The following is a 121,511-nucleotide window of genomic DNA, read 5'->3' as shown; positions in this document are numbered from 1 at the left end:
TTTAATTGTGGAACAACAATAAAGGAATATCAGATGTTATTTGGGATTTATTTTCTTCATTGATTTACCAGGATGCATCATGTATGCTGACACCTTAGGAAACCACAAAGCCTATGGGAAATGCTTCTGATCTCAGAGTACACTGTAAAAGCAGCTCTAGGAGGTAGTTTCATTCTCCAATAGGTCAGAGGAATCCTTGAGAATTGGGAATGAAATCAAGTTTATATACTTTCATACTTTTGCCAAGGACATGCAGGACTGTGAATTCTCACCTATAGGTAATGTCACCAACAAAGCATTGCATGGGAAACAGTACCCCAGCAACTTTTTCTAGACACATTTAGGTGGTAACCACAAACTCTCCTTTATAGATTTTATACAGGAGATAGATCAAACTGTCCCATTTCAGTTAGAAATGGAGAAAGAGCCCAGAGCAGAAACACTGAATATTCTCTCTTGAACCCCTCCTCCACCCCCAATACTGTGACAGTGCCTGTTCACAAAATCCTAAAGGATGTACAGATGAGAGCTTAAAAAAAATATAACTCAAATCTGGATCCCAGAGGAGATATACTGCCTATTGTATAACAACAGTTTACAAAGATAATAAAATAATAGGGGTGGGGATAGCAAAGTACAAAATTAGAACAAAACTCAATAATACACAATAGGGGAAAATATGGGTAAAATATATAGACTATCCAAAGAAAGGGGAAGAAAAGTCAACAGTGCTCACCTTCTGAAAAACCAGCACTAATTAAAGGCAAGACAAGTCAGATGAACTAAGTGATAGTAATCTAGGTGGTAGAAAAAGCTTTAGAAAAATAAATAAGATTTAAGAAAAGACAAATCTATTAAATGAAGACTCACTTGTAATTCTGAACTGAAGATTGGTAGTCACTCTCAAAATAAACTTGCCTATGGGTAGGTATAGTAAGGAGGCACTGATTGAAGAATCTAAAAGTCCTCTGTGGAGAATAAGGAATAAGCATACTGAATAATAAGTGTGGTGAATAGAAAATAAGTACTTGATGAATGGTAGCCAATACTTTAAAATGAATCCTATGGCAAATAGGGAGCTAGTGCCCAGAGCAACAGAATGAAGATATATGGCCAAATTTCTTCAATCAAAATTGCCAAATTCTGAACTAGTTGAAGTTTTTTTTAACTTGGGAACAACTAAGTCCTTGATAATAAATTACAGTAATCAAGCTAGTAATAAGAGCCAAATTAAGAAAACAAAGAGATAAGTTATCAAACATTGAATGGATGGAACATAGCTGCTTTAGTTTAAAATAACAGCTGGAGACAACACAGGAGACCTGGGGCTGAAATGTAAGATTTCTATCCACCAAAGATTTTGACTGAGTCTTTTAAAGGGAGTAAGGTACCTTTTTTCTGCTGGATGCAGGATACAGGAAATGATCAATACCAGAAGAAAAAAAATTGATGGCCTCAGATTTGGAAGCATTTAATTCCAGGCAGTTATCAGAGAACCAATCCACTATTTTGATTTAGTTTAGAAGAAATGACATCAATCACTGAAAGAGACAAGAGGGAAAAAGGATTCGGATATCATCAACTTAGATGTAAAATGGCTCTGAAGCCTTTAAGTCCTGCTTTGTTAGTTATTACCACAAGCTATATGACTCTGAAGTTGAAGAAGACCAATCCTGGATTGAAAATACCTGCCTTCTGTTCCTTTGCCCTGGCTCGGGTAAGAAAGCAAAACAATGCTTGAAGCAAGGGTCTCTGAGGCAGAAGTCTGGACATCTATCAGAGATTTAAAACCAGAAAAATGACTATGTCTAGATAGCTTTTCTCCAAAGTTCTACAAGAAATTCATGGATATTTTAGCTCCCCATTTGGTCCTGTTTAACTTAGTCCTGGAGGGGGCAGCTCTGCTGGATGCTTTGAACCTGGCTGGGATAACAGTTATATTCATCCTCCCCTTTGAAGGCTTATCCCCCCTGAAGGCCTGCCTGTCCCCCTGAAGGCCTATACCAATATCCCTGGCCTGTCCCCCCTTTGAAGGCCTGTCCCCCCTTGAAGGTCTGTCCCCTCCTTGAAGGTCTGTCCCCCCCTTTGAAGGCTTGTCCCCCCCCTTAAAGGCCTGTCCCCCCCTTTGAAGGCCTGCACCCCCCCAAGGCCTGTCCCACCCCCCACCTTGAAGGACTGCGCACCCCCCTCCCCCTGGCCTCTCCGCACCGTTTACCTTATAAATGCAACCCTCAAAGAAGATCGCGGTTATAGCGGCTTTGCAAACTGCTTTGAGCTGTTTCCTCTGCTGTGGTCCCGTCCCTCCTCTGACGTCAGAGGCAGGATCACGGAGGAAACAGCTCAAAGCAGTTTGCAAAACCGCTATAACCGTGATCTTCCTTGCAGGTTGCATCTATAAGGTAAACGGAACATAAGAACATAAGAAACGCCTTCACCGGAACAGACCAAGGTCCATCTAGTCCGGCGATCCGCACACGCGGATTTAGGTGCTCCTTGTTGGAGACCCGGATTTCCCGTATCCCTCAATATTTTTTGCAAGAAGGTGTGCATCCAACTTGCGTTTGAAACCCAGAACAGTAGCCTCTGCCACCACCTCCTCTGGGAGAGCATTCCAAGCGCCCACAACTTCCTAACATTTGTCCTGAACCTGCTGCCACTCAGTTTCAGGCTATGACCTCTTGTCCTTGTCACATCTGAAAATGTCAGTAATGCTGCTTCCTGGTTAATTTGGTCAAATCCTTTTAATATTTTAAAAGTCTCTATCAGATCCCCATGCAATCTTTTCTTTTCGAGGGTGAACAGTCCCAGTCTCCCGAGGCGTTCCTTGTAGCTTAAATTCTCCATGCCTTTGACCAGTTTCGTGGTTCGCCTCTGCACCCTCTCCAACAGAATTTTATCCTTCTTAAGGTATGGAGACCAGTGTTGGACACAGTATTCCAAGTGTGGTCTGACCATTGTTCTATAAAGTGGCATTATAACATTCTCCGACCTACTCGTGATCCCCTTCTTGATTATGCCTAACATCCTATATGCTTTCTTCGCTGCCGCCGCGCATTGAGCCAATGGCTTTAGGGTTCTGTTTATCAGTACCCCCAAATCCCTTGTTCGCATTTGGCTAAAGTCACCCCCGACATCTTGTAATCATGTTCTTTGTTTTTCTTTCCCAGATGCATCACCTTGCATTTGTCTATGTTAAAATTCATCTGCCACTTTATCGCCCACGTTTCCAGCTCATTTAGATCCTTCTGAAGATCCTCACAGTCCCTTTGAGAGCCAACTACCCGACATAGTTTTGTATCATCTGCAAACTTGATTATATTGCATGATGTTTCCTCTTCCAGGTCATTTATAAAAATATTGAACAAGATGGGCCCAAGAACCGAGCCCTGGGGCACGCCGCTGGTCACCTTTTCCCAGTCCGAGAATTTCCCATTTATGGTTACCCTCTGCGTTCTGTTCTCAAGCCAATTTCCGATCCATCCTTGCACTTCTCCTCCTATTCCATGACTTAGTAGTTTACTCATAAGCCTTGCGTGCGGAACCATGTCAAACGCTTTTTGGAAGTCCAAGTAAATTATGTCCACTGGATCTCCACTATCTATTTGCTTGTTCACCTTCTCAAAGAATTGTAGTAAATTTGTCAAACATGACCTCCCTTTCCTGAATCTGTGTTGACTAGCTCTTATTAGGTTGTGCTTATCCAAGTGTTGGGTGGGAAGTCAGGGGGGAAAACGGACGCAAGGGGGGGAACCAGATGCCAGGGGGGGAGGAAGCCTACATCTGCACTTCCCAACTGACCCTCCCTCCTTGCCCTCTAAAGCAGGTGCGGCAGCGGCCGGCCAGCAAGAGCAGTGCTGCTGCTCCTGCTTTAGGGAGCAAGGGGGAGGGTCCAAATCGGGAAACAGATTTTTTTATGTTGTAAATCGATTCGAATCAATTCACCCGAAGTGAATCGGTTAACTGATTCGAATCGTGAATCGGGCAGCACTAGTATACAGTCTCTTCCCTTGTAAACCGCTTAGAAATGTTTATGGTATGGCGGTATATAAAAATAAAAGTTATTATTATTATTATATGCTTACCTAAACTGTGTACAAGTAACAAGAGAAAAATAGCATTGAGATGTTTCCCATTTTGTATTTAGTTCTAAAACTGATTAAGGACAAGCATGATATACATTTTTACTAAAATAGGGTAAATGAGTCTAGACCCTGGTGTACACTGCAGACATTACATCATCCTGAGGCACAATCCAGAACAAAAAAAGCCCATTGATGTTATTGAATGCAAAGATTCATTGTAATCCTATATAATAAAAAGCTAACTCGCGCATGCGCACTTCTATTTGCGTGTTCCGTGCGCTGTAGGTCTGTGGCCGAAGGAGTGCGCATGCGCGCGAATACGTCACCACCCGATCGCCTCCACAAGCCGGACCGCAGCCAGACGATGATCTCCGTTCCTCCTGCACCATGGCACACCAGGCATGTCCCTGCCTCCCCCGCCGCCGGCCTCGGGTTCCTGGGGGCCGGCGGTGCGAGCCGCCTGGCCGGTGCTGAGGCCCCGCCTCCCCGCTACACAGCGCCGCCAGACCCGACAAAACGGCCCTACACTCACAGACCCGCGAGCAGGGTTGCCATGGAAACCCAGCCGTAATAACATTCAGTCGCGCAAGGGTCAGTGAGAGGGGATCAGGAGCTAAAGAGAGATTGAAAAAAACAAACAAACAACAGTGCACAAGTAGAGAGAGACACACAGACAGTCACAGAAGTACAGGGGGCTAAAGACACAGATTGAAAAAATAACAAAACACAGAGGACAAGGAGAGAGAAAGACACAGACACTCACAGAAGGACAGGGGGCTAAAGAGACAGATTGAAAAAATAACAAAACACAGAGGACAAGGAGAGAGAGACCCACAGACACTCACAGAAGGACAGGGGGCTAAAGAGACAGATTGAAAAAATAACAAAACACAGAGGACAAGGAGAGAGAGAGACACAGGGAAAAAAATGACAAACAGACATACAGCAGCCAAGGAGACAGACAGAGAGACAGTGGGCAAGGAGACAGAAAAAAAAAAAAAAAAAAATACAAACAGCCAATGAGACAAACAGAAAAAAATAAAAAATACAATGCCCAAGGATAAATTCAGGAAAATAAACCATACAGACATACAGTGGTCAAGGAGTTAGACTGCAAAAAACACATACAGCAGCCAATGAGACAGACAGACTGACAGCGACCAAGTAGACAATCAGCAAAAAAACACAAACAGACACAGAAAGCAAAAAAAGAGAAACATACAGCGACCAAGGAGAGAGGCATGCAACAAATAGGAAAAATATAAAAACTTTTAATAAATCAACCATACGTGAAGAAGGAATAAAAAAAAAAAAAGGTAGAGACACCTACAGGGAAACACAGGATCAAGAGCATACAGAGAAAACAGAAGTTTGCAGGAATCAGGAACATATAGAGAAAGGAGAGCAGAGACCCCTGCAAGAAGAGAAAAATAGCAAAGAGACTGGGGATGAGAAAGAGAGCAGAGATGCTTGCAGGGAGAAAAAGCTAAGCAGTAATGTTACAGCTCGAGAGTGGAGACTGAGGAAGAAAGCAGAGACAGCGCTACACAGGGAAATGGAGGGAGGAAAGAGACAGAAAGAAAAATACAGACATAAATTCTAGCACCCGTTAATGTAACGGGCTTAACGACTAGTATTAATAATAATAATGTTTCCCTACTAACACTATAAGCTGACCAGTACTTGTGCTTGAAAACAAACATTGCATGTTCTTTTCTTGCAGAATCTAGCTTCTGAACGCCACAAGTTTTATTAAATTGCTGCATCTTTATCATACCCAACCGAGTCTAGAAATTCTTTAGAATTACTCAAATAGTATCCAAGCAAGAATAGTAATTTAAATAATGAAAGACCATAGTTTACTTCCAAGCAAAATATGGTAGCTTCTGCACACATGGACCTCGGCTAATGAAAATTGAAACTATAAGCCACAGTACTTTTTTAATGACTAACTTGTGCCTCATTTGGAGTGACAGCTGAAGTCATTATTGAAAGGTTAATTACTAAGGAGCTTATCATGCCAAATCTCAAAATTGCTACTGACCTCTGGTGGCAGTCCCATGAGGCTGCCACTAGAGGTAATGGCAGCCATTTTGAAAGCAAAGCCAAAATGGGCATAAGCAACTGGGGATCATTCCTATCCTGACTACACCCTTAGAATGCCAGGGACTGTAAGATAAGCCTGGGGCTACTACTGATGGGCAAGAGGGAAAGGCAAATCCTGAGGAGGAGAAAGATAAAAAGAACAAAGTGCACATTTTTGGCTTCCACCAAAAACACATGGTTAGTTTCAACCACAACTGAAACCATGGTCCTAGCCTTTTGGACAAAACAGAAACCAGGCAGAAAAAGGATTATCCCAGGACAAGCAGGCAGCATATTCTTGACTGATGGGTGATGGCACCGACGGAGCCCAGGTACGGACAATTTTAGAGTGGTTGCACTCTAAGAACTTGGAAAGTTCTAGCAGGCTGCACTGCGCACGCGCGAGTGCCTTCCCGCCCGACGGAGGCGCGCGGTCCCCAATTTCTTAGTTTCTGTGGAGCTAAGAAGACGCGTTCTTTTCAACAGCCGTTGAAAAGCCCTTTTTCTCGCCTTCCCGCTCGCGAAAATTTGTGTGAAGGAAGTATCCTTCTTTTCTTTTTCTTTTTCCTAAAAAAAAAAAAAAAATTCAATTTATTTTTTCTTTATTTCTTCTTTTTGGTTTCGCCCCAACGGGGCCTGTTGCCATCATCGAGGCCTCGGCCTTCGATTTGGCAGAAACCGTTTTTACTTTCATGCCCCCCCAGCCAGGGTTTAAGAAGTGCCAGCGGTGTGCACGGCCCATTTCACTCACCGACCCGCACAACTGGTGCTTACAGTGTCTGGGTCCGGACCATCGAGCCTCTACCTGCACCCGTTGTGCAACTTTAAAAAAGAGAACTTTGAAAAATCGTCTCATACAACAGAAGTTGCTCTTCGGTGCCGATATGGCTGATTCTGCGGCATCGACCCCGGTGTCGGCTCCCCCGCAAACGGCACCCACTTCTTCGACGCCGCGCAACACCACAACGGCGTCGCACCCAGGTAAGCCGGCTAAGAAGCCTTCCCCGCTGGAGCGCCCTCCGGTCTCGGTGGCAGCGAGCCCAGTCCTGCCGACCGTGAGGCGCCCGCGGAAGCGCTCCGCCCCGATTGAGGTGAGTCCCTCGACCTCGGGCTCCTCATCCTCGGGGCGTCGAGTGACACCGCAGGTACCGCAGAAGAAAAAAGCGGTACGGTGTCTTCGCTGGATGAGCGCATTGCAGCAGTCCTACAGGTGCAACTTAAGAGCAGTTGCAACAGCTCCTTCCTGCTCTATTGGCACCGAACCTTCCAGTCCCGGTCCGGTCTGAGCCGCCGGTACCGACAGTGGGGCAGCCTCTATTGTCCGCGTCCACTTTGTCGGTACCGGTACATTCTGCTTCCTCGGTCTCCATGCCGATCCTGGCACCGGAACCGAGAGCTCTACACCAGGCTGTGCAAACTTCGGCACCAATACAGCCCTTAACATCTCCCGGTACCGCTTCTTTGAGGTCGGGTAAGTCGGCACGCAAAACCCAACACCTGGACCCCTCCACACCGGAGTCCCGGGATCGCAGCTTCCAAATTAGAGACCCTGATCTGTCGGGTGACTCCGAAGAGCCTCTTCTCTCTGAGGGGGAGTGTTCATCGGGTGAAGAGGATCCTTCTGTTCTAGATCCATCCTCTAAGCCGGATGCTACCTCTTTCACCTCTTTCTTGAAAGAGATGTGTGAATCTCTTTCTATTCCCTTGGAGGCTGAGTCCAAAAAATCCAAAGCGTTCCTTGATGCACTGGATTTTGACCAGCCTCCAAGGGAATTTCTTAAATTACCCCTCCACAATATCTTGAGGGAGACTTTCTACAAGAATCTGGAGACGCCTTTGACTATCCCAGGAGCTCCTCGTAAATTGGACTCCTTGTATAAAGTCATTCCCATTCCTGGCTTTGACAAGCCACAACTTCCACACGAGTCTCTTTTAGTGGAATCCACACTTAAGAAGTCTGCAGGAGCTAGTGTGTATGCCTCAGTCCCTCCTGGCAGAGAAGGAAAGGCCATGGATAAATTTGGCAAAAGATTATACCAGAATGCGATGTTGGCTAACAGGTCAGGGAATTATGCTTTTCATTTTTCCTTTTATTTAAAGCATCTCATTCAAGATCTGACTGCTTTTGAAAAGTACCTCCCTGACCGCAAGAGATCTGCCTTTCGCCACTGTTCTTCCTCTCTTCTCCAACTTCGGAAGTTCATGGTCCGGTCCATTTACGATACATTTGAATTGACCTCTAGAGCCACGGCCATGTCTGTTGCCATGCGTCATCTCACTTACAGGAAGAACCCGGGGATGTTTCACAGTTTACACTCTTTCTGAGTGTTAGCCGGTGACAGCCTTTCCCTTAGTGGGTGGCTGTGTTACTGAGGGCTCTCCTGTTTCACACTATGTGTAATTTGCCGATTAACTTAGATTGAGGTTTTTTCTTGTCTCTCCCCCTTGTCAGTTGGTTTTCTTGGGGTTGGGGAGGTTTTGCAGTAGCCATGCGTCATCTGGCATGGCTCAGAGTCTCAGAGCTTAATGTTAACCATCAGGATCGCCTAGCTAATGCTCCATGCCTAGGCGATGAGCTCTTTGGAGAATCCATGGACTCCACTACGCAAAAACTCTCTGCCCATGAGACTAGATGGGATACTCTCCTGAAAACCAAAAAGAAGACTCCACCTGCCCGGCCTTTCCGGCAGCAATCGGCTTACCAACGCCGCTATGTGGCTCGTCCTTTACCACCAGCTCCTCAACAGCCTAGACGTCAGCGCCAACAACAGAAGGAGGCCAACAGAAGGCAGAAGGCAACAACAGAAGGCAACCTCCTAGGCCAGCACAGCAGCAACAGGTGAAGCCTCCTCCACTACAGAAGTCTACCCAACCCTTTTGACTTGGTTCTCCAGGGCATAGCCAGTGTTCCGCCATCTGCCCATCTTCCCCGACCCATAGGAGGACGTCTTACTTTCTACATCAGCCGTTGGGAAATCATCACCTCGGATCAGTGGGTCCTCAACATCATCCGCCACGGCTATTCTCTCAACTTTCAGACTCTTCCTACCCAAAGTCTGCCAAGAGAGTCTGCTTTGAACACTCCTCAGTCTTCCCTCCTTCTTCAGGAGGTTCAATCCCTCCTCCTTCTGAACGCCATAGAGGAAGTTCCTCTAGATCAAAAGGGGCAGGGATTCTACTCCCGTTATTTTCTGGTCCCCAAAAAAACAGGAGATCTCAGACCCATTCTAGATCTTAGCGATCTCAACAAATGCTTGGTCAAAGAAAAATTCAGAATGCTCTCTTTGGCCACTCTTTACCCTCTCCTCACTCACGGCGACTGGCTATGCTCCCTCGATCTCAAAGAGGCATATACCCATATTCCAGTCAATCTAGCCTCCAGACAGTACCTCCGCTTCATGATCAATCACTGTCATTACCAATACAAGGTGCTACCCTTCGGTCTTGCCTCCTCTCCAAGAGTGTTCACCAAATGTCTGATTGTGGTGGCTGTTTTTCTACGCTCTCACCACCTTCAGGTTTTTCCTTACCTGGACGATTGGTTAATCAAAGCCACTTCATCTCAGACAGTGCTCCTGGCCACCAACCAGACCATCCTTTTTCTACAACTCCTGGGGTTCGAGATCAATCTACCCAAATCCCATCTCATCCCCACTCAGAGACTTCAATTCATTGGAGCGATCCTGGACACAGTCCTCATGAGAGCGTTCCTGCCCTCCAACCGTCTTCAAACTCTTCAATCTCTATGTCAGCAGGTGCTTCCACAACGTTCCATCTCTGCCAAGCAACTGATGATACTCTTGGGTCACATGGCCTCGACAGTTCATGTCACCCCCTTCGCACGTCTTCACCTGCGCACTCCTCAATGGACCCTTGCTACCCAGTGGTCCCAAGCGACGGATCCTTGCTCACGACACGTATTTGTGACATCATCTCTTCGTCAGTCTCTACAATGGTGGTTGCTATCCTCAAATCTCTCCAGAGGTCTTCTATTCCATCTACCTCCTCATCAACTAGTCATCACCACCGACGCCTCCCCTTATGCCTGGGGAGCTCATTTGAACGAGTTCCAAACTCAAGGCCTTTGGACAAAGAAAAGAAGGCCTTTGGCCAGGAAAAGAAGCATCACATCAATTTCCTGGAACTCAGAGTGATGTTTTATGCCCTCAAGGCCTTCCAACATCTTCTCTTTCCTCAAGTTCTACTACTGTGCACAGACAATCAAGTTGCGATGTACTACATCAACAAACAGGGTGGGACAGGCTCTCGCCTCTTGTGCCAGGAAGCCCAGAGGATTTGGGCTTGGGCGACAGATCACCAATTATTCCTGAAGGCTGTTTACATTCAGGGAGAGCAGAATTCCTTGGCGGACAATCTCAGCAGAATTCTCCAACCCCACGAATGGACTATCGATCCTGACTCTCCAGTCCATTTTCGCTCAATGGGGCACTCCTCAGATAGACCTCTTTGCAGCTCCTCACAATCATCAGCTGCCCCACTTCTGCTCCAGACTCTACTCTCCTCACCGTCTGGCAGCGGATACGTTTTTTCTGGATTGGTCCAATCTGTTCCTGTATGCTTTCCCCCCTCTGCCTCTCATGTTACGAACCTTGTTCAAGCTCAAGAGGGAACAAGCCACCATGATTCTAATTGCTCCACGGTGGCCCAGGCAACATTGGTTCTCCCTTCTACTTCAACTCAGTTCCAGGGAGCCTATTCTTCTTCCATTGTTTCCTTCTCTGCTTACACAGCATCAGGAGACCCTTTTGCATCCCAACCTCCAGTCTCTGCACCTGACAGCTTGGTATCTCTCGGGCTGACTTCACATGATCTTCTTCTGTCTCAGCCCGTTCATTCTATTCTGGATGCTTCCAGGAAACCAGCCATTCTGCAATGTTACCATCAGAAGTGGACACGATTTTCTTCTTGGTGTCTTCTTCATCATCATGATCCCACTTCCCTTGCAGTGGAGACCTTGTTAGATTATCTTCTTTCTTTGTCTGACTCTGGTCTCAAGTCTACTTCCATCAGAGTCCACCTCAGTGCTATTGCTGCTTTTCATGAGCCAGTTCAGGGGAAACTTCTCTCAGCTCATCCTTTGGTATCCAGATTCATGTGGGGTCTTTTCAATGTGAAACCACCTCTTAAGCCCCCTCCCGTAATCTGGGTTCTCAATTTGGTTCTTTCCGCTTTAATGAAGCCTCCATCTCCTTTCAAGTTTCTCACTTGGAAAGTGCTCTTCCTTATTGCTCTTACCTCTGCCAGGAGGGTCAGTGAGCTGCATGCACTAGTTGCTGATCCACCTTTTACAGTCTTTCATCATGACAAGGTGGTTCTGCGTACACATCCAAAGTTTCTCCCGAAGGTTGTCTCTGAATTTCATCTCAACCAATCTATTGTTCTGCCTGTCTTCTTTCCAAAACCTCACTCTCATTCTGGCGAACAGGCTCTGCATACTTTGGACTGTAAGCGGGCTTTAGCTTACTATTTAGACCGTACTAAGCCCCACAGATCATCTCCTCAACTATTTCTGTCCTTTGATCTGAATAAATTGGGACGTCCTGTTTCTAAATGTACGCTGTCCAATTGGCTTGCAGCGTGCATTTCATTCTGTTATGCTCAGTGCGGACTGACACTGGAAGGTTCTGTCACGGCCCATAGAGTTCGAGCTATGGCAGCATCTGTAGCTTTCCTCCGTTCAACTCCTATTGAGGAAATCTGCAAGGCTGCTACTTGGTCCTCAGTTCATACTTTTACATCTCATTATTGTCTGGATGCTTTCTCCAGACGGGATGGACACTTCGGCCAATCTGTTTTGCAAAATTTGTTTTCCTAATGGCCAACCTTCCCTCCATCCCTCTTTTTGTTAGCTTGGAGGTCACCCATCAGTCAAGAATATGCTGCCTGCTTGTCCTGGGATAAAGCAGAGTTACTTACTGTAACAGGTGTTATCCAGGGACAGCAGGCAGATATTCTTGCGTCCCACCCACCTCCCCGGGTTGGCTTCTTAGCTGGCTTATCCTAACTGGGGACCGCACGCCTCCGTCGGGCGGGAAGGCACTCGCGCGTGCGCGGTGCGGCCTGCTAGAACTTTCGAAGTTCTTAGAGTGCAATCACTCTAAAATTGTCCGTACTGGGGCTCCGTCGGTGCCGTCACCCATCAGTCATGACTATCTGCCTGCTGTCCCTGGATAACACCTGTTACGGTAAGTAACTGTGCTTTTGGGTCCAGTTTTGACACTGTAACTAAAACTAAAATTTAGTTGGCCTCTAACTTGGTTTGGAGAACCCAGGGCTGATATTCAAAGCCCAGTTAAATCGTTTACCTTTATGGATATTCGGTGGCACTTAACTGAATATCCTCTCAGACTGCACAACTTAAAAGTAGGCAGGTCAGGGGCAGCACTGGGTAGGGACCCAGATTATATGGACATCAGCAATATTCAGTGCTGGGAGAGGAATATCCAGCTTTGAAGAAACTTTGGGTATGTGACTTTAGAGTAGGGTTACCAGATGTCCAGATTTCTCCGGACGGCTTTTCAAAACCCGGCACTCCAGGATATTAGAGGGACCCCTTGAAGGAATTCAGTGCGTAGAGGCCACTGGACTGCTACTGTGTTCTACATCTTGTTGATAATATAGGGGAAGAGAATATACCTTAGGGGATAATTCTAACCTGGACTACAATTGTTATAAATCTTGACTACCTTTCTACTAAAATGCTTAGAGTTCAAATTAGAGAATGACACGGGGAGCGATCCCCGCAGCGAACCGCTGCGTGGCTGCGGTTTGGCTGCGGGTTATCGCCGCAGACGCGGGGACAAATCCTTTCACCGCCCGCAAAAACGGTGAATAGATTTGTCCCCGCAGGCCAATATCCCCCCTTCTAGGAACCGCTATTTACCTGTGTTTCACCGTGCTCCTCATTTGTCAGATCAACCCTTCCTGCCAATAGAACCCGCCCCCCCCCCCCGACGATCGCCCTCAGCCCTTCATGCCGACAGAACCAGCCCTCCCCAACGATCGCGGCAGGAGGGTACCCATCCCCTCCTGCCTACCCCAACAGCCCCCCCGACGATCGCAGCAGGAGGATATCCAACCCCTCCTGCCAGCTCCCCAACAGCCCCCCTATGATCACTGGTAGGAGGGTGCCCAACCCCTCCTGCCGGCACCCCCAACGGCCCCCTATATCGCCAATAGGAGGGTGCCCAACCCCTCCTGCCGGACCCTCCTCCAACAAACCCCGCCATTCCGAAACACCACCCTTAGTCTTACTTTCCAAGTTGGACCGGACAGCTCCTCGCTCGTCTGGCCAGCAGGCCTGCCTCCGTCCAAATGAGGCGGGCCCGCCCCTCCCCTCCCCTGCCTAACCCACAGGATCCTAGGGCCTGATTGGCCCAAGCACCTAAGGCCCCTCCTATAGCGGGAGTGGCTTTAGGTGCCTAGACCAATCAGGCCCTAGGATCCTGTGGGTTGGGCAGGGTAGGGGCGGGCCCGCCTCATTTGGACGGAGGCAAGCCTGCTGGCCATACGTGTGAGGAACCGTCCGGTCCTACTTGGAAAGTAAGACTAAGGGGGTTCCGGGGTGGGAGGGTTCGTTGGGGGGGGGTCCAGCAGGAGGGGTTGGGTACCCTCCTGCCGGCGATCTTAGGGGAGGCCATTGGGAGGACCGGCAGGAGGGGTTGGGTACCCTTCTGCTGCGATTGTCGGGAGGGCTGTTGGGGGGGTCTACAGGAGGGGTTGGGTGCCCTCCTGCCGTGATCGCTGGGGGGAGGGGAGACTTGCAGCCGTAGCTGCGGTCACTATGCTAATCACGGCAGGGAGATCTTTGCCGCGATTAGGTACAGCGGCCGCGTCTACTTACCATGTAGGCTAACATTGTAAGCATTTAAAGTACATGTCGTGTTTGTTTTTGCATTGCTAGCCCCAGGGGTGGTGGAAGATTAGTGATTGAAAAACTGTATGAAAAATAACTATTTTAAATTTAGTGATCAAAATGTGTCAGTTTTGAGAATTTATATTAATTAATTTTTTCTCTGCGTGTTTTGTTTTTGTATAGTTATTAACTAATATTTAACTAAGTTTTAAAGTTTTAAAGAATGTTTCCTTTATACGTAAATAAAGAAAAGTATATAAAATCGTACCCGTTTGAGGCTTTTATGTATGCAGCGGTGACGGTGACGGGGCGGTGAATGGGGTTGCAGTGGCGGTGACGGGGCGGTGAATGGGGTGGCAGTGGCGGTGACGGGGCGGTGAAGGGAATGGCGGTGACGGGGTGGTGCAGAGGATGGTGAGACGGGGATGGGGCGGTGACGGGGACCAATTTTTTCACCGTGTCATTCTCTAGTTCAAATTACCCACCAAGCGACACTTTTCTACCTAGGTTACCACAATGGGTATAAAAGGGGAGAACATTAATGCTATAAAATTTACTCTATAATACATTTGATGTTTTGAAAAAGCATAGCAGTGAAACTTGATTTGCTAGTTATGGTTTATGCCCAATAAATATTTAAAATAAAAAAATTCTACATTGGCTAACAGCAGACCCTTGGTTTTCTACAGCAAATTATTAAAAATTCTCTAGCAATTAGGTAATGCATTTTCTTAAATGTTCATATTAAATTATGTAAATTTTAAAAATTAAATGTAATTTTATGGCATACTCAGTATGCCCAGTTAATTCCCCCCCCCCCCTTTTAACTAAGCTGCAGTACAGGTTTCTACCGCAGCCCGAAGCACTAAATGCTCCGACGCTCATAGAATTCCTATGAGTGTCAGAGCATTTAATGCCCCGGGCTGTTGTAGAAACTTCTACCACAACTTAGTAAAAGAAGGCCTTTATTTGCTCCTTTATTTGGGAGGGAGAGTGGAAGGGTTCTTTGTGATTGATGCTGGGAAGGAATGAGAGGAATATAGGCGGAGAGAGGATCTCAGAGAGGGAAATGGAGAAGGGTAGAAAGAGGGTTAGAGGTGTATACAGAGAAGGAATCATGGAGATATTGGGGGGGGGAGTTTCCAGATTTGAGAGGGCAGGGCAGGCACTATTTATTTGGATTTATTTACTGCCTGTTTGAAGGAATTCACTCAAGGCGGTGTACAGCAAGAATAAGTCAAATACAGTGGTACCTTGGTTTACGAGCATGATCCGTTCCAGGAGCATGCTCCTAATCCAAAATGCTCGTTTATCAAAGCAAAGTACTCATAGGATATAATGGAGACTCGGACAATTTGTTGCTACTGCTGCCAGCGACCGACATAAACATAACAGAACTGGGGCACTGGGGCTCTTCCCACAGCCGAACCAACCTCACTGGGGCCTTGCAGCTTTAACTTCTTTTTTGTTCGTTTTGTGCCGTGGGTGCCTACATTCATGCCGGCTTTCTCCTCTTTCTTGCCGCAGTGCTTACTCAAAGCCATGGGCAGCAGTTCCCACGTGCCCCCCGCGGCTAACCCGGAATCCCTCCCTGTGCCGCGGTGCCTACCTTCATGCCGGCTTTCTCCTCCTTCTTGCCGCAGTGCTCGTTCAAAGCCACGGGCAGCAGTTCCCACGTGCCCCCCGCGGCTGACCCGGAAGCCCTCCCTGTGCCGTGGTGCCTACCTTCATGCCGGCTTTCTCCTCCTTCTTGCCACAGTGTTTGTTCAAAGCCGCGGGCAGCGGTTCCCATGTGCTCCCCACGGCCAACCCTGAAGCCCTCCTTCTGACGTCGCAACGTCAGAGGGAACATCTCCGGGCCAGCTGCAGGAGGCATGCAGAAGCTGCCACCTACGGCCCCGAGCGAACACAGCAAGGAGGAGGGAGCCGGCAAGAAGGCAATCATCCAGGAGTGGCAGAGGGAACAAATGCATTGCCCTCGAGTGGGCTACACAGGGCAACAGGTTGGACACCCTAAAAGGCAAAACTGAAGTGGAAGAGAATCAGAAAGAAAATCTGCAGTCGGTGTGCGTGCATTGCAAGGTATGGAGAGGGGGATGCGGGATGTTTTACTTTGGGACACGCTCGTATAGCGAGTCAAGCTCGGTTTACGAGTCACAGATTTTAAAAATGTTTTGCTCGTCTTACAAAACACTCGTAAACCGCGGTACTTGTAAACTGAGGTTTGACTGTATAAGCAATAGACAATTACAGCAGTAAAAATATTTAAATTACAATACAAAGTAAAGAATAGTATGCTACATTACAATGTCAACACAATATGTGATGAAACATTTAAGTAGATAACATAGGATTTAAGCAAAGATAGTGTAACAGGAATAAGAAACGAGACTAATTTAAAGAAAGTTGCACATGGGGTCAGAATGGTGCTTGAAAATTATCTCAGCTAGGGTAAGAGTGGATAACATGTCCTGCTATAGTATGTACAACCAGTGTGTATTTGACTAGCAAGTTAGTTACTTCCTCCATTAAAGACCTGGTTGAAGAGCCAAGCTTTCACCTGCTTCTTGGATTAGATATAGTCTTGTGTTAAATGAAGCCTTTCAGGGCACGCATTCCCGAGTGTGGGGGTAATCCGAAGAAGGCTCGCTGGCAAGTATCATAGCGTGTGATGTCCTTTGGAGAGGGTGTAGTTAGGGATACTCCTTGAGAGGACCTTAGAGACCTTGGAAGTGTGTAGAGAGAAATCCTGTTCTTCATACTAGGTGAATTAATGGTCACCTAGCGTGCTGAGATTTAAGTAGCGACAAAATAGTGGGGAGCCTGTACAAATATTAGAATCCCCCCTTCCAATCAGTAGGGAGAATGAGCAGGCAACCCTGCAGCTAAACATGAAAGTGCATGGCCTTGGCGCATGTACTCACTGAAGGTCTACCACACTCCTGCCCACTCCAACACAGGCTTGCTGTTAGGGAGTGGTTAGGAAATAGCAGTCTTCAGTGCAATGCACACATGTTAAGACCTTGCATTTCCTTCTTTAGCTACTGGCTTGCCTGCTTGTTCCTGCTGTTCCACCCACTGTGGTACTGATACAGTGGCAAGGGACGATGTAGGAAAAAGGGGATTGGACCACCATATACAATGGACAATTATGGCACAAATTCTGGACTATGTGGGAGCGGGAAACAGGAAGATAATGGGCTCTGGGGATAAGAGAGATAACATAACATAAAAAGACACTTATATACCGCTGTACCTTTCAGTTAAAAGCAGTTTACAATATAAGAAAGTTATACAGGCATAACAAATTATAAACTCATTTATAAAGTTTATCAAACAAATGTCTTCAATGCCTTTCTAAAAACCTAAGAACTAGAATCCTGTATTAATTTACCAAAATTCCTTTCCCATAACGCAACCTGGTAGGCTAAAATTCTTTGGAAAAAGCACATATAGATGCAACCTTTAACTGAAGGAAATGATGGTGAGATGTTGGATTGTGGAGAAGGAATGTTCAGGGATGCAAGATTTATATTTAAATCTTTTTTATTAATTTCAAACAAAGCAAATCCAAAGCAACAAGCATTCTTTAGTACAAGAATATACCATATTTCCCATGTATAGGCCGAAGCTTATACATTGATTTTACGAACATGAGTACTGGGTGCAGCTTGCTTAACTGGGGAGGCCTATCTAAAGACATCTCCCCCCTGTAAATCATCCCCCATACCTTTTTAAATCCCTCCAATCTTGTGGCCAGTGGTGCAGGGCAGGAGCGATCTTTTTGGCATCCAGCCTGGCCCCACTCTGCTTCCTGAATGGCTGCCATCAGTTCTCGTGAGTCTCCAGGAGCAATTCCAAACTTGTGCAACCCTTGTGAAAAGGTGATGCCAATAATGTACTGCATCTAATGCTACCGTAGGACACATGTTTTGGTCTTGTCCTTGTATTACTGCTTTTTGCAGGGGTGTCAAAGTCCCTCTTCGAGGGCTGCAATCCAGTCGGGTTTTCAGGATTTCTGCAATGAATATGCATGAGATCTATTAGCATTCAATGAAAGCAGTGCATGCAAATAGATCTCATGCATATTCATTGGGGAAATCCTGAAAACCCAACTGGATTGCAGCCCTTGAGGAGGGACTTTGACACCCCTGCAATAAGCAGTAATACAATGACAAGACCAAAACATGTGTCCTATGGTAGCATTAGATGCAGTACATTTTGGGTAAGTGTCTATAGAATGCAGATGTCCCCTAAATACCCTGCTTGGTGCAAAGTAAGCACATAGGAGAAATTTATATTATTTTTCTTTTTCAGTGACAGATAGCAGCTTATCTCTGAGATTTACATGTTTCTTCAGTAGATCAGCTGTAATTGGCCTTTGCAGATCCTGAGACCACTTATTAGTGAACTCATCATAATCCAGTTCTCCTGCAGCCTCTTGCAGGAACTTGTGATGAAATTGCAAGGGGATGGCTACCTGTGCAGTCAAACAAAGAACTTCCGACAGATTTTCCTGCATTTCCTCCATCAAAACCTCTCTGGGTAAAGATGAAATGTAATGTTGCATTACGAATTCCAGTCTAGAGGACAAGTGAGTGGCTCTTTTAAGTGTTCCAAACATTTGCAGTGTCCCATCAGGCTGTAGTGTTTGAGACAGATAGAGGAGACCCTTTTGGGGCCATACTCAAAAATGTCTTCTGACACATTCCAGGAATAAAGGCCCCACTGCCCACAATGGGCAAGCATGGTATCATCTGTGACTGGATAGTTAACATTTTACAGGGTCTTTTCCATGTTATTCTTATGGGTAAAGAAATAGATCAAATATTATACTAATCACAGCTATAAAATAAAAATAAAATATATTTAGTATGAAGTGCTCAGACCAATACCCTTTGATTCAGTGATCTCACCAAACTGGGGTATGTTAGGGACCATCATATCACTTCATTGTCCCTATGCCACCCTGCACCAATCTTCTGATACACCAAACAGTGTTAAACAAGTAAGTAAAAGTCACTTATCTTTGAGATGGATTAAATGGAATGGGCGGCAAGATCATAAACCTCCAGCTGTATTGAGATTAAAGTGCTGTGTGCTACGAGTGCTCGCCTTTACCAACGTGAAAACTAAAATGTGCTGTTACTGTGCCTGGCACATTTTAGTTTTCACGTTGGTAAAGGCGAGCACTCGTAGCACACAGCACTTTAATCTCAACGCAGCTGGAGGTTTATGATCTTGCCGCCCATTCCATTTAATCCATCTCAAAGATAAGTGGCTTTTACTTACTTGTTTAACACTGTTTGGTGTATCAGAAGATTGGTTCAGGGTGGCATAGGGACAATGAAGTGATATGATGGTCCCTAACATACCCCAGTTTGGTGAGATCACTGAATCAAAGGGTATTGGTCTGAGCACTTCATACTAAATATATTTTATTTTTATTTTATAGCTGTGATTAGTATAATATTTGATTAAATTTTCATCACAGAATAACATTGAATATCTCCCCAGTAGTTTGTGTAAAGAAATAGATCACCATAGTGAAGGGTACATTTAGGCATTTTTGTTACAAGGGATGCATGATTTAAAGGACCCAGAGGCAGGCAGATCTCCGAAGTCTCAGTGATGGTTGAGACAATGATGCAGGGATGAGTGATTTAGATTGTGTAGGAAGTGGGCAATGTTCTGTGAAAGGGGGAACCTATTCTGAAAGGAAGGATTCCAACTTAACTGGGATGGAACAAAGCTGCTGAAGCTAACATTTAAAAAGGAAATAAAGCATTTTAAAAACTAAGATGGGAGGAAAAGCCAACAGTTGTCCAGGAGCAGATGATTCAGTGTGAAGCACCCTTGAAGAATACTACTGAAACAGGACATTTAGGGAATCTTAACGGAGATATTTTAATAATTGTGAAAGAAAGCCAGGAGTGTTTGAAAGAGAAAGCAGAGCAAAGGATGCAAATTCTCCCTTTCAGCTTCTAAGCAGCCTGTAGGTGCAAGGAAAAAAAACACAATTTGAAGTGTCTGCATACAGATACCAGAAGCCTAAAAAAAAAAAAAAAGATGGGAGAGTTAGAGTATACACCACTAAATGAAGAAGTAAATATAATAGGCATCTCAGTGACCTGTAGAAGGAAGACAATCAATCTATTACTAGGGAACAAATTATATCACAATGACAAACTAGCTCAAATTGGAGGGGAGTTGCACTACATGTTAAAGAGGAAACTGAATCATGCAAACAAACATTCTGTATGACATAGATTGCAATTTGTTTGATTTATTTGAAGGTGTGAATAAATGTGTAGATAAAGGTTGATATAGTGTATCTAGATTTTTAGAAAGCTTTTGATAAAGTTCCTCATGAGAGACTCCTGAGAAAATTAAAGAGTCATGGGATAGGAGGCAATGTTCTGTTATGGATTAGGAATTGGTTATCAGGCAGAAAATAAAGGGTAGGATTAAATGGCCATTTTTATCAATGGAGGAGGGTGAATAGTGAAGTGCCAAAGGGATCTGTACTGGGACTGCTGCTATCCTATATAATAAAACCCTAACCGTGCATGCGCACTCTTATCTGCGTGCTTCCATGATCTGTATGTCTGTGGCCGCAGGAGTGTGCATGCGCGCTTAGGGTTCCCCCCCCTGTAAGACAGTTCGTCTTCTTAGTGGCGTCTTCGCTCCCCCTCCCCCGGCACACCTGAACCCCCGTTCAGCCTCCCATCCGACCCTCCCTTCCCGCGGTCTGGCCGGCTCCCTTAGTCCCTTGCCGCCGCCCCTCTTCCCTTCCCACGGTCCCGACAAATATCCTGATTCCAGCAGCGGCCGCAGCACTCTAAACACGCTGCTTCGCGGCCTTCTACTGCCCTGATTTGCTCTGCCCGACACGGAGAGCGAGACCAGAAGGCTTTGAGCATGCGCAAATGCTCAAAGTCCAGTCCAGCCCGGCACAAGGAAGAAGAAGGATCTCCCTCGCACCGCCCAGCCCAGCCCAGCAACAACGAGGGAGGATCTTCGGGCACTGGCACTTCCTCTGCATTGGTGCTGGTGCCGGTGCCCAATCGGGTAAGAGATGTTTTGCGGTGCTGGGGGGGGGATGTAGGATCACGGGGGGGGGGGGGGGGGTGACGCGAGCGGGGCGGAGGATGCCGGTTCGCAGGCCAGAAGAGTAAGCGGGAGTGGGAGGAGGTTATAGCAGCATGCGCGGTATACGCATGTGCGTGCTATATAAAAAATTTTTTACAGAAATGTTTTGGACCCGTGCACTATATGCGTATACTTGTTATACACTGTGACCAAGCAGATGTAAGCCCGACCCAAGCTTTAACTGAAATAAAAAACCCCAGGGTTAAACTAGAAACCCGGCAGAGAAAGTCCAGGATCTGGGAAGATGAAGGTGAGGAACATAATATGTATCACCACCAGGGGAGCTCTAGAGGTCCCTGGTCGTCAGCTGACACTGCTAGGTCAGGACACTCCCCAAGAGTAGAAAAGCCAACAGTGGCTTTCAAACAAGGCAACAGGTTAGGGAGGAAGTTTGTGCCTTGCCTCCCTAGGGTACTTCCCAAGCCAAACAGGGTCAATGGTCCTGTCCCTATGGAATGGAGTGAAGTTGAGCCAGCAGAGGATTTGTCCAGGCTCAGGGAAGAGCCTATGGATTTTGAAGAAACCTGTGCTGCTGTGGAAGTTGATTACCCTGAAAGAATGCAGGTGGACTTAGCTTGTTGCCACAAACTGTGAGTGGAATTTACAGTGAAATGTTTGGGTAGTGTTTTGTTTTTTTTTGCCATATAACACACGAGTTGAGAATTACTGTGAAAAGCTTGGAGAGGCGGGGAGAGGTTTGCTTCCAGCTGGGTGGGAATTTTGTAAAGCTGTTTTTTTTGCTTTAAATTGCAAACCTAGAGCTATCTCCTTCTTCCTGGCAGTTATCTCAAACCTGCCAGAGGCTTGTTTTTTCTTTGTTTGAAGCACTGTTGTTTTGCAAAGCAGTGCACTGGACTGTGTGTTGTGCTGCTACCCAAATGACTTGAAAGTTTTGGACTGACAAAGAGAAGCTGAGTTTTCAGCCTGAGTTTGTGTTGAACTTTATTTTTCCTTGTTTTGGACCTGTTTTGGGACTGTTAGTTTGGCCATTGCCATTGATATCACTGCTGATGAATGACTTACCTGTATATCGATCCAGAGTAAAGCTGAAAGATATTTTCACCCATTTGATTAAGGTTTTTTTTTTTTGTGTTTTGTATTTGAACTCCAATCCAGCCTGCAGGGTGACTCCGGTCCGGGTCACACGCAAAAAGTACTGTGTTTGTAGTCACCTGTATCTTGGCCTTGCCTGTGTTAGGCTAAAGTGGTGACCACAACACGTATGCGCATTATATGAGTGAAAATACGGTAAATGGCAGATCAAGTTTATTAAAATTTGATATACTGCTTATAATATTTCTAAGTGGTGTACATATAAAAAATGCTAAAAATATAAAATTGCTCAGGTAATCAAAATGATACAGACAGACATACTGGTACGAAGGGGAAAGCAGGGAAGAAATACAATATTCGAAAGGAAAGAAAGACAGTGAATGGAAGACACAAGGGGGCAAATTCTATAAACGGAGTTCCGATTGTAGGCAGCCTACTGCTGCCTAACCAGCCAATCGGGATGCACGGTTAAAAAAAAAATCCCAAGGCAGGCGTGTAGGCCCGCCTAAGCTCCCCTAAGGCTAGACATGGGCGTGGCTTCACCTAGAAGTGGCATTAGGCGGCCCTACGCACCTCCCTAGGCCTGTGGTCGGCGCCTGAAATTTCAAACAGACGTGGCCGCTGAGCTTATCATGGCAAGGGATCTCCCTGCTGCGATAAGTTTAGCGGCCGCAACAACCTGTCCCCAACTCCCCCCCCCCCCCATCGTGAAGACTTCCAGCAGGAGGGATATCCAATCCCTCCTGTCAGAACCCCACACCTCTCCTGTAAACATCACCAGCAGGGAAGATGCCCAGTCACTCCAGCCGGACACCTGCCCACCCCATAAAGTAGCCCCCCGGAACCCTCCCTTCTCCACCTCACGCTGCCCCCCCCCCAGCCCACCACACTGCTTGCCCTGGATCGGTAGCATGGAATGTTGCTTTTTGGGTTTCTGCTTGGTACTTGTGACTTGGAATGGCCACTAAGAAAACAGGAAACTGGGCTAGATGGACAATTAGTCCAACCAAGTATGACTATTCTTATTTAAAGTTCACCTACAATGCCTACTCTTCTTGTAAAGGTCTTGAAGGGAGTACCAGAGTCATGAATCTTCACACATCTTGGAGCCCTTCTGATGCCAGCATAACTTTGTGGTCAGTATGGACTACTATGTGGAGAGACAAGACTTACCTGCTTCATGGGTGCAACATTGTTCAGATTAGGTCTGTCATTAATAGTATACAAAGTTCCTGACGTTATAGGATGGAAAAAATGATAAATGATCAACGGGTTAATACTAAGGTATTTCAACTAACATGGGGTCCGTTGACTAATTTTATTAATAATAATTGACTGGTTTATTAACTATTTTTGATTATAAATTAAACATCCAAGGGGTGGAAGGGAGGGATGGGGATGTCTTAGATTTTTACAGACGTTAAAGTGAGAAAGGTTATTGAAGGAACCTATATATTTATGTTTTTCTTGATTTGTCATTTGGGTGGGTGGGAGGGGGTAAAAGTGATTCATGTATTTCTAAAAGATGAACGTGCTTTTTCTTGAATTATTGTATATATATTTAATTGTTCATTGCACTGTTGAAAGTTTGGAAAATCAATAAAGAATTTTTTAAAAGAGTCAGATTTTAGTGATGTTGTAGAGAAAGAAACAACAAGTTTTGGTGGTCTGTTGGATTTGTGAAGAGAAGGAGAGAGATAAGTCAAAGATTGCAAGCTGACAAGACAGGGAAGATGAGGGCACTGCCCATAGAAAGAGAATAGGGGAGAAGAGAGGTGGGTTTAGGAGGAAAGATAAGGAGCTCAGTCTTGGCCATGTTTAGTTTTAGATGGCAGTAAAACATACAGGTAGTGATGTCAGACAGGCAGTCTGACACTCAGGCCTGGATGTCTGTAGAGCAGTGGTTCCCAACCCTGTCCTGGAGGAACACCAGGCCAATTGGGTTTTCAGGCTAGCCCTAATGAATATGCATGAAGCAAATTTGCATGCCTATCACTTCCATCATATGCAAATCTCTCTCATGCATATTCATTAGGGCTAGCCTGAAAACCCGATTGGCCTGGTGTTCCTCCAGGACAGGGTTGGGAACCACTGCTGTAGAGATTTCAGGTATAGAGAAAGATCTGTGAGTCATCAGCAGGTGATACTGAAAGCCAAGGTAGGAGATTAGAGCACCAAGGGAAGAAGTCTAGATGGAAAAAAGAAGTGATTTGAGGACAGAGCCCTAAGTTACCCCAAAAGGAGAGAGGATGCATCCTTGTCTGAATGTGACCATCATCCAAGTCTATGCACCAACAGCAGATGCGGCAGAGCAAGACATTGAGAACTTTTATGCCCAAGTCCAAAGTGCATTCGATAAAACCCCAAAAAAGAAGATTGTCTACATTATGGGCAACTTCTATGCCAAAGTTGGAGAGAGAATGTAGGCACGGCCTAGGGGAGAGGAATGAAGCTGGGGACCATCTTGTGCAGTTCTGCCAAGAGAACAAGCTTAGAATCACCAACACCTTCTTCACCCAGCCAAAGTAGCGCCTCTACACCTGGACATCCCCAAATGGAGAGCATTGTAACCAAATTGACTACAACATCTGCCAGCAAAAATGGAAGGGATCAATTTTTTCTACAAAAACACTACCAGACACAGACTGTGGATCTGATCACCAACTCCTTGTAGCCAAAGTCAGGGTCAAACTATGCAAGATCAAGCATCCTGACATGCAAAGGAAGTTTGAAGTCAGTGTGAGCCCTGCCCAGTATGCAAAGTGAGTAACAGGTTCAACCTGCTCAGGCAGGAAGAAGGGGGCCCAGACGATTTGAGGGGCAGAGATGGAAGGAATCAACACTGAAACTGTTCAAAAGAAGCCTAGCTACCTCACTAATTGCAAATATTGGTACTTAGCACCAGTTGAGGGCTAATTGTGTTGTGCACATAAGTTATAGTATTTCTAGAACTGCAATAGCAATTTATGTACTCTTGCATTTTATAAAATGGGGGGTATTATGGGAGCCTACAATGCAAGTGCGTGCCTGCATAAACTCAAGTGCAATTGCAGGAGTACTGGAGGCATGAAATACCAGATAGCAAATTATGGCTCTGGATGAGATGGGAGCTCCTCTTTTGGGGGGATCTGTGTCCTTCCTCCAGGCAGCTCCAGTAACCCCAACATGGAGATATTGTTGATACTGGCCCGATGTATCAAATACAGTGAGAGGCAAACTAGAGGAACAATATACACGCTCAAGCTTCCCCACCCCCTTCTCTATCAATGCCAAATCCAAACCCTATTCTTGGTCTGGCGTCTATCTCTCTGAAGCCCAAATCCCCACTCCAGTCACACATTGCTACGCTCTTTCCCATACCCCTTTCAATCCTATCTTTTGCCAGATACCTATATCCATTGTGTCATTTCCTCTACCAGAATCTCCCTAACCCCAAGATGTCCTGTCTATCCAAATTAGGTTGTAAGCTCCTCTGAGCAGGGTCCGTCTATTCAATGTTAAATGTACAGCACTGCGTACACCTTTCAGCGCTACAGAAAATGTTAATTAGTAGTAATTAGTAGATATATTTAATCCAGCTAGTTATAGGCCAGTTTCAAATCTTTGCTTTTTAGCAAAACTGACAGAGCGGAGAGCAATTGGTCTCTTATATTGAGTCAACAAAGGTTCTAAATCCAAGACAGGCAGGATTTCGAACTATACACAGTACTGAGACAGTTTTAGCAGGTTTCCTTAATGAAGTTCACTCTATCTTGGATCATGGGAACTTCGCTATGGTAATATCTTTAGATCTGAGCTCAGCATTTGATCTAGTTGATCATGAACTTCTATTGAGATTGCTCCATGAGATAGGTTTAATAGGAGTGGTTCAGGATTGGTTTGCAGCCTTCCTCCGGGATCGTACTTTTAGAGTAGTTACGGATGGGTCAACATCAAGCGATAGATTATTGGACTGTGGGGTACCACAAGGCTCAGCCCTTTCACCTATTCTGTTTAATATATTTTTGACTCCTCTTGCAAGATGAATTCAGGAATCAGTACATGTATCTGTGCAGATGATATTTTGTTGGTATATGATTTATCCCCTTCAACATTGGATCTGAGCCTTCTTTTGGATGGTTTGGGAAGTATAACAGGGGTAGGCAATTCCGGTCCTCGAGAGCCAGGTCAGGTTTTCAGGATATTTTGTTGGTATATGATTTATCCCCTTCAACATTGGATCTGAGCCTTCTTTTGGATGGTTTGGGAAGTATAACAGGGGTAGGCAATTCCGGTCCTCGAGAGCCAGGTCAGGTTTTCAGGATATCCACAATGAATATGTACGAGATGGATTTGCATGCACTCTTTAGATGCAGTTCTATCTCATGCATATTTATTGTGGATATCCTGAAAACCTGACCTGACTCCGGCTCTCGAAGACCAGACTTGCCTACCCCTGGGATAGAAGAATGGTTGGGGGAACATGGACTAGTTTTGAATATGTCAAAAACAGTAGTATGTTGTATTTCCGGTGACAAGGTAACACCACAACTAGATCTTTCACTACACCATCAGCATATAGAGATAGTAGATAGTTTTAAGTATCTGGGAATTATAATTGACTATCATTTGAATTTTGAGAAGCAACTTAGAGCTATTCAAGATTTCCTGGATGAGAAATCGTTACATACTTTAATCCATGCTTTTGTTCTATCTAAATTGGATTTTGGCAACTTGGTATATGTGGGCAACTGAAACATTTTCAAACAGTACAAAATGCAGCAATTTGGCTGTTAGGTTGCGCCCATATCTATGATCATGTAACTCCATTATATTTGAAATTCCATTGGTTACCAATGGAATTTAGAATTAAATTTAAAATCTGATGCTGGCACATAGGCATTATTTGAGTTAGAAGCATTATATCTCTCTAATCTAGTGTTATTTTACACACCTAGTCGCTCATTGAGATCTTTAAATGACAATAGAGTAGCTGTTCCCCATATCTCAAAGGCTCATCTTGCCTCAACCAGAAATGGTGCATTTTTCTACTTGGTTCTAATATTGTGGAACAATTTACCAGTAGAATTAAGGAAGGAAGAATCATTTCAAAATTTTAAGAGACATCTAAAAGCACATATTTTTCAAATGGCTCTCCCGAATTGAATAATGGAATGGGGACAGCAAGCTGCCTTAATTTGTATTAATCTGTACTGATTCCGTGTTGATTTGTATTTATTTGTTTCATATAACAGTTTTAGTGGATATGTTTTAGAAATGTTAATTTCACTGATGCTCTGCCAGTGGCGGATCTGTGAAGTGTGCTGTGCCAGAGTTGTATTAAGAGCTGCACTGCACTGCTATCAGGCCGCTTCAGAGACTTTTCTATCTCTTAAATTTGTTTAATTTTATTTTTACTTTTTTTATCTTCTTTCATTCTTTCTATTTCTTTGATTTTTGCTCTTGGAAATGTATTATATGTTGTTATTACATATTTTTAGTTTATCAGGTACTTTAGCTAGATTGTGAGCCTTCGGGACAGATAGGGTAGTTTGTCTCAAGTACCTCATTTCATTTTAGTTTGATACTATGTAAACCCTTAGGTCAGCAAAATGCAGGAGCGGTATATCAAATCTTAAAAAAACCTAGTAGTAGTACCTGCTGCAGCCAGCCCCGAAGCTTCCCTTCGCTTGCTTTCTGACCAGCTGGTAGCAGGAAGTTGCGTCAGAAAGGGGCGGGGCTCGTCTGAAAGCGTCAGAGAAGGCGGGATGCCTGGGAAGGAAAGCTCCGGGGCTGGTAGCGGGCGACCTGTATGAATTGCTGTCACTGGCGGCGACCTCCAAGGCAAGTGTGAAGGTAGGATCGAGGGAGAGATGCCAACCCACGGACGGGGGGAGGGAGGTGGGGGGAGAATGCGTGTGAAGACGGGCGGTCGGCATGTGAGTGCAGTCAGATGCGTGCGACTTGGAAGTCTCTGCCTTCGCGGGCTAACCTGAGAGAGCCTCGCACCCAATGTGTGACTGTGATGTGCTAATTAAAGAGCGGACTTTTCTGCGTGGTGCAGCGCATGCTGCAAGCTAGGACAAAAAAAAAAAAAAATAGACGGTCTTAACTTGCACCATAAGGCTGGTAGCATTAAAAAAAATAATAATAAATGAGCGAGGTTTAAAAAAAATTGGTTTGTGAATGGTATTTTTTTCTTCTTCTTTCAGTTTTAGCTTCCTGTTGGTACAAGAATTTTGTTTGGTGAGGACCAGAAATCCACTTTTATATGTGTCAAAGTACCCAGTGCTAAAGGCAGACGTTTTCTCAGGTGCTGTACTAGGGAGTAATTTTGCAAATAGATTTTGATTGGTCCAGCAGGGGGGCTTAGAGTATTGCTGTAGGGAGAAAGCAAAGAATTCTTTGCACTTGCTTCAGAGGTTTCTAAGAGTGTAAATGCTGGTCATGTCATTTAGGAAAAATCCTTGTCAATCTTTGTGGCTTTGACACCCTTGATCATGGGCAAATAAAATTATGTGACCCCCCTCAGAGGTATAGAATAATGATGTATCTGTGAGATAGTCACCCATGTCCTGACCCTGACTTCTACAGACCTTATTTCTGCTGCAATTGATGTAGTACCACATGTCCCCAAAGGGCCCACATCAGTTGGAGCTAATGTAGCATACCTGTAGTAGTGATGAGCCCTGTACCCCCAGCTGGGCTCAGCGCTGTGTTTTTGAATAGCAGTAATAACAGCTGTAGCGGTAGGTCTCTGTTCCCAGATCAGGAGCAGTTTATAGTTTATAGTTTATAGTTTATTCAATTTTTGATTAAACGCTTTTTCGTTTCTTCAAAGCGTTGTACAGAATAAAAATAACTTTACAGATAAAAAATAAAACATTTAATACAAACTTTTAAGATCGACATAGTAGTGGCAAGCTCCAGTTCAAGTAACAGCAATAGTCACAATAGTGGGACTGCTCTCCAGCAAAAGCAACATTGTCTGACACCACTGTAGTGGTACACTGCTATTTTTGGAAAAGTGGTGAAGGCCTTGCATGTGGCCACTATTACAGTGCCAGATCTTTGAAGGCTCAAGATAGAAGCAAGAGTAACTCTGAGGCCACTATATAAATACAGGTTTCTCAGTGTCATTCATAGCAGAGCATGTAAGAGGCCATTTCTTTCCTTCTAAAGCAGCAGTAAATGCAACAATCCATTTGCAATGGTTAAAGAAACTAGTAATGATTCGCAGGACGGATCTAGAAAAGACTTGCAAGAAAAATCTTCTGACTCCCTTCCTCCTTGACTTCATACAAGTTGTTCATGTAAGAAAGGATGACCTCAAATGTCACAGAGCTGAAGCAGATCTGTAAGGAAAAATGAACCATAAATCCTCAAAGGTAATATGAGAGACTGATCTACAGTTGCGGGAAATGTTTAGTTGAGGTTATTTTTGCCGAAAGAGATGCCACCAGACGGGTTTGCATATTTTTCACACAAGGATACTTATTGTCGATTAAGTAATCAAATATATATGTCCTTTTTTGTCTGAGTTATATATTCAGTAGGATTATCTTTCTTATTAGGATTTAGATTAAGATCTAATCATGTTTCCAGTATAAAATGGAGAGGGGGAGGGGACACAAACGTTTCCTTAGCACTGTATATCTTTTTGAGTATATACCTTCTAAACCCGAAGGTAAAAACCTGACACTTTTTAAAAGTAGACCCCTGGGAGCTAGAAAGACATTTTCTCTTGTGCATTTCTTTTTCTGATATAGTTTTATGAATGGATTGTATAAAACTTAAAGAAAAATCAAGAACTAGAGGGAGATTTCAGAGAAGCATCCAGGAAAAAAAAATTCTGATTGGTAAGAGTAATCAGTCAATAAGTTTTGTGAATATTCAGTGGCAGTGTCCACTGTATTAATTTAAAAGCATGCATATAAATTAATATGTATATTAGCAGCCCTTGTCCTCAAATAAATTGTATTTGTTCTTAAATTACAGGTTTGAGGCTGTAATACTTGATTACTGGTAAATAGAGACTGCATGGGTAGGCAATTCTGGTCCTCGAGAGCCGGAGCCAGGTCAGGTTTTCAGGATATAAAAACATAAGAACATAAATATGCATGAGATAGATTTGCATATCAAGGAGGCAGTGTATGCAAATCTATCTCATACATATTCATTGTGGATATCCTGAAAACCTGACCTGGCTCCGGCTCTCGAGGACTGGAATTGCCTACCCCTGTCCTAATGCATTGGTTTTCAAAAGGAGAGCATTCTCATCTCTTTCCCCAGCACCCATTGTTCAGTCATAACTGCCTTCTCCAATCACTGTTACATACCCTCTCTCTGAGCTTCCATTCCCTCACTTAATTAATGTCCCGCTGATGTACCTGCTGACTTCTGGCTGTCTCTAGAGTTCTTAGCCAGTTTGATAAACTGCAAAAACAGTTTATCAAAGTGGAGGATTTACTGTTTTGAGTTCTGCCTGGTATTTATGACCCAGACTGACCACAGTTGGAGACAGGATTCTTGGCTTGATGGACCTTACTCTGGCTCAGCATAGCTTTTTTTTTTTTTTTTTTGGGGTGCTGTATAATTCCAGCTTCCTGAGAGCTATAACACACTAAGGGCAGGATGCCCAAACCTCCGGCAACCTAGTAAAAAAAAAAAAAAAAAAAAAATACCGGATTGGGGGCAATTTTCTTTTGCTAGGGTATGCTTTGCATAAATAGCATGCAAATCATACGCATGCTATTTGTAGGGTTGCCATACGTCCGGGAACACCCAGATATGTCCTCTTTTTTTAGAGGACTGTCTGGGTGTCCAGGTGGTTTTTCTTAAAGGGGGAGTCTGTCTGGGTTTAGCTGGCCCACAAGCTCACCTAGTTTGGCAGGGCTGGCTTATGCCCCTGGAGTTGGATATGGCTCTTTACTCTCCCGATTCCCCCTCCTATCTCCTCCCTGGCCGCAACAGTTTTGAATCTTTGGGCAGCGGCAGAAAGGTGAGCCTGCTGCTGTCAGCCTGCCCTGGAAGCAACCTTTCTTCAACATCCCACCTATTCAGGAATGGGAAGTCGCTACAGAATGAAGGCTTTCAAGGCCAGACGATGGCAGCAGGCTCACCCAAAGATTCAAAATGGCAGTGGCTGGGGGAAAGTAAGTGGGTGAGACGGGAGAGCCATAAGAGCATGTAACAGCATTTTAGTTTTTAAGTCCAGGATTAAGTCAGGTTTGTTTTTATTGGCTTTTCTGGGTGGGGCTGGGGTAGGGTAACGTGTCCTTTTTTGCCTTCAAAAATATGGTAATTCTACACTATTTGTGCTAAGTATCCTGGTGAAAGGAGGAAGGACTGTGCGTGGTGAACAGCTTTTGTGCAGAGGCCCAGTACAGTTACTGATCTCTGGAGTTCTTCAATAAGTTTTTGTGAGTGTTTTTTGTTTTTCAGTCACAACATGGATGCACATGTGTGTGTCTTGCACTTATGGTCAGAACTAGAGATACCAGATATCCGGGAAAACCCAAATATGTCCTCTCTTTAGAGGAATATCTGGGCTCCCAGACGGACTTTCCAAAACCCAGCATTTGTCCAGGTTTTGGAAAGCCCCTACAAGCTCTGGCCCTCCAGATGCGGCTGGACCTCTGGGGGTGGGGCTGGGTCATGTGTCTGGAGTTTTCTTTCTTTTCTTTTTTTTAAATATGGTAATCCTAGTCAGAACGCAACTGTTTAGACGTGGGACTTGCACTCCCACAAAACACACACACAAAAATCAACCGGCAGGGCCAGACCCGTTGAAAGATTATACGTGGTAAAAAGTGGGCATTCCCTTTTGTGCATTACAAGGAATGCTTATTTTAATACTCCTTGTAATGCATTTGCAAAGGGTTCTCAGTGGCTGCTGCCGTGATTGGTAGAAGCCCCCGAGAACTCTTTTGAGCATCGGAGGCCGAGCTGCCTTGCAAATAAAATTGGCTACAACCAGAGTTACTTCCATAGCAAGCTTTTAAGCATATCTTCCCAAGTTGATAGTGACATGCTGCCATCTGCTATATGTTTTGAATAGCTAGAATGGACTGAGACTGTGACCCAAGTCTGAAAAACAATCGGCTAAAGACTATTTGATCAGTTTGAGTATGGCAGGGATGAGGAACTGACTTGATTTCTGATTGTCTGCATTTCTTACTGGGAGACCCAAATTTGATGTGGTTAGGCTATTCCTTTCTGATAGTTGGATGCTGAAAGTGCTCACAGATAAGAGGAGTGAAGAAGCCAAGTAATGCTCTTTTAAAATCACCCAACACATAGACCTTTAAGAGCAGCACCTTGCTTATTTGGTCACATGAGGTAGCTGTAGTTGTAGTTGCAGAGGACTGGCATTCAGAAGACCCTGGCTACTTGTTCTTTGAGGCCCTGATTCACTAAAGTCAGCGATCGTCACTGTTTTAATAGGTTTAGCAACGATCACTGCTAACCAACCCGATTCACAAAAAATGGCTCACTGCGTGTTTTTCCCCTTGATCACCCATTTTCTGATCCGGTCATGCAAATTAGTAAAACCCCATGCAAAATAGCCAAGCGACTGATTCATTTACATTTGCTTGGCTATTTTGCATTAGGTTTTATGATTCTAAAACCCGACTACTGTAGACCTGTCAGTAACTGTTACCGACAGATCTGCCTGGTTTTGTTTTGTATTTTTTCGTGGTTTTTTTCCATGGCACAGATATTTTGCGTGTATTTCACACGCAAAATATATGCTCCATTAAAAAAAAAATGAAAAAAATCCCCCACCGCTCACAATATCCCTCTCCCAACGACCCCTGACAATTGCATGCCCCCCGAGCTACCGTTCCCCCAACCCCAAAAAGATGGCACAAGGGAAGTCCACTCCCTCCTACGACGAAGACTCCCTCCGACCCACCTGCTCCCCTCAAAAAACCTGCAGGAAGGATGCTCACTCCCTCCTACCATGAAAACTCCCGCCGGCCCGCCTACTTCCCCGAAAAATTGGCAGGAGGGATGTCTACTCTCTCCTGCCTCCGCAGTGCCCCCTCCCCTCCTCGGTGTCCATACCTCTTCTTTTGGGAGCAGGAAGAACCACAAACAATGTCTGCTCTTCCACTCGGCCTGCTATGCCACTGGGCTTTAGGCCCCTCTCTGGTGCATCATGAGATACACGGAGAGGGGCCTAAGGCCCTGATTGGCTCAGATGCCTCAGGCCTGAGGCATGTGAGCCAATCAAGGACTCCCTTAAGAAGGAGCCTAAGGAAGTCCCTGATAGGCTATGACTCCTCAGGCCCCTCCCAAGGGAGGAGCATGAGGCGTCTGAGCCAATCAGGGCCGTAGGCTCCTCCCTGTGCATCACATAATGCTCCAGGGAGGGGCCTAAGGCCCAGTGATGTAGCAGGCTGGGTGGAGGAGCAGGAGGTGTTTGTGGTTCCTCCTGCTCCCAACAGAAGAGGTATAGACACTGGGGAGGGGAAGGGAGGGGGCACTGCGGTGGCAGGAGGGAGTGGGTATCCCTCCTGCTGTTGGTTTTTCAAGGGAGTGAGCAGGCCGGGGAATGGTGGCTCAGGGGGGACAGGCGTATGTAAGCTTTTTTAATGAGACAGATGGTGCGTGTTTAAGTCGTGCAGAACATCTGTCCCATTAAAAAAAAAAAAAAAGCAGAAGCCCTGACAGCAGTGACTGTAGGCTACTTCTTCTGTCACTTCCCGTCAGGGCTCTGTACATGTCTCAATCACCCACTGAGCGATTGAGTCAATGGGTTTGCATGCAAATCATTTGCATGCAAACTTGATAGTGAATCAATCACTGTTTTAAAATTGGCCAGAGAATCAGCCAATAGCGATTGAGTTGCTATCTTTAGTGAATCTAGCCCTTAGTAGTTTCACATTTACATTTGCATAATAGTAGGAAAACACTTGACACTTAAGAGGAAACCATAGAAAGAGAAACAATTGTCCTATGATTAGCTATGAGCTTCAGTTTAAAGAGGGAGTCGCCCTTCAGTCTTCATCTGTTCACCTTGCAGGTGTTTCCGATTCAAGCTATGGGGGCTCCTCAAGTCTGCATCTCTCTCCTTGTGCTTTTCTTGACCCTTGGTAGCACATCAGACACTAAGAAACAGAAGAGAGACACGGGATTTGAGATCTGTATCCTTTTGCCTCAGGTTTTAGTAATCCCAAGTGTGGACAATTCTAGGTCTTGTGTGAATTTTTCTGTCATTGCTGAATTAGCAATATAAACTTTTAGCCCCATTATCATGACTCCCCTCATCTACATGTGTCATTTAGAACAATATGACTAGATTTCCCTCTAGAAGAGATGGGGAGGCTATGTGGTTTTTACCACTTGATGTGTATGTAAAGATGTTTTAGCAGTGACTGGAAGTCAAAGATTAGAGATTGTTACTGTACAATCTACTGAATAGCCAATGGCCAAGAAGCAGATTCTGGGATTTTTGCCATTTATGATAAGAAAGATGCACTGTTCTAGCAGAAATGTTTAGTTTATTTTTCTGTGCATATGTGGCTGCCCCCCTAATTTTTAGATGTTACACTTCCCCCTCCCCATTCGTGGTTTCGGCACTCGCAATTTCACATATTCATGATTTTTGGGGGGAGAGAGAAACACCCCCCCCCCCATAGTTTAGCCTTTCCCCTGGCATCCCAGCTTTACCGGGTGGTCTAGCAGGCTTTCGGGGCAGGAGCGATCTTCCTACGCTCCTACCCCATGTAGATCGCCAATAGGCAATGGCTGCCGTGAGCGCCCGTCGTAGTCTCGAGAGACTACGGGAACTCACGGCAGTCATTTCCTATTGGCGATCTGCACGGGGCAGGAGCGTAGGAAGATCGCTCCTGGCCCGAAAGCCTGCTAGACCACCAGGTAAGGCCAGGATGCCGGGGTGACGGCGGGAGGGAAGTGGGGGTGGGTCAGAGCCGGCCGAGAAGATATTCATGGTTTTTCTTAATTCGCATTCTGGCTCTGCCCCTATATTCCGCGAATAACGAAAGAGAAGTGTATATTCATTTTACAAATTTGGTTTGAGAGAGATTTTAACATGCCTTTAAAACTTCTCAACCTGCTTTGGGAAGCATAGTGCTTGTTGATTTGTAGGAAAGAGAGCCAAATTGATTCTGTGTGTGCACTAGGGGGTACTTAGATGTAAGAGCTCTAATGCAGCATGGAGAGTGTCTAATCTAGAATTGAAGCTGGGCACTTGGATTCAATTACGGAAAAGCTGCATCGCTGCAGTAAATGTAGGCACGCTCACTCACACCAGGTCTGTGGCAGGTGTAACTAGTCAGGGTTCTGTTTAGAAGGGTTGAGTGCTTCTGCAACACAGGTGTAGTAGAAAGAGAGTCTTATCGGGTTAAATATTTCAAAAGTTGACTGAAATAGAAGGCATGCATGCCTAAAAGGAAGCATCCTGCTGCTTTCTGTTCGTTCATTTATGGTTGACAGGGATATTAAGGGGTGGTTGGTAAGAAGTGTAATCTGGATAGGGAAGCGGAAAAGCAAAAGCTGGAGATAAATAAGAGTTGGATGTAGAAGAAAGTGAAGACAGGAGGAGAGAAGAAACGGCAAACACAGGACTAGAAACCCTGAAAACAGTTAAGAAAGTTTGGGCAGATGAAAAATAAAATTAGAACCTGGGACTAACACAATTAGAAAAATAAAATAGCCAGATAACAAAAGCATAAAAAAAGAATTGTGTGTTCAATTTTGTGATTAGAATATCAGCTTTTGCAAATTATATCTGCTTTCTTTGTATTACATTACAAGATACATTTTTTTTTTCTCTTCTGGTGGTGTACTGGTGTTTAAATTTATTTTTAGCTTGTGGTCACTTGCACTCCCCTCCCCCCCTTTTTACAAAGTTGTGCTAGCGGCTGCCACTGCAGTAACTGCCCCAAAGTCCATAGAGATTTAAAGGGCTTCAGAGCTTTTGCTGCGCAGCTTTATAATTTTTATTTACAGAGGTGTGTGTGGTCATCCAGCCAAGGCTGGGTGTTCTGTTAGTATGGAGTTTCTATGTAAGTATTTGTAATCAGGTTTGTTTTATTTTTCCAACGAATATCCTGATGTTCTGGGGCCCATATTTACATCACTGTGTTTTCCTTGATAGGGTCCTTATGTAAGATCAGGAAGTAAATGTTGGAATGGTAGACTTGTTCTAGGTCAAAAGTGAATTTTTTATTTTTTTTTTGTTTATTTTGTAGAGTTTTATATTCATAATATGCCTGATTCTGAGTGAATTTATGTTGCTGTTACTAAGATACTAGAATCCAGTCGCTGAGCCTGTTGGAAGGCTTAGCGGGAAACCTTGCTTGTTTAAAAGTTCCCCTTTCCTTTGGCTCTGCCATTGTGTTCTTCCCTATCTTTCACAATGAAAGCTATACCACAAACGCAAACTATCCTATTGATCATCTTGCTCCTAACCAATTGGAAGGCTGCAGCAAACAACATCTCCCCAATACCAATTATTTCAACTACAAATAGAGTTCACCACCCAGCCAGGAGAACCATTACAGACAGAAACACAGATTCCCAGATCTGCATACACCACATCATCACACCAACATGGAGGAGAAGACCAACAAACCCTTCCAGGACTAAACCACACCCTCAACCAAGAGCACTTGTCTACTCAAAAGCAACAAATAGTGCTCAAACAGAATACACCACACTAATAACATGTGCCTACATAAACATCAGAGCTCTAAGCCCAAAGACAGAACACATAAAAGACTGGATAGAAACCGAAAATCTAGACTGGCTCTTCCTCACTGAAACCTGACTAACCTCAGACTCAGTATAACGGAAGTTTGCCCGAAGGAATAGAAGATAACAGTGGTCTGCAGGGGGGAAAAAAAAAAGAGGAGGAGGTCTAGCCATCTTAGTCAGAAACTCCCTAAACTTAAATATACTAGACAAAACGTCCACCCCATACATGGATCTACTAGCCTGCCAACTTTCATACACCACACTAAAAGGATCCATAACCTCCATGCTCTGCTACATAACACCAGGGAATTGGAACACACAAGACCAGAATTCAAAGATTTTATATACTGAAACTCACTAACAGCAACTTACAACCTAATCCTTGGAGATCTAAACCTCCATCTCGAAGACCAAACCTCTAAGCAAGTAGAAAACCTACTATCTTACCTCGAAGCCTTAACCTACAAGATCTTAGACCCACAAACCACACATGAGAAAGGTCACCAGCTTGACATTGCAGCCTTCATGATCCAACAGCCCATTCTACCAGAGATTCAAACCTCAAATGGAAAATGGTCCAGATCCATCTGTTCAGACCATTACACATATACCTTCTTAGACAGGAAAGCGGATCACTTCTCCAGCAGTCGGCGCCAAAGGGCAAATGAAGACTTGGATGCGTTGGTGAAGCCCTGGCTGCAGGAGGGTCTCCTGTATGTCTTCCCTCCTTGGCTCCTGATTGGCCGCCTGTTGATATGGATTGTATCTCTCATGTGTTGGGTGATTCTCGTTGCACCTGATTAGCCAAGATGCATGTGGTACGCCAACCTGGTTCATCACCAACAAGGTCCGGGGATCAAGCTTCCTTGTCGCCCTCATCTGCTCACCCAGGGTTCAATTGCGCTCCAGGATCTGACTGCTTTGGTCTTACAGCCTGGCTCTTAAGTGCAAGGCCATAGCAAAGGCTACTCGTTTTTGGTGATTTCTACCCTTCTCCGCAGCAAGCAGAAGTCTACGCTGGCAGCTTACTGGGGGGAAGGCGTGGAGATGGGCAAAACCATGGTGATGTTACCAGGCCTTGTGTATGCAGAGACAGGAGGATCCTTCAGTTCCACCCATTCCCAAAATTCTGGAGTTTCTTCAGGACGGGTTGGGGAAAGTCGGTGGCTTCCCTTAGGGTCCAGCTGGCTGGTCTCTCCTGTCTCGGACCAGTGCCCCTGAGGGGCTCCTTGGCTTCTCATCCAGATATCATCTGTTCTCTGAGAGGTGAACTCTGGCTACGGCCTCCACTTCAGACGCCTTATACAATGTAGAATCTTAATCTGGTTCTGTGATCTCTGGCTCGTCCACCTTATGAGCTGATGGAGCGCACTTCTCTTATGGATCTGACCATCAACACTGTTTTCCTGAAGGTCATTACTTCAGTCCACAGGGGTTCTGAGATTCAGGTTCTGTCTTGCCGGGATCAGTTCCTGCGGATTATGGACTCTGGTGTCTCCTTGCGCACAGTTTCGTTCTCCCTTCAGTCCACGGCCTCGGCCAAGCAGATGATGATCCTGTTGGGACACATGGCCTCCACCGTTCATGTGACTCCTTTTGCCAGACTTCACCTCCAAGTACCTCAGTGGACCCTGGCGTCCCAGTGGAGACAGAACCAGGACCCCGCCTCTCAGCACATTGCGGTGACTCCCTACTTGAAGCGTTCGCTCCGTTGGTGGAAGCTCTCTTCCAATCTTTCCAGAGGTTTTCTCTTTCTTGTGCCCCCGCCGCAGAAGGTCCTAACAATGGATTCCTCCGCGTATGCCTGGGGAGCTCACTTCAACGGCCTCCGGACTCGGGGTCTTTGGTCAAGCACCGACCGTCGCTGCCACATCAACCTGCTGGAGCTTCGGGCCATTTTCAATGCTCTGAAGGCCTTTTGTCATTTGTTTCAGGATCACGTGGTTATGGTGTGCACGGACAACCAGGTGGCGATGTATTATGTGAACAAACAGGGGGGTACGGGTTCCCTGTCTCTTTGCCGGGAGGCTCTGAGAGTGGGCGATACGCAACAACATCGTCCTTCGAGCGGTCTACATCCAAGGCGAACAAAACTGCCTGGCGGACAGGTGGAGTCGCCTTCTCCAGCCGCACTAATGGTCGCTCCATTCCTCGACTCTGCGTCAGGTGTTTGCTCGATGGGGGACGCCGCAGATAGATCTGTTCGCCTCCCCCCTCAACCACAAATTGCCTCACTTCTGCTCCAGGATTTACTCCCCAGATTGTCTAGAGGCGGATGCTTTCCTTCTGGATTGGACGGGCCGGTTCCTCTATGCGTTCCCTCCATTTCCTCTGATTCTGAGGACTCTCGTGCAGCTCAAATTGTCACACGCTGCCATGATTTTGATAGCTCCTCGGTAGCCCAGGCATCCGTGGTTCTCCCTTCTCCTCTGACTCAGTGTCAAGGAACCTCTGCTTCTGCCTGTTTTTCCTTCTCTGCTGTCTGAGTCGGGGTTCGCTGCTGCATCCCAATCTGCAGTCTCTACACTTAACAGCTTGGTTCCTTTCCACCTGACTCCCTCCTCCGGGTTTTCTCAGTCGGTGTGGGAGGTTCTTGAGGCCTCTCGGAAGGGTTCTACTAGACAATGCTACTCCCAAAAGTGGACTAGATTTGCTGCGTGGTGTGCTTCGCATCGTATGGAGCAACTGTCTGTCTCCTTGTCCTCTGTGCTGGATTATTTGCTCCACTTGTCTTGGTCTGGCCTCAAATCGACTTCTATTCGAGTCCACCTTAGTGCGATTGCTGCCTTTCATCAGCCGATTGATGGGAAATCGCTCTTGGTCCATCCGGTTGTTTCTCGATTCATGAAGGGCCTTTTTAATGTTCTTCCTCCACTCAAGCCTCCCCCAGTGGTTTGGGATCTTAATGTGCTTCTGGCTCAATTGATGAAACCTCTGTTTGAACCCATTGGTAAGGCTCTTCTGAAGTACCTCACTTGGAAGGTGGTGTTCCTGATTGCCCTCGCGTTTGCTCACAGAGTCAGTGTGTTGCAAGCTCTGGTTGCGGACCCGCCTTTTACTGTTTTTCATCATGACAAGGTGGTCCTTCGTACTCATCCTAAGTTCTTGCCTAAGATGGTTTCAGATTTCCACCTCAACCAGTCCATTGTTCTTCCGGTGTTTTTTCCAAAGCCCCATTCTCATCCTGGAGAGGTGGCGCTTCACACTCTTGAATGTAAGAGGGCGTTGGCTTTTTACCTCCAACGCACCCAATCTCATCGGACGTCTCCTCAACTCTTCATATCTTTTGATCCTAATCGGTTGGGGCGTCCTGTTTTCCAAGCGCACCTTGTCCAACTGGTTGGCTGCTTGTATTTCCTTTTTGCTACGCTCAGGCTGGTCTCCCGCTGCAGGGACGGGTCACAGAGCATAAAGACCGAGCGATGGAGGCGTCTGTCGCTTTCCTCAGGTCCACACCTATTGAGATCTGCAAGGCCGCCACTTGGTCCTCGGTTCATACCTTCACCTCTCACTACTGTCTGGATATTTTCTCCAGGCGCGATGGCCAGTTCGGCCAGTCGGTTTTACGTAATCTATTCTCCTAAATTGCCAACTCTTCCTCCGTCCCATCCTGGTTAGCTTGGAGGTCACACACATGTGGAGAATATGCTGCCTGCTTGTCCTGGGATAAAGCACAGTTACTTACCGTAACAGGTGTTATCCAGGGACAGCAGGCAGATATTCTCGCAACCCTCCCACCTCCCCAGGTTGGCTTCTTTGCTAGCTATCTGAACTGAGGACCACGTTGAGGAGACATGCCCTCTAGTTGAGCGGGAAGGCACACGCAGGCGTGGTGCAGCACTAGCAAACTTTAAGATCTTCAATCAAGTTTGTTTGAAAAGCTGTCCGCGATGGGGTTCCATGGATGATGTCACCCACATGTAGAGAATATCTGCCTGCTGTCCCTGGATAACACCTATTACGGTAACTATGCTTACTTGCATGCTACACAAATTGATTCCGGACCCTGAGGGTCGATATGAGTAGGGGAGTTTTTGGGGAAAAAATATGCTTTTTGTTCATTATATGCCCCCAATGTTTACTCTCATTGATTTTTTTTTTTTCCTGTTCTTGTGGCTGCCCTTGCCCCCTTCTTCGAGTACCAACTAATGCTAGGTGGGGATTTTAATATTACTGCTGACCCTCTTATTGATTGCAAACCTCCCAAGCCTCACTAACATCATGGGGAACATAAGGGGGTCAACTTTGTCAATCATCAGCTGGGCCTTGTGGACCTCTTGTGCACGCTCCATCCTGACGAATCTGATTTTACCTAGCATTCTCCCGCGCACAACGTGCATAGTTGTTTAGACTACTTGTTAGTGGCCCCGTCCCTTTTGTCTGGAGTTAAGCAAGTGCTGATTGAGGATGGCGTACTTTCTGACCATCACTTGGTATGGATGGAGCTGCTTGACCCGCAGGTTCCACAGAGGTCATTGTCTGATTGGAGAATGAATCCCACCCTTTATGAAGATGCTGACTTCCGGACCTTTGTGGAAAAACAATGGGATTCTTACCTAGGAGACAAGTCCTCTTCTGATGTTTCGGAGGTGGTGTTCTGGGAGGCTAGCAAAGCAGTTTTAAGGAGTAAGATTATTGCCTACACTAAGCACAAGAGGAAGGTTCAAGACCAGAAACTGTTGGACCTGGCATGTCAATTGGGATTGGTGCGGGGTGATTTGCATAAATCGGGGTCTGTGGCCCTCAAGAGTCGGTAATTGGGACTGCGACATCAAATTAATGAGTTATTGGCTCAGAGGGCATTACGGGATATTCAGATGTACAAGTATCACATGCACCGTTGGGGAAATAAGGCAGGTAAACTGCTGGCCTCCCTGGTCAGTCAGAGAGCTCGCAAGCATCTTATCTCTAAAATACGGGCTCCAAATGGCTCTGAGGTGACCACGTTGTCGGCTATTCAACAGAGCTTTGTCACTTTTTATCAGGTCTTGTATGATCGGGGTAGTTGTGACACCGAGCAGCGGGAGATCTTTTTTTTGAGACCTTTCTCTCCCTACTTTGACGCAGGAGCAGCGGGATAAGCTTAATGCACTGGTGCAGGCGGTGGAAATTCAGAGAGCTATATGGGCGTTGAAATTAGCTAAAGCACCTGGTCCTGATGGACTGAGCCCTGAATACTACAAACTGCTGGGGGATCAGGGGATCGGTCCCTTCCAAGCTTTATGTTGGGGCCTATGTGTGTGGGGGGGTTTGCCCCCGCATAGACTTATCCACGCCCATATTGTTGTACTCCTGAAACCAGCTGGGGTCTTAGCGGCCCATTTCTTTGTTAAACCAGGATATTAAGTTGTTTGCTGCTATCATGGCTGCATGACTTGGTCAGGTTCTGCCCTTCTTGGTTCACCCGGACCAGGCAGGCTTTGTTCTGGGCTGGTATTCTTCTGCTAATGTCCTGCGGGCGCTCTCGGTGCTGCAGAATCCTGCTCTGCTGGGGGAGCATCCTGGCCAGGAGAATGCCCTTATTGCCAGTGTTGATGCCGAAAAGGCATTTGATAAGGTTTTAGGGGATTACCTGTTTTGGATCCTGCCACAGTTGGGCATTCTGGGGGGTTTCCTGGCTGGGATCCGCTCTCTCTATGAGCAACCGACTGCGCAGATTTTGGTAAATGGTGCACTCGCCTCCTCCTTCTCCCAGGCTAGGGGTATCCGGCAGGGCTGCCCGCTATCCCCTATGTTATTTGTGCTGGCACTAGAACCTTTAGCAGCCAAGATCTGACATCGGCAGGTCTTACATGGTATACAGCTGGGGTCTCAAGAATTTAACTTGTTTGCAGATGACATGCTCATTTTTTTGGGTGATGCGGTTGCGGGAGTCCCTATGTTGATAGGGCTTATTCGCTACTTTGGCGTGTTTTCAGGTCTGCAGATTAATTTTGATAAATCTGAGGCTTTAGCAGTTAACTCAACGTGCGTTCTGCGCAATGATCCTACCTTTCCATTACAGTGGTCTCAGAGTAAGATTAAGTATCTAGGGGTCTACTTGCATGCGGATCCTCGTGTGGTATACCGGAAAAATGTGGTGGATAAATTAAATGCTATTAGAACGTTATGTCGGCGGTGGATGGACTTTCCGATTTTGTTTCTTGGTCGCATAGCTCTCATTAAGATGGTCCTCCTGCTGAAATTGCTCTTTACCCTGCAAATGGCGCCTCTTTGGGTTAAACAAACGGATGTGCAGGTTTATAAGGGTATTGTTTCCTCTTTCATTTGGCACTCTCGGTGGGCGAGAATTGGGGGGGAGTGAATCTGCCTGACCTACGTCTATATAATGTGGCGGCTCTGCTCTGATGGGTGATTGAGGTATACTCTGGCACGTCTAAATTTGCCCCGCCAGGGTTCTGGCAGTTGTTGGCTACTCCGGTGTCTGTGTTTAATGTTTTGTGGAGTGGAGCAAGGACTTGTGTCTCTTTGCTTCGACCCCTGCGCAGTGCGTGGTGCTTGTGGCGTTCGGTAGTGGGGGGGGCTCAATGGGCCCCTCCCCCTTTATGGAGTTCGTGGCCAATACTAGCTTCCCTGCTGGTACATGCCTTCTTTTTGAGAACTCGCAGGACCGGCTGTCAGTTTGTGGGTCAAGTCACTGAGTTGGGCTCGGGATTGATTCCTAGTTTCCAGTCTTGTCGGGATCATTGGACGTGGAGCGCGGGGTTGATACTGGCTTATCTACAACTTCGCAGCTACTGTTCCTCGCTCTGCTCGCTGAGTGGGCAGGTACCTGCTTTTTCTTCACTGGATCAGGCTTTTCTTTCCACCTCTCGAGTTTAACACGCTATCGGACTGGTAAAAAATGGAGAGGTCCTGGAGGTCTGCTAGGTTTTTGGACTTAATGGCTGAGGCTTGGAGCTCTGAGTTGGGAGAGGAGGTTACAGTTGAAGAATTGGTTTTGTGTTTTGTTGAATGTGCTGGGGCTTCCCCTAACGTGGCTTTGCATGAGATTCATCTTAATATCTTATATAGGGTTTACATCATGCGCTGCAAGGGGAGTACCATGGGCCTGTGGCCAGATGCTTTTTGCCCTCGTTGCCTGGCTCTCTGAGGTACGATAGTGCATCATTTCTTGGAATGCTCTTTTGTGGGACCTTTGTGGGTGCAGGTGCTCCGGGTGGTGGAGGATGTTCTGGGGCGGCCTCTGGAATGGTCTTATAAATCTATGCTGCTTGGTGTCACGGGTCCCCTGGTTGAGGCCGGTATTATAGAGCCTTCTCGACGCTTTGTGTTAGTAGCTCTGGGGCTCACTAAAAAGCTTATTTTGCAACACTAGGTAGGAGAGGTGCGTCCCACGATCCAACAGTGGCGGGCCAGCATGTCCCAAATGGCGACATGGGAGCGACAGCACAGGAAGGGTGCCACTAGCTGGAAGACGATGGCTTATTTGGATTGTTGGAGTTCTTTCTAGAGTGGGTCAGATTTCTGGGATGCAGGTGGGTTGGGGGAGGGCTCTGGGTAGGTGGGGTGAGGGGGGTTTCTGTATTGAAAATTTGGACTTTGCATGGGAGATATCTGTTTGCTCATTTGATTGGTAGTATTGTACATCTGCTGGTTTTTTTTAATGCATTTTGTTGCTTACTACTTGGCTGTTGTACATTTCTCCTGTGCTCTGTTCCTCTAATAAACATATATTAAAAAATAATAATAACAATAATAATTCTTGGCAACTGTTGGGGGGGGGGGTTTCTCTCTTGAAAATGCACCAACACTGGAAGTCTAATATATACATTTGAAAGTGTGTGATATGAACTTCTTAATGTTGCCACCGGATGAGAGATAAGTGTAGTGGTCTCTGTTACGGGAGACATTTGACATCATTGTTTTATTATGATATACAGTGTACAACAGGGGTCTCAAAGTCCTTCCTTGAGGGCCGCAATCCAGTCGGGTTTTCAGGATTTCCCCAATGAATATGCATGAGATCTATGTGCATGCACTGCTTTCAATGCATATTCATTGGGGAAATCCTGAAAACCCAACTGGATTGCGGCCCTCAAGGAGGGACTTTGAGATCCCTGGTGTACAACATGAACAACAAAGTACAAACTGTTTTTGTTTTTTCAAGGTTTCAAGTTTTATTAAAGCTTGATATATCAGTTGACTTTCCTAAGCATTTTACATCATACAGTATTAAAAATTAATAATGAAAAAAGGGGGGTAAGACTTGCATGATTAAAATAATAAAACTAGACAGAATGCAAAAGGAGAGTAGGTAGGGTTACATTGCTTAAAAAAATTGAAAGAGGAAGGATAAAAACGCATGGATGTGCAGAATGACAGATTAATCTCTGAGTCGTAAACTGAAAACCTAGTTGTAATTGCAATTTTTAAATGGTTTAACTACAGCTTCAACGAAATGATAATATTATAGTTATTTTTCTTATGCTTTTCTTATGTATGTTGGTTTTTAATTAGTTCTTCCTTCTCTTATGTTTTCTGCTATATACTCTAGTCTCAATTATATGTGAACCGAGTCGAACTCCACTGGGAGATGACCCGTTATATAAACCAAAGATTAGATTAGATTAGTCTAGATCTCATACGCATCTTTAAACTGTTTTAACTGTTACATCCTTCCTTCAAAATAGTCTCCTAGGTTGTCTTGTGTGCCATCCAGTTTCTGAGGGATATACTGTGAATGTACAGTATTACAAATCATTTCTGTAGTACCACCTGTGTCGTGCAATATGGGAGAAAAATCCAGAACTGTTGCACCATGCCATAATCCTACATGACAAAGCTTTGAAGGATGTTAACAGTCAAACATACTCGCTCTCAAGCTGATTGTGTGCTTGGTTTAGTGCAGGGGGTAGGCAATTCCGGTCCTCGAGAGCCGGAGCCAGGTCAGATTTTCAGGATATCCACAATGAATATGTATGAGATGGATTTGCGTGCATTGCCTCCTTGAGATGCAAATCTATCTCGTGCATATTTATTGTGTATATCCTGAAAACCTGACCTGTCTCCGGCACTCGAGGACTGGAATTGCCTACCCCTGGTTTAGTGAAATAGCTAACATTTACTTGTTTGGTAATAAAACAATGATTTCAAATGTCATGATTTTTTGCTTCTCCCCTACACAGACTGCTGCACTCATCTTTCATCTGGTGGCAACATTAAGAAGTAAATATCACACACTTCCAAACATACTATATATATTAGATTTCCATTGTTGAGAGAGAAAAAAAATAGTTGCTATGACTTATGAATCGACTCTCATATGTAAGTTTCTTGGGGGCGGTGTGTGTAATACTTTTATTTGTACCTGTTAAGTTACTTTTGCACCACTGAAGATTTCTGGTAAATTATACAACAGAGAAGCATGAAAGACTTGTGACCTTTCTTACTGCCTTACTCTCGGATTTAAACAATGCTATGTGTGAAAGCATTTGTGCCCCACTGGGAATAGTTCTGAGACCCTATTGATATACATCTGGTGTCTTTCTGAAATAGGTGCATTTTGTTAAAATTGCTCTCTAAAAAAAGTACTGATTTCTCTTGTAACTGAATTGAGGAATAAGAAAGTACTCTCTCAATTATGTATTCATTGAAGTATGCCAGGGGCTAGAACAGGTAGAGCAATATTGAGAGAAACAATGGGTTTTTAATACAGATTTTTGTAGCCCTAATAAATTTGACTGCAGAATTAACCAGTTGCAAATTATTTTTTTTTCTTTTTTGCAAATTTTGTAAGTACAAACCTTACTGGGGACCAACATTGTTGTATTGTCCATGTACTGTATTTTAATACTAATTTGTGAAGCTTGGTTTTTTTTCTGTGCTTAGAATTCTGGCAGTGAGCATGAAAATCTGCTGATAGTTCAGTAATATAATTTGTGTGGGTTGTAGAAAGCAATAACACTGCTGTGCAGTAAAGTTAAAAATATTTTCCATCATCAAGATTATATGTAATATTTTTTAATATATAATCTAGCTCATATGATTGATCATTTCAGTATAGCATTGATAATATACATTTATTCAAAATGATTTTGTTTAATGTTGTACTAAGGAGAAAATTTTTTATCATGGTCTTTTTGTACTAAGCCACATAAAAACTGACATGGTACAGTGTCCAAAGTGTGCACCTCCCCAGGCAAACAGGTTGGCATCCGTTGTCAGAATAACTCACGCGGTTATCTGCAGGGGCATGCCTCCTCAATAACGACACTGGACGGATCCACCAAGACATGCTGTTGAGGAAATCTAGGGTCCACAGGAGTGTCATCTGAAGAGAGTCTGTTTGCGGAGACTACCGAGATAGCAGTGCGAACCTGATTTTATTAACAGGCTATTAATCCCCCATACTCCCCATCGTACATTACGTTCATCTAATCAAAACTTGCTATCCATCCCCTCTTTAAGATACATTAACACTATGGGACACATAATCGAAAGAGAAAAACGTCCAAAAACCGGCCTAAGTCGGCACTTGGATGAACATTTCTCAAAAATGTCCAAGCGCTGAAAATAAAAACAGGTTTTGGACGTATTTCTAAACGAACTAGGCCTTCATAGTGCCGCTTAATGTCCAAAGCTAAACGGGGTGTTTTGGGAGGCATGTCGAGGGTGGGACGTAGGCTGTCTTAGACTTAGTCGTACAGCATGTATAACCGAAAGTTATACAGCCCAGGATCGACGGAACTTGGACGTTGTGACTTAGACCATGTAAAACATGGTCTAAGTCGCAAAAACCCACCTAAACTCACCAGATAATCACTGAAAACACATAACATAGACCCCCACACACTACCCCAGTGATCACCAACCCCCCCCCATAAAAATTTTATTCACAACTTTAAATTTCAGCCTCCAGACCATCATCACCTGGCTGCCTGGCATAGGAAAGCCTAGTCGTCCAGCCCAGAGGCAGCTTAAGTCATCTGGGGGGTGGGTTAGGGACCCATAGAGAGGAGGACCCATGCCCATAACCACCTTTAATCACTGCATTGATACTTAAATGTGCACTGCCCTATACACCCCCAAAACCCTTTTTGACTGGCATATAAGTGGCTCCTGCAGCCATAAGGGCTATTTGGGTGGTAGATAAGTGGATCTAGGGGATTCTGGAGGTGGTTTGGGGGGCTCACCATCACCTATAAGGGAGCTGTAGTGAGGAAAAGCCATGGCACCCTTTTAGTGAAATTCATAGCAGTGCCTTGTAAGGTACCCCACCATTTAGGTGGCATGTCTGGGTGTGCAGTCCATCACTTTGCAGACCCCTCCCACGTCCAACAGGGCTTGTTCTAGGCATTTTTGACTTGGACGGAAAGTTGGACGGAAATGTGGTATAAAGATGGACGATTTAGAGGCTTGGATGATCAGATCGGCAGTTCGTATAATTAGACGATTTTCAAAAGTAAAAAAAAGTTGGACGTCTCTTTTGAAAATGTGTCTTAGGCTCTTTTTAACTTTGGACGACTTGCGAGATGGATATAAATGGACTTAGACGTCCCTTTCGATTATGCACCTCACAGCGTACTAGCATCTTTTCTGTTATGGCCCCTACCATCTGGAATTCAGCACCAATTATATAAGAGAAATTACATCCCTTGATAAATTTAAAAGTAACTTGAAGGCCTTTCTTTTTAAAGACGCATTTGGTGTATAATAGTCCTTCTAAGGACGGTAATGGAAATCTGTTCCTTGCCATTTTTTTAATCATTTTAGCTTATTTTACAGTATTCTAGACTATTTATATTTTGTTCCCCTTCCTTTGTTTTGGTACCTCTTCCCCTCTCTTTCTCTTTATACAAATTGTATTTCTGCCCTTCTCCATCTTGTATCGGTAAATTAATGTTTGTCAGTGCATTTGATTGTTTGTAGCATTGTTTGTAATTTGTTTTTAATGTACATTCTTATTATACTTTGTTTTTATATTATGTAAAACCGCTTTGAATTTTAATAAGGTGGTATATCAAATTTTTAAATAAACCTGAAACCTTCGCTCAAGGAACCACATCTACAGTGGCTGCCATGGAGTCTAGCATCTGGAGGTAGTGCCAAGTTGACGGGGCTGACCTGAAAAGGGTGGTAGATGCGTGGAACAGTCTCCCGGAAGAGGTGGTGGAAACAGAGACCGTGTCTGAATTCAAGAGGGCCTGGGATAGGCACGTGGGATCTCTCAGAGAAAGAAAGAGATAATGGTTACTGTGGATGGGCAGACTAGATGAGCCATTTGGCCTTTATCTGCCATCATGTTTCTATGTAATATGAGAGCAACGGATGCCAGCCTGCTTGGCTGGGTTGGTTATTGCAATGGATAGGGGCAGTGATTGGCCTCCCAGAGAAAGTGGTCCATCAACATGCTGGAGCTTTGTGCCATTTGATTGGCGTTACAGAAGCTGGAGAAGAGTCTGGAGGGACAGGGTGTACAAGTCTTCTCGGACAATGCTACAGTAGTGGTGTATGTCAAGTTGCCAAGGAGGCACCAAAGTGCCTAGCTGTGTGGAAGCCCACTTGTTCTTTGCTTTCTTTTTTTTTTTAAACATATTTTTATTGAAAGTGAAAAAGGTCACAACCAGATATAATACAAAGTCTACATTAGTAATGGGAATACGTCCAAATACAAGAGATAAACATCAAGAACAATAACATCAACCCCCGCAACCGAACCCAGCCAGGATCTCATAAGGACAAGAGAGCAAAATGGAGCAAAGCTTGGCTCATCCAGGGGAAGCTCAATGGGACAAGAAAGTGCGATATAACAAGACATCAAGTGTCGCAACCTTCCACCATTTTGAATTTAAACGTCCACAAAAGGACCAACCACAGCAATCACCACCACACACACACCGACAGCCACTCCCTGCAACAGAACATACAGACCACCAGAACATACCAGAACCCCCCCAACCCCAGGGTACCAACGAGAGTGGGGCTCAGCTTAGAACTAAAAGCTGATCTAAGAGAAGAGAAAAAAAGGAAGGGAAAGAAAAAGAAGAGAAAGAAGAAGAGGGAAGAGAAGACGGAGGCTCAAGGTCACCTCCCACCCCCCCACAACCATTCAGGCTGCCACCAACTCCCATAGTCTCTCCCACAAGCTAACATACTGCCGCTTAGCCAGATGCGGAGACTCGGCATATGACCGAATCTCAAACTGGGCCAACTCCTGAAGTTTACTCCTCCACTGAGGCACTGGAGGCGAATCCTCCAACATCCAGTAAGTCAAGATCAATTTCGTAACAAGAAGGATACTGGGGGATAGTAAAGCCCGGATCCTGGAGGGAGGTCTGCAAACCCAGTAGGAGGAACCCAAGAGGGGAAGTGCCTCCCGCCAGATACTCAGGGTAGAGCACTCCAGGAAAGAGTGAATATAAGTGCCAGCCTGACATTTGCACTTAACGCAAAGGTCACTGTCTCAAAGCCCCAATCGCGCCCCCCTCTGTTTAGTAAAGTAGGCTCGGTGAAGCATCTTAAACTGAAGCTCTTAGAAATCAGCAGATTTAGTAAAGGAGTAAAGGGTCTGGAAGCAGGCCAAAAATTGCGGCTCGGAGAGGCTATGCCCCAGGTCCAGCTCCCACCTGGATCTCAGTGGGGTAAGCACAGGCAGGGAGATAGAAGATTTCAGTAAACGATACCAGTGGACTAGAGTGTTAGCTGACGCTGGAGTCGCTGAGAAAAGAATATCCAAGCGCCTCTTGTCCCAGGCCCCCTCCCGGCCCCGTCGTTCAACATCCCAGTAGTGTCGAAGTTGGAAATAGGAGAATAAGTAACGAGAGGGGAAGCCCCACTTATCCCTGATCTTTTGGAAAGAAGGGAAACCCTCTGGACTCGACGCAAGCAATTGTTCCATAGCCACACAACCCCGATCTGCCTAGTCCCGAAACACCGTCCAGCCCTAGCCCGGCAGGAACTGAGAGTTACCCTCAAAGTGCAAGAAAGGAGAGATCTCCAGATGCAGGCCCTGTCTACAACGCCAACACCACCAGGCCATTTGGAACAGTCGGAGAAAGCGAAAACAAGGCTGGTACCGCCTCTTGGGGTCGCTTGGAAGTGAAGCAGATTCAAAAATTGAAAGGGAGAACTCCATCCCGCCAGCCAGTCTGAAGGGGAGTAGCGCGTGCACCTGGTGTAGCCTTCATGGATCCATCATAAAAGCGAGCCTACATTATACAGTTGAAGATCAGGGACATTGAGACCGCCCAAACATTTATCCAAGATAAGTTTAAGCAGCCAAATCCGTGGAGCCCTGGATCTCCAAATGAAGCGAGAAATAGCTGTTTTAAATGAAAGTTCGTCTTGGCGCCAAAGCCAGAGTGGCATAGTTGGCAGAGGATACAAGATTTTTGGGACCATAACCATCTTGACCAGAGCCCAGCGGTAACTTCTGCCATGCCTGGCATAACTTCCCAATGGCCGCAAAGGGTCGTTTAATGTTGGCGTTGTAAAGAGTAGCTAGGTCAGTACTGAGGAAGATACCCAAGTAGCACATAGGTTTGGGCGTAGGGGGAATAGGCAGCAAGGCATGCCAAAGTGCCGGGGGACCATCCCCAACAATAAAAGTTCCGATTTGCTACAGTTAACTTGCAGACCACACAGGGCTCCAAAAGCTTTGATCACGTCCAAAGCTCTGTGCAAGTGAGGAGTGACCTGGTCTAAATTGAGGAAGATGTCATCGGCAAAGAGACTGATTTTATACTCCTGACCCCCAACCTGAATCCCCCGGATATCCTCATTTTGCCGTGTCTTAGCAGCCAGAGGGTCAACGGCCAGGAGAAAGAGAAGCGGAGACAGGGGACAACCCTGTCACATACCCCTCTGCAGCCCAAAGTCTACCGTAAGTCCCCCCATTAATCAGAAGACGCACCCTAGGGTTAGTATACAAAGCAGTCACCCAGGCCAAAAACGAACCCTGAAAACCGCCCTGACTTAAAACCCAAAAGAGGTATTCCTAGGATATGCTATCGAATGCCTTCTCCAAGTCCAACCCCACTACCGCCTCCAAACCTCCCCGGCCAGTCTGAGCATAAATAGTTCCCAGGACCTTCAGCAAATTCATAGAGGCATAGCGCCCTGGCACAAAGCCAACCTGGTCAGTGTGGATAAGGGCAGGGAAAAAGCTGTTCAAGCACCTTGCCAGTGTCATAGCCAAGAGTTTAATGTCCTGGTCCAAGAGGGAAATGGGCCGGAAGGAGCCCACCAGATCCAGGTCTTTACTGGGCTTGGGGATCAAGACCACATGGGCCATATTATCTGGGAATGCACTCCCCTCTGCAGCCACAATATTATACATCTCACACAGGGGCTGCGCTACCAAGTCTGGGAGAATCTGATAATATTCCAGGCCAAACCCGTCCGGCCCAGGTGCCTTTGTTAATTTGAGAGACTTAATGAAAGCCCTCGGTTCCTCCACAGAGACAGGCTAACTCAGGAAAGCAGCGTGAGTGGCGCCCAGTTGCAGCACTTGGAGGTCCTGAAAGACAGTACCCAGGCAGCCCTGTCCAGCAGCCTCCGCCAATAAAGGGCTTCGTAGTACTGGACAAACTGATCAGCTATCTGCTTTTCTTCCTCGTGCTGAATCCCCTTGGTATCACAAATAGCTATGATGATTTGCCTTTTTTTTAAAGGGGCATACCAGGTTAGCAAGTAGTTTCCCCGTCTTACTACCCCAGCGATAAAGGTTGTAACGTTGGTAAAATAGGGACTGTTCCGTGTGCTGATGAAGCAGGGCCTCTATTTTCTCCCGAATCCCCTTGTATTCCAGACGATCCAAGTTACACAGGGTGGCTATGTGCGCCCTACGAAACGCATGTAATTTCTGAGTGAGCTTCAAAAGCTCCCCCTCCCATTCCTTGCGCTTAGCGGCCAAGTAAACTATCACATGTCCCCGCATGACCGCCTTGGATGCCTACCAAAAAGACACCGGTCCCACCTCTGGGGTGGTATTCGTGGCCTGATAGTCAACCCATCTCGCCTGCAGGAAGGTCCGGAACTCGGGGACAGTTTCCAGGAAGATGCTTTACGGCCCTGTGAGAGGGTCAGGGTTAGCTCCATGATCGGAGATCATGGCCTCAGTAATCTCGGACTTAGCAGCCCAGGAGAACAGTCGTTTATTAAGGAGGATGTAGTCTAACTGGGCGTAAACCTTGTTAACATGGGAGTAAAAGGTAAATTCAGAATCATAAGGGTGCAAGGCATGCCACACATCAACCAGATCTAAATGTTGCACCAAGAATCCCATCCCCTTATTGTCATGATCCTTCAGGCACGCCCTAGGTGGCCTGCAATCCACTCCCGGAGCCGCTGTGATACTGAGATCTCCTCCCAGGATCGCTTGATACTCAGGATAGGCTGATACTAAGGAAAGGACTGTGGAAAAGAATTTATGACAGTAGATATTCGGAGCATATAGGTTACAGAGGAGTATTTTCAAGCCCCACACCTCCCCCAGTACCATGATGTATCTCCCATCCCGGTCCTGAATTTGTTTGTGTAATGTGAAGGGCAGCCATTTGTTCAGCAAAATCGCCACGCCGCACTGCCGCCCACCAAATGTGGAGGAGTAGATTTTCCCAACCCAGGTTCTCCTCAATTTAGCATGTTCAATCTGAGTGAGATGCGTCTCCTGCAAATAGGTCACATCCATGCCCAGCTTGCACAGGCTGGTCAGTATGCGAGCCTGCTTAATGGGAGAGTGAATGCCATCTACATTAAAAGAGACCACCTTGAGAGGAGCCAAGATGGCGTCAGGGAAATACGTGCTGTAAGAGGCTCCCCCTCTCGTGGCGTTTTTTTCCTTTTGTGAAGACTTTCTTACCTGCTTTAAGTAGCGGAGTTTGACTTCTGAAATGCTGAAACGCAGGGGGAAACAGAGGAAAGATCTCCTGGCCTCCTCTGCCTCTTCGGTTACACGTCAGACAGCTATTACAGTTTATGCTGTCCCTTTTGGACCGGGCGGATCTGCTCTCAAGGGGGGCAGACCTCGGAGTTAGACAGTGATTTTTCACTGAGCCCGCTAGGGCCTGTAATGCCTCCCCCCCCCCGGCCCGGGACGATGTCGGGCAGTCCCTCAACTCAGTGGGAAGCGTTGGGGAGTGAGTCTCCGTTGGAGTCGATGGTGCCTTTGACCCCGGAGGTGGTTCGATCTATGCCGGGTTGCCAGCGAGCGGCAGGGGGAGGAGGAGGCACTCGGGGAGCGACGAGTGCAGAAAATGGAGTAGTTTCTCCAATTTGGCCTCTGAAACCTCTGATTAAGCCAGAAGTGGTGGATATGGAGGCGTTGTGGGGAGCCATGGAGAGCCTTCATCAGGTATGCTCCAAATTTATTACTTTAACTCAACAAACTGCAATTCAAATTAAAAACTGTGAAGAAAAAATTCAACTGCAATCAGGTAGACTGGATCAAGTAGAGAAAACAGTCTCAGAATTAAAAGTTGCATCCAACCTCTAGATGAAAGATAAAAATTTAGTAATCGGGAAAATTGAAAATTTAGAAAATGTTAATAGGAATTTGAATTTGAGACTTCTTAATTTTCCTGTATCTAGAATACAGTCTCCTAGAGAACTTTTTCATTCTTTCCCGACCTCAGTATTAAAATTTCCTGAGACTAATATGCCTCCGTTGCAGAAATTGTATTATCTTAATGTCTTGAAAGAGGAAAAAGATAAGTCACCTTTGCATCCTGGAGAATTGGATCTTACCGGGATGTTGGAATCCTCACAAATTGAAATTTCAGCGAGAGCTGCTCTGCTTGTTATCTTTGTTTTCTTGCAAGATAAAGAAGCTGTTCTTAGTCTCTTCTACAGAACTGAAAATGTTGAATTTTATGATCACAAGATTGCTATTTTTCCTGAAGTTTCAAAGTGGACGCAGGTTAGACGCAAGAAATTTCTGACATTTCGTCAGTCAGTTTTGGGTTTGGGAGCAACCTATCAGCTTAGATTTCCTTGTAAATGTTGTATTACTTATCAGGCGAACAAATATATCTTCTATGAACCAGAACAATTGCAATTTTTTGGGGAAGGAAAGGCTCTAGACCCCTCTGTAATTTCTACTACTCAGGCCTGAATGTAAATAACCAAAAGAACCCTGTACTTATGAAGGACATATGACCGTGAATGATTTCTTAAAGTCAACTCCCCTTGACTGGGTATGGCTTCATCTCTCCCAAATGTGGACTATGATCATGGTATTAGTAATAGGAGTGCTTTACTCCTATTCTTGTGTTTTGATAATAATTTCTTAAATGTATATTTAATTTCCTTTATCAAAGTGTTCTTGTTCTTTGATGTGAAAATGAATAAAAAAAAAAAAAAAAAGAGACCACCTTCAAATCAGCCATACCAAAAAAGAAGAGGAAGACAGAAACCTAAACACAGTGGGGAAAGAGAAAGAAAATTCCCCCTCCCTCCCCCTGTGTCAGCAGAAGTTCAGCCAGGCTCATCAAGCAACCCTGGTGCAGAACCAGCAATGGTGTAGTGAAGTGGAGCAGGCGAAGCCTCTCAGCCGAACTCTGCTGCCCCCAGAAAAGAGTCTCACCTCTGCAAGCATCACCCATGCACACACATACCCCCCATACATACCCTACTTGTTCCAGGCCCCCCAACCCACTTCCCCCCTCCCAATAAAGCATGTTCCCCCCTCCAGCATACAATCCCAAAGACATTCCCCCAGCCTACCCGGAGACCCCCCCGGAAGTCCCTCAATCCCCCATCCCCAAAATCTGCAAACCCGAAGAGTCAAAACGGATTAACAGGTCCAGGCCAGCATTCAGGAGGGTATCAGGCAAAGTCTCTGAGCCAGGAGTCCCAGCAGGTAGAACAGCCCTAGAGACTCCCAAAGGTCCATCTTGGCTTTCACGAAAAGTCCCGCTAGCTGGTAAGTGACAAGGACTTCAACAGGTCTCAGCAGCTTGCTTCGATGAAGAACAGGAAGCCCCGTGGCTCAGCCCCAGCCAAAACTGAATCGAAGGAGTCTTTCCAAGGTCCCCGAACAGCTGAAGCCCACCAGAGCATAAGCCCGACTCAACAGGGAAAAAGAAACACAGAGAAAAAACTGTAGTTCCCAGATGGGCAACTCAAGCAGGCACCTTCACCAGCAAAGCCCTGGCCTCCTCAGCCGTGGACACGGTGGAGGTCTTACCGTCAAGCCAGACCCGCAGCTTGGCTGGGAACACCAGCGCAAACCTCACCCGCATGGACCTGTTGTGCATGGACCTGCATGGACCTGTTGTGCAGGTCCATGCAGAACGACGCCATAAGCTTGTGCTGGGCTGCGACCCACACCGAATAGTCATTGAAGACCAGCACTCGGGATCCTTCATATTTCAGGGCCCCTGCCTTGTGAAAGGCTTGGAGGATCAGCTCCTTTTCCCGCCAATTGGTGTAGCCATTCTCACTCTCCTCCTGTCTGTGGATTTCACACCGATGCGGTGGGCCCTCTTGCACCCGAAGCGAGCTGCACCCTCAGGCTGACCCAGTTTAGCCGGCAGCCATTCACTGAAGATGGTATACAAGTCCTGGTCCGCTACTGTTTCCGGGAGCCCAATGAGCCGCAGATTGTTACAGCTGCTCCTATTCTCCTGCTCCTCCAGCTTATCTGCCAGCTCCTGAGTTGTTTTCCGGAGCTCCGCCATCTGTGCCGCTAGGCCCATGCGTGTGTCCTCCTGATTGTACACCTGCTGCTCAACCTCTTGTCAGGCGCCGGCTGTGGGAATTGAATTTTTAATGCATCTCATCCACAGCCGACTGGATTTTGTTGAGCCTGTCGGCTAATGCCACAGACACGGACCTGGTGATATCAGTGATCCATTCCCCTGCCGGGATAGTAAAAGTGGCCACCATCTTGGAGGGGGTAGTCGAAGGCTTATCCCGGGCACTTCGTGCAGTTTTTATAGGCATACCGAACACTAAAGCAGGACACCAAGGATGCCCCAGGAAAGCAAGGGGTTCACCCCAGCAGGTAAGTTGAAAAATACCCGGGGGATGTAGGAAAAAGCAGGTATAATCGCTGATTTACTCTCTGTGGAGCGGGAACCCTCCTCTCCTTACCCACGTCTAACTAGGCAGGCTGCATCACGTGACTTCCCCCAGCCCACTTGTTCTGATGGGCAAAGCTTCATCTTCAAGCGATTTCCACAGTGCATGACGTGGGAGCAGACAGACATTAACTTGTACTCTCCCGGGGTCTTATCTGTTCCAAACCATTATTATCACTGGGACTGCCCAACCTTTGTCCTGGCTATGGCGAGCAACAAGAAAGTGGATTGTTTCTTCAATTGATCTGAGCCTGGAAGCATAGGGCTAGACACCCTGATCCAGCTGTGCCAAAGAACAAGCTCTTGTATGTGTTTCCTCTATGGCTCATGGTAGTGCAAATACTTCACAGACTAGCAAGCCACCCAGAGAGAGTGGTGCTTATGGCACCAGATTCGTGGTATTCGGACTTCGTACGTCTGCACAGGGACAGAGGTCTCGGACTACATGTACATTCTGATCGTCTCTCTCGGGATACCCAGAGGTAGTTATTGCTACTCTCCTCAAAGCAAAATAGCCTACAATGGTCTCCATTTACGCCAAGGCATGGAAGACATTTCAGCACTGATGGATCTGTTTAGTATTCTGATATCGGTGGTTCTGGCTTTCCTCCAATTAGGTCTCGACAAAGGCCTTGGCAGGGGCAATGCTCAGGGTCCAAGTGGTGGTCCCCTCATGCTTCAGAGCTCGAACGCAAATCTCCCCTGGTTTCTCATCCCGTCCTTGATGGATCTTACTGTCCAGACCATTTTCCTTGTGGCCATTATGTCAGCTTGGAGCTACAGGACTGTTGTGCAGGGAACATTTCCTCAAGATCATGGAGGCAGGAGTTTCCCTTACACAGAGTCCTGTCCTTTTTGCCGAAGGTTGTGTCGACTTTCCATGTCAATCAAGAAGTAAGATTACCAGTGTTCCAGTCCACAGGGTCAAAAAAGGACCAGATTCTGGATGTGTGCATCTTCATTAGATTATATCGCATACACACCCCTCATTCATACTTCAGATGACTTATTCTTTCCCAATCAGCCCATCCAGAATGATTTCCATTCAGTGAATTTTAAATCAGTGGAATTATAGAGAACAAAGGTGGATTTTCATATTAAAAGCAGTAACTCCTAAGGGATTAAACTTGGAGATAGTATGGATGACACTGATTTAAATTTACTGAATGGAAATTATTCTGATGGGATGCATTCTATTCCACAAAAGCAACTAAAGAGAAAACTCATTCAGAAATAATTGGTGATAATTTAGTTGCATGGCTGAGAGAAAAAGGAGCAGACAAAACTCTTCAAGCTATTAGAGGTGATTCCTGTAATATAAACACTGGTTGGGAAGGAGGAGTGATGTATGTGGAGGAAGCTGGTGTGGATTGTCTGTAACCTGCACACAGGCAAACTACCATTCAGGTATTGGTGACTACTTTAGGGGTATGCGAGCCACTGCATGGGAGCACTGCATGGGTCTCCCTTCCCCCTCCTCTTCCTTAAAGGACACCACTGCTGGGGTTCTCATGCCCTCCTTCCTGTCCTCCAGCTGCATTCCCCCCTCCTTCAGAGCTGACATTGGAGGGAAGACTTCAGAATCAGCAGGGGATCCCAGTTACATCTGTCAAAGCTGACCCAGAAAGCTTTCCTCTGATGTCAGAGGGAAGCCTTTCTGGGTTAGTAGGGGATCCCAGTTACCTTCTTCAGGGCCGTCCAGCTGGGCTGCTCCTTTCTGCCTTCATTCACACAGGGACGCAGGCAGCAGCTCTTGCATGCTGCATGTGGCTGAACCGGAAGCCACTTTTCCAGCCACTTTGACTGGGTGACCAGAGAGTTGGGTAGAGGGAGTGCAATAAATGTGGTATATTTAGATTTTAGCAAAGCCTTTGACAATGTACTGCATATTGATCCTTTCTGGTTCTTACTTTAATTAAAAAAAAAAATTTAAATGATTTCAACCTCTGAAGGCTTAAAAAAAAAGATTTTATCTTCTGAAGGCATTCTAAACTTTAGAGTGCCTTCAGAAGTTGAAATAAAATTTTTTAAAACAAGAATTAGACACGACCAATATACAATGTTTTGCCATAAAACCAATCTGTCTTACAGAACCTTGAATTACAGGATAGGGTAAAATGAGGATCCCTCAGACACCACAGATCAAAAGTATACGACCTTAAAAAGAAAGTAGCCATGGTATGGGGTCCACAGGAATCCTTGTTTAATTCCCTTTGATCTAACGGATCCCACTTGCCCCATGGATCATAGTCTTCCTCCCTCCTGTGGACCTCACAGATCCAGCAGATTGGTAACTGTGTCCTGAGGAGGGGGTAAGATGAAGATCCATGGATTGATCCGAATCTGTGAAGTCTGCAGGAGTTATCCTGAGCACTCCTGCATAGCCCAGAAATAGAGATTCAGTGATCATCAGCAAGTGACTCTGTTCTCCACTGGCATTATTAGGGGCACCGGATGGGAGGAACACACTCAGCATCATCGTGATCCCCTTCCAAGCAACCCTCCTAACTAGGGAGCAGGGCTGGAGCACAAATACTTGAATATGTGTCTTTAATTAAGTTGTCAGCTCAAGGGAGAAGGGACTATCTTATGCATCTCTGTGTCTTATGCATCTAGTAACATTTGAATGGTAAGTATAGAGAGCTTATGTTGGCCTGGCTCCCCTCTAAAATCACTTCCTGGTTGCAAGAACAGGAAGTGACGTCTGAGGGATATGCCAGCGCATGTTCACATTAGCAAAGATTTAAAGAGGTACAGGGGAAGGGAGAGCACAAGTGTGGCGTGGGGATGGGCAAGGAGCAGGGGCTCCCCAGGTGCCTCCTACCCTCACTATGCCACTGTCAGTGGGCAGTTCCCACCTCTTCAGTTTTTCTTTCTGTAAGCGAGTTGAGAAAGTGCCTTTTCAGCGAGTTCAGAAGGTGGTGTCTTTTCTTCTGCTCTGCAATTGAGTTGTTATTTTTGAGTTTTTAATCAGAAGTTCAAGGCTTCATGGTGCTCCATAGGTTCCCAAGATTTCTGGAATAGCTCTGCCTGGGAGAAGGTAAATCCTCAAGTTCAGAAGGCTGTTGTTGGGAGGAACAGTCTTTTTGCAGAGCACCTACCTAGCTAGCCTGCACTATCATTTATGATAGCTCAGGGTGCGCTCCACTGGGAGCTCAGTTCATTCCTGATTTAGCAGGCGCTTGAGTGCTGAGGGACCTCATATTGGTCCAGCTGTAGTGGCTGCCAGCTGTGTCCTCCCCCCTGAAGATGCATGAGGATCTAGTGGTCGAGGGTTTTAGGCTCTGAGCCTGTCTAAAAAGCAGGCCAAAGAGACAAGCTTCTGGAGGATTTTATATGCATGTCTGAAGCAGAGATCTTCTCCTTTGTCCAGCTGCAGTGTAAGCTGATGCAGGCACAGCACCAGGCAGTTCTGTGAGTACAGTCTATTACTGTCTATGGGAAACTTCGGGGTGGTTAAAAAATGGATGTTTTGAGGGTCTCTAGGACATCCTGTAGGATCCCCCTACCTCCAAAAACCCCTTTTCTAAGTTTCAGAAACTTTTTTTTTTTTTGTTGTTGTTGTTGTTATCTAACTCTCCCTGGCTGTTTTTTGGCACCAAAATACAGCCACAGCTACCATCTTGGATTTTCTGATTTTATTTCAAAAGCCTCTATCTGCCTCATAACATCTAGATTTTACTTGTAATTGATTTTATATGGACTCCCTAGGCCTTTCTACTCCTGCATCATGCCAGTTTTGTGCTAGATGACCATCTGAGGGATGCCCATGTGTTGCGGGGGGGAGGGGTGCAGGCATGCTGGTCTCTGTAGGGTCTTGGAGTTGCAGGAAGCTCAAATATTGGATCAAAAATCCCTCCTAGAGCTCTCAAATTGTGACTTGGCATCAGCAGCGAAATGCAAATGCGCAGATGCCTCAGAACCCATCAGGGGGACAGGAAATGTCCCTGCAGAGGTCTTTAGAAGATCCAGTTCAGAGATTTGACTCTGATTTTGTGAGTTTAATGTTTTGAAGCTTGTATGAAATATAAAGGGTCATCTGCATAGTCTGGAACTATGTCAGAGACTGTTAGGGGGGGTTTCCCTTACAGAGCACTGATCCATCATGGAAAGGTATTCCACAGGAGTCAAATGTCAAGTCAGAAAAGGACTTTGATGATGAGGTCAGAAAGAATTGATTCCTTTGCTCCTGCAAAGTGAATCTTCAAGTTTAAAGGATTCTGGGTTGCAAGTGGGTACTACCAGCCAAGAGTCTTTGGTAGCACTGGACTAGGGAGAGGACCTGATGGTATGCAGACTTTAAATTGGCAAATTTGATGAAAGTCATTAATGTTTCTCTGAGGGAGTTAAATTTGGAACCGCCACAGATGTCCATGGCTCAAATTTCACTTTATAAGTAGTTCTAAGACCCAGTCCACATTTTTCTTTTGCGTTCAGAGATCATCACAATGCTGACAGTGCATTAGGAGGTGCCAAAGGGTCCATTGAGGGTTGCCAGAACCATGACAAAATTGTATCCGATTGGCTCCTAAGTTCTAGCAGCTATATGTGCCACTTAAGGTGGATTTGCTGGTAGCACAAGTTACAAAGCAGACTGGAGTAATTCTAAAGGATGCACAGGATTACAGGGTGGCCATAGTCCTCAAACAACAATTTGAAGCTTTAGCTTTGAGTGTGAAAGTGGTGTCTTTCTTTGTGGTACACACCTGCCATAAGATGCTGCGCTAGGTTCCAGCCTCAGAGGAGAGCGCATACCCCCAGGTGGTACTTTTAGGGGTTGATTTATGTAGCAGATGCTCTATATCAGTGGTTCCCAACCCTGTCCTGGAGGAACACCAGGCCAATTGGGTTTTCAGGCTAGCCCTAATGAATATGCATGAAGCAAATTTGCATGCCTATCACTTTCATCATATGCAAATCTCTCTCATGCATATTCATTAGGGCTAGCCTGAAAACCCGATTGGCCTGGTGTTCCTCCAGGACAGGGTTGGGAATCACTGCTCTATATGACACGTTTAGGGTCAAGGGCAAAGTGTCGGCTTTTTATCTCCACTCGCAGAATATTTTGGATCAGACATTGAGCAGGAGATTCTGCCTCTAAAGCTACTAAAGGACAAATGTTCTTTGGCAAAGGATTGGACAAACTTATGGCCTGTGTGGCAGGTTGTTGTCCTAAGTCATTGCCAGACAATAATAATAATAATAATTTTATTCTTATATACCGCCAAAGCCATAGTAGTTCGAGGCGGTTTACAACAAGAAGAGCTGAACAAACAGCGAAAATAATTGCAATGAAGTCGTCGAATATATGTAGAGAGGGAGAATACAAGTAGAGAGGGAGAAAGTCAGAGTAATAGACACAGTGTAGGGACATCGAGTGCATGTAATTAGAATACAGGGATAAGGCATTAAGAGTTCTTGGTTACAAATCGGTTGAACAGGTTTGTTTTAACTAGTTTTCTAAAGCTAAGATAGGATGAGGAGTGCTTAATGATGTTACCCAGCCAGTCCAGTCCGCAGTCCAGAAATGCTGGACTGCAGGGATGGAGATGAAAAAAAATAAAGATGCCAGACCTCCGGGGGAGGAAAGGGGAGGACAGAGATGGAAGATGGATGGTGAGCTTGGAGAAAGAAGAAAATGACAAATGGGCAGGAGACCCTGGCAAGTGAGTTATCAGAAGACAAACAGAAACTAGAGCCTGGCACCAACATGATTTGAATAATGACCAGACAACAAAAGGTAGAAAAAACTACATGCCACAGGGGGAATCAAGTCATGGCTACAAATGGCCTCTCTAGTCATTGGCAGGCTTCTCTGCTCAGAGATAATTTTGTGGATCTAGACAGAGGTTCAGGTGCTCTAGAAGAGCTCAAACATCAGGTTTCGACTCAGCCACTTGTAAGATGTCCCAATGATGCCAGACCAGAGCCCAAGCTACCCTGAATAGGAAAGAGACTCTCTGTGTTCAGGGAAGCCTGGGTGAAGATTTGTTTAGACAAATGAGTGCTGGAAATTATTTATTTGAGAGGGCTACAAACTCAAATTCTTTTGCTCTCTTTAGGATTTCTTGTGGATTCTCCAGCTAGAAGACCAGAGAAGATGGTCAAAGTTTGACTAGATAGTAAAATGGTTTTTGGGGATTCAAGCCGTACAGCCTGTGCCAGACGCAGAATCAGGCTCGGGTAGATATTCCATATACTGTATTTTATTGTGCCCAAGAAAGACTCGGATGACTGGAGACCAATCCTGGATCTGAAGTTTGTAGATGCAGCACTAAAGGTGCCCAGGTTCTGGATGGAGACCATGCGTTCGGTCATTGCCTTGGTGACACCAAGGGAATTCCTAGCCTCGCACACACAGTTCCTCAGGTTCCATATGCTGGGAAAGCATTTTCAATTCTCGGCATTTCATTCAGGTTGGCAAAGCACCTCGCACCTTTTACCAAGCTGATGGTGCTGTAAACAGTTCACCTGCACAAGGCAGGGATTCAGGTACAGCCATACTTAGATGACTGGTTAATCAGGGCTCCAGCCAAGACTGACTGACACAAGGCAGTGACACAAGTTGTTCAGCTCCTGCAAGATGTGGGGTTGATTATTTCTGAGTAACCTGGAACTAACCCAATCCCTGGAGCATTTTGGATCAGGGATCCTCTTCAACATAGCTTGGCTGCTCCAATGTTACAAGTTTTGAAGATGAGTTAAGAAGCAACGTGTGGAATCCCTATTGGAATAGTGGATGTATGAACTTTGGAATAGACTTTTAGTTAATGATGGAACTTTTATTGACAATTAGGGAAAGGTTTTTCTTATGGACATATACATGATGTGTGGGGAGGGGAAGGGCTCTCATTGGGATATTTAAACATCTCACACTTGATATGGTTGTAATTGGTGATGAATATTTATAAAAGCTTGATTTGTACAAGTGATATGATAAATGCTTTAAAAATTGAATGTACTGTATATAGATCTATAACTTCTTTAACATGTATGCATATTCATTAGGGATATCTTGAAAACACAAATGACGGGGTCCTCAGGACAGTTTTAATAATCACTACTGTGGATAATTCCTTCTGCAAAAACTTGCAGTTAGAGGTAAATACCCCACTGGTTATGTTCCTTTATATTGGAAAGAAGATTATTGAGATAAGAACCTAATGTTCCCAAAGGGTCGGGATGTTGGGGGAAGGCAATGATGTCCAGGAGTGAAAAGCATGTTGCCTACCCATTTTGAACCCATTCTACCTGCTGCCTTATTGACCCACTTGGAGTGATCTTGGTTTTGATAAAGCCTGAACAAGTTTAATACAATGAACCAGCAAAGACCGTTGTGGAAGTATTTCATGTTGGTGTGTCTTGTAGCCATGAAGATACAAGTCACCACCCCATTAATGAAGCTCTGTTGATGCTTATACTTATCACATAGTAATTTGTTTGATCTTTGTCACTTTGACACCTAAGTTCATAATGGTTTGCCATTGTACAGTCTATGATCTGATGCCACCTTCAATAGAAAAGTTTGAAATTTTGGTGCACCAGTTTTCTTTGTGTTCTGGTTTCCTCTTTGTTCTGTTCGATTTTCCAGATCTTGACCATGATCATTTTTTTAAATGTCATTGTCCCAAACTGCTCTCTACTTTCCTTTGTCTTTTGTCCTATAACATATCTATATGAAATAGCAGGCTTTTGCAAAAGGACTGGTTGTGCATTGAATGCCTTGGTTCTGGAAACTCAGAAGTGCCTCTTGCCCTTGACGTGACTGCAGATAAGAAGCTTTTTGAAGTGAAACGCAAAGACCAGATCAGTGCCCTGAATAATCTGATAGAGCTCAATGATGTGAATCAACAGTATAAAATCATCGACATCATGCTGAAAGGGCTGTTCAAGGTGAGATGCATCATTGCTCATCCATCAGTGCAAATATAGTTGATCACACAGTCATAACATGATCTGATTAACAGAAAAAAATAGGTTTCAAGGGTAGAACCACATTCAGAGAGAGAATACGAGTTAAGCAACGTTGTTGCTTAGTACTGAGTGCTGACAGGAGGAGGTCAATTTGGTGAAAGTAAGATTTTTGATCAGGCCTATAATACCAACTTAATGGAAGCATTGGTATAACACAGACTTTTATGGGGAAATATGTGTTCTCATTTTGTGCAGGTTCTTCTCAGAAAGCTATCTTATTAGACTTTCAATTTTTCCTGGATTTTGCTTTTACTCAACATTCTATTCAATATAGATATCAAGTACCTTAGTGACATCCTGTGAATAAGAGAGCAAAAAGCATTTACAGAGCTACATGTAGTTCTGATCTTTTGCTGAGTGCTTGTATATTTTGTAAGATTTTTGTTTATTGAGCTTCGCTGTCCATTCATTCATCTCTCTATGAAACTGATATTTGTACCCATATTGCTCAAAATTTCCACGTTGAATTCCTCCTTCAGATGGCAGTAGATTCCTCTATACCAGTGGTAGGCAAATTCATTAGTCAAAAGAGCCAAAGATCAGCAGTACAACTATTAAGATTTCTTTTGAGAGCCAAATTTCTTTTCAAGAACCATGTTTGTAGGAGTCAGTTTAAACTAGCTACTAACATGAAATAAAACCAGATTTCATCATAATAATAATCTTATTTATTGACAAATCTTTTTCTACCTTTTTTCGTTTCTGCTTTAATCATCTTGTTTTCACTCACTTCTTTCTAGCCAGAATCTGTCCTCTCTCTGTCTTCCATGAAGCATTAGCTCCTTCCATTAGAGAGTTGCACCCGTCCCTAGAAACTTTAGAAATAGTTATTTCATTTAATTATGCTACTGAATTAAAGGCTCCAGTAGAGACCCATTTACAAATAAGCACAGACACTTTATTAATTTGGAAATATTAATTGGGAAGAATATATACTTTGTAAACAGGTTTGTACCAGAGCCTCTAATGTAAATATAAAATATAAATACTCAGCTGATGAGAACCCCCAAGCTGTCAGCTGAGGACTTCCTTTGCAGTTGGCGGGGGGTCCCTTTTGCCAAGCTTGGCAGGCAGCAGTAGCGTCCCTGAGTCACAGATGCTGGCACCTCAGTGGTTCTCCCTCCACTGCTGTGCTTGGTGGTCCTCTGCTGGCGGTGCTTGGGGATCCCCACCAGTCACAGCAAGGGTCAGAAGTACTTCAACACTTTTCTTTTGAACACAGTTCAGACATCTGCTATATACATTTCCCAAAACTAACATATTTTAGTCAATAAATTCCGTTTTTTACCTTTGTTGTCTGGAGACTTATTTTTCCATAAAGTTGGTCCCAGTTTCTTTTTTCCGTTTTCCAATCTTCTGTAAATTCTTCTGTTGCTATCCATTGGTTCCTCCTACCATGGTCCAGCATTTATCCCTTTCTGATCTTTTGCCCCTACCCACCAGTCCCATGCCCAACATTTCTCCTTCTATCACCCCTCTCCAGCACAATGCCACATCTCTCCCTCCATTCCCTTCACCACTATGTCCAACATTCCTCCCTCTTCCATCCATTTCAATCTGTCCGTTCCACCACAATATTTCTCCCTCATCTGTATCTCACTCCCTCCCTATGACCAAAAATTCTCCTTTCTTCCATTCCCCATGTACACAACCATCTCTTTCCCTCCCTTCCTCTCTCCCAAGTTCATGCCTTCTGTGTCCAAAAATGCATGCCTTGTGTCCAAAAACGCACTCCCTCTCCCACCTCAACATCTCTTTCCCTCCCTTCCTCTCTCCCAAGTCCGTGCCTTCTGTGTCTAAAAACACATTCCCTCCCCCACCTCAGCATCTTTTTCCCTCCCTTCCTCTCTCCCAAGTTCATGCCTTGTGTCCAAAAATGCACTCCCTCCCCCATTTTGTGTTCTGCGTTTGCCTCCCAAGTTCGACCTCCTTCTGTCCTGCATTTGCCTTCCACGTTCGTGTCCAGCCCTCATCTGCCAACAAATTACCAACTTTCTCATCCAAATGGAACTCGAACCGCGAGGCTTGTCTTCTATTTCCTGCCTGCCCTGCCGCAGCACACATAGCCGACCGGAAGTCTTCCCCGATGTCAGCGCTGACGTTGGAGGGCAGGCTTTGCATAAACCCTCCCTCCGACGTCAGCGCTGACATTGGGGAAGACTTCTGGTCGGCTATGTGTGCTGTGGCAGGGCAGGTATGAAAAGAAGACGAGCCTCGCGGCTTGAGTTGTATTGAACCCCGCGGGATCCCCGCGACCCTAGGGGGCGTCCCCACGGGATCCCCGTGATCCAAAGGGGGAACCTGCGGGATTCCCGTCGTCCCCATTCCCATGCAGCTCTCTACCTTCCATGTCTGCCCTCTCTCTCTCTGCCCCTGCCATCCACTGTCCGCCTTCTCCCCGTTCAATATGGTATCTTCCTTCTTTCTATGCTCCTTCCATAAATTGTCTATCTTGTGCCCCTTCTCTCCTTTGTACATGATTCATTTCAGCTCTGCCACCTCTCCATTTTTCTCTGTCACCACCCCCTCCCCTATGTTCTGGCATCTCTCTTTTCTCCTTTCCTTCCCACTCCACGGTCTGGCATCTGTCTCCTTCCCTTCCCTGATTCCATGGCATCTCTCCTTTCCTTTCATCTCTCCCTCCCCATCCATGCTCTGACATCTCCTTCCTTTTCCCTTGGTCTGGCAGACCTTCCTCCTTCCCTCCATGTCTTGGCATATCTCCCTCCCTCACTTCCCCCAAGCCCTGGCATCTCTTCCTCCCTCCATGACCTGGCATCTCTTCCTCCCTCCCTCTCTCTCTTCCCTCCATGACCTGGCATCTCTTCCTCCCTTCCCTCTATGACCTGGCATCTCCTTTCATTCTTTCCTTTCCCTCCAGTTGGGTGCAGCAATTCTCCCCCTCTCCTCTGCTCCCTTTCCTTCTTCTGTCACTCCGTCCCTGGTCGGCAGTGCAGCCTCTAAGCGGGTGCTCCAAGGCCTGGCATCATGAACTTCTTCAGGCAGTAGCATTCACAATTTGCTGATGTTGCCGGTTTTGGGCCTTCTTCTATTTTGGGTCCTGCTTTCATGGAAACAGGAAGTAGGCAGGACTCAGCAGAGAGGAAGGCCCAAAGCCGGCAACAGCAGCTAATTGTAAATGCTGTTGCTGCCCGAAAAAGTTAAAGATGCCAGGCCTTGGAGCACCTAGGGCAGACTGCTTCTCTCCCTATAGCCGGGACCCCTCTGAAAAGGAACATTTAGCTCTATCTCCCATGCGAACCCCGCCGACCCACCGTGAGATGACCAACAAACCTCCCTCCAGCACTCTTCGGCAGCCGCAGCACTCTAAACAGGATGCTTTGCAGTTCGCAGCCTTCTGCAAGTGACTCCCTCTGCCACGTCACTGATGATGTCATCAGTGACGCAGCAGAGGGAATTACCAGCAGAAGGCCATGAACTGCAAAGCAGCCTGTTTAGAGTGCTGCGGTTGCCGACGAGTGCTGGAGGGAGATTTGTTGGTCTTCTCACGGTGAGAGGGTCGATGGGGAGGGCCTGGGAAGATGATGCTGGGGGGGCCGGGACTATGACAGGGGGAGCAGGGCGATGACATTGCTGTGAATCCAGTGAAGGTGAGGGAGATGCCCAAATGACCCTAAAGCACCGCACCTGGCGGGCCCCCCTGATCATTTTGGGCCTTATCCTTTAATCCGGCCCTGATGGCAGCCGTTCTCACAAACTGCCTGCGGCTGCCCTGTCAGAAACGGGAAGTTGTGGCAGAGGGAAAACTTTGGGGCAGCCGCCAGAAGCTTGTGAGAACAGCTACTGTGTCAGGGCCCTTCTGTAAAGGAAAATTTTGGCTACTGGCAGAGCCGCACTCAAGTGATTAAAGAGCCGCGGTTTGCCGACCATTGCTCTATTCCATTCCTTTCCCTAAGTGTGATCTCTGTGTTCCTAGACTGAAAAGTAGGCTCCAAAGCACAAGCTGTGTTCTTTGGTTGACATCACAGCACGTTCAATTCAGATAAGGGCTGGCACTGTAACAGCTAGAACACAGAACACTTTTATGGTTTATTAAAATGTCATATACCACTTTTCTTAGAGAAACAAAGCAGTTTACAAACATAATTAAAATCAAATCAGTTAGAATAGAACTCCAAAACTTGTAGGACAGATAAAAGGTTAAGCAATTGGTTATGCATGCCAGCAGGAGTCCTCAAGCACACTCACCATAAGCCAAATGAAATAAAAAAATGAAAAAGACAGTATAATATAAAATCCCCTAGTGGTGATGTGATGCAATTACATTATAATTTAATTACAATTAAATGTATGAGATGTTTATAACCATGGTCAGATGTTTCCAGGGCTGTGGAATCAGTAGATAAATCCTTTGACTCCGACTCCTCAGTTTCTTGTACCTCTGGCTCGGTACCCAAAATTGTCTCCGACTCCACAGCCCTGGATATTTCAATAGGTTTCCCTTTCAATTGAAACAAACATTGAGGTTAAACATTTAAATATTTGTATTTATTTGTTGCAACTGAAAACAATAATAATTGAGGGTGGAAGAAAACTAAATAGGTATGTCTAACAATTGTTATCAGATGTTGTCTAAACAAGGTAAATTAAGTTTAAATGAATAGCAAAGCTAATTTACCATTTACGTGTGATCAGATTTACATTGATTACACCATTATAGTTAGTGGCAATATTTAAACCTCAAACGTCATGCCTTTCAGCTTAATACCAACTTTGTTCCAGGATTTCTAGAACCACAAGTAAGTATTTGACAAGGTAACCAGGGAGAGTTTCTTGATCACAAAGTTCAATAAAATATGATCAACCGGTAGATTGGGAAGGCAACGCGAGTCGATCACGGAGCCCATCCCGGTCTCCGTGATAGACTCATGTTGCCGTCCCGATCTACCGGGCCGATCAGCTTTTCTTTCCCTGACGTCCCCTACCGCCGCCCTCAAGCTCTCCCTGCAGAAGTGTCAGACCTCTCTCTGACGTCAATTCTGACGTTGGAGAGGAAGTTCTGGGCCAACCAATTGCTGCCTAGCTGGCCTGGAACTTCCTCTCTGACATCAGAATTGACATCGGGGAGCGGAATGCTGGTCGGTCCGACGCTTCTGCAGGGAGAGCTTGGGGCAGCGGTGGCTTGGGGGTCTATTCCCCGATGGTGGCGACGGCAAACCTAGTAGCTTGGGGGAGGGCAGGGAAACAAAGAAAGAAGGGAAACAGAAAGAAAGGGGGAACAGGGAGACAGAAAGAAAGGGGGCATGGAGAGGGAAAGAGAGAGAAAAAGTTGGGGGAGAGAATGAGGTCTAGAGGAGAGGAAGCAAACAGGAGGCTGAAAGAAGGGAAGAAATATTGGATGCACAGTCAGAAGAAGAAAGTGCAACCAGACAACAAAGGTAGGAAAAATGATTTTATTTTCAATTTAGTGATCAAAATGTCTATTTTGAGAATTTATATCTGCTGTCTATTTTGCACTATGGCTCCCTTTTACTATTTTGCACTATGGCTCCCTTTTACTAAACCGCAATAGCGGTTTTTTTAGCACAGGGAGCCTATGAGCGTTGAGAGTAGCGCGGGGCATTCAGCACAGCTCCCTGCGCTAAAAACAGCTATTGCGGTTTAGTAAAAAGGGAGGGGGTATATTTGTCTATTTTTGTATGGTTGTTACTGAGGTGACATTGCATAGAGTCATCTGCCTTGACTTCTTTGAAAAAACCCTGGAATATAAATAATATTTTCTCTGCCTTTGTAGGTTTTGTTTTGTTTTTTTAAATTTATTGCTGGTAGATCATTTTGACTTGGACATTTTGAAAGTAGCTCACAAGCCCAAAAAGTGTGGGCAACCCTGCTTTAGATCTTCAGTTCTCAAAATAACATTTAGCTTTCACAATTAGTTTCACATCTCCAAGCTTTACACAACTGTGTATACTGGTTAAGATCTCAGCAAATTAGTAATCAGAAAAGACTGCAGGAATGCACTCAGCAGAAAAACAGCTGAATACTAAATTACATACAAAACATTTGCTGTAAACACCAGTAATAATAGGCAATCTGAGTTGAATCAATGGTCTTACACAGTTAAGAGATTAAAATTCTCTATTTTCTAATTCTTAAGTTTGTTTTTAGCAACAGGAATCATAAAAATCCAGTTTTAACTCTGAAACACACTTTAAAAGTTCTTATCAATTTTCCTTTGAAATATAACTCCAAACTTAATTTAGAAATCTCAATAAATCATGAGAACCAGCAGGTATCAGATAAGTTCTTGACCCATAATTCACACAAACTCTACAGTATTCTCCTTCACAGTCTTCTCATTACATACCTCAGCTCAACAGCCCATAAACAGGTTTAATTTGCAACATTTTTCATAAAATCAAACATTTACTGGAAACATTAAAAAAAAATGTTCACACCTTCCACACACACAAACTCCACAGCTGACATACAAAATTTCACCCAGCAGACACACACCACTTCCTCACTAAATCTTTGTGCTACGTTAATCTCTGCTCTCTTCTAGCTCACAATAAGGGTCCTGGGGTTCTCAATGAGACAGCTTCTGTTAAGTCTAGCTTCCCCCAAGATTCCTGTCTCTTATATTTTTGATCTCCCTGCAGCTCCCAGCCTCTGTGCATGGGCCTAGTCTCTGAGCAGCTCTCAGCATTTCCTTCCTGCTTCTCCACTTAAGTGCTTTAAATTTATGTTTTTTTCTTCCTGTTACAATAGCATCTTATTCTTCTGTTCCACATATACCGTATTTGCCGGCGTATAAGACGACTGGGCGTATAAGACGACCCCCCAACTTTTAGTTAAAATATAGAGTTTTGTTATATACTCGCCGTATAAGACTACCCCTTCTTCCGCACACCTTCTCTACCGCCCCGGGTGCAGCACAGCCGGCCAGGTCCCCTTACTTTTGTGGCACTTCCCCGACCGACCGACAACAGCCCCGGTCCGACAAACCTCCCTGCCCTTAACCGCGAATCTAAATTACCTTCTTACAGCTGCTGTAAGAAGGTAATTTAGATTCGCGGCTACAGGGCAGGGAGGATTGTCGGACCCGGGCTGTTATCGGTCGGTCGGGGAAGTGCCACAAAAGTAAGGGAACCTGGCCGGCTGTGCTGCAACCGGGGCGGGGCGGCCGCCCCTCTCCCTTGGTAGCCATTCGAACCGCGAGGCTACTCTCCTTCTCCTTATCTGCCCTGCCTGCTGCACAGAGCCGAACGGAAGTCTTCCCGACGTCAGCGCTGACGTCGGAGGGAGGGAGGGCTTTGTTTAAGCTTTGTTTAAGCCCTCCCTCCCCTCCGACGTCAGCGCTGACGTCGGGAAGACTTCCGTTCGGCTCTGTGCTGCAAGCAGAGAAGGTAGGGAGAAGAAGAGCCGCGTACATCCAGAAGACTGAGCATCCAGCCCCGCAGGAGCCCCGCGACCCTCGGAGGCGTCCCCATGGGATCCCCGCGACCCTAGGGGGCGTCCCCACGGGATCCCCGCGACCCTAGGGGCGTCCCCGTGCAGCTCTCTAAACAGTACCCGGCGTATAAGACGACCCCCGACTTTGGGGAGGATTTTAAGGTACTGAAAAGTCGTCTTATACGCCGGCAAATACGGTACTTATCCTGATTCAACACAAATCACAGTTCAGATCGAAGTTTTAAGAAAAAATGGACAAAACTCTACAAATTTAAAATATAAAATGTAACCCATCTGCCCAATTCTGTTGAAGTACCACAAACTTGAGGAAAAAGGAACATTTTTAGGTTTGTTTGTTTTTTTTTAAACAGTCTATAATCTGAAATTGATCTAAATTAATCTTGGAGAGTTCTACAGAGTTTAGCTGCTTGAAAACCAAAGATGGAATTAATTAATTTTGTTTAGTTTTTTACCTCTTAGATCATGGAAAATAGTATATCACAATGTATAAGTCACTAAAGTTGAGGAGAAAACAAATAGGCCATACATATGGGGGAGTATATGGTGCAGTGGTTAAAGCTACAGCCTCAGATATAGGTGGTCGCTTTCCACTTACGATATAGGCTGAAGAAATGGCCATATGGATCCATCTTAAAATGGTCAATTTTGAGGCTAGTCAGCTTTTACGGCCAGCACCCACCAGTACAAAGAGGTGATCCAATAGTTGAAATTTGTTTGCAACCTCCAGATAACTACAGTAACACTCTGCACACATTCAGTGATTTTCAGCACTTCATCATTCTTCCTCAATCTCAAGGGTGTAAAGGCAGGCAGGCAATCGCACTTCCTGATTAATATAAAAGCTGGTGACTATTTTTGGTAGTGGTACTACGCCTGAATCTGAAATTCTGAGGAAGGGACCTCTGCATGACCGGACCTGCAATCCCGACACGCAAGCTGAATCACCACCAAAAACACTGTTTTGACTATGAGATCTATCAGTGAGGCTTGCTTTAGAGGTTTGTAGGGCGCTCTAGCTAGCGACTGTAGGAACAGATTAAGACTCCATACTGGAAAAGGCTGTTTTAGAGGAGGACAAAGATGCAAAGCGCCCTTCAAAAACCTGGCCACATCAGGATGTATTGCTATGGTGCTTTTATTAATCTTGGGTCCAAAATATGAGAGCCCTGCAATCTGCATTTTCAGGGAGTCAACCGCTAGGCCATTTTCCAAACCTTCCTGCAGGAAGGCAAGCACTGCAGATATTGAGTTCGAGTTCAGGTCCTTCTCTGAGCACACCAAACTTGGAAACATTTCCAGGCTTTCGCATATGTGGGTAGCATCGCTTTCTTTCTGCATTTCAGAAGGGTGGACACCACTTGGTCCACATAGCCTTTGCACACTAGCACCTTATGCTCAAAAGCCATGCCGTAAGCCCAAAGCATTCTGGATTCTCCAAGACAATTAGGCCCTGCGTGAGAAGTCTTGGATAACATGGAAGTCTAAGACCTTGGTCCCTTTGCAGACAGACTAGAACTGCATACCATAGTTGTCTCGGCCAGTTTGGTGCTACTAGAATCACCAACCATTGGTGCATCTTGATTCTGTGCAGAAGTCTGCCAAAATTATGGGCCTTGGAGGGAATATGTAAAGAAGTCCTGCCTTTGCCCAAGGCATCCAATCCTTCACTTCTTGGCTTGTGCTTTTTTACTGAAGAACCTCTGCCTTCTTGTTGGTTACCGATACAATTGGATTGAAAGTCACGCACTCTCACCGATTTGCAATGCAGATGAAGGCTTCCTTAGAGTGACCACTCCACAGGATCCAGAGTTCTCTGGCTGAGGAAATCTGCTTGCACATTGTCTAATTCTGCCACATGTGCCATCGAGAGCTGTTGCAGTGCATCCCTCTGCGGGCACCATCGGGATAGGAGCACATTCTGGAGTGGATGCAAGTGCGACTTCAAAACTTTTCGAAAAGAAATCAAAACCCTACTGTAAGGATTGTTAGTCTGGCCCCCGTGGCCCCCACAATATTAGGTGGTAGGGGTTACGTGAGAGGCGCCCTTACACGCGTCAGGTCTCAGGTTCAGTTCCCTCACTGAAGATTCACCAGGAAGTAGACTCAAATAAGAATGATTGCATAAAGAATATATTATAGAAATAGGCTTACAGGAAAGCAATATTTATAAGCATTACAATTAAGCATTATAATTAAGGAGAAAGCAAAGCAGTTTCCCTGCCTTACAGAGTTCAGAGGCAAAGAGACAGAGAGTCTGAAGTTCTAAGGAAAGCCAGAGAGAGAGAGAGAGAAAGGGGGGAGGGGGTGATGGTCTAAGTTTCGGGTTCCATAGATAAAGAGAAGGATAGACAGAGAAAGAGAGATCTGCATGTGTGTTGCAGAGAGGAGGCTTTTATAGCTTGGAATTAGAGACTGACGCGGTGACAGAATTCATCACCGTTCCCGTCCCCGCAGATAACCGCGGGAAACCATCTTCATGTCATTCTTTAAGGAAAGAGGGAAGAATCAGAGTATGAATGGCCACAACCACTGACCCGCAAGCTTTGCTTTGAATAATGCTGGTGTAGAAGGACAGAGGATGAAATAGACACTAGAAAATAACATGGGTTTATTTCCCGCGGTTATCCACGGGGACGGGAACGATGATGAATTTTGTCACCGTGTCTTTCTCTACTTGGAATCTTATTCTGAATATAGAAACTATTGTATGTCCCAGTATCTTTCTGTTTAGAATTTGTAAACTGTTTGAAACAATGGTTAATTTTTGGAAAAGCCACCTGGAGCCGATGCAGATTTTAGAGTATCTGGGAGTCCAGTTCGATACAAAGACAACAAAGTGTTCTTCCTGGAAGCCTGCAGAGAGGAGCTCCTGCATCAGATATGGGAGTTTTGGAGTTGACCACCCAACCCAGCTTCTGCAGTAGCTGAATCACTTTTTGCACAGCCATTCTGCCCTCAGATTCAGACTGGCTCTTATCATTCAATCGTCCAGATATGGATGTACCTGTCATCAAAGGGTAAGGCCATGAAATGGAAGTGTTGCTGCAACACATGGAATTGCAAGAACTTCCTTTGCTCTGGAAAAATAGGAATGTGCAGATAGGCCTCCATCAAATCTGGTGAGATGAGAAATTCCCCAGGCGCCACTGAAGCAAATACCTCACTGTCTCTATCTGGAAATGTGGCATTCTGAGGGCTGAGTTGACAGCCTTGAAATTTAGAATCAGCCCGAGTCATCTTCTATGGCTTCCATATTTAGCAGCCTATGTACCATTGTTCAGACTCTGACTGCTTTTTCTGGCGTCCCAGCTGAAGAGTCCAGAAAGAGGTCTGGGAGGAAATGAAAGAACTCAAGCTTGTACCCTTCCTTTTAACATCCAGCACCCAGCGGTCTGTCGTGATTTCTGCTTGTGCTTCCCGGTAGGCCAATAGCCTCCCCCTGATGCATGGAGGCCCGGCTGATGGCTTGGTGTCATAACTGCTTCTTGGGAGTGGCTGCGGAGCAGGATCCTGAAGGTTGGATGTGCCTGGCACCTCTGAATCTTTTTCCTCAATTTCTGAAATGATCTTTGGCTCAAGGGTCCTCCTGAAAACTGGTGATTATCATCCTGAGACCTGAAAATTACTGCACCCTGACCCCCTAGGGTTTCAGGGTCTGCTGTCTAGTAAAGTCTTTGGCTTGCGATCCTGCACACTGGCCATAAGATCGTCCAGGCCTTTCCCAATGAGTAAATGTCCTTGAAAGGATAATTTAATTAAGGTCACCTTGGAGGAAGAATCCCCCACCCACTGTCTAATCCAGAGCTTCCTGCGAATAAGCAGACATTTTGCTCATGACTCTGAAAAGATCATACAGAGCATTGACTATATATCCATACCAGACATCAGAAACTTGTGATCCTTCACAGCCATTGTTTCCAGATCACAGCGCAAGTTGGAGTTGCAAGTATGGGCAACAAAAGATGCCAACATAGCTGCCTTTAAACCTGAGGCCACAGCTTCATATAGCTTCTTAACAAAATCCAGCCTGTGGTCCTGGGCATCCTTTAACACTATACTGCTTTCAATGGCTTTGGCCACACAAAAGGGCCTCTATGGGGGCATCCACAGGGTAGTGTTGGTATGGTAGGGATTTGATAGAGAAGATTGAGAATTTTAAGATCAGATGAACCAGAAAACCAGTTTGGACAGCTATATGTAACTTTTTAAGAGCAATCTCAGTGCCAAGTGGCATATTTGCCATATTCCTATCTCCTCCTTACCTTATCTTATTTCTTCCTTATTGATTGCCATGTCTCTCTTCTTCCTGTCTTCCCGTTGTCTGTCTCTCCTCAAATTTCCCTGTGCTCTTACGTTTGAGGGCTAGATTCACTAAAGATAGTGACTTAATCGCTGTTGGCCGATTCACTGTCCGATTCTCCAACAGCGATTGATTCACTATAAAGTTTGCATGCAAACAATTTGCACGGAGGTGTAAATCAGTGTTTTTCAACCTTTTTACACCCGTGGACCGGCAGAAATAAAATAATTATTTTGTGGACCGGCAAACTACTAGGACTAAAATTTTAAAACCCCGTTTCCGCGAGCTCGGTCACCTCAGTAATTATAGAAAAATAGACAAATATAGTGCAAAATATAGACAGCAGATATAAATTCTCAAAACTGACACCTTTTAATCACTAAATTGAAAATAAAATCATTTTTCCTACCTTTGCTGTCTGGTGATTTCATGAGTCTCTGGTTGTATTTCCTTCTGTCTGTGTATCCTTTCTTTCTGCACTCAGGCCTAAGAATTGTCCCTTTCTATTCCTCCCTTTTTCCTTCCCATGTCTTTAGTGCCCCCGGTGCCTCCTTCCCATGTCTTAGTGCCTCCGGTGCCTCCTTCCCATGTCTTTAGTGCCCCTGGTGCTTCCTTCCCATGTCTTTAGTGCCCCCGGTGCCTCCTTTCTGTCTATAGTGCCCCCGGTGCTTCTTTCCCATGTCTTTAGTGCCCCTGGTGCCTCTTTCCCATGTCTTTAGTGCCCCCGGTGCCTCTTTCCCATGTCTTTAGCGCCCCCGGTGCCTCCTTCCCATGTCTTAGTGCCCCCGGTGCTTCCTTCCCATGTCTTTAGTGCCCCCGGTGCCTCCTTTCTGTCTATAGTGCCCCTGGTGCTTCTTTCCCATGTCTTTAGTGCCCCTGGTGCCTCTTTCCCATGTCTTTAGTGCCCCCGGTGCCTCTTTCCCATGTCTTTAATGCCCCCGGTGCCTCTTTCCCATGTCTTTAATGCCCCCGGTGCCTCTTTCCCATGTCTTTAGTGCCCCCGGTGCCTCCTTCCCATGTCTTAGTGCCCCCGGTGCTTCCTTTCTGTCTATAGTGCCCCTGGTGCTTCTTTCCCATGTCTTTAGTGCCCCTGGTGCCTCTTTCCCATGTCTTTAGTGCCCCCGGTGCCTCTTTCCCATGTCTTTAGTGCCCCTGGTGCCTCCTTCCCATGTCTTTAGTGCCCCCGCTGCCTCCTTCCCATGTCTTTAGTGCCCCCGGTGCCTCCTTCCCATGTCTTCAGTGCCCCCAGTGCCTCCTTCCTGCCTTTAGTGCCCCCAGTGCCTCCTTTCTGTCTTTAGTGCCCCCGGTGCCTCTTTTCCATGTCTTTAGTGCCTCCTTCCCATGTCTTTAGTGCCACCGGTGCCTCCTTCCCATATCTCTAGTGCCCCCCATGCCTCCTTCCCATTTCTTTAGTGCCTCCTTCCCATGTCTTTAGTGCCCCCAGTGCCTCCTTCCTATGTCCCTCTCACTGCCTTCCAGACTTTGTCCCACCCCCACCCCCGAAGCCAGCCTGCCTGCCTGTCTACCTCTCTCTCTCCCTCCCTGGCCAAAGACAGCCTGCTTGCCTGCCTACCTCCTTCCCTCCCTGCCGCTCAAAAAAAAAAAGCCTCCCTCCTTCCTTTCCCCTGCTCTTATCGCCCTGCTGCTGCTGCTAAAGCAGACAGGAAGTCTTCTTTCTGACGTCAATTCTGACATTGGAGAGAATGTTCTGGGCCACCCAGGCAGCGATTGGCTGGCCCAGAACGTCCTCTCCGACATCAGAATTGACGTCGGAAAGAAGACTTCCTGTCGGCTTTAGCAGCAGCAGCAGGGTGGTAAAAGAAGTGGACCGGGGGAAAGGAAGGAGTGAGGCCTTTTTTATTTTTTTATTTTTTGTGCGGCAGGTAGGGACAGGAAATGATCGCCTGCCCTGTTGTCCCCAAGCACAGCCTCGGGACGCTGTCCCGAAGCTGTGTGTGGGGACAACGGGCAGGAAGTCTGAAAATGGTCACCTTAATCTTGCTGGCACTGCGTGGACCAGCAGAAATTTCCTGTGGACCAGCATCGGTCTGTGGGCCGGCGGTTGAAGAACAGTGGTGTAAATCATTTGCATGCAAACCTGACCAATTCAATTGCTCCGTGAGCGATTGAGATGCACGTACAGCCTTCCTGCTCCTTTGCAATGACACTGGGCCCAAGGCCCTAATTGGCTCAGATGCCTCAGGTCTCAGGCCCCTCCCAAGGGAGGAGCCCGATGCGTCTGAGCCAATCAGGGACTTCCTTTAGCTCCTTCCTAAGGAAGTCAGTGATTGGCTCAGATGCCTCAGACCCCACCCATGGGAGGGGCCTAAGGCCCAGTGTCATCGTGGAGGAGCAGGAGGTGTTTTCAGTACCTTCTCACAATGTCAAGGTGAGGGGGAGGGGAGCCTCTGGTGGCAGGAGGGTGTGGGCATATCTAATGCCTTTTTCTTGGTTCGGGGCAGGGGAGCGGGAGCATTCAGTAGTTGAGCATCACTCCTGCCTTTTTTTGTAGGGGGAAGTCCTTCATGGCAGGAGAGAGTGGGCATCTCAAGGGGGATTTTTTTTTTTTCTTTTTCTTTTTTATGGGACAGATATTTTGCATGTGTAATGCTATTGGGGAAAAAACCCCAGGCAATCGAGTTTTAGGATTGGTAAAATCCGATGATAAACAGCCAAGCAATGTAAGTGAATCAATCGCTTGGCTATTTTTTATGGGGTTTTACTAATTTTTGCATGGCTGGATCAGAAAATGAGTGAAAAACACGTGGTAGGCTGTTTAGTGAACTGGGTCGGTTAGCAGTGATCGTCGCTAAACCTGTGAAAACAGCTTTAGCGATGATCGCTGACTTTAGTGAATCTAGCTCTGAATCCTTTCTATTTTCCTCCTATTCACATATTCCCACCTATCTACCAGTTTCCTGTTTCCTCTGTCTTCATCCCCTTCCCACTGTTGCTCCATTGAAGCTAGCTCTGATTTCTGTTGTTACTGTCAGGTACTGGAAGACTCCAGGGCGGTGCTGATTGCTGCTGATGTCCAACCCGATGGTCCTTTTCCCGAAGATGACAAAATAAAAGATGGTAAGGCAGCTTCTTTCCTGTTAAATGAAATTGCCCAGTTATCTTGTATCACTTGTCTTCCTGTCTTGTAGATCTTCTGTATAGATTTCACTTAACATTGCTGCCTCTCTTTTTGTTTTGGCACCAATACAGCACTCTTCCTCTCTACAAATGGCTTAATTTTCTACCATCCCCCAATCCTACTTTGTGTTTTGTACTTTATCACTGGACTTTCATTGCTGATACATTTTTTGGAGTTAAAGTAAAGATTCTAAGGATGTGCAAGAATGCAAAAATTAAGATCAAATGTTATTTAAAACCAAGATGCTCTGAGGCCGATTATTCAGTAGGATGGGTAGCATATCATTTGACAGGTTTATATGTTTGTTCAGCAACACTTTAGAAAGGTATTTGAATTTTTACCTGCTTTTCTTCTGGTGGATCTACACATATAAATCTTACGTGAATTGACTGATGTTCAACTTTAACACACATAAATTATACCTGCTGCAGGCACTGCCTCGGATCACCTCAAACTCTATCCCTTTGCAGATGTATAATATGCTAGTCATCCAGAATTAAAAAATAAGATGATCCTGATTTTAAACAACAAAAAACACTTATGCTTTCACCGTGGGTGCTGAATGCATAAATGCTTTAGGCTTATGTGACTGGCATCATGATTGTTGAAGTTGTGCAGGTCTTGCCACATTTGGATAGATAGAACTGATGTTTCAGCCATTATACTGTGGCTTTCTTCAGGGTGTGTCTGCGTGGTCTGCAGTTTTTCACCCTCCAGGACACATTCCTTGCTAACAGTTAACAACAGAAGGGTTACTTCTCAAGCCCTAAAACATCTGGACAACCCAACCCAGGAAACCAACAACTGCCAACAACCATCAGAGGACAACACTGCGACAGAACAAAAAATGGTACTGCTCCCCTATGTTTTATGTCCAAGGAGTAACAGATAACATAGGAAAATGCTTAAAAAAAAGATCCAACCAGCCTACAGTCCAGAAGCTTGCATCCGCACTCACACATGGGAAAGACCAGTTACCTCTACTCTAAGCTGGAGCTGCCCAATTCAGGGAAAAAATTTTCAATTTAGTTTGGCCTATTGAATCGGGTTTTTTGATTTCATTCATCCCACTTTCAATGACACAGCTTTTTAAGTTTAAAGTTGAATCCATTTTTATTGTAAAACTAAACAAGACAGATTAATACAGATCAATCCTGCACAGTCAATGCTAACAGAAAACAAAATCCTTTTCTTATACACAGAACATTGATATACCCTCCCTCGCTCAGTATGGAATAAGTAATCACAAACTAAAGACAGAAATATGTAGACAAAAGTTAAACTAAACAGCCAAGAAGCCAGACTGCATACAATGTAAAACCACAGAAACAGTAACACATGTCCCCTAATACTATGCAAAATATAAAGATAGATGTAAATTTGAAAAAAATGACAAATAACAATCACCACTTTACAAATTAACAAATAGAAATAAAACAAAAATGGAAAATAAGAACATACTATTTTATTTGACTAATCCATTTTTAAATTAGCTTTCAGAGGCCAAAATATCATTCTTCAAGTTAGTACAGTATACTGGTTAGTAAAAAAATAATGTATTAAAATTAGTCTAATAAAAAGATTACGTTATTTCCATTTTCTATTTAAAAACATTTATCAATACAGCAACAATAAAGCAATAAAAAAAAATCTTCTACCTTTTGTTGTTTCTTTTTTAATCATTCTCTTCACTCTTCTTTCCATCCAGCATCTGTCCTCTCTCTCGCCCCTTACATCCACTGTGTCCCCATTCTTCCCCTTGTTGACTCTGCCTTTCTGTCCAGCTTTTCCCCTTCTGTTCCCTTTCTCCTCCTACACCCAGTGGAGCAGTAAGGGAGAGGCAGGATTGGGGTGATCCGCCCTGGGCGCCGGCACCCCTCTTCTTCTCCGCTCCCCCCACTCCTCCCCCTGCAGACCTTCACTCCCCCCACCACACTGAACCTATAGTTCTTCACCGGCGCAAACAGTAATTTCAGTGTGCTGCTCGCGCCAGCGTCTGCTCCCCCTCTGATGTCATTTACAGGTCCTGCATCTAGGAAGCAATGTCAGAGAGAGAGCTGGCATAGGCAGCAAGTTGGTGATGCTGCTTACTCCAGGGAAGTTACAGGTTCAAGGGAAGTGAGGGGGAGGTGTGGGGGGGCAGAGAAAAGGGTAGGGGAGGCGCACCACTACACCAGGTGCCTCTTACTCTCACTATACCACTGCCTACACCCCTCATCCGAGGACAAGCATCTCTTTTTTTTTTTTCTCTCTCTCTCTTTCTCCATTTGTGGATTTAGCATCTGTCCTCATTTCTTTCTCTTCCCTCTGTTCTTCCAGCTCCCCTGTCCCATCATCTCTCTCTTTTCCTCACTCCGAGACATCAGTCTCTTCCGCTGTTCCCCACTACCTTATCTAATCTCTCTGTCTCCAGGCCATCTCTTTCCCTGCCTGCCCTGTAGTAAGGTTTGATAACCTCCCCTTTCCCTCACTTGCTCTCTTTGTCATCCCCCCCTCCACACACACATACACATACACACACCCCGTTAGCAGTGCATTCTTCATAACTCACCCTCTGGCTGGTGTCTGGCCTTCCTCTCTGCTGGGTCCCGCCTTCTTTCTGTTTCCACAAAGGCAGGACCCGGCAGAGAGAAAGACCCGACACCGACAAGAGCAGCAAGTTGTGAAGGCTTCCACTGTGGAGAAGTTTCCAGACCATGACAACACTGGGCCTGCACTGAATCGGTGAAGCCAATTTTTTTTCCCAATCGATTCAACTGAAATTAAGTGGGGAATAGATTCAAATCGAATAGCTGTACTCCAAACCCCTGGAGTGTACAAAATCCCATGCAGTTACGGCTAGTGTTACATTGGTAAAACTGGTCGCATTGTAGAGGAAAGGCTGAAAGAGCACAAGAGATGCCACCAACTATGTAACATAGAAATATCAGCTATAGCCCTCCATGCCAAGGAAATTGGTCATATGATTAGATTTGAGAAAGGGGAAAGGGATTTGGAACTTGTATACCGCCTTTTTGTAGTTATACAACCAGACTCAAATGGGGTTTACATATAGATCCTTCAATCATTTTCCCTATCTGTCCTTGTGGGTTCCCAAACTATCCAATGTACTTGGAGCAGTGGAGGATTAAGTAACTTGCCCAGGGTCACGGGGAGCAGTGTGGGATTTGAACCCACAACGTCAGGGTGCTGAAGCTATAGCTGTACACACTGCGCCACACTCTCCACACAAAAGTATTGTAAAAAGAAGACCATTGGTGGCCGAGAAGAATCAAAGAGGCAATAGAGCTAGCAAGACACACCCCAATTACTTAAATCAGAGGTGTCCAATCTGCGGCCCCGTGAAGTATTTTGTGTGGCCCCAGTCGAGGGCAATGCAGTGTTTTCCTCTGCTGCCCCTGGGTGTTTACCGTCATACCGGCTCCCTCCTCTGTCTTCTTGCAGTGTTTGCGCGGCCCCAGAAACATTTTTTTCGGCCAGGGAAGCCAAAAGGTTGGACACCTCTGACTTAAATGGAGATAAATGGCTCTCTGTAAACAACACAAAAGATTCAAAAGGCTTCACCACTCAAAATTAATAAATTTAAGGTTTATCTCTTGCAAGATTCTATAGATTACCACCTTAAATAAGCTTTTTGTTAGAACACCAACTTCTTCATCAGTCCAATATTCTTTAAAGTTGATGGTCGGTATATTAAAAATCAATAAACTTGAAACTTGAAAAAAATCAATAAACTTAATAATGCATTTAAAGTTTTTAGATTATTTAGTTTTAAATAAATAAATACTCATCTCATAAACACGGCATGGCAACCGCTCATCCAAAAGAAATTTAGCACAAAAAGAACTGGCAACAAGAACAAATTGGCTGGAGCATAGGAAACAGAGAGTGGGGGTAAATGGACAATACTCGGACTGGAAGAGCGTCACCAGTGGGGTACCGCAGGGCTCGGTGCTTGGACCCGTACTCTTTAACATCTTTATAAACTATCTGGACATAGGTACGACGAGTGAGGTGATTAAATTTGCGGACAATACGAAGTTATTCAGAGTAGTGAAGATGCAGGGGGATTGCGAAGATCTGCAACATGACATAATCAGGCTCAAGGAATGGGCATCGACATGGCAGATGATGTTGAACGTGGATAAGTGTAAAGTGATGCATGTTGTTAACAAAAATCTCATGCACGAATACAGGATGTCCGGGGCGGTACATGGAGAGACCTCCTAGGAAAGGGTCTTGGGAGTTCTGATTGACAAGTCGATGAAGCTGTCCATGCAATGTGCGGCGGCAGCAAAAAGGGCAAACAGAATGCTAGAAATAAGAACATAAGAAGTTGCCTCCGCTGAGTCAGACCAGAGGTCCATCTTGCTCAGCAGTCCGCTTCCGCGGCGGCCCATAAGGCCTAGTGCCTGAACAGTGATCACTGATTAATTTTATAACTTACCTCTAATCCCATCCCTATAATCTACTTCTACTCTTATCTGTACCCCTCAATCCCTTTGTCTTCCAAGTACCTATCCAAAGCTTCTTTGAACCCCTGTAGCGTGCTCCTGTTTATCACATCCTCCGGTAGCGCGTTCCATGTATCCACCACCCTCTGTGTAAAAAAGAACTTCCTAGCGTTTGTTCTAAACTTCTCCCCTTTCAATTTCTCTGAGTGCCCCCTTGTACTTGTTGATCCCCTTAATTTGAAAACTCTGTCCCTGTCTATTTTTTCTATGCCCTTCATGATCTTGAAGGTTTCTATCATGTCTCCTCTAAGTCTCCGCTTTTCCAGGGAGAAAAGCCCTAGCCTTTTCAGTCTGTCAGTATATGAGAGGTCCTCCATACCCTTTATTAGCTTAGTTGCTCTTCTTTGAACTCTCTCAAGTACCTCCATGTCCTTCTTGAGGTACGGCGACCAGAATTGAACACAGTACTCCAGGTGCAGGCGCACCATAGCACGATACAGTGGCAGAATGACTTCCTTCTTTCTGGTCGTGATACCCTTCTTAATGATACCCAACATTTTGTTTGCTTTCCTTGAGGCTGTTGCACACTGCGCCGATGCCTTCAATGTTGTGTCTACCATCACTCCCAGGTCTCTTTCAAGGTCGCTCACCTCTAACGCTGATCCCCCCATTTTGTAAGTGAACATCAGGTTTTTTTTCCCTATATGTACGACTTTGCACTTCCCTATGTTGAAACTCATTTGCCATTTTTTGGCCCATTCTTCCAGTGTTGTCAGATCTTTTTGGAGATCTTCACAGTCCTCCATGTTATTTACCTTGTGATATAGTTTGGTGTCATCCGCAAATTTAATAACCTCACATTTTGTTCCTGCCTCCAGGTCGTTAATGAATATGTTGAAAAGTAGCGGTCCCAGCACCGACCCCTGTGGAACTCCGCTTGTGACCCATTGCCAGTCTGAGTAATGATAAAGAAGGGGATCACGAACAGATCAGAGAAGGTTATCATGCCGCTGTACCGGGCCATGGTGCGCCCTCACCTGGAATACTGTGTCCAGCACTGGTCGCCATACATGAAGAAGGACACGGTACTACTCGAAAGGGTCCTGAGAACAGCGACTAAGATGGTTAAGGGGTTGGAGGAGCTTCCGTACAGCGAAAGATTAGAGAAACTGGGCCTCTTCTCCCTCGAAGAGAGGAGATTGAGAGGGGACATGATCGAAACATTCAAGGTACTGAAGGGGATAGACTTAGTAGATAAGGACAGATTGTTCACCCTCTCCAAGGTAGGGAGAACAAGAGGGCACTCTCTAAAGTTGAAAGGGGATAGATTCCGTACAAACGTAAGGAAGTTCTTCTTTACCCAGAGAGTGGTAGAAAGCTGGAATGCTCTTCCAGAGGCTGTTATAGGGGAAAACATCCTCCAGGGATTCAAGACAAAGTTAGACAAGTTCCTGCTGAACAAGAATGTGCGCTGTTAGGGCTAGTCTCGGTTAGGGTACTGGTCTTTGACCAGAGGGCTGCTGCGTTAGCGGACTGCTGGGCTTGATGGACCACTGGTCTGACCCAGCAGCGGCAATTCTTATGTTCTTATGTTCTTAAAAGACAAGATGTAATGGTGTTAAAAATAGCAATGTAAACAATATTAGCAATTCAATTCTTAGCAATGCAACTGGAAGTAAAACTAAACAAAAAAACAATGCAAAAAAGGAGATTGCCACTGAAAGGTAATTGGAAAGTAATGACCTTCCTTTCCCAACTTTTGGGTAGGTGCTGTTGCTGGATGATTTCAACCTGCCAGATGTGAACTGGAAAGTGGAATCAGAATCAGAATCAGAATCTGTGGAATCAGAAAGAAGTAGAGATATTGTGGATGTCTTTCAAGGGGCTCTGCTCAGACCAATGGTGACAGAACATTTGAGGGGAAAAAGTGATACTCGCAAATTACAAATGGGAAAAGTGTGTCTAAGGTCCAAGTGGGTTCCCAACTGGGAAGTAGCAATCATAAAGAGGTTTGGTTTGATAGAACAGATAAAGTGGAGGGCATCCACACACAACTCAAAAATCCTAGATTTCAAATGTGTGGACTTTAGTAAAATGAGGGAGTATATGAAGAAAAAGCTGATAGGATGGGAGGACATAAAAAAGTGGAAAAACAGTGGTCCATTCTGAAAGGAGCAATAAAAATGGCTACTGTCCTTTATGTGAGGAAAATAAATAAAACCTAGAGAAAAAGGAAAACAACATGGTCCTCCAAACTAATGACAGAGAAAATAAAGGCAAAAAAGTTAATGTTTGTGAAATATTAAAAAGGAGTACAGAAAGGAATACCAGATGAAAATGAAAAAAGCCAAGAGATACATCTGGCAAAAACAGAAGAGCAAATGGCTAGAAATGTAAGAAAGGGAGACAAAATTTATTTTCAAGCATATTAATGAAAGGAGAAAGATGGACAAAAGATGTAATTGCGAGACCTAAAGAAGCTATGAACCATTGTGGAGGAAAAAGCAAATGTGTTAAACAAATACTTGTGTGTTCACAGAATAAAATTCTGGAGAAAGACCACTGTTGGCTGGCAAAGTTACACATGAGAATGGAGTGGATACTGTGCCATTAAAAGAAGAAAGAGTTTATGAATAACTTGAAAAATTTAAGATGGACAAAGCTATAGGACCGGACGGGATCCATCTCAGGATATTGAGAGAGTTCAGAGAGGTTCTGGTAGGTCCTCTTAAAGATTTGTTCAATAAATCCTTGGAGAAGAGAATTGGGGAAGATCGGATGTGGTCACAGATGAAGTGGGAAACTACAGGCTGGTAAGACTCACTTTGGTTATTGGAAAAATAATAGAAGTGTTGCTGAAGGAAAGGATAATGAATTTCCTAGAATCTAATGGTTTACAAGATTTGAGGCAACATGGTTGCATTGGCTTCCAATATAGCAAAGAGTTCCAATTCAAGGTCTTGTCCATTGTATACCAGGATATGTTGAGATTATACCATGTCAGTATTTGAGAATCCATCAGAGAGTTTCCATGTTTCGATTTCATCTTGAATGAGAGCCTTCAATAACTTCTGAAAAACATACGTATTAGGATTCAGCATTTATATGTTTCTAGGAGGTTTTTTTTACCTCAAATTTTTGTTTGATTGTGATATTGCTGACCCAGAGAGGTTTTTATGCCTTGAATTTTGTTTGAAATTCATGCTTGATGTATAAATGTATTTGCTTATTTTGTATGTCATTTGTACACTGATTTGGTCCAAAGCAGTATATAAATTTTTAAATAAAGATAAATTGTGCTAAATGAATCTGATTGAATTATTTGGGAAACCAGAGAATTGGATTGAGGATGTGTGCTAGATGCAATTTACTTAGATTTCAGCAAAGCGTTTGACGCAGTTCCTCATAAGAGGCTCTTGAATAACTTGACGGGCTGAAGTTAGGACCCAAAATGGTGAACTGGATTAGAAACTGGTTGACGGACAGATGCCAGAGGGTTGTGGTTAATGGAATTCACTTGGAAGAAGGAAAGGTGAGTAGTAGAGTGCCTCAAGGAACAGTGCTGGGGCCGATTCTGTTCAATATTTTTTGTGAGTGACGTTACCAAAGGGTTAGAAGGTAAGGTTTGCCTTTTTATGGATGACACCAAGATTTGTAACAAAGTGGACACCCCAGAGGGATTGGAAAACATGAAAAAGGATCTGCAAAAGTTAGAAGAATGGCCTAATGTCTGGCAACTAAAAACCAATGCAAAGACGTGCAGAATGATGCATTTGGGAAGGTACTAGAAGGTGAGAGGCTAATATGCCTGGACGAGGAGAGACCCCTTGGAGTGATGGTGTCTGAGGATCTGAAGGTGAAGAAACTGTGACAAGGTGGTGGCTCTCCAGAAAGATGTTAGACTGTATAGAGAGAAGTGTAATCAGCAGAAGAAAAGAGGTGTTGAAACCCCTGTACAAGTCATTGGTGAGGTCCCACTTGGAGTATTGTGTTCAGTTTTGAAGACTGTATCTGGAGAAGGATATAAGAAGACTTGAAGAGGTCCAGAGAAAGGTGACAAAAAATAGTAGGGGTTTGCACCAAAAGATGTATGAGAAGAGACTAGAAGACCTAAATATGTATACATAGGATATAGACGTTTAAATACTTGAAAGGTATTAAAAGAACCAAATCTTTTCCAGAGAAAGAAAAATGGTAAAACTAGACGGCATAAATTGAGGTTTCGAGGTGGTAGGCTTAAGAGTAATGTTAGGAAATTCTTTTTCATGGAGAAGGGTGGTTGATGCCTGGAATGCCCTCCCAAGGATGGAGAGGAAACCGTGACAAAATTCAAAAAAGCATGTAATGAGCACAGAGGATCTCTAATCAGAAAATGAAGGTATACATTGAAGAACTAAGGCTGGTACTGGGCAGATATGCACGGTCTGTCATGTATATGGCAATTCGGTAATATGGAACACGAGGATGATCCTGGGCCGACTTTTTTTTAATTTTTATTTTTTTTAACAGTCTGTATCCCGCAAACAATAAGATGGTTTAGATAGGTTAGAGTGAGTTTTGACGGTAACTCTAGTAGTTGGAACCTAAGGACAGTATCTGTTGGACTTTATGATCTATGAACCAGAAATATAAATTACATTGTCTTTTTAATTTGAATCATTAATTTATAAAGTATGTAACTATTGAACAGACTAGATAGACCATTCAGGTCTTTATCTGCTGTCATTTAATATATTAATACTATTTGCAAATTTAGAGCGAGGCAGCTTATATTCAGACCTCTCTAGTTTTTATCTCTGACACAGCCTTTGAGCGAAATGTGACCAAATTTGATTAAAGTCCTTCACCTTTTATATTTGTCTGGTTTGCTCTTTGTTCTGCTAACCCAGCATAACTGCAGGCACATAAATGCAGCAAGGATGAATATAACTTAACGTATTCTGTGTGTAATTGAGACCTCTACCCATGTCTCTGTCGCCCCATACTAGTCCTATGTGTACTCCCCCCTCCTTGCATTTAGGCGCACCATTGGAGAATAGCACTTGGGTGCCCTGCTGGCACTTTCATGGGTAACTGTTCACTTCTGCATGGAAGTGCTAGTGTACTAGACATTTATTGACGACAGGGGCACATAAATGCAGACGCCTAGATTATAGAATTGCCCTTCATGCACTTAGGGCCTGATTCTATATATGGTGCCCAAAAAATTGGTGCTGATTAGAACAACACTTAGCATGATTCTATAAAAGGCACACACCATATACAGAATCGTGCTTAGCAGCCTTATGTGTTGCTAATATTTTAAGTGCACCCATTTAGGCCAAGAAAAACCAGGCCTAAATATCTTTGCGCTTAACTTTTAGGAACACCTGTGATCTGCCCATGCTTCTCCCCTGGCCATGCCCCCTTTTGAGATTTGCACACAAGAACTGGCGCACCTTATAGAATGTGCCTACCAAGTTGTGTGCATAACTTCTAATTGGTGCCAATCTCCATAAATTATGAGGTGTTAATTGCCAATTATTGGTGCCAATTGGTTTGTTAAACAATTGTTATGCATTCAAATCAGCTGTGCACACTGATTTGAGCGCACAACTTATGGCAGTATTTGAATTTGGGTCTTAAGCTCCATTGACAATAATGGGGTTAACATGAATTATTAAAATCTAGGCCTTAGAATATAAGCCTTTTTGGAACAGGGGACTTTCTTCTATACCTGAATGCAACTCACTTTGACTTGCCAGTGAAAAGAAAGGAGCTAAATTTAAAATTTTAAAAAAATATTAAAATCTCTTATGCCACACACAAGCAATTGGAATTGGCTAATATACAAAATGAATATTTTTTTAAAACTGTGATGGGTGTCCATCATGGTATATACTATATCAGATTTACCCCCACCACCACCAGAAATAGAAACTGAGAAAATGATGATAAAGACCTTATAACCTCTGCAGTCTGCCTATCCGTAGCAACTAATAAACTCTATAATCCCTCCCTCAGATATTCTTTGTGCTTGTTCCATGCTTTCTTGATTTCACATACAGTCCCCTTCTCTACCATCTCCAGTGGGAAGCTGTTCCACACATCCACCACTCTTTCTGTAAATAAATATTTTCCTGGCTTACTCCCAAGTTTGTTCCCTATGACGTTACAATAACATTCCACTGACAGTGGTACGCAGGCACAGGCTTTTGGTATATAAGATCAAAAATATTCACCTGTACTTTTTATGTAGCGGCCTACTTACTAAGGGGATTATTTAGTAATCACTAACAGGTGTTATCTGCTGCAGGATCTATAGGAATAAATCATGGGGAAAACGTGCAGAGTATGTGTGGAGATACCGTGTTTCCCCAAAAATAAGACAGTGTTTTGATAGTTCATTTTGAGCCCAAAAAATGCACTAGGTCTTATTTTTGGGTAGGGCTTATTTTTCATGTACATGATCATCTCTCCCTTCCTCTCCTTCACCCCGATTTTTCCTCTTTCCTTCCCCCACATGTTCAACATCTTTCCTCCCCTCTTATCCATCCCCTTGTGCCCATTCCCTCTGCAGCATCTTTCTATCCCTCCATCCCCCTATGCAGCAGAACCCTTGCCCAGATTCCATCCTTCCCTCCCATCCCTCGTGCAGCAGAACCCTTGCCCAGCTTCCATCCTTCACTCCTTCCCATCCCTCGTGCAGTGGAATTCTTGCCCAGTTTCCATCCTTCCTTCCCTCCCTCCCTCCCATCTCTTGTGCTGCAGAACCATTGAGCACTCACCCCCCACCGCGCAGCTGAACCTCTGCTGACCCTCCATCCTTTCCTCCCATCTGAACCCCGCCGACCACTAGCCATAAATACCTTCCTGCAGAGCAGTATCAGGCCAGCAGCACTCTAAACAGGCTGCTTCGGGGCCTCATCAGGGAATTCCCTCTGCCGCATCATCACTGATGTCATCAGTAATGCGGCAGAAGGCCCCAACGAGAAGGCCACAGTTTTAATCTCCTAGATCTAACACAGCATGTTAGCTAAAAAAAAAAAAAAATCCAGTCCTAAAACTGAGCTTTAGGTTCATCCTTTGCCTTTCACTGAGTTCAGAAACTCCTCCTTTCCTGCTATATCACTGGGAACTCCTGGTGCCCCCATACACTTGTTTATCTGTAAACTTACTTATTCCTCTCTACCTCCATCAGCATGGCTATTTCTGAAGTGCTATGATTGTAAAGTTGTCTAGAGTCCCATTTGTGTTAAAGGGACTAGGTAAGTTCGAATTTTATAAAACCAATCAGAAGAGTGTTCAGCCTGACTTGGCGTGTAGATTTTCCTTGACTGTGTAATAGGCCATGTGGGTATTTGGTTTTCATTTTCTTTATGCTTTCCTTTTCTTTGACAGTAGAGCCCTGGGATTTCTAAGGATTTATTATGAGTATTTATTTATTTTATTTTATTTTTTTTTTTTTGGGGGGGGAGCAGATATTACATTACATATGGAAATGTACATTTGGCTGCTGATTTTTTTTTATTGTTAGCTATTGTTCAGCTTGTATTTGTGCAATGTTGTTGGGGGGTATTTTGTATTGTACTAAAATCAAAATAAAATATATATTAAAAAAAAGAGTATTCAGAAATCTCAGTAACTGTGGGCTAAGCTAAAAACACTTTATCAAACAGATTTGTGGTACCAAAGGAATGTTCACAAACCTTATAAATGTTATTAAATCTGTATGCATGGACAGCCATGTTGTGTGTGTGTGTGGGGGAGAGTTGTAAGGGAGAAAGAGCGCAGTAGTATGCTCAGGTCCTGGTAATAGGAGAGGTGTGAATGCCATTGTACACTGTACAACTGCAGCTATTTGGAAGATGGGTTCAGTGTTGGAGGATGCAATCCTTCCATTTTTATGTTAACATGGAACTTCAGTGTCTTTGAAGGTTGTCAGAATGAGCTAGGTATGGAAAAAGGGAAAATTTAAAACTGGGAAGCCATATACATGTGCTGCTCTGACTTGGTCTGTTATTTTCAGCCTATTCACACACAGTGGAGAATTCAGCCTTTTTTGGGGATGTGGTGTTACGGTTCCCCAAGATTGTCCATCACTATTTTGACCACAACTCAAACTGGAACAACTTGATCCGATGGGGAATTGGCTTCTGTAATCTGTCGGGCATTTTTGATGATGGCCCCCATTCTCAGCTGCTTGGGCTGGTAAGATAAATTTGAGACCTGCTCCATATTACCTTGTGGGATTTATTTTTTGTGTGTGTGTATGTTATAGGTGATATATCGTAGATCTTACCTCTAAAAATTTGTTGTGTTACTTGTCAAGTGCTAGGCCCCTGTATTGGTCAGTAGGCGGCGCTAGCAGTGGCTTCCTTAGGACTGGGCATGTCCCCCTGGAAATGGGGCAACCCTTCAGGTAGGTACAATCTAGGTGTCTGCCTAGTGCAACTGATTATGCTGTGCGGTGTAAAACATGTTTCCCAAGAAAAATAGTGTTCAATATTAGTTTGAAACTTTTATTCTGACCCTTTAACTAGTCTCAATTCAGGATAGCCAATTTTCCACAAAAGCAAACCCTCCCCTCCAAAAAAAAACCCTCACTTTTTTCTGTTTTCCCATTAAGTACAAATCCTTTCTATTGCACTTGGGCTTTCAGGCTCAAACAGGTAAGTCCTCTTCACCAGGGCAATGTACTAGGGCTCCTTTAATCCATAAGATCACCAAAACGGTCCACAAATGAAAGGGAAAAAATACAACAAAAAGATAATACTCCACTGTTCTAGGCACCAATTATACCAATTACTGCCTGAACTGCAGGTGGAACTGAGCTCCACAAAGTTCTGAGTTGGAGAAACCTTGGAACCTGTTAATTCTTTTTCTTGGATAGTAAAACCCTCTGAATAACAACTCCCACCCTGGCAATCAAATCAGGTTCTCCAAACTGTGGCAGTTACAAAAACTCACAGGCACAATACAGAAGAACAATACCTTGCCTTGAGTCCAAAAAAAGGCAAGGGAAATGAAACTGGGATCCTTGTTGGGACTGCATTTATGAATAAAGACCCTCTTTTGGTTGATTTGACGTCTCCCTTGCCTTTCTTTGGCCAGTTACAAAAACCCAACAAGCAGGTGGTAGGAACACCCATAAAGACCAAGACCAAAGCTTCATTCCAATTTTTAAAACCCCCAAAATATTGCAAACACAATTATAATTCTCTTCACTGGCTTCACAGTCATTTTCAGCGCAGATTTACCTGGAGTTCCCCCTCCTTGCTGGCTCTCAGCATCGCAGGGCAAAATTCATTAGCAAACACCAAAAAGAAAAAACAATGTCCAGGCTGGCAAACAGAGTCCTTCTTTCTTTCCTAAGGTTCTCAGCTGCTCTGAGCAACAGTTTCAAACACAGTCTCACAGAGGGAAAAGAAAAGAAAAAATATAACCATCTCTTTCTCTAGTTAAAGGATTCTTCCTTTCCAGCAGAGAAAATAAATCCACCAAAAACAAGTTTCAAGTTTATTAGAAGTTTGTTGTACATGCAATATCAAATATTTCTATGCGTATTACAATTTAAAATTGGGAGACAAAATAAAACAATTTGTACAATTAAGCATACAATGTATGTACATAAGTAATTAGCGATACAAAAGGGAAGAGGGGTGAACTACAATCTTTAAGGAAAGTAAAAATACATTTAAGGGAAAAACAACATCAGGAAGGTAATGAAAAATTTTTTGTTTTTAAGAAAATATGCTAAGCCTAAAAAGAGGATAGGAGAGGTTGTGACCTATAAATAAGGTCTGGTCTGGTTCATTTCTCCACACCATTATGAACCCACCTCCATGCATTCTTGATGCACTAATCCAGTGGTCTCAAACACACGGCCCACGGGCCGCATGTGGCTCTCCAGGTTTTATTTGCGGCCCGCGGTCTGGACGCGATCAACAACATTTCTCTTCCCCTTTCCCTTCCTTTTGGAGTAGCAGCGTGTCTGGCCGGCTCATTCCGTTCAAAGCCGCGGGTTGGCGGCTCCTCGCGCTATCCACTCCGGCATCGGAAGCCTCTCTGACATCACAACATCAGAGAGGCTTCAGACGCAGGCGCGGATCTCGCAAGGAGCCGCCACCCGCAGCTTTGAACGGAATGAGCCGGCCAGACATGCTGCTGCTCCAGTGGCGTACCAAGGGGGGGCGGTCGCCTCGGGTGCATGCCCCAAGGGGGTACACAGCTGGCCACCCTCCACTGTTCTCCCTAAAGTGTGGCTCGCGGCTCGTCTAGAGCAGTGGTGCCCAACCTGCTTCCCTTCCCCTCTCACCGCTGCCATCGGGGAACAGGCCGGCACCGTGTTCTTTGATCTCCCTGCGGGGCCGACCAACTCTCGCCGCCCGACGTCAATTCTGACGTCGAGAGGACATTCTGGCTAGCCATTCGCTGCCTGGCTGCCCGGAACATCCTTTCCGACATTAGAATTGATGTCGGGCGGCGAGAGTTGGTCGGCCCCGTGGAGAAGAGAAGCAGGGAGATCTCGGCCTGTTCCCGATGACGGCAGTGGCAGCGGCAGCAGCAGCAGCCTATTCCCCGGCGGCGGTGGCATGGGGGAGGGCAGGAAGGAAGAAAGAAAGAAGGGGGGGGGCAGAGAGCCAGAAACAAAGCAAAAAATGCGACATGGAATCAGACAAAGACAGACATAGAGAAAGAAAGAAAAAGTTGGGGGAGGGAATGAGGTCTGGAGGAGAGGAAGCATACAGGAGGCTGAAAGAAGGGAAGAAATATTGGATGCACAGTCAGAAAAATAAAGTGCAACCAGAGACTGATGAAATTACCAAACAAAGGTAGGAAAATGATTTTATTTTCAATTTAGTGATTGAAATGTGCCAGTTTTGAGAAAGAAAAGATATTAAACTTTAAATATGAGTGCTGCAGAAAAAATAGAGTACTTGGAGGGCCGCAGAAAAAATAGTTAATGTCTTATTAAAGAAACTAGTGTTTAAGCCCGTTACATTAACGGGTGCTAGAATATATGGCTGTCTGTCTTTCTTTCTTTATGTCTCTCTCCCTGCTCCTGTTTCTTTCTTCCTTTCTTTCTGTCTTTCTCCCTCCTGCAATTTTTTTCTCTCTCTCCCTGGCACCCTTTGCCTGTCTGTCTTTATTTCTGTGTCTCTCTGGTCCCCTGTCTGTCTTTATTTCTGTCTGTCTCTCTCCCTAGCCTCCTTTGTCTGTCTGTATTTCTTTCTGTGTCTCCCCCCCCCCCACTTTCCTTTGCAGAAGCAGCAGTGCTATTTCCCTTCCCCTCCAGATCCCTGTGAAGTAGTAGCAGCATTTCCCCCCACCCACCCCCCATTACCTTCTCTCCCCCCCCCCACTTTCCTTTGCAGAAGCAGCAGCGGTATTTCTCTTTCCCTCCAGGTCCTTGCTGAAGCAGTAGCAGCATTTTCCCCCACCCCCCATTCCCTTCTCTCCCCCCCACTTTATTTTGCAGAAGCAGCTGTGATATTTCCCTTCCCCTCCAGATCTCTGAGAAGTAGTAGCAGCATTTCCCCCCACCCACCACCCCATTCCCTTCTCTCCCCCCCCACTTTCCTTTGCAGAAGCAGCAGCGGTATTTCTCTTTCCCTCCAGGTCCTTGCTGAAGCAGTAGCAGCATTTTCCCCCACCCACCCCCCATTCCCTTCTCTCCCCTACCACCACTTTCCTTTGCAGAAGCAGCAGCGGTTTTCCCTTCCCCTCCAGGTCCCTGCTGAGTAGTTGAAACATTTTCCCCCACCCCCCATTCCCTTCTTACCTTGAGCTGCCCTGCTCCGTTCGGCCCCTCCCCCTTCCCTTCCCGTGTGCTGGCCTGCTGCGGCTGAAGGTTTTTTTTCGGCGACTCCTCCTGTTAAAACTCCCCCCCACCCTCCTCCCGCAACCGCTCCTGTTCAAAGCGGCCTGCTGAGGTTCGCGGCCGCTGTAACGAACCTCGCAGGCCGCTCTCCAACTCGGTAGCATGTTCCCTCTGACGCGATTGCGTCAGAGGGAACGTGCTACCATGTGGAGAGCGGCCTGCGAGGTTCGTTACAGCGGCCGCGAACCTCAGCAGGCCGCTTTGAACAGGAGCGGTTGCGGGAGGGGGGGGGGAGTTTTAACAGGAGGAGTCGCCGAAAAAAACCTTCAGCCGCAGCAGGCCAGCACACGGGAAGGGAAGGGGGAGGGGCCGAACGGAGCAGGGCAGCTCAAGGTAAGAAGGGAATGGGGGGTGGGGGAAAATGTTTCAACTACTCAGCAGGGACCTGGAGGGGAAGGGAAAACCGCTGCTGCTTCTGCTGTTGCAGGAGGATTTGGGGGGGGGGATTCTTGAGCGGCGGCAGGACCATGAGGCGGGATTGAGTTTTTCGGCTTCCCCTATCTGGGGAAACCGCCGTGCCGAACTGAGCTGCGGTGGGGCCGTAGTAAGCGCGGGGCATGCTGCAGTCTTGGCGGCCACGGACATACGGATCATGGAAGCACGCTGATAAGACTGCGCATGCGCCGCCTACGGTTTTATTATATAGATGACAATTTTGCATGAGGTAAAACTCTTTATAGTTTATATATCTTTCCTTTTAACTGTTAAAAGGAAAGTTTTATAAACTATAAAGAGTTTAACCTCATGCAAAATTATAATTTCTTTAATAAGACATTAACTATTTTTTCGACGGCCCTCCAAGTACCTATAAATCCAAAATGTGGCCCCGCAAAGGGTTTGAGTTTGAGACCACTGCTCTAATCTGTTTCATTGGCAATTTAGTTGTGTCCCTCTCCTCAAATTCTTCTGGACCCTCAGTGGTCTGAAGCAGGGACTGCTCGCTCTCTTCATCTCTTTGCCTTGTTAAGGCTCAGGTGAACTGTTCCACTCCTCACGTTCCTGCCTGCCTTCCTGGTTCAGGGTTCTCTCCTTATGACTCTCAGCACCATGCCCACTCCTTCTGGGAAGGGGGATGGGGCTTAGCTCTCTCGGGTGCAGTGTGGCTTTTCCTGTCCTCCCTGCACTGGGGCTGCAAACTTGCCAGACTTTGTAACTGGTTTAAGAGTTTATCTGACTTATTACTATAGCACAAATCCCTGTCTTATTCATTCTCATCTCTGAGGAGTAGGCAGCCGCCTCAGGGTTTCTAGTGTTAATCTGGTCAGCTCTTCTAATCTGATTACTCTCCCTGGGACAAAGCCAGGGCTGGCATTGGGTTTGTCACATACTATAATTTGAGATGTTTTATCATTTTTTGTAAGATTTGTTCTATTTGATCTTCTAAGGACTTCAGAGTAGCTTATATAAATGTATTTCAATTGTATTACACAATTTAAGAAGGCACTAAAAATGAATCTGTTTGTACAAGCTTATATGACTTGTAAATAGATGATGAAATGTGTTTAAGATTTTATGGAAACTCCAGTTAACTACTTATTGTCCGAATGTTGAGTGTTGATGTCTTGATTGTATGTGTTTTATGATGTATTTTATGTACGTTATTTTATTATAAACCACTTAGTATATAGGTGGGGTATAAAACTCAAAAATAAATAAGTGAATAAATATTAATTATTGTGTGATGCACCCAACTGCAGCATGTACTAGTGTAGCAGTTATGAAACTTGAGGTGGTGTAATAGACCTGAGCAGGCTTGGATTTGGTACTAAACTGCGTTGTATCAGTTGAGAATGAGGCAACCCATGTTTCTCTCATTATGTAAGTTTAACTGAGGGACACAATGAGCCCCTTGTAATGTGTTATTTTGTCCTGCAGATGGCACAGGAGCTGGGGATCAGTGAAAAGACACCAGATTATAGGAACCCCTTTAAAACTGACCACTCTGAGGTAAGACACAAAGTCCTGACAGAAACGGAACTCAGCATTACTCATAGTCAAACTCTCAATTTACATCATTTGTGAAGGTTTTTTTATGCCTAGACTTTTTCACCTGGGCATCCTGTTATAAATTTTACTCTCAGCAGGAAATAAGTTAGAATTCTGCCTTTCAAAAGTTTTCCTCTAAAGACTAGCTAAACTTATTTTATTTATTTGTGTAATTCGTTTTTTATTCTGTTTTCCCCAAAGAGCTCAGAACGGGTTGCAGGTTAAACATACATAATACAGTTAACAGGTTACAATTTACACTGGAATTGCCATAATGATACAATTTTTTATCCTAACTTGACACATACTTGGGATCTCTAATACTAATTTAGCCTCAGATTCACCAAGTTACCTGTTTAGTTTTGTTTAAGGGGGAACAGGAAAGGGGGTGACTCCAGGGGTAGCAGGGGAAGGCTTACAATTAGAGAGCTTCACGGGAACTGGGCTGACAGGAATCCAGCCAGGGTCACAGGAATCCTGCGGGGATGGAAGCACCTCTTTCAGGGTTCCTATGATATGTACCTGTGTCCTGGCAGCCTTCTCTTTCCTTCCTTCTAGGCAGCTACATGTGTTTCTTCAGAAGGCAGCGGTTCCAAAACGCTGCCCGCAGCTGACCCAGAAGCCTTCCCTCTGACATCAGAGGGAAAGCTTCCAGGTCAGCCATGGGCAGCGTGTTGGAACCGCTTCCTGTGGCTCTGTGAAGAAACACAAGGAAGGAAGGAGAAGGAGGCCGTCAAAACACAGCTAGGTAGCATGAACTTGAGACACAGAATGGAGGAAGGGAGCACATTGGGATATAGAAGGAATAGGGGAGACATGAACTTGGGACAAAGGAAGAAGGGAGGGAGGGGGCACAAACTTGGGGCACAGAATGGAGGGAGAGAGGGAGGGGCATGAATTTGTGACATAGGAGGGAGGGAAAGAGATGCTGAGGTGGGGGAAAGAATAAAAAGGGAGAATTGTTTGGCATAGGTGTCTGAGAGGGAAAGAGAGATGGTGCACATGGGGAAAAGAAGGAAGAGGAAAATTGTTGGGTATAGAGAGAGAGAATTATTGGACATGGTGGTAGGAGAGGAGTGAGGTAGAGATGCATGGGGAAGAGAGAGATGAGGGATAAATGTTGGATGTGGCAGTAGAGGGGGTGAGGAAGATGCACCCTGGATCTCTCTCTCTCTTTCTCTCTCATTGGAAACAGGAAGTTCCGTGACTTCATGTTTCTGGTGCTAGAGAGAGACTTCGGGCCCAACAAGCAGTAGCCTGCCTTCAGTGCTGCCACATCAAAGCAAGTCCCCATAGCCGCATGGGGCTCAGAGAGGGAGCTGTTGGAGTGCATGGTGAGTTATAAAGAGGCACCTGCAGAAAAAAGAGGGGAGAGATGGTTTCCAGGGTGAGGTGTGGAGAAGAAGAAAAAAAGGAGAGGAGATGAGGTACCCATGGAGAGGAGGGGAGATGATTATAAAAATAAAATCACTAGATTCCCCAGATTTTATTTTTAGAAGGGCTGTACATGATTAATCACGCAATTTAAAAATTTTAATCAATGTACAGCCCTAGTATAAATGAATTCAAATTTTATAATCCTTTAGTTATAATTTGATATTAATTTGGAACCTTATTTTAATTCAGGTATCCTCTTATGTCTTATGTTTTTTGACCTGGTGAACCACAACTTGAATGCAATTAATCCTGACTTCTATTGGTATCAAGGGCAGTGTTTTACAATAGTTCTTATGTCATATATTGTACAAAGTGAAATTTCAAGGCTCTGTATTTCTTCTGGAAGACACTATGTGGTGTCCCACAAGAATCCTCTGACCTCAACATTGTTTAACATACTTATAAGTTCACTAGATAACATGCATGTTCAATCAGGATATAAAGTTTTTTATATGCAAACATTACAATTTTACTTCCTGTATTACAGTCTGCAGAGGAAACATCATTTAGGATCAATGACTGTCTTAACCTACTGATCATTGGATTGGGGGACATTTATCTGAAGCTAAATAAAAATAAAACAAAGTTCCTCTTAATGGGATAATTTGATGGCATTTGGAATGATAACATAAATTAAGTAATTTTCATTTCAAATCTGAGTCGGGTAAAAATTTTCAGAGCTCTCTTAAATAGTACTTTGACCCTTGAGATGCAGATTAATGCATTGATTAAAATATCTTTATTAAGAAAATGCAAATAAATAAGTTTTATTTCGGTTCTTCAGCTTTTTGGATAGCAATGCAGTGTCTACTTTTGCTGCAACTAGACTATTGTATTGTCTATGTTGGTTGCCATAAATATCAAGAAACTGCAAACTATTCAAAATGCAGCAGCCCAATTGATTATTTTCTACACATAAAGATGACAAGAAAACACATAGTAACATAGTAGATGATGGCAGATAAGGACCCGAATGGTCCATCCAGTCTTCCCAACCTGATTCAATTTAAATTTTTTCTTCTTAGCTATTTCTGGGCAAGAATCCAAAGCTCTACCCGGTACTGTGCTTGGGTTCCAACTGCCGAAATCTCAGTTAAAACCTACTCCAGCCCATCTAAACCCTCCCAGCCATTGAAGCCTTCTCCAGCCCATCCTCCCCCAAATGGCCATATACAGATACAGACCGTGCAAGTCTGCCCAGTACTGGCCTTAGTTCAATATTTAATATAATTTTCTGATTCTAGATCCTCTGTGTTTATCCCACGCTTCTTTGAACTCAGTCACCGTTTTCCTCTCCACCACCTCTCTCAGGAGCGCATTCCAGGCATCCACCACCCTCTCCGTAAAGTGGAATTTCCTAACATTACTCTTGAATCTACCAGCCCTCAACCTCAAATTATGTCCCCTGGTTTTTACCATTTTCCTTTCTCTGGAAAAGATTTTGTTCTACGTTAATACCCTTCAAGTATTTGAATGTCTGAATCATATCTCCCCTGTCCCTCCTTTCCTCTAGGGCAGGGGTGTCCAATCTTTTGGTTTCTCTGGGCCGCATTGGCCGAAAAGAATGTTTCTGGGGTCGCAAAAATGCGCAAATGCCGCAGCAAGACAGAGGAGGGAGCCGGCAAGACAGTAAATACTCGGGGGCAGCAGAGGAAAACACTGCATCGCCCTCGACCGGGGCCGCACAAAATACTTCATGGGGCCGCATGTGGCCCTTGGGCCACAGGTTGGACACCCCTGCTCTAGGATATACATATTCAGGGCTTCCAGTCTCTCCTCATACGTTTTCTGGCGCAAGCCTCCTATCATTTTTGTTGCCCTCCTCTGGACCGCTTCAAGTCTTCTTACGTCCTTCGCCAGATACGGTCTCCAAAACTGAACACAATACTCCAAGTGGGGCCTCACCGATTACCTGTACAGGGGCATCAACACCTTCTTCCTTCTACTAGCTACGCCTCTTTTTATACAGCCCAGCATCCTTCTGGCAGCAGCTACCACCTTGTCACACTGTTTTTTCACCTTTAGATCTTTGGACACTATCACCCCAAGGTCCCTCTCCCCGTCCGTGCATATCAGTTTCTCAGCTCCCAGCATATATGGTTCCTTCCGATTATTAATCCCCAAATGCATTACTCTGCATTTCTTTGCATTGAATTTTAGTTGCCAGGCATTAGACCATTCCTCTAACTTTTGCAGATCCTTCTTCATATTTTCCACTCCCTCTTCGGTGTCTACTCTGTTACAAATCTTGGTATCATCTGTAAAAAGGCACATTTTTCCTTCTAACCCTTCAGCAATGTCACTCACAAACATATTGAACAGGATCGGCCCCAGCACCGAATCTCTTGTTGATGGATTTTTATCTGCCCATAGAATAGAGGCATGAATTTATTTAAAATTATGTGCAATTATATTCAATATAATATTTGGGAGGGTTTCACAATACATGTTGTACATGATCTGTATACCAAAGGGGAACTGGATCGGCACTTTATAAAAATTTTTTTTTTTTTTTGTATTTCCCTGATTCTAAGCTATTTTGATCTGAGAGTTTTCTCATCCAACTTTCCTTATCAAGCATCTATTTGACATTCATTACCATCTCATACTATAATGTTAAAACAAAACAAAAAAACCCCAAAAGACTAATTAGTCTTTCGAAAATCTTAGAAATCTTTCTTTAAGAAATATTTAGGGCTCCTTTTACAAAGGCGTGCTAGGGCCTTAATGCTTGGAATAGCGCACGCTAAAATGCCGCATGCGCTAGCCACTACTGCCTTCTTTTGAGCAGGCGGTAGATTTTTTGCTAGTGCGCACTAATCTGGTGTGTGCAGTAAAACCTGTATTGCACCTTCGTAAAAGGAGCCCTTAGAGACCAAGATGTTAGTCAAATGTTTTATTATGTATTTCCCAAGAATAACTTGGCTATTTTGGAAACCACATAAAACTTTATAGTATCTGTGAAATATCAGACCATTTGTAATGTAATGTATCTCCCCACTCCTTCTTGAAATTTAAAATATTGTAAACTATTTAAATTATATTATTGGCAGTATATTAAGTAAATGTGACATTTGAACTGAAAATATTACTTTGCTCAGCTTAATACCAAATGGATCCATGCCGTATTTTAGATGGTGGTTTCAGGGGTTTCTAGGAGAGGAGGACTAGATGAAGGTTTCTTTTATATCTAAATTATACAAGATCCTGAAAGTTATTGGTCCCCAATAAATTCAGTGTGGCAAAGGCTAGATTGGCAAGGAAAATAAGAATTAATGTTACACAATTTGACATTCTAGAACTAGGTCATAGTGCAGACCTCCTGGAATGTCAATTGAGTATTAAATCCTCTATAATAAAACCCTAAGTGCACATACAATGCTGTGATCCCTGCCACCGTGGCCGTGTTCCATTTGCGGTGCATGCAGCGGTTTCAGCAGCAGTTTGTCTCCTGATAGCTGGCGCCTAGAGCAACAGTAGGAGGGTGTCATGCGGGTGCTGCAAAATGTCCCATACTGGTAAAAATTCTGCTACTGCTGCACAGGGAAGTGGAGGGGGAGAGGGAAAGGGGCTGCTTTGGGAGGAGAGGTATGCTGGGGGGCAGACAGCAATCTTGCTTTGCTCTGGGTGGGGGAGACATCAGGGGGCCACAGGCAGGTATGGCGCAAGAGAGAGAGACAGGCAGGCAGGGGGCTAGGGAGAGACACAGACAGAAAGAATGACAAATAGACAGAGGGCCAGAGGTCAAAGAGAGAGAGACAAAGAAAAAAAAAACCCAGACAAACAGACAGCGGCCAAGGAGAGAGAAAGAAAGCAGACAGACAGGGGGCCAGGGAGACAGACATAAAGAAAGATAGACAGACAGTGGCCAAGGAGAGAGAGACACAGAAAGAAAGACAGACAGACACATCTATTCTAGCACCCGTTAATGTAACGGGCTTAAAGACTAGTAGAAGGTATATTATACAATAGCAGGTCTGTCTAGCTGGTAGAGTGTTAGAAAAGAGTTGTCTTAAATGGCTGGATGAACAGGGATCATTGGCACATCATTTTTCTGTTTATGCCTTAGAATCCAGGTGTTTTGGGAATCCATGATCTTGTTTGTATTTAATTTAGTGGGATAAAGAGTTGCCTTAGATCCAAAGGGATTGCTGCTTGATGAGGTACAGATCCTGGGGTCCTGGGGTTTGACTTGTCTAGGGTAAAATACATTCTGCAAAACTGAGTATAGCTTAAGGCTCCTACAATTTGATTGTGGAGACCATATTCCATCAGACCCCTGATGGGGAATGGGAGGGGGCTAAACTGACCGTTAAATGGAAAGAAAGCTCTCTATTAATATGAGGTCCCCAGGGGTTCAGAGTTTGATCTGCAATAGTTTTAATAGCATATACTAGTCTGGTGAGAGGTGGAGATGAGTGTCATGGGGTCCTTGTTGGGAAGGTTATGATACTGCCTTGGCTAATATTTCAACCTAGTTAAGTTTTGAGTCGGCTACTTTGATGTGCCTTTTTGTATAGATGTGCTTTGCTTAAGAAGAAAGCCTTTTTGAGTTAATTTATTTTTTTGTGATTTCTGTTTTACTAGAAACTGGCAGTTTAATGTTACACTGTCAATGATAGATGAAGCAACTCTGACAATTCTTAAAACTGCAAATTATTCTACCTTTACAGAAATGTCAGCAACTCTCATACATGTACTCAAAAAGGTTAGAAAGAAATAACAAAATAAAACCAATCTACTTAATGTAGAACTAAATGCATCATCTTATGATATGTAAAACTTGTACAATCCCACTTTATTCCAGGACTCGTGAGTTAATTCCGTCTACCCACCAGGACTTGTAGGAAACCTCATATTCCAGAGACTTAAGCTCCACCCCTCTCATCTCAGCACTGTCCCTTCAAGACCCAGTTTCTTTCCAACAAGCCAGGCTGTAGAAGCTTGTCTTTTCTGCTTGTGTTTAATTTTGTTTAAATTCAATCTTTTCGTTTGTGGTTTTTGCCCTCAGGCTGCGGAGGTTCCCTGGGGGAGACAGCTCTGACTGCAGGAGATCGCAGACCTTTAGAAAAGTCTGCTTCCCTGGGGTTGGCAGCCTATTGGTGCACCCTATGGACAGCCTGCACTTCAGATCGGGGCTCATAGATTGTTCCCTTGGGAGCTTGCTCACTCCAGGGTTGTCAGTAGGGGGTCGAGCACAGGCTGCGTGTCTAAGGGTGCCAGTGGTACCCGGCCATGAATGTCCAGCCAGTGGTACAGTTTGAAGATTTTAAGTCCAGCTTGCCAGCATCCTAAGATAGAGGATCTCCCTGTAAGCTATTTCAGCTCTCGCAGCAGTGTTTTTCCAGTCAGCATATGTCACAGTGAGTACAGGCTGACAGCCTGAATCAGCAATTTGGTGGGGTCTTAAAAAGGGGAGTTTGGGAGGTTTCCCTACATGTCCTACCCCCACCCCTAAAATCATCATTTTTAAGGGCTTCTGGTATTTTTCACAGGCTATTTTTATGCAAAATTGGCACCCACAGTGGCTATCTTGGATTTTTCCAATTTTGAATTAGTTATTTTTAGCACTTCCCAAGCTTCATTTTTGCAAGAAAACCACACACATGGACTCTCCAGGGCAGGATGTGGTGGATTCATGCCTTATGGGTGAATGGTTGTCAGGTGTGCAACCATGTTACATGTTCACTGCAACCCGCAAGGGGGGGGTGAACTTTGCCCAGACCGCAAAAGCCAATGTTTTCAAAGACTCCCCCGCAACCCGGAGGCCTCGCACCTCATCGAAAAGGCGTAAAGTACAGAGCAATGGTTCTAAGAAGAGTAGAAAGAGTAGTGGAGAAAGGGGACATCCCTGGCAGGTGCCCCGAAAAATGGGAAATGAAGTAAGCCGCTGTCTAGGCCTACCTCGAAATGGAGACTCCACACACTATATACTGGTTTCAATAGGTATACATTTATTAACAAATCAGTAACAGCTTACAAGAATAAATTATTCAGCATATAATGTAACAGATGTGATCCTCAGGCCTGAGGGTCCTCTGATGTCTGTTCTCCTTACTTCTGCTTATAGGCCTGGTTTTATACATTTCTTGGTGTTCAATACCACGTTAGCCTAAATCACATGGTACATCTTTATTGGTTATTTTTCTTATACGTCAATACATAAGTAGATTCATTTATTGGCTTATCTATTTGTGTCATCTTATACGTCTGTTCAGTTTGCCGTAAGGCCTAACCTTTTCCTGCAAATGCCCTTTTCCCTTTACCATATATGCAATTCCGAGTCCAAAATTCCTTCTCTGCTGTGGTAACACATGATATATCTTGCTAAATAATGTTCCTGAGTACTCTGTTTTTCTGACCATGAGCTGTGTTCCTCTTTGCATAATATCCGGCCAGGTGCCATGCATCGGAATTTAAGTCTTGTTTCTTACAAGTTTTTGCTTACCATAGCTAACTCAGAAACAGAATATTTCTCAATCACTATAGGCCAGCTGGCAAGTGGGTTATGAAATATCTTTCACAGTTAATATACTGATTTATTAGAGCAAGAGGGAGGGGAGGGGGTTTTTCTCTTGTGAGGTCTGGTTACTTCACCTTTATCCAAAGGACTTCTCCTGCTTCACCTGTATCACACCAGGACTTCTTCTTCGTCTCATCCTCTTTTCCCTCTCATCCCCTCTTCAAAGCCCCTTCAGGTGGCTTTGACATCCGGATATTCGGTCAGAAGGTAGATTGTGTCAGTGATCATACAGCACAGGCCTAGGGCCACGTACTTGAAATTGTATATGGTAAAAATGAAAAGGACAAGTGCCCACCCATACTATACTAACCCGGAACAGAGCAGCATAACATGTCACAATAAAATTATTAATACAATGTGATAATATGCGATCAATAATTAGGATAATATGCAACGGAAAAGTCAGGTAGGCATGACTACAGAGCTTATACTAGTGTGTTAGAAATATCAGAATAAAGTACTGATGCGGTGGCGACAGGTGGAGGCTCTTGAGAGGGGAAATCAGCTGTTGGTGTTTCATAGGAAGGTACATCAAAATCAGCCAAGTCAAGATTATCAAAAATGTTGTGGATGGGTCTGTATAGGGGTCTCTATTTCAACATTTGGGATAGTTCGAGCAACTAGGCATCTGCAGGGGTTCATAATTTAATCTGATACGTTTTAATATATTCTCCTTTTATGGCTTCATCCTGTTATGAGCATACTACATCCAAAAGGGATGGAGGGATAAATTAACAAGTTAGATTATTTCCATGCTCTTCCAAAATAGCTGGGATCAGTGCAGACTCGGCTGGGTCCAGACGCCAGGGGTGAAAGTCCAGGTAACCACATCAAATCTAACGTCATCATCCTTCAGCTGGGCTCATTACTTCTTCTTCACTGCACTTCTCCTCAGCTTAGCAGCAAGAAAGGGGATGGAAAGAATCTAACTGGAAGGGAAAATAACTAGGGAGCTATTGTGGGAGTCAAAACAGGATGAAAATGCATAAAGTCACAATCAAGAAAAACACACAAATCTTGCAATAGGGCTGTTAGAAATAATTATCAACACATGAAAAAATATATATACTAATACTGCATGAGTCCATAAAAGAGTTAAAGTGCAAATTAATAAGTCCATAATTAAAGCTGTAGAAGTTCAAGATCATAAAGGTCATCCTGTCTTTGGTAGCAACAGTCAGGAAGTCTTTGCTGGTAAGTCTAGGCGCTTTCTCTGGTAGCACGATCCTTCCTTTGGAGCTCATCCGTCATCAGGGTTTCATACGGCTGAAAATTTTTCATCGATGATATTTCAAATAGCATTAGTCCATAATTATGTAAATAAGTCATTAATTAATTAAAAGGGTGTAAACACGGATTCTCATGTAGCATACAGCTTCCTCTGATATGGCAATTGTCTTTGTGAAGTGATACACAATTAATAAGGCAGAAATATCTGTACTGTATATATCATCTAACTTGTTTCCAACAATACCTGAGCAATATTACTAACAGGATAGGTACAGCGTTAAAAGATGACATACAAAAGAAAACAAACTTATCTGCTTTAATTCAAATAGACTAAGGTCTAATATATGTAATGGCTGAATTATATTTGTCAGTCTAAGGGAGTTATAGTTACAATGGCATATGATGTTCAAAGGACAGGAGTAATATGCTAAACATAAATATGAATTAGCAAAGAGTCAAACCCAAGCAAAAGGATGGCTAAGCTATAGCCTTAGACATATTAACACATAGGTTATATTGAAACATACTAAAATAAAGAGGATAAACCCTAAAAATTAAAATAAAATAGGATTTATGGGAGAAATGTCCTTCCCATGGGATTCTATCGAATCATGGGTTCAATTTTGTTTGACTCACTAATATTGACTTTCACTAATATTCAATCAGCAAAAAGACCTAAACTACAATATTTTTGAATTCCAATCAATAGGACTGGACATTTCCTTCAGCAACTTATTAGAAAAGTTCTTAAGCAACAGTTAGAACCATTTTTTTTTTTAAATAAAGCCAAACGCTGATTGTATTGTATTAAACCAGAAAGTATTCCTGCGTGTATCAGAGAATATATAAGAAAAAGAGGAAGTAACATTTCTTTTACAAGTTCCAAGAAAAGGCAGAGAGAGAAAGACTGCTAGAAGTTTTTTCAAAACTGTTATGATAAGTAAAGGAACAATAGTTTTTCCTTTTATATTGCTAATTATATTGAGTACTCATAAATGGAAATCTAGCAAAGTCATAGTTGTTTAGCTCATAATATATTTCATTAAGGAAAAAAAACCAAACAGAACAATACACATTGCTTAAAGCTAGACAAATAATTTCTCTAACAAGAAGTGAACAACCTTTAATGGGTTAACATTATAGAATATGTTTCTTTGTTGGAACACTCAAAAACTTGGCTTGGGGCTTAAGAAATAAAAAGCAGAAGTTATTCTCACTTCGGTATGTTAGCACAACATTAATTAATATTACCATTTGGGATAGGAGTGGATCATAAGAACCCTATGCAATATGTTCCAATTATTGTAGAGACATGAATAATGAAAAAAACAAAAAGAAAATAGCTGCTGATAATTTCAAGTTAAAGAAATAGAGCACTACATTTCCCAGTGTCCCTAAATACAGACACATCAACCAGGAAGTAACTATGTATGTTTATGTAACAGAAAAAGAAGAAGCATAACTCATTTCTTAAACTTTGATCACAGACAAAGAATAAGGTTTGAAATCGTTGTGGTGAGTAGTGAAAAAAATAAATCTTCTTTCTTTATATTGGTAATTATAGTGAGCGCTCATAAATGGAAATCCACTCGTATTTCCAAAAACACTGAAGTTGACATATGACATAATACAACAAATAATAACTCATGTACTGGAAAACGGACCGACATTAATTGCTAGCAAGTATTAAGGTAGCGCCCCTCTTGTATAATTTTTTATTTATTTATTTATTTATTTTTATTTTTTAGAGTACTCAATAAAAATCATTAGGTGTTCTCTTAAAGTGCACTGTTTTTCCCCTAACTCTAGAAAACAAATAATCGTTAGTAATGGGAAAAAGCGAGGTGATGGGAAACGCCCATATTAAAAATCCTAGAAAGACAAAGGGTGCGTTTATTTTTACATTGCCAGTTATCATACTTAATGCTTGTCAGTTATTTGGTTAGACATAATCACTTGTCATGTATACTTCCTATCTACGTACACTATCTTTCTATGAACTTCAATAATCTGCTTATATATTCACTTCATTGCCAATCTAACATAACACTTTCTATTGACTTCCGGTATTTGTCTCTTATCCCTTCTTTCCAATACTCTTTGTCTTTATATATAAAAACAATAGTGATCCTAATCTTTTCTGTAATTTTGTTCTTCTCTTTCTCAAAAACAATCCTTTATAATCCAGCAAACTTATATGAAATAAATAATTGTTTTAATGAAAGCTTATGGTAACATTGAAACACAGTTAAAATATATACTTCTCCTTTCAGTCTCATTCAATCTCATCCCCCTCACCCCCCCCAGGTTTTTTTTTTTTCTCTGGTTCGCGACCACAAAAGAACAGGAAACAAGAACCACGAGAGCAACGCTTTCGCTTTCCCATAAAGTGCCATATATTACACAGGCCAGTACACAAGCGACAGCTAAAATGTAAAGCATAAACGGAAGAACAAAGGAAGCCATCAGACAGCATGACAAACTGAAAATATTACAGTAAAACGCAGACTCAGAGCTGTACTAAGGCTAGAAGACCTTCTCTTGTCATTAGCGCAAAAAAAAAAAAAAACAAACAAACCATAAAAACAGAACTAATAAGCCAAAACCCATACAAAATAGTGACCATACATGATAATACCACTTACACTAATAAAATCCAGGAAGACAACATATCAAGCGTAAATAAAGAAAGCTTGGCAAGGTAAGATGGTATGTCAGGGAAAGCAACGTCATAAGCAAGCAGTATGGTGACATCATAAGGGGCAAGGTAACACAAAGCACAATGCAGAGAAGAGGTATACTTTCAGCTCAACAATGGTAGGAAATATGGGGGCAGAAGGAGGAACAGGATTGTCTAAGCAACGGCTTAACAGAAGATCGGTGAAAAAACAACGGCAGATGGAATCAAGAGGGAACAGGCAAGAGAAAGAAAAACTAGGGCTAGAGGCACAAGACAAATAATCATGGCTAGCACTGGCAGCCAGAGAAGAATAAAACAGGGGGATTCCTAATGTCAGCAAGAGTAGCGGGAGAAATCAGACATAATGGGCATGCCTGTTCAAGATGTGGTTTTCCCTGACTCTAGGAAACAAAATAGTCATTAGTAAAAAGAAAGAAACGTAGGTGGCAATATTAAAATCCTGGACCTATAAAGACAAAAGGGTTTTTTTTTTTTGTTTTTTTTTCCTTGCATTGTCACCTTGTCTGTTAATTGGACATATATTTATTTCTTGTGCAAATACAGTTTCTGCTTTCTTCGTGCATTATCTTTCGCTGATCTCCAGTAATCTGTTTATAGTGTATGCGAAATCCGTCTGTGATCAAAAAACAAAAATAATGTCACCTTTATTCACCCCCCCTCTTCACAGCTGTTGAAATGGAGCTCAACAGTTGTGAAATAACCTAAGAGATAGCAAATGGTGTGGTTAGTTTGGCAAGCCCCCACAGTCCACCTCTCTGGGCAGCCCACCCATCTGGGTGGTCAATAATATACAAATCTACAGGGAGAGATTGTGATGGTAACAGGAACGGAGGAGCTTGTTTGTAGGTCAGACTAATAATGTATGTGTAAGAGGGGTTTATAGCCATGGGGCGCTTCCCCTCTGGATTCCCTTTAGAGGCTTATTAGACTACAGGAATAGATAAAAATTAGGATGTGGAGCAGATCACCAGTGAGACGCTGACACAGGAAGTTAGTGTATGAGTCAGTATCTGGTTGTGATCACAGACGAACAACGATGTGTGTCCCTGAACCCTTGTAGGTCATGTGCAATGACCCGGGGAAAAGATACCAGGACTCTCATGGAGAAGAGAGGCTGAGAAAGATAGATTTGAAGACATATATTTCATGGGCGTTCAGTAGAGATTACTGGCATAAAGACCGCCCTCAAAAATATGCCTGAACACCAAGTATGCACCAGCCGGTACCAGGAGGAAAATTTAGGAAGAACGAGATAAAAGAAGTCAGGCATCAGTTCCCCAACACTTATGATAATGAGGGTTCACAAAGATGCATGCTGACAGAAAATGGATATATATATAGATAACAGTAATAGGTCAGATTTAGAGATTATTTACCAAAGAGATATATATAGGTGACTGATTTCACATGGCACCAACGATGCGGATGCAGAGAAACATCAAAATGTAAGACAGTGGATTCATAGAAGCATCAAAATACAATATCACTATACAATGTAATATTACAAAATGGTTAACCTGTGGACAGAAAAATGGAAGGCCAGGCGTTATCCGAGCAGAGGAAAGAATTCAACCAGCAATTGAATCAGTGTCTGTACCAAGGAAAGAGTTTGGAGAAGAAGTAAACATAAGATTTACACAGAGATAAAGTAATAACGGCCGTAAATATTGCTCCACTATATATGCTATCCTGGCTTCTTTTCTCACCAGTCTTTATGCTATGCTGGCTATTCTAGCACCAGTCCTTATACTACGCTGGCTACTCTAGCACCAGTCCTTATACTACGCTGGCTACTCTAGCGCCAGTCCTTATACTATGCTGGCTACTCTAGCACCAGTCCTTATGCTATGCTGGCTACTCTAGCACCAGTCCTTATGCTATGCTGGCTACTCTAGCACCAGTCCTTATGCTATGCTGGCTACTCTAACACCAGTCCCTTATGCTACGCTGGCTACTCTAGCGCCAGTCCTTATACTACGCTGGCTACTCTAGCGCCAGTCCTTATACTACGCTGGCTACTCTAGCGCCAGTCCTTATACTACGCTATGCTGCGTTACCCCCTAGTTCCTGTTTTCAATAACTGCAGTGTGAAGGACCAATAGGACAATTGAGGATGGGAACCCGGTCCCGGGCAAGGCAATGCAGAAAAACCGCTCCAGGGTCCGGGACCATCCAAATTTGACACCAGTGAGTCCTACGTAAAAAAACAAAAAGAAAAAAAAAGATTAGTGCTGAAAAAGAAAATAGTGTATAAGGCAGAACATATTCAATTGCTGGTGTAAAAAGGAAATGAAGGAGAAGTGCAGCATAAAAAAAAGGGGAACAAGATAAAGAAGGCAACACAGCAACTCTGTAAAATAAGGAAGTTCAGTTGAAAACAATGCATAAGTACAGAAATAAAACCCAGAATCAAACTTTTGGCCAAAAGTAATGGAGAGGCAATCTGACAACAGATTTTTTGCCTGCAATCCAGTGAGGTCGTTTAAGGCTCGTGTCCTACACAGTCGTGGGTCACCATTGAAGTAAGCCGCTGTCTAGGCCTACCTCGAAATGGAGACTCCACACACTATATACTGGTTTCAATAGGTATACATTTATTAACAAATCAGTAACAGCTTACAAGAATAAATTATTCAGCATATAATGTAACAGATATGATCCTCAGGCCTGAGGGTCCTCTGATGTCTGTTCTCCTTACTTCTGCTTATAGGCCTGGTTTTATACATTTCTTGGTGTTCAATACCACGTTAGCCTAAATCACATGGTACATCTTTATTGGTTATTTTTCTTATACGTCAATACATAAGTAGATTCATTTATTGGCTTATTTATTTGTGTCATCTTATACGTCTGTTCAGTTTGCCGTAAGGCCTAACCTTTTCCTGCAAATGCCCTTTTCCCTTTACCATATATGCAATTCCGAGTCCAAAATTCCTTCTCTGCTGTGGTAACACATGATTTATCTTGCTAAATAATGTTCCTGAGTACTCTGTTTTTCTGACCATGAGCTGTGTTCCTCTTTGCATAATATCCGGCCAGGTGCCATGCATCGGAATTTAAGTCTTGTTTCTTACAAGTTTTTGCTTACCATAGCTAACTCAGAAACAGAATATTTCTCAATCACTATAGGCCAGCTGGCAAGTGGGTTATGAAATATCTTTCACAGTTAATATACTGAATTAGAGCAAGAGGGAGGGGAGGGGGTTTTTCTCTTGTGAGGTCTGGTTACTTCACCTTTATCCAAAGGACTTCTCCTGCTTCACCTGTATCACACCAGGACTTCTTCTTCGTCTCATCCTCTTTTCCCTCTCAGAAATGAATCCGTACAAGTGCCATTGACCAACAAGGATGCCCGTGGATTAGAATATAAAGAACGCACCGCTTGAAGATAAAGCCTTCCCAGCCCCACATACTCAAGCGTATGAAACAAAAAGGGCCAATTAACACTATCAAAAGCTTTAGAGGCATCCAGACTAACAAATAACGTGGCGATTTCAAGATCTTGACAATGTGCCAACGCGAAGAAGACCTTACGTACATTTCTGACCGATTGCTGACCCCGGACAAAGACCACTTGGTCCTCAATGATAATAGATGGGAGATGTGGAGCAAGACGATTAGCCAACATACAGGAAAACAGTTTTAAATCAACATTAAGTAAAGAAATCGGGCGATAAGAACCCGGGTCATCAGCCACTTTGCTTGGCTTCAACAATATGACGAGAGCCTCATTAGCATAATGAGGAAAGGAACCCCTAGTTATAGCCGTATTATAGTAGTTGAGCAAGGGACCACAGAGATGGGGGGAAAGAATACGGTAAAACTCACCCGAAAAGCCATCAGGGCCAGGGTCCTTACCCGTACGGAGAGACTTGATGGCCGTCTGCAATTCCAGCACATTTTTTGTTTATAACAATTGAAACCACATGATGTACGGGGCAGAGCTTATTCAGGTTTAAAACCTAGTGCTGGTCATTTATGAGTCTCTGTCTGGGGCCCTTAAAAAAGCCATTCGATAATACCCAGGCCCGTACTGAGGTGTCTCTTATTTACTTATTTATTAATTTATTTATTAATTCATCAATTTATTTTGGTCTGTGAATATTCTATGAGAATCTAATATTAGGCACTGTCAATGCTTTTTTGTTTAGTGATTTCCTGTATGACATGTTGAAGGTTTTCTCTAAGCTATACGCCTATTCCATCTCTGCTCGCAGGATGCTGTGGATTCATCAGTAGTCTTCTAAGGTACCTTGAGCCGGTTGCCCTTCAAAGGTCAACTTTTGTTTGGCCAGGGGTTGGATGACCTTATTGCCAGTGTGCTGGATCACAGACTTAAGTCTTTGCCTGTGAATAGGTCCCGCCCCTCCAGGGGTTTGGGGATCTCTAATTTTTGTCCCTTCAGGTGTTCTTGTCTGTACTCAGGACCTCTAGCTGGCCAGTGACCTCTTCATCTGCCAGACTGTGGTTTGGTGGTCCTCGATGCCAGCCACCCATGGGGAGTCATCCGGTGGGGCCTGTAAAGAAACAATTCTGATGCCAGGCCATTACCTCCCGTTCCACACAAAAGGAGTCGGTTATCGGTCTTTCTGGCCAAGTAGCAGGCCATTACTTCCGACCATTGGATCTTGGAGGTCCTCAAGGATGGCTACAAACTAGAGTTTTTCTATCCTCTGACCGAGTATTTCCTAGATTACCCGATGGGCCAGCCCAAGAAGGTGGCTCAGGTACAGGCCACATTCTGCAGATTACTGGATATTGCAGCTAAAGAACCCGTTCCAGAACAAGACTTGGGTTCTGGGAGATACTCAATATATTTCATCGTTCCAGAGACTTTGAAGATTGGAGACCAATTTTTTACCTCAAAGCGGTCTATATGGCGTTGTGAGTGCCTTGCTTCCCTTGATGATCGCCTTGGTGGCTCCAGAGGAGTTTCTAGCCTCCCTGGATCTGATGGAGGCATATCTTCACATTCCCATTTTTCTGGACTACCGGAAGTATTTGAGATTCCATGTCGTGGAGCAGCATTTCCAGTTTACAGCACTATTCTTTGGGTTGACAACAACGGTTGACAAAGTGATGGTGATAGTGACAGCCCATCTTCGCACTCTGAGTTTCTTGGTTCACCCATATCTGGACGACTGGTTGATCAGAGCTTCCTTGAAGTCCAAAGGGCTTCAAGCTGTGCATCAGGTTGTGCAGTTGCTGCAGCGCCTGAGCTAGGTGATAAACTCCAGGAAGAGTCATTTCGAGCCGACTCATGATGTGAAGTACCTGGGAGTTCGCATTCACTTGGGCCAGAACAAAGTGTTCCTGTCTGTGCCCCATCAGGAGAAGCCACTCCGGTCCCAACAGCATGGCAGTACCTCCAGATTCTGGGGACCATGGTGGTGACAATTGATGTCTATTGGGCCAGAGCCCTTTAGCTACTGCCAGATGCTTTCATTTCATTCTGGAGTCTGCAGCGGAACTGCCCTGCCCTGGACGGCAGTGTCACAGAACAGTCTTGCCTGGTGGCTGCGACCTCTCTCGCTGTCCAGGGGCTTCCCCTCCGGATTTCGGAGTGGGTGATTCTGACAACAGATGCGAGTCTCAAAGGCTGAGGGGCGGTGTGTATGACCGTCCCTGTTCAAGGCTGATGGGCACCCTCAAAGCACAAATGATCAATCAATTGCCTGAAAATTTGGACTATTTGATTGGCTCTCCTCCACTTCAAAGGTCATCTCCATCATCAAGCCGTCCAAGTCTTCTCGAACAATGCCAAAATGATGGCTTACGTCAACCAGCAGGAGGACACCAGGAGTGTCTCCCTGAGCATGGAGACTCAGCTTCTCTTCCTGTAGGCAGAGAGAAACCTAGTGGTGCTGTCAGCAGTGCATGTGGCCAGAGTGGACAACGATCAGGTGGATTTTCTCAGTTGTTAGACTCTGGACCCCAGAGAGTGGTCCCTATCTCAAAGGATGTTCGATTACATAGTGCAACCTCTGCATGTTAATCACCATTTTCCTGGCTCCCCCTCTCCCTGTTTTTTCTTGGGCTAATCTGAAAAACTAATTTATGTAGCTGATGGCTTACCTGGAGAGTGCCTGCATTCTCCCCTTGCTAGCTGCAGAGAAAGCCAAGTTGCTTACCTGTAATGGGGGTTCACAATAGACATAGGGGAAATGCAGCTACACTCACCCACCTACCTTCCCCTCAGAAGAACAAGACAATATTTTCCTTAGCTATGATGTAAACTGATGAGTCTTGCTGGACTGAGGCAATATGGAACTTCCTGTGTACACTTAGAGATGAGGTCACCTGGAGTGTGGCTGCATTCCTCTGCTGTCTACGGAGAACCCCTGTTACAGGTAAGTAACTTGGCTTTCTCAGGGAGCACAATGGCATTCCTTTGATCTGGTCCAATCTAGGTATGCCTGCATTTCTGCTTGAACTAGTTATTACTGTACTTAACACCTGTCCAAATCAGACTTCCTCTCAGTGCTGCAATGATATAGATTACTGCCAATCCTTTTTTCTGTAGTCCTAATAAGAACTTTTGCATTCATGTGGTGCTGGAGCTGCTTAGCTCCGATTAGCTCATCCAAATATAAAATGGTGTTATAAAAAAGGTTTCCCTTGGGCACTCTGCTTCCAGTATGCAGTAAACAAACAGAAGTTCTAGAATGTATGCCAGGAAAACAAAGCGTATTTCTTTTACCATAATCTCCCCTCCCTTTCCCCCTAGTCAATTTGTATTTTAGGAGACATGCCTCGAGGAGTCTTTGCAGAGCAATATAATGTCTGAGTTGCTGTGCTCAATTGCTTATGACCATCTCTGAATAAATACTAAATAAAGCTGTTGTGGCACTTGCCAGTTTTTCCCCAATGCAGATGCCTTCCAGAAAGCACTGAGGGAAGAAGAGAAGAGACGGAAGAAGGAGGAAAAAAGAAAGGAAATACGGAAGGGACCTCGCATTACACGGTCGCGGTCGGAGCTATAAAACTGGACAGGCCTTGTTGGACATAACAGCATGGTTGGGAGGGGAGCAGGTCAGGAGGAAGTATCTCCTGGAGCCAGAGACAATAATGGAAGAGGAGTGAAAAGAGAGAATGTACTCATATCCATGGTGAGGCAGAGGAAGGTGTTTCATTTGCTAGGAATATCATGGAAATTTAATAATTATTTAGATAAAGGTAAAAATCATTTTTTATTGCTGTTCATTTCTTTTGGATTAAAATGTTTTGAACCTAGAAAAAAATAAAACTACTTCAAAGATAAGTATTATCTATTGGACCGACATAAAAGTGATTTCTGAAGTATGCTCCTAAAGTGAGTGTGTAAGCATATGGGAATAATTTTATTAGAGATTTAAGTGTATAGAACACTGTTTTACACACTTGAATAGGCACTTACAAAATTCCATGAAGATACACAAGTATAAAAATACATGCTCCAAAAACAGCACTTTCCTGTGATAAATGTTTTGGCATTCCTGGGATGAAGAATGAGAATTGTAGGGGTGAGACTGGTACTTAGGCACAGACAATTGTAAAAGATAGCACCCACATTTGTATGATCTACACACAGGCATTCCCAGAAGTATATTTTGGGAGTTGCTGAGGTAGGGTTGTGGTATATTTACTTTTTGAAACAAGCACATACATGCATAAAGAACACATTTATATTTACACTTTTCTCAGAGCGGTATAAATGTGTGCATCTGAACTACAGAGGCCGGATCTGGGCGCCTATTTCATGAAAGCACCTGGGTACCTATCTTGTTTTTATACAATAGTCATAGAGGTGCTTAAAAAATGTATGTTTGGCTTTCTGTCACGAAATTATACCCCCTTTTGCGAACATAATTATCACATCCCATAGCAAGTTTGCAGTTCCACAGCTAATTTTCCAAGGGAAACATCATGTAGTGTTTTCCTTTGAAATTTTTACTATAACTAGTATCCCAGGAAAGAGGACATGCAAGAATTTAAAAATGAAATACCCACTTAAATTTTAGAAGGCCCACCCTAACCTGCCTGCAACATCACATCTCCCCCACCCCAACTTTCAAAGGGTTTTTCACATTTAAATATCTACTGTATTTGCCCATGGAAATCTCTTAGAAGGTTGTTCTCTAATCTAATCTAAACCTTAAGTTTATATGGGGTTAGCCAGTGGAAGAAATCCCATCCTCCGAAGTATCATTCTTTTTTCTTAACCTATAAACTTAATGCATTCAAAATATGTCCAAAATGTATATTTTATATATGTTAAATGAGAACTACAGAATTCCAGGCTGCAAAATTATACTAGGCTGACTCCTACCTTCTAGTGTCAGCAGTCTGGATGCTAACATAATGTTTTCCTCCCCATTGAAATTGACAAGGCCTGGATGGGGTTATGGATTGCCTACCAAATGTGATTGACTAAGTAGTTAACATCTGGTTCCTGCATTTCCCAGTTTCCAACATCTGGAGTTTCTAATATGGCTTTTCAGATAGTAAGACTACGATGTCTAGAATGCCCTAAGATCGAATTGAACCTGCCTGTCTTTTGTGACTGTAGTATACTGTTGATCCGAAAGGAATTACAGAAGCACAAATTCATTTCTTTGGTGACTTGACTTCTACTTTTATGTGTTTAGAAAAAGAAAACGACAGGAACTGTTGGACAATACTGCAGTCTTACTGCTTCCATTGCCAGGGACTGTACTTAAGTTTGCCAGGGTTTTTTGTTTTGTTTTTGTTTTTTTTTGATGATGATGATGATAAACAATTGACATTTTTTTAAAAAATATTATTAAAGCTGAATAATTGCCCTGCTTTCTGTAAATATTTGTTCATGTTGCTTGTGAATCCAAAAATCACTGGACAAGTAGCAAGATCAGCTCCCACCACCCTCAACCCCTTTTTGAGGGCATGATTTACCCAAGGGCAGAGCCAGCTTAACCATTGGACCAGGTGAAGCTCTGGCCCAGAGCGCCGTCAATTTAAGGGTCCCAAAATACCCAGCTTCTGACCTTATCTGGTTTACATGTTAGACTTTTCCTCCCCATTTCCTCGGTCTGATCCCTCTCTTCCCCCTCCCTACAGGTCTGGCACTATTTTCTCACTGTCCTGTAAAGATTATATTGTTTATCAGTAGTAGTGACAGCAGCAAAATGACAGGCTGCCTTAGGCTAGCTACTGAGTCTTCCCTCTACCACATCCTTACTCCTCTAATGCAATTTTCTATAGACAGGACATGGCAGAGGGAAGACTCAAGAATTGGCTGAAGGCAGCCTCTTCTGCTGCTGCCAGCAACTTATGTAAACTTTATAGGACTTTGAGAGAGGTGAGGGAGCAGTACTGGGTCCATGAGGAGAGGGGTGGAAGAGATGCTGGCCCTGTTGGGATAGGGGTGCCAGAAGCAAAACAATGTGACGGGGCTATTCCACCAAAGCAAGTTGGCTCAGGGCACCATTATCTCTTGAGCCAGCCCTGCTCAAGGGCTTGGAGTATGCCTCACAGGTTGCTCCTGAGGGTGGTTTCATACATTTGGGTGGCATTTCTGTAACTGGGCATCTCCAAATATAGGTGCCTCAAAGGTGGGCCATAGGAGCATGTTCTACAACAGAGTCTAACAGCAGGAGCTGGTATTGGCAAATGAGTGGGAGTTTAGCCTGTGTTCTAGCCATGTACGTATACACCTTCCCCCCGCCCCCCTTGCCAAATACCCTTTAAGCAAGATAGTTTGTGTTTAAGAATAGCGCAGAGGCAGCATACTGGTATATACTCATGTAAGATGTGCATATATGCTAGTATTCTAAACATTTACCCACACAATGGGTGTGAAATATTGGCCCTTAGTTTATGGAGTTGCCCTTTTTAAGTACTCTGCAAGGTTGGCAGCGCAACACTGTGGTTTTGCTTTGAGTGGTGGGCTTTGGTGGTTTGGGTTTTATTCTTTTGAAAATAAACATTTCCCAGTCTTACAAGGATCAGTGGATGAATGATAACTGAAGTATGATGGCACTTTTTTAAAAGCAGAGGATTTTGTCTGGTTTTTTTCCCCCTTGTCTGTTAGTGAATTAATTGTTATTTTTTGGTGGTTTTTTTTATAATATTGATTGTTGTGCTTCTACGGTACACTGTATGGGTGTGCATCAACTGCTAGGTAGCTTTGAGCTGCACGGGAGTCCTTTGCTGTCATTCCTGCTGGTAGAGAGAGGTGTGTTGATCTCATCCTTTCAATGACAAGGTACATATAGATTACAAAAGATGCCAGTGGTGGTCTCTGCTCAGCTCAAAGCTGCTTAGAAGGAATGCTTTTGTGCTCTTTTTGTTGATGGGGGTTGGAACAATTTCATTGTCGCTTAGGACACCTTTGGAAACTTCCCAAAATGATGCAGGATTTCAAGACATTTTGTTTTTAAGTAATGAAGTTGTGTGTTCTGCTATGAAAGATTTATTTAAGAAAATATGAAAACAGGAGTGCATTAGCTTGTGTTGTATGATCTTGGATGTACAGCTGCCTTTAAAATGATTACTCTGTAGAAGGCAAAACATGATATCTATTTTAACCAGAGGAAAGAAGTTCCTTTTTAATTGACCCAGAGCTATGTTTCTCAACTCGGTCCTGGAATATCCTCCTTGCCAGCCAGGTTTTCAGAATATCTACAATGAATATGCATGAAATAAATTTGCATATAATGGAGGCAGAGTATGCTAATCAAGTTTATGCATATCCATTGTGGATATCCTGAAAACCTGGCTGGCAAGGAGGGTACTCCAGGACCGAGTTGAGAAACATTGCCCTAGAGCAGGGGTCTCAAAGTCCCTCCTTGAGGGCCGCAATCCAGTTGGGTTTTCAGGATTTCCCCAATGAATATGCATGAGATCTATGTGCATGCACTGCTTTCAATGCATATTCATTGGGGAAATCCTGAAAACCCAACTGGATTGCGGCCCTCAAGTAGGGACTTTGAGATCCCTGCCCTAGAGCATGATAAAGGAATGTTTCATTCTGATTTAAATAGCGTATCGACAAAGAAAAGGGTTTGTTTTTTTCAAATAAGTATCTCATGCTTTTTGATTTGTTTCTACGTGTTTGAAGTTCTACTTCCTAATTGCCCTAACTACCTCGGTTCTCAATCCAGTCCTCAGGACACTTCTAGCCAGTCAGGTTTTCATGATCCCCTCAATAAATATGCATGAGAGAGATTTTGTTTGCAAATCTATCATGCATATTCATTATAAGTATGCATTAAAACCCCTGCTCTAATGTATTTGGGCTTCCACTAGTCAACCGGCTCAGTTGGCAGCCTGCTGAAGGATGTGTGGCAGCAAAATCCAGTTTTGTTGCACTCCAAAGCAGAAGTTTAATTCAATATGCTTTTTTAAATTTCTAAATGGTATATTATTCTGAATATGCTTTGAATATCATCTTCAGCGGAAGTTTAGATTACTGTGCCGAAAGAAGTCCATCTGGCTACCACGCTCCTCTGTGTTTTCTGCATTAGAACATT

At 44.4% G+C, this 121,511-nt stretch overlaps 1 protein-coding gene across 5 annotated transcripts; it reads left to right on the top strand.

Moving 5' to 3' along the window:
* Positions 1 to 27,933: 27,933 nt before the first annotated feature.
* CCDC134 (coiled-coil domain containing 134) lies at positions 27,934 to 118,752 on the top strand. Of its 5 annotated transcripts, XM_033929360.1 has the most exons (9): positions 27,952 to 28,083; positions 28,440 to 28,473; positions 29,997 to 30,086; positions 34,259 to 34,379; positions 64,750 to 64,871; positions 79,683 to 79,767; positions 92,291 to 92,472; positions 98,021 to 98,092; positions 116,880 to 118,751. In XM_033929360.1, the coding sequence occupies exons 4-9, from the start codon at positions 34,277 to 34,279 to the stop codon at positions 117,003 to 117,005; spliced, it is 690 nt and encodes a 229-aa protein (XP_033785251.1). In that variant the 5' UTR covers positions 27,952 to 28,083; positions 28,440 to 28,473; positions 29,997 to 30,086; positions 34,259 to 34,276; the 3' UTR covers positions 117,006 to 118,751. The 5 variants fall into 5 exon arrangements, with proteins under 5 accessions (XP_033785250.1, XP_033785251.1, XP_033785248.1 ...); XM_033929357.1 differs by lacking the exon at positions 29,997 to 30,086 and having other exon boundaries at positions 27,955 to 28,083; XM_033929356.1 differs by lacking the exon at positions 29,997 to 30,086 and having other exon boundaries at positions 27,963 to 28,071; positions 116,880 to 118,752.
* The last annotated feature ends 2,759 nt before the right edge of the window (positions 118,753 to 121,511 follow it).

This window comes from Geotrypetes seraphini, chromosome 2 (genome assembly GCF_902459505.1).
Source record: "Geotrypetes seraphini chromosome 2, aGeoSer1.1, whole genome shotgun sequence".
NCBI lineage: Eukaryota > Metazoa > Chordata > Amphibia > Gymnophiona > Dermophiidae > Geotrypetes > Geotrypetes seraphini.
This window is presented reverse-complemented; position numbering and strand designations above follow the sequence as displayed.

Bases quoted from the DNA above. Each gene is read 5' to 3' on its own strand.
- CCDC134 (XM_033929356.1), top strand. From the start codon at position 28,040: ATGAATTGCTGTCACTGGCGGCGACCTCCAAG. The intron at 28,474-34,258 runs GTGAGGACCAGA...TTCACCTTGCAG, and splicing joins TGGTACAAGAATTTTGTTTG to GTGTTTCCGATTCAAGCTAT. The intron at 79,768-92,290 runs GTAAGGCAGCTT...TGTTATTTTCAG, and splicing joins AGATGACAAAATAAAAGATG to CCTATTCACACACAGTGGAG.